General features: G+C 37.7%; 12 protein-coding genes and 1 pseudogene across 14 annotated transcripts; 6 read left to right on the top strand and 7 right to left on the bottom strand.

Annotated features, from left to right (window-relative positions):
* The first annotated feature begins 11,667 nt into the window (after window positions 1–11,667).
* On the top strand, window positions 11,668–12,690 carry LOC126787306 (histone H2B.2-like). Its single transcript, XM_050513213.1, has 2 exons — window positions 11,668–12,026; window positions 12,087–12,690. Exons 1-2 carry the CDS (start codon window positions 11,668–11,670, stop codon window positions 12,688–12,690), a joined length of 963 nt encoding a protein of 320 aa, XP_050369170.1.
* A 738-nt stretch (window positions 12,691–13,428) lies between these two features.
* LOC126786204 (uncharacterized) lies at window positions 13,429–19,939 on the bottom strand. 3 transcript variants are annotated; one of them, XM_050511964.1, is made up of 9 exons: window positions 19,806–19,915; window positions 19,459–19,632; window positions 18,287–19,337; window positions 17,852–17,970; window positions 14,995–15,915; window positions 14,623–14,914; window positions 14,245–14,410; window positions 13,841–13,946; window positions 13,429–13,749 (listed from the first exon to the last, which is right to left on the bottom strand). In XM_050511964.1, the coding sequence occupies exons 3-9, from the start codon at window positions 19,073–19,075 to the stop codon at window positions 13,632–13,634; spliced, it is 2,511 nt and encodes an 836-aa protein (XP_050367921.1). In that variant the 5' UTR covers window positions 19,076–19,337; window positions 19,459–19,632; window positions 19,806–19,915; the 3' UTR covers window positions 13,429–13,631. The 3 variants fall into 3 exon arrangements, with proteins under 3 accessions (XP_050367921.1, XP_050367920.1, XP_050367922.1); XM_050511963.1 differs by having other exon boundaries at window positions 19,459–19,690; window positions 19,806–19,906; XM_050511965.1 differs by lacking the exon at window positions 19,459–19,632 and having other exon boundaries at window positions 19,806–19,939.
* Window positions 19,940–33,027: 13,088 nt separating this feature from the next.
* Window positions 33,028–33,814, bottom strand: LOC126786218 (uncharacterized protein At1g08160). The gene has a single exon (XM_050511978.1). It carries the CDS (start codon window positions 33,802–33,804, stop codon window positions 33,205–33,207), a length of 600 nt encoding a protein of 199 aa, XP_050367935.1. The 5' UTR covers window positions 33,805–33,814; the 3' UTR covers window positions 33,028–33,204.
* A 630-nt stretch (window positions 33,815–34,444) lies between these two features.
* Window positions 34,445–38,419, bottom strand: LOC126786224 (ribosomal protein S14, mitochondrial). The gene is made up of 2 exons (XM_050511985.1): window positions 38,059–38,419; window positions 34,445–34,725 (listed from the first exon to the last, which is right to left on the bottom strand). Exon 1 carries the CDS (start codon window positions 38,381–38,383, stop codon window positions 38,072–38,074), a length of 312 nt encoding a protein of 103 aa, XP_050367942.1. The 5' UTR covers window positions 38,384–38,419; the 3' UTR covers window positions 34,445–34,725; window positions 38,059–38,071.
* An 11,443-nt stretch (window positions 38,420–49,862) lies between these two features.
* LOC126787307 (uncharacterized) lies at window positions 49,863–56,889 on the top strand. Its single transcript, XM_050513214.1, has 19 exons — window positions 49,863–51,297; window positions 51,385–51,474; window positions 51,569–51,770; window positions 51,865–51,991; window positions 52,525–52,743; window positions 52,894–52,975; window positions 53,056–53,115; window positions 53,201–53,246; window positions 53,331–53,478; window positions 53,563–53,729; window positions 54,388–54,592; window positions 54,772–54,829; window positions 54,929–54,985; window positions 55,096–55,341; window positions 55,698–55,762; window positions 55,864–55,920; window positions 56,009–56,102; window positions 56,183–56,323; window positions 56,411–56,889. Exons 1-19 carry the CDS (start codon window positions 50,101–50,103, stop codon window positions 56,543–56,545), a joined length of 3,396 nt encoding a protein of 1,131 aa, XP_050369171.1. The 5' UTR covers window positions 49,863–50,100; the 3' UTR covers window positions 56,546–56,889.
* A 466-nt stretch (window positions 56,890–57,355) lies between these two features.
* On the top strand, window positions 57,356–58,477 carry LOC126786225 (cyclin-dependent kinases regulatory subunit 1). The gene is made up of 4 exons (XM_050511986.1): window positions 57,356–57,406; window positions 57,513–57,616; window positions 57,712–57,772; window positions 58,127–58,477. Exons 2-4 carry the CDS (start codon window positions 57,564–57,566, stop codon window positions 58,268–58,270), a joined length of 258 nt encoding a protein of 85 aa, XP_050367943.1. The 5' UTR covers window positions 57,356–57,406; window positions 57,513–57,563; the 3' UTR covers window positions 58,271–58,477.
* A 9,439-nt stretch (window positions 58,478–67,916) lies between these two features.
* Window positions 67,917–69,568, bottom strand: LOC126787308 (uncharacterized). The gene is made up of 4 exons (XM_050513215.1): window positions 69,444–69,568; window positions 68,416–68,655; window positions 68,120–68,197; window positions 67,917–67,997 (listed from the first exon to the last, which is right to left on the bottom strand). Exons 2-4 carry the CDS (start codon window positions 68,581–68,583, stop codon window positions 67,917–67,919), a joined length of 327 nt encoding a protein of 108 aa, XP_050369172.1. The 5' UTR covers window positions 68,584–68,655; window positions 69,444–69,568.
* Window positions 69,569–80,797: 11,229 nt separating this feature from the next.
* LOC126786223 (uncharacterized) lies at window positions 80,798–81,959 on the bottom strand. The gene is made up of 2 exons (XM_050511984.1): window positions 81,732–81,959; window positions 80,798–81,520 (listed from the first exon to the last, which is right to left on the bottom strand). Exons 1-2 carry the CDS (start codon window positions 81,844–81,846, stop codon window positions 81,294–81,296), a joined length of 342 nt encoding a protein of 113 aa, XP_050367941.1. The 5' UTR covers window positions 81,847–81,959; the 3' UTR covers window positions 80,798–81,293.
* Window positions 81,960–91,885: 9,926 nt separating this feature from the next.
* Window positions 91,886–95,463, top strand: LOC126786226 (uncharacterized). The gene is made up of 3 exons (XM_050511987.1): window positions 91,886–92,021; window positions 94,850–94,955; window positions 95,037–95,463. Exons 2-3 carry the CDS (start codon window positions 94,873–94,875, stop codon window positions 95,161–95,163), a joined length of 210 nt encoding a protein of 69 aa, XP_050367944.1. The 5' UTR covers window positions 91,886–92,021; window positions 94,850–94,872; the 3' UTR covers window positions 95,164–95,463.
* Window positions 95,464–95,976: 513 nt separating this feature from the next.
* Window positions 95,977–102,761, top strand: LOC126786205 (pheophorbide a oxygenase, chloroplastic). Its single transcript, XM_050511966.1, has 7 exons — window positions 95,977–96,574; window positions 96,729–96,964; window positions 97,137–97,263; window positions 98,381–98,517; window positions 100,674–100,833; window positions 101,908–102,186; window positions 102,315–102,761. Exons 1-7 carry the CDS (start codon window positions 96,134–96,136, stop codon window positions 102,567–102,569), a joined length of 1,635 nt encoding a protein of 544 aa, XP_050367923.1. The 5' UTR covers window positions 95,977–96,133; the 3' UTR covers window positions 102,570–102,761.
* A 1,155-nt stretch (window positions 102,762–103,916) lies between these two features.
* On the top strand, window positions 103,917–105,338 carry LOC126786207 (probable aspartic proteinase GIP2). Its single transcript, XM_050511967.1, has one exon. The coding sequence runs from the start codon at window positions 103,984–103,986 to the stop codon at window positions 105,295–105,297; it is 1,314 nt and encodes a 437-aa protein (XP_050367924.1). The 5' UTR covers window positions 103,917–103,983; the 3' UTR covers window positions 105,298–105,338.
* Window positions 105,339–111,955: 6,617 nt separating this feature from the next.
* Window positions 111,956–113,373, bottom strand: LOC126786206 (probable aspartic proteinase GIP2; annotated as a pseudogene).
* An 11,322-nt stretch (window positions 113,374–124,695) lies between these two features.
* On the bottom strand, window positions 124,696–126,149 carry LOC126786209 (protein SENSITIVE TO PROTON RHIZOTOXICITY 2). The gene has a single exon (XM_050511968.1). The coding sequence runs from the start codon at window positions 126,085–126,087 to the stop codon at window positions 124,882–124,884; it is 1,206 nt and encodes a 401-aa protein (XP_050367925.1). The 5' UTR covers window positions 126,088–126,149; the 3' UTR covers window positions 124,696–124,881.
* Window positions 126,150–132,272: the final 6,123 nt, after the last annotated feature.

A 132,272-nucleotide genomic window follows, 5' to 3' on the forward strand; every position in this document is an offset into this window, starting at 1 on the left:
GAAACTCATTTGGCAAAGTCCCGGTCAATGGGGGTTTTATTATGTGAAAACGCATGTTTTTTGGTTGACCGTTGGTACGGACGGTCAAACCATGTTCAAAACGGACGAAATTTTTACAGGTTCCCTAAATATATATACCGATCACATCTACTGGTGTCGATCGACCATATTTCAAAATGGAGTTGTCGATCGCCGAAGTGTCCACTAATGTACCAAAACCTTTTATATTAGGGTTATAATAAAACTATCACATTATGAAGCGACTATATGAAGGAAACTTATCGGAATTGATCGACACCATCCGATGTGATCAGTATATATATTTAGTGACCATTTTAAAATTTCATCCAATTCGGACCTCGTTTGACCGTCGGAATTTCCGGTAAACCGAAAACACTAATATACCCTAAGGGAGAACCCATTACCAAGATGCGAATGAGAAAAGTTGTTTACATATTTGAAGTCACATAATTTTTTTCATCGATCGTGCGTGGTCGAAACAAGGAAACTCATTTGGCAAAATCTCGGTCAATGAGGGTTTTATTATGTGAAAACGCATGTTTTTTGGTTGACCGTTGGTACGGACGGTCAAACCATGTTCAAAACGGACGAAATTTTTACGGGTTCCCTAAATATATATACCGATCACATCTACTGGTGTCGATCGACCATATTTCAAACTGGAGTTGTCGATCGCCGAAATGTCCACTAATGTATCATAACCTTTTATATTATGGTTATAATAAAACTATCATATTATGAAGCGACTATATGAAGGAAACTTATCGGAATTGATCGACACCATCCGATGTGATCAGTATATATATTTAGTGACCATTTTAAAATTTCATCCAATTCGGACCTCGTTTGACCGTCGGAATATTCGGTAAACCAAAAACAACACTAATATACCCTAAGGGAGGACCCATTACCAAGATGCAAATGAGAAATTTTATTTACATATTTGAAATCACATAATTTTTGTCATCGATCGTGCGTGGTCGAAACAAGGAAACTCATTTGGGAAAGCCCCGGTCAATGGGGTTTTATTATGTGAAAACGCCTCTTTTTTGGTTAATCGTTAGTATGGACGATCAAACTATGTTCAAAATGGATGAAATTTTTACATGGTCCTTAAATATATATGTTGATCACATCTATTGGTGTCGATGGACAATATTTTGAAACTAGAATTTTTTTTAAAAAAAACCGAAAAAAACTGAACCGAACCGAACCGTTCGGTTCGGTTTTCAGTTTGCCATATTGAAAAACCGAACAGTAAACCGAACCGAACCGAACCGAAGTTCAATTTCAGTTTGGTTTACGGTTTGACCCCAAAACTGAACCGTTTAAACTGAATACCACTCCTACCTGCAACAAATAATTACTGTTTCGACTGGATATATATCTATATATATATATATATATATCGGAGGTTCTTCTCTCCACTGGGTGGAGGTTCACATATATGTGGTTTAACAACGCGTGTATAATAACCCCTAACAGACTTAAGTTAGTTAAACAAAAAGTGATCAATATCAAATTACTTTAACAGTTTAACCAGCTATTTAAACTTCTGGGACCATGAGTCGTAGTAATAGAAGAAGTCAAAATTATCAGAGCCCACATCAAAATGGTAAAATGGCTCTTCCCTTCATCTCCATGAAGCTAAAGACCTGCAAATCTGCGAATGGAAAGCCCATGTTTCCAGACTTTCCTCCAATAAAAAGTAATTAAACATTTTAAACACACCCATTAATTAGTTATCTTTCTCAATAGTAGCCTGATCTGAGAAAGTAGAATAAATAACATAATAACCTAAATTAATAATTTAATATACTCCGGCAAAACGGTCCTGGGTTCTGGAATCATGACTAGATTCTTTTAATGGAGGTGGAAGATATAAGCTCTTAGGTAGGAGGCGGCCGATATGATTGTGTTTTGTTTCACTTCCACTCTAAGTTGAATGATTTACATAAATTTGGACGATCTCGGTCTCTAGTACTTGTGCTCTTTGACTTCGATCGTCACTGATTTTCAACTCTCGTCGTTTCCTTGATGTTCCCCGCTAAAGTTCAGCTTCCATCAACAGTTCAACACCAATATCGATGGGAAGGAGACCCCAAAAGGCCATGTGCTCCAGAATGACATTCTAGATGGAAAGAAAGAAGAGGTGGTGATTCGATTGAACCCAAGAAAGGTCAGGCTCCTCCCCTTAGTTCCCAAGCTCAAATGAAGATTATCTTCGAATTGTGCCTTCAGCTCCTTCATTAACTGACCAATTGCAACAATTTAGCTTTAGTTTCTACGAATTTGTCTCCATATGGGTATTGAGTTACTTGAATAGAAGAATTAAGGGAATCATCGTTAATAAAGATTAGGGTGAAAGCCACTAATGCCTGCAACCAACACAAATCCCTCATTTAAACAGAGACGCCTGAAACCTCTGTTAGTCAAATAAGGTGGCTTGACTACAATTGGTGGTTGTAGGGCTGCCACATCATCCTGTGAGCCGAAAGGTGGAGGTTCACAGTGTGGAGGGAAAACTTTTCGTGTATATATATATATATATATATATATAATTACTGTTTCGACTAATTGGTTGTATGCTAGTTAAAAACCTACAAAAGTCATTAAATTAATGTGCAATGGGAGGAAGAGGATGGAAGTAGCTACCTATTTCATCCAATTTGCGCTCTTCTGTTTATGATAATCGATGCCAATTGGCAAGGGAGCAAGCCCGTAAGGAGAAAAAGAAAAGAGATAATTATGATTAGGAAAAATTATATTAAACTAATCTCGTGATCTAGTCGAATGTCTAAAGGAAATTAATACAAGATATGTAATACCCCCATTTTCTCCCCCTTTATCTCCACACGTACGCCCTTTAGAGTAAAAATATTTCTTCCGACCCGACCCGATTTTTCCAGCCGACTCCGGGGGTTTCAGGCGACCAGGCCAACCCAGATAGCTTCGTCTCCTCCTTGTGCGCCTCCCTGTGGTGGTGGATCGTGGAGTAGCACGCCGGTTTCCACGCATCGAAGCCCGAAAGTCGACCACGAAACCCGTCGGTGACCCGGTTGTGTTCTTCAATTTTTCGTCACCGGTCTTAAACTCCTTGCCTCAACGTCGTCAACAACCCTTACAAAGGTTTTGAGCTAAATCGAAAGGTAAGAACTCGAACCAAGAAATTTCAATTCAAGAGTTCTTGATTTGGGATTTTTCGGAAATTCCGAAATTGGAGGTTTTAAGCTTTGATTTAGACTTTGTTATGAACTAGAAAGTTGTTAGGAATGTCATTTAAATTGTGGTGGCGAAATTTAGTGGTCATTGGTGGTGGTCGGAAAATGGTGGCGGCGCGTGAACAGTTACTGCGAACAGTGTTCATGAACAGTAATTGTGAACTTTTTCAGTAAACAGTAATTGTGAATAGTGTTCAGTGAACAGTGAAACCCAAAATAATGTTCAATCAAACAATAAAGCACAAACAATGTTCTGTGAACAGTAAATCACGAACAGTTTTGTGACCACTGTTTTTATGAACAATGTTTAGCTGTAATTAAATCGTAACCTTATATTTTACGTTTCGTTTTCTAAGCATTTTATCATGCTATTAGGTGACCGACAAAACGAGTGAGAGAATCGCTTTCGTTGTCGTGGAAGTTGCGCGCGGGAAATAAGGTGAGTAAACCTCACAATTTATCATCATGATCAAAGTAGTATTATAATTATTAAATTTAGTTTGAGTTGCTACCATAGTCATTGCATCACTAGTTTATAAAAAATTATTAAAAAAATATGTTTTGGCTTAAAATTACGTGAACTTGATCGTCTACGGTTCATGGGTAAGTGAAACGCTATTTTAATAAATGATTTTAAAAATATTTTAGTGATTATGGACTATGGTGAATGTAAATAAATCTCACTATGACGAGTCTACCCTTGGTGGTGACTCATATTTACGTTTTCTTAAAAATATCGAACTATGACATGTATATAATATAGTCGGTTGTGTATGTGTATAAATGGTAAATACGATACATATATATGGGTTTCTATATTATATATTGTTACGTTCTTATTTTCAAATGAATTATACAGTGGCAACTATATTTATTTTATTTGAGCAAGAGTCGCTTGTTGTAGTACAATAACATGAGTGAATTGTTATTGTACATGGTTTTAATATTGAGTTTTGGTAAAACGTTTTATGTATTCAAACGTGTTTTTTTGTCTTCGGACGTGTTCTCTCTCTTCGGACGTGTTGGCAGTATCAGAACCAAGCCTTAACCGGGTGACAATTACGATTCAGTTAGAGCTCTAGTCTGTCTGCCGGTGTCCTGCATAAGCAGTAACATATGGGTTATCTGCTTATGAGTACCCATATTTTTGTGATATTGGGCAACATATGGGTTGCCCAGTGTCTGATGACGTACTGCATGAGAGGTAACAGATGAGTACCTGGATCTCATGAGTACCCATATTATAAATGTAATTTGGCTAAACATATAGGTTGCCCAATGTCTCATGAGCACTTATATTTTCAAATATTATTGGACATCCAGATGGGTTGTCCTGTGACTTATGAGTGCATTTATATTTAAATGTTTTCAGTATTTTTCTCTTGTATACTATGTGTATTATACTATTGGTTTACTCATACAAGCTGCAATGCTTACCGGGTTTGTGTTTACAATCTCGGTGCACCTATTCGATTGTGTAGGAGATAGTTCTGCAAGTGTGGATTAGCAGAATTAGAGGGCTTTCTCTGAAGATTATCGAAGATTTCTTTCTGCTATTTGTGGTGAGGATTAAGTGAATTTTACATTTCCATTGGTTGTGTATTATTCAAGTCGACTGAGTCATGATGTGGAGTCAGTTTCGATACACTGTTATGATAAGATGATTTTAATATATTTGAGATTGTTTTAGAGTTTTCATGGCTTTGAATTCAAATTTTTATCATTCGAATTTTGGGGTTGTGACAGTTGGTATCAGAGCGTATGTTGCGTATTTGGTGATCTATCAATATCATCCAGCAGCGATGGCCCGACTGCAGCGGATCCCCATCACATGCCCTTCGATATTATTATGTCACTGGGTACGCAAGAGTGTTAGGAGCCATACCTGAAAGTTTCGTCCTATAAATAGAAGTGTTGTGATAATACTTTGGTAATTCATCTTCCCTCTGAATATCTTGGTTAATAGCGGGACACATGAGTGGAAAATACCTTATTTATTTTTGACTACCTTGCTAGAGTACTATCTGATACGGGAGCATCACACTCTTTTATTGCTAGTTCGGTAGTGGAGGTGTTAGGGTTGATCCCTACATCTCTTGGAAGCTCTTTATGTGTCACTTCACCTCTTAGAGTATCTCTCAAGCTTGAGACAATATGTAAGACTTGTCATATTGTGATTGGGGGCAGAGAATTTTATGCTTCCTTGATAGTGATTCCGGACCACACCTACGATGTGATCTTAGGAATTGATTGGTTGAGGCCACTACATGCTTGATCGATTGCTTTGACATGGTAGTGTTTTTCCATAGTCTCGGAAAGCCAGTTTTTGTTTTTGTTCCCCCAAGTCGGTTAATGTCATGAGAGCAAGAGTCTTGGCACAAGTAGAGTTTGTGGATCAGAAAGTAGCTATCACAGACATTCTTGTGGTATCCGAGTATAGTGAGGTGTTTCAGGAGATACCGAGTTTACCTCCTTGGAGAGTTGTCGATTTCTGCATTGATGTTGTACCTGGTATAGCACCTATGTCGAAGGCGCCTTATAGGATGGGGTAGAACGAGCTTAAAGAATTGAAAGTGCAGAAAGATAGGTTATTGGACCAATGGTTCATTAGACCTAGTGTCTCACCTTGGGGTGCGTCATTGTTGTTCGTGAAAAACAAAGATGGTTCCATGCGGTTGTGTGTGGACTATAGGGAATTGAATAAGGTGACCTTCAAGAATAGGTATCATTTGCCTATGATTGATGACTTGTTTGATCAGCTTAGAGGGGCTACGGTATTCTCTAAGATTGATATGAGAACTGGTTACCATCAACTCAGGGTAAAGAAGTTACGGGAATGCTAACTGGTTTAAGTAGATAGATTTCCATCAGGGTAAAGACCTATCAAGAAGTCTTGATGGAGAGCGATGATCCTGCATTGAGGGATATTGAGTGTTTCAATGCTGAGCACTGGATTTTAGTTATTCAACTAATCCAAGGTGAGGCCCAATGAGGTTGAAGTATTGTTTTCAAGGTAAGGGATATGAAGACTATAAGTTAGAGGCGGTTTAATGAAAATTTTCGTGACAAGCATTTCTAACATTATTTGTAAGGGAGTGGTAGGGTGTGTGATACATCCTTAATGTGGTGATGCAATTATTGAGTTGAGATTCACATTATGTTGCCGTTGTGTTTTAACTTGTTTTGGTTGGCCATAGACAATTGATGTTACTCATTGTTCTTGGCTGACCAAGAAATCTAAGATGTTGGGGAGATTTCATGTATGGCGTTATGATTTTTAATTATTTGCTAGATGAGCATTTAATTGAGAACGCTAATCTTTCGTGAAATTAATCATTTGTCTGGTGTTGAGAATTGGATCGTAGCTATACCACTGATCCAAATGAAACGCAGTGGCCGTGAAGTAATTCTATTGAAGGTAAGGAATGAGATGACCTTAGCTTAGTGGTGTTTTAACGAATTTTTCGTGACGAGCACCTTCTAAATTTGGTAAGGGAGCGGTTGAGGACCAGATTCTTCTTCCAAGTACAAATGGTGTTTAACGTTGGAGACTTGAAGGCTCAGTTTTCTCCATGCATCAGGTTGTTTATTATTCGATTAGGAGATGTTAACTCAAGAGTTCAACAAGTGATAAATTTTACGATAAGAGAGTGATCCACTAATTGTTGCTTGTAGAGAAGTTATCCTGGCCAAATGCTTTGACAATTGAGCAGGAGCATTTTGGCTTCTCAAAATAATCAGGTGGCCATAGGGGTTCTTGATGAAAGTAAAGAAACAATTGTAGAGTGTGGTGCAGCGATAACTTTAGGTTAGTCTGGAAGAGATGGTGGACCTAATATCATGTTTCTGTTGAAATGGTTACTGAACTTATTAGTACTACAATTGTGGGGAAACCAATACTTTAGATGATGCAACTGAGGCATTTGTGTGGGGCCATGAAGCTCGCTTTCGAATGCATGTTTGCCGACCCTCCTGCTGATTTCCCACCCATGGCCAAGACTCAAATTCTTATCTTCATGAGACGTCACATCCATGCAACTCTCAAGAGGCAATACTTGAACATAAAAGATCCTAAAAGAATTATGGGACAAACTACGATTGTGGTACAACAACGTTCATGATAAGCTTCTCCCTGAATTGACCGTTACATGGTATAACATCCGTCTATTGGACTATAAGAGAGTGGATGACTTCAATCAGGATATGCTATGCCTGCAATCCGATCTTGGCACCATTGGTATCACCAAGACCGACCTAGATCTTCTCAATAAGACATTGAACACATTTCCAATCAACTATGAGGTTCAAGCTCATATGTAACGCACTCATGTAGAGGAAGGGAAGATTCAATCTTTCACCGACTTAATGGTGCTCTTGGCTAAGAATGAGAGGCATTCTGAGATCCTCCTCAACAAAAACAATAGACTTGTTGGCACTAAAAAGATTTCTACGCCACAGTCTAACTATGGGAAAGCTCCTAAGCAAAAGAATCAATCAAGGAATGCTCTATACCAGCACCAAAACAACAACTCTCGTGGTGGGAGGCAACAAGGCCGGTCTTGGCCCAAGTCTAATACCTGGACTCGTGATGGTGGTGGCTCCACACCCTCCGGAGGAGGCCATTCCCGTCCCAAACCTCAAGGAGGCCGTGTGCCTCCTTACGCCTCCACTTCCGGTAATGGCAAGTCTCTATGCTTCAAATGTGGCTCATTTAAGCCCTTTAATCGCGATTGTTGCGCTACCAAAGAGATGATCAAGACATATTCTGCCTACAAGAAGTTTCTACAACCCGAATTGAATCATGTGAATGAGGACCCTGAGATCGCGACTCACCACATCTCCATAAAGTCCGAGCCCCTTGCTTCTAAGGCTAAGCCTTCGGCCATTACCATGGATACTCCCGACTTTGATTAGTCGTTTTTAGCTGCATCTAGTTTTATGATTTCAAGTATTGTTATGGTCGACCACCATTGTTATTTTCATTGACTTTGTAATAGTCTTTTGATTTTGGAATTATAAGTTCATGAGTGATATATTAAAGATTGCATTCAACAAAATTTCTCAATTTCTTATTTACAAGACTATCTCTTTGAGATTGTGCGTTATAAAGCAAGACTCATGGCGCATGGATTCTCACAACGACCTGGCATTGACTATGAAGAAACTTATTCTCTTGTTATGGACATCATTACCTTCCGCTACCTCATTAGTGTGGTAGGGTCCAAAAGACTAATCATGCAGCTTATGGATGTGGTCACAACTTATCTCTATGGGTATCTTGACGCAAAGTTATACATGAAACTCCATATGGACTACCTTTACCTTCATCAAGTGCCTCCAGACCACGGAGTGCTCATGCAGTCAAATTAAGTCGTTCGTTGTACGGGTTGAAGCAATCCAGAAGAATGTGGTACAATTGATTGCACAAGTACTTGAAAGAGAGAGGATATAAGAATGATGAACTATGCCCATGCGTGTTCATACGAAAGACAAATTCTGGATTCGTCATCGTTGCGGTCTACGTTGATGACATGAATATAATTGGTACTCTTGATGAGATTGAAGAGACTGTGTCTTATTTGAAGTCAGAATTTGAGATGAAGAACCTAGGGAGGACGAAATTTTGTCTTATCCATGAGCTTGTGCATAGGGCCGACGGTATCTTAGTCCACCAGTCGAACTACACGTAGAAGATGATTCGACGTTTCAATATGGATCTATGCATTCCATTGTCTTTTCCCAAGGTCATCCGAAGTCTAGATATCAAGAAGGATCTATTCCATCCTAAAGAGGATGATGAAGAAGTTCTTAGTCTTGAAGTTTCATACCTTAGTCCAATTGGGGCACTATTGTATCTTGCTCAATGCACTAGACCAAACATATCTTTCACAGTGAACTTATTAGCTAGATTTAACCCCGCGCATACGCTACGTCATTGGAATGGAATCAAACATTTGTTTCGGTACTTGAAAGGTTCTCTTGACATGGGATTGTTCTATCCTTACAACAGAAAAAACACCGGCGCGGTAGGAATCCCCGGCAGCCATAGCGTGGTGGCAGACCACGGTGCTGAGAGCAGCAACCGGTCCCGCGCAGCTCCTTCCCCCAATGCAAAGACTCCAAACAACTTGTTAGTTGGTTATGCCGACGCAAGGTACCTCTCTAACCCTCACAAGGCTCGTTCTCAACCCGGTTATGTGTTTACCATTGGGAATACAGCGATATCTTAGAGATACACAAAGCAAACTCTTGTTGCTACTTTTTCGAATCACGCAGAGATTATCGCTCTCCATGAAGCAATTAAAGAATGTGTTTGGCTACGATCACTCGTTCGTCATATTCGTGATTCTTGTGGATTAGTCTCTACGACTGATCAACCTATATGCATTTATGAAGATAATGTTGTTTGCATAGAGCAGACAAAGTTAGGTTTCATCAAGGATGACAACACCAAGCATATTTCGCCCAAGTTCTTCTACAACGTTCAACAACAAAATTTCTTGAATGTTCAGATCAATCAAGTGAGTTCAGAATCCAATGTTGCGGATTTGTTCACCAAGTCTTTGCCTAAATCTACTTTTGTGAAACATGTGAAGAGCATTGACATGCGTTGTATATCGGAACTTTAGAGTTTGGTACACTTCAGGGGGAATCTACATCACATGTTAAGATCTTTAAGTAGTTGGTGAGTTGTGCTCTTTTTCCCTTCAATCAAGCTTTTGTTTTACCCAAGAGGTTTTTGTTTTGCTTGACAAGGTTTTTTACCAAGACAACGTTGTGCACCATGAAACTTAGGCATGTGATACAAGGGGGAGTGTTCTGTGAGAATTACTATTTTACCATTGTGTGTGTCTTAATCTAATAGGTTTCTTGTTAGGAGATAAATTATCATCTCTTTAATAGATTATGACTCTGAATCCTACGGAATTGTAGTTTTGTAATGCCTATGTCCCCATATCATTCCATAATATATAGTTATTTCATCATGCATTACTATTCTAAAAATTTAATTGTCCCTAAACGAATAAAAAACAAAACAAGAGAAAATGAAAATAATAAAACTAGGCCGTAAATCGAACCTAGGTGGGTTAATTATACCTAGTTGTATTGCCACTACACCACCAACTGATATCGATTAATAATTCCTTCATATTTTATTTAACCAAAATTACAAAGTGGAACTCGCCTGGTTTTATAGTTGCAGAACTGATCCTATCTTGAAGCTCAATTCCAATTCTCTCGCCTTCCTCTTTCTCCTAAACAAATTCTTCTTCAACTCTCTCTGTATAAATAAAACACACTCCACAAATCTCTAAAAAGATTAATTCCTCAGTACCCACACCGATTATATCCATTCTTTTCGTTTCCTTCCTCTCATTCATCATCTATACCCAAAATTATTCACAGCACACAATCTGATGCCCCGAAATTTCGAAACCCCAAATTGATCAAAGAGACTGTACACACGATGATAGCAACAGTCCATTTCATCTTATTCGTCAAATCAATGGAAGAGAGATTTAAAGGAACCCAGAAGTGTGGTTTGGTCCGGGTACGAGAGATGGAGAGAGCGGACAAGAGTGAAAGAGTGTGGAGAGAAACTCATTGCTGGGTTTTTGCTCAGTTTCAAAGTCTATTGCGTTTTTTTTCACCTGCAAATCCTGCAATTCAGTATGAGTTAATTTGATATGTCAAAATTTACCTTGGTGTGTTTTTTACATCATTTGACTAGATTGTTTTTTATTTCAGTTATCGTAACGGTGTTAGTGTTGGAGTTAGTGCTAAAAAGAGAGATTAAATGGACGGCTGAGATTGCATGTTACAAGTGAACTTGGTGCCATGGATAAGCTTCCTTCTAGAAATCATATAATGACCTGCGAACATGGATTCGTTTACGGTGCAGCGCTGCATACCATACATATTGAATCAGACGGTAGATAAAGAATATCTTAAAATGCACATGGGTCCGTAAAGTGTATGAATGGTGAATTAAAAATATATACGGTATGAAGCGTTGCACCATAAAATTACCTTACGAACATAACTAATCTAGGATGAAACAATACCCGGAAGTAACACAGAAAACTGGAGAATAAAAATAGGCTCTTATTGTACAAAAGATTTTTTGCATGGATATGTCATCATATGAGAAGTTTATCCACAAGCCAGTCGTGCACTCTTTACCATTTCACTTTTACCACCACGTAGCCATGGTGTTCAGAAACCACTCAACACCTGTCCACCACATGTCGACCTGTAGTAAACCCCCCAACAAAGTTTATTATCCCATCAAACCTCAATCCTGCTGTAACTTCGGTCTTTATCATCGCACCGTTTTCAAATCCATATTCTGAGAGGGAAAGAGGCAAACCACTCGGTTCTGTTTTGCGAGGAAACATTGATCATAGGTCCGGTACTGCCGAAAATGGGTCCGAAGCGCCGCTCGTCATCCAGGCTGATGGTGAAGACCACCAAGCAAGTCGTCAAGGAAACAGTTGAAGTGTCTGTCGTTCAAAGTAAGAAGAGGCAGAAGAAAGTTAATGATGATGAGCAACAAGAGCTATCTGAGACAACTATTGCCATCGAGACCAAAGAAGAAAACAAGACCGAGAAAGTTGAAGTCTCGGTTGACAAGGAGCCAACCAAGATTATTCCCATCGAGAGCCAAGAAGAGATTGCTGCACAAGACAAAGAGCCAGAGGAAACAAGGACTATTCCGGTTGAGTATGCTGCCGTGGGAACCCCAGAGAGACAAGAAGGAACAACTCCATGTGTTGACAAAGAGCCATTGAAGGATATTGCCGGGGAAACCCTAGATAAAGGACGCGAAACTGTTGAAGTGAGACAGCAAGAGGAAAAAAGAGGTGATCCGGCAGTAGACAAAGAGGATGTTGCCGTGGAAACCCAACAAGAAGAAAGTGAAACTCAAAACTATGAAGAAGCCAGAGACACTATTTCCATGGATACCCAAGAAGAAAGTGGAACACAAAATTTTGAAGAGACCCCTATGACTCCTGAAAAGAAAGAAGAAAACCAATCATCCAAGGGTGAGGAGGAGAAGAGCGTGGATGTGAAGCAGACCGGAGGAGGAGAGGAGAAGAAAGAAAAGAAGAGAAAGAGAAGATCACCAGGGAAGAATAGAGAGGGAGGAGATGGGTATAAGAGGTATGTGTATAAAGTGTTGAAGCAGGTGCATCCTGAACTTGGGATGTCAGCAAAGGCCATGGTGGTTCTTAACAATTATATGCATGACATGTTCGAAAGGCTAGCTGATGAGGCAGCAAAGCTCACTATGTACACAACTCGAAAGACCTTGTCTGCGAGGGAGATTCAAGGGGCAGTGAAGCTGGTTTTGCCTGGAGAGCTCGGGAAACATGCCATGGCCGAAGGGACCAAGGCTGTGAGCACTTACTTGTCCAAGAGTGCATCGAGATCCAAGAAGTCTTGATTAGTCTAATTTCATTTTATTTTGTTTGTATTAAGATAAATGTTGTGTGTATTTAAAACTTCTCTTTCTTAAATAGGATACTCTCATATAGTATAGTTTCATTTGTTAGTTTCTTCTGCTCTCCGACTTGTGAAATATATGACCGGCGTGGTAAATTTTGGACATCTCTGATGGTTTTCTTGAAGACACAGTCCTCCTTTTCTCTTCTAATTTCCTTGTGCTAGTGTAAAGAGAGTGGACTCTTGAGGAACCACGCAAGATCGACGAGATCTAAAGATCAAAGATTTGAAGATTATTTTCTGAAATGATGCTCTACGAAAACTGGTCTTTTAGCTCGAATGTCAGTTGATTGATTAATCTTTGCCCCTAAAGATCTATTACTGGCACACTGGGTCTTTTGACTCGAAAGTCGGTTATCGAGTAATCTCTGCCCCTGGAGATGCACTTCTACTGGCACAAACCTACCGATATTGTGTATGAGTGTATCGTACATTCATACGCGTCATACCACTCATTCAATTTCAAATTGATTATAATGAAGATAAATGGATCGTGGATGCAGATACAGAAAATGCAATCAAAACAACTTGCTTGAATGAAATAAAAATGAATATAATGAAAGATAATTGGATCGTGGATGCGACTACAGATACGCAATCAAACTTGCTTGAATCAAGGGAAGAGGTTGGTCAAGTTGGCGAAACAGTGAGCATCTACAACATTGGAGCCTACTAAATCTACAGAACTAAAAAGAATTAATTTCCATTCAGTATTTTATTAGATAAAAGTAATGAATGAAACTAGTGATTTTCTTACATAATGTCAAATCATACACTGAATATATAAGACATCATGGCTTCAAGAGAGAAAAAGAGCAATATGAGGCTCGATGCAAAACCTTATGATGCCGATCTTTGTTAATTTAACTTTGTATCTTCCAGTTATAGTACAGAATAAGCCCGGATCACCTCAACTGCGGGTGCTCTACACATCGGACATTTTCCTCTACTTTCGACCAATTCGGTGGCGCATTTTGTACATGTGCACATGTGACCACATCTGTCAAAAGAAAATCAACAGAAATGGGGTAAGACTCTCAGCACACCCTAAATATTTGGAACACCAAAAGGACCATATTTTGAGGGTTTACCTGTATAGTAAAGAGTCAATACTGCTAACACAACACATACAGCAAATTCCTTTCCTCACATTATCCCATTTGGACCCATCATCTAGGAGACCATCTTCACACACCCCTATTAAGAGAAGGATAATCACGGTCAATTTGAGGAAGAGACTAGCAAACTCACAGCAGGAATAATAATCTCACAGAAATATTTGATCCTCATATCTCAATTTTCTACCATTTGGAAGCTCAGTAATTGATGATATCAAGTATTGCACTAGATAGTCAATTAGCTTTTTGAGAACGCAAGTCCTAATGATTTGTGAATCACCTGACCTAATCACCCACTTAAGCAATTACAATTGAAGAGCAAACACAAAATGCCTGCAACTCAAAACCGACTTAAAAGTGCGTAAATTTAATCAAACCTTGTGACCCGGCTGAGCGATTCAGGGCATCAGAAACTTCTTGTCTTATTGATTGTTGCAACTCAAGTTGCATATCCATGCAGGCCTCCAACATCCTTTGCAAGTTGTTCATCCTCTGTTGGAGCCTAGCCATGTCAATCCTCATATCATTCACCATCTCCCAGTCCTGTATCCACCATACAACAAGTGTATTTAAAAAAAGAAACACAGAAAGTGTAAGCATAGAACAAATGCAGATCATCATCAAGATACATAGCCCAAGCTCAAGTAGACAAATACAAGCGGAACACATGAACATACACAGATGCAGCAGTAATCAGAGATCCAATATATATGTCACAAATTGGATATAACACAAGAACCAGTCAGTGAACTCACCATTCCAAAGCGCTGATGCATGTCATGTCGTAGCCAATTATCAGGCTGTGACTCCTCGTCCCAGAGGGGAGAGGAAGGTATTGGCTGTGGTGGTAGAGCCAGGTGAGGACTCTCAACAGCGTTCACTTCAACTTCATTCTGATATGTCTGCTCCATATCTTCAGTCAATTCAGGAGAAGCTGATGCCTCATCCCAGTCAATAGCAGCATGACCTTGCCTTTCCACATATGACTGTATGAGTTGATCGAGGTTCTGACGGAAACCACTGCTCAAAAGATTAGAGACCCTTCTCCTGAACCATGATTACAATTTTAATCAGAAAATTGCAACTTGATAGCCCTAACGAATAATCACATATTAATAAATTTGCACCTGCTTAGAAGTTCCCTTAGCTCTGTATTGTGAGCATTATCATCATCCGGAAAATAAAAAGTATCAGCCCGCCTGACTGGATAGGAATCCTGGCTGGATGGCTCTTCTAACCAACTTTGAACAGCTTCTTGAAAACCACTTTCATCGTGCCACACTTCAGAGACTTCTTGGAGTTGATTGTCTCCTCTATCTTCGTTCTCTACCAAATCCTGGGACCATTCATATCCAGAAGTGTCTTGCTGATCTTCACTTGTATTTTCCACAACGTCTTCAATCAAACTATTATAGTCAATAGCTTGAACTTGGTCCCTTTCCTCATCTTCTGAAGCTCGATCCTGACCTTGGTATTGCTGTGAATTAGACTCTTGAAAATTTGCATCCCCAAGTATATCGTCATCTGCATAATTAAGTTCATGGACGATAGTTTCACCACCACAAAGCTCAGATTGCTCATTGGATAAATCACTGGCTCCTTGAATGTTACTGTGGTTATTAGCATCATTCTGGAAAATTTCTTGGGACTGCTGAAGAATAGTGGCTGTCGGTAAGTTCTCAATCATGTGTTGACAAGCAGTTTCGCTACTTTCAACAACATCCGTAGAGGATGAGCATTGCCGGCATCTTACAACATGACCCGGAACCTCTTCCTTCCCATGTTCAACAGGAGCATTAGACAGATATGGATCTAAATTCTGGATTGTGTTTCCACCCAAATCATCCCTAGCAGTTGATGTCCCACAACTACCATTTCCTTGGTCATTACTTGTAGCATCATTAGCCTCAGACTGCTGTAATGAACCACTTACGACTTCATGTAAGCTGTTTGCCTGAGTGTTACCTTTAGAATTGCTTGAGGGTGAATCCGAATGGCAGCTGCTAAGTTGGCCAACAGGACTATCCAGTCTGGAGTCAAAACCATCCCTAATTAAAGGAATAGATTCAAAAAATCAATGCAAAAACAAATGAATTTTTTTTTAATCCAAAGACATGTATAAGTTGGGTGAAGTAACAGATTCACAGACAACTTCAAGTACAAAATCATAGTCTGCATTAAGATATCGAACACGACAACAATCTATGAGCAGAACCTGGATATATTGTGTATAGCATTAGAAATAGAAGCTTTCATGCTGACACATAAATGATAAATTACGCAGAGTTTAATCGCTTCCTATGAATTTGCAAATCACAATAATAGTCCATTGTAAATACAGTGGATGATGAAGAGCTCTTTATAACAGTTGTGCTCAGCTCTAAACTTCTCACACTGTAATGTTAAGCTTTACACAGTTTAAACCTATCAGTTCCATAAGGCAAAATGATTTGTACCCCAAATTTGTCCCCATTATATCAGATATGCAAATATGTGCATGCATTGAAAACTAGATTGTAGAACCCAGGGTGATGACTTGTTGGATGGCGGACCATAGTTAATCAAGAAAGAAAATTCATGCTAACGGGTAAAAGCATGACAGTCCCACTATTTTACAAATGTACAGTTGCACACAGACAACTTTTGTAATTTCAAAGGTTCAACAGTAAGATGCAACCCAAAAAGTGTCATTCAATGGAGAACAGAGCCTGTATTCCCGGAGTGGGGAATGAATGGTTCAGTGGAATTGAGTGCAAAAGAATTGCCATTTGACAAGAACTTAGATCCCCTATTTGGTTTATCTCTACTTACAACATTGTCAACGCATACATCCAATGGCTTTAAAAAGAATAGAAGACTTCATTTGACAAGGAAAAACAGAGGGACAATCCAGATCTAAATGCGGTAAAAATCCATGACAAAGATTACAGCAATGGACCTAATATCTTGGTACCATGCTAATGACTGAAGAAATTGGAATGCTACCACACTTGCCAGAGTTTGAACCGTAGGTAGATCTAATCAAACAACAAACGAAACCTTTGCATTTATTCAAGGAAACTGGTTGAACTCTTGAAACATAACGAGGATAACGTAGGAAAAAAAACAATATATAAGTCCAAAATTATACCAGGAAAGAGAATACCTAGACATATATGTACTAGGTAAGGACAGCTTTCAAATTTCACAGATAATAAAGTTAAATCAAATCGATATAATTCCACACCAAGAGATGCCCTTTCCATGAGACTAGTCAATACTAGTCAATACGCCAAACAAGAAACAACATCATTATACCAGAAAGAGAGAAAAAAATGCCTGGAAGTCAATCTACCAACTAAATCATACAACTGCACAGTAAGAGAGACCCGTGCACTATACACAAAGAATAGAAGAGACGACATGCTAAGAGAACACAGAGTTAAACATAGAGAAGGAGAAATTAATATAACTTAGACTTGAAGTCGTTTTTCATAAGAGTAAAATAGAAATTTCTAAAACTCACCCACTGAATTTCGAGATAATGAAATCTACAGTGCGGGACCCTCTTCACCCGCTTAGACTTGCATTTATCCACTTTAGACTTGCACTTATCATACCACAAGCACATTTTCAGTACTAATGAAAAAGTTCGCAGAAAGATTCAAATCATCTATTTGTCATTAAATCTTAAGGATTAGTACGTTCCAACTTTTTTTTGAAATAAAATCAGAAAACTCAGACTTGAGCAGGTGTGTGACCCAAACTATTTTGACAAAGTTATAAAGATGAATGTGTATCGTAAAAAAAACAACTCTAGGCTTCTGGCTAATTTAAGTCCTCAACTGTCATTTGAATATTGTTTATTGGGGAAAGAGCCCTCATTATTTAAGTGTTTATCCAAACCAGAAAATAATGAAATGGAATACTGAAAAGTGACTTGAGAGAAAATTAATTCTAGCATAAAAACTGAACTATGAAAAAATTTAGTTCAGGAACAAGTACCTCAGACCAGAGACTGTATGTCTTTGCCTCAATAAGCCCAATTCAGATTCAGCTAGCGAAATAGGTCTCTCATTCTCAAGAGCTCTACCATTCCGTAAAAACCTACCTCGAAGCAATGACTGCAAGAAAAAACAAATAAATTATCGAGTAGCCATGAAATGAAATATTGGTACGGAAATAATTTGTCAAGCCTCAAAACCATTTCAATCACGTGAGTAATAAAACATCATCACACTTCTATGACCAGATACTATCATGGTAGAAGGTCAAGCAACAACAAGTTCAAACATTTCCACTACAGACATCTCTGTGAGTTTGTAACTATCCAATTCCTTTCCACAATTACACATAACACATAAGACAAACTGAAATCATGTACCCATCTTAGAGGATGACAGGATGATATGCAAGCACAAAAGAGGAAACATAATAAACCTGAATGCGGTTGCGGTGAGCAAAACGTGTTACTGGCTGGTGCTCCAACAAGAGTTGAAGTTCACTTTGCCTTTCGTTCTCAGCCTTCTTTAACATATCCAGTAGAGCTTGTCTCCCACATAATTTACGTATTCCCCTCCGGTTATGCTCAGACCAGCCTCCACTTTGGTTAGCAACTAATCCATCACGAACTCGTGCAATTTGACTACCAAAATCAGCAGGATGTTCTCCATTTTCATCAGAAACAACTCTTTGCTGGCTGTTCGTTCGTACCCACTCCCTTATAATTCTCACTCTTTCCTGTTCGGTTTCACCAAGTAACTCTGCCCGTGAACTGTTATTCATATGAGAAACATTAGATGCACATTCACTCACACCACAATTCATCCATTCCTGAAAAATTTGCCTCACCCTCCCCCTTTCACCCTCCCCATAATCTGAAGAGTGCTCACTGCTAAAATTGCTATACACGTCATGTTCAGGGGAAGAGCCAATTTGACCTTGCGACCATGTCCGGCACTCACTCTCACCCACACTTGCACCATCCAAGTCACCTGTATTCTCGCCACCAACTGCACCACTCCTTTGTTGGAACAACCTTTCACCAACTCTCTCAAAGGGACGACTCACCACATGCTCATCCTCAAGTTCTCGCCACATTTGTAGCAGAGAGGACGCCCGGGAGTTGACCCTCCCTTCATTTTCCGACATTCTGGATGCACCAGACTGAGAGCTTCTAAGGAAAGAAGACTCAAGCACAGAAACATTTTGTATACCAGCAATAGCCATCGTCGAAAACCCCAAACAGTCAATCCTTCATCCCATCTGTAAAAAATGCATATAAAGGCGCATTCATTTACAGAGATGACAATCCGAATATTCTTTCTAAACTCAGATCAATTCCGGTCAACTTTAGCCAAGCTCATAGTTATTATCATCTCCACCATCTTCAACATAGGTGTGATACATAACCCAATCTAACCAGCATCAACTCATCTAACTGCTCGAGTCTTTACAGATTCAATAACTGATATGATTGCTTCCTTATTTGCTGCAATTCACAAAAACAAAACGAAAAATCAATCAATTTGTTTCCTCTAAATACCTGCATCTAATTGCTAAGCCGTATCGCTACGCTATATATATAATCTAAAATCTTCCAATTCTATTACCTCGAAATTTAAACCAACACCGAGATTGAGCTAACAAATACGCTAGATTCCTCAAACACCAAACTCACTCGACGAGAAACAAAGACGTGGAGTCCTCCATTTGTGACCATTTGTAAAGCTAACACCATACCGCCACATTCAGACTCAGTCAACTTTTGACTAATCATCCCTGACCTGAACACCAAAGCATCCAAGCCTTCAATTCCCCTCATTTCCCACCGATTCCAAATCACTAAACAAAATAAAAAAACCCTAAAATGACCAAATCGAAAACCAATACAAGCCGCACAACCAAAACGCCGCCAGAGATTTTAAATCAAAGAGAGTCGAGGATTGAAGAAGCTTACCGGCGACGCGCTCTGCTGGCTTAGGAGTAAAGGAAACGAAACCCTAGCTGTGCAGATACAGAGAGAGAGAGGAGAGAGAGAGAGAGAGAGATGTGTTTCAGAGAGACAGGTGGGAGGGAAGAGGAGAGAATAAATGGGGGAGAGGACGACACCGTTTTCTGGAGTCGACGTCATTAAATTTATTGCCGTAACGCTAACGTCTGAAATTTTCGGGGGAGACACGTGTCGCGTGTCGGTGTGTACCGGTCATTTTACGAAACCTGCCAAATCTTGAACTTAACGGAAGAGTAGGAAGGGAGGAAAGGGAGGCGGAAACGACGCCGTTTGTCTGTTTCGAAGTTGGGTGAAGTGATACGGCGCCGTATGGTTCCCTTCCCTTTTGTAAGGAAGTGAGTGTTTTTTTGGAGTGGGGGCAGCAATATGATATAGAAGCAAAGCAGAATTATGATTTGATTATTGGAGAATGGAGAGACAGAGACAGTTTGCATCTACTTTGGCATGAGAATAGCTGAATAGGCCAATAGGGGGAGACACTTTTGCACTTGCATCTGTAAGGAATGATATTCTTTGGGCAATAATGGGCATTGTGTATTCAACAAGAGAACTCGGATGTCTACTCATTTTTACTTATACTTCGTGAGTTTGAGAATTACATTCTTTGTTTTAGAGTTTAATTTTTAAAAAAAAAATAATATATTAGCGTTCAATATCGACTCTTTGACATAATATTTTTGAAAAACGGCATATGAACCAAGCTCGATAAGAGTCCGATCTATCTAGAAACCGAAGTGGTAAAATGCAATGAAACTACAAGTTTGCAACTAGGGGAACTCTCGGATACAAAACCCCATCCTCATCTGATACGAACTCAAGGTTGCTCGCGATATTCAACCTAATCCGCTAATCCTTGTCTAATCTAAACTCAAGCCGCTGACTACTTTCCCAACTCAAACTAATGTTTGAGTCAAATTAAATAATAAATGTAACTAAGCATAAATAGTCTTCAAATTTTCTTCTTATTTATAAAAATCCATGTACTCGTCCATTAACATATATATATATATATATATATATATATAAAGCTAGCCAAATAACCAAACCACGGTCTACTGACATCAAATTAACATAAGAAAGCATGTTGTTGGCTATTAAGAAATCTTGATCTCCTATGGGAAACCAATGGTCAAAATAAGTAAGTGATAACTAAACTTCTATAATCAAGAGAGTTATTTATCAGATAACTTTGTATGCAAGAAATGGTATATGATCATTTAAATAGGATATTAAACATTTAAACTACGATTCAGACCAAGAATTCTTTGTTTTCATGGAGAAATGGAAAAGTTCAATCTACTATGTGGCCGCTTGAAAGATAAAATGTATTAAAATTTAGAAATCCTTCGATAGGCACATTTGGCTCATGAAATCTATGAAGTGGATCAATATTTATTTTAATTATATATTAGTCGTGTAAAAAGTTGTCCCATAAATATGATGACTTTGTCTAACATGAAGGTGTATACTCAATTAGTTTTGCAAGTTTGTGATAGTCAACATTCTAGATAGATTGAGTCTTCTTAATCCTAAAGAAATTGGAGGCTATTTCTTTAATCCAAAGCCCTTTTCAACTACCCCTATTGATGATCATGCTCATCATGCTTGTGAATTCAAACATGGGTTGGTTTTGCAAATATTTCACTTTCAATAGAATTTGCTTGGATTTTTTTTTATTTAAGAAGAACTTAGATTTTTTATTAGTATATGCTTAAAGGAACTTGTAGAGATTAATAAATTACTTACCTGTTGCATATTGGTGTCTTGACTAGATTTGTGGCCAACCATGTGGTGTCACTTATAATTCATGAGGTTATAATAAGTGAAACCAATCAAATCATACACGTTTATAATATATATTTTTCCTCATCATATTACAGCTTACCTCAAAGCCAAAACCAATTAATATTGACCAAATTGGTATTCACATCGTGTGACCAAAATGGGTCACACTTAACTTGGAACGGACATATGTCTATTGATCGAGATTGGTTTAATGTGGTTGATCGAGTTTTCTTGTACAGAATTCTGAATTCCTTCCTCCATGATCTTTGAGTGTTGCATATTGTTAACCTCTTTTATCCATTTCTTCGCCATGCTCTCTTTCTTGGTTGGCTCCATTTTTCGAATCTGTTCCTAGCTCAGCGGAGTTGATGACTTCATTCGGCTAAAGTACCATAATCTTTTATGGTATGAGCTGTAAAATGAAAAAAAAATCAACAAAGAAATGAGCGATAATATCACGTAACTCTGAAATTGTATGAAATGAGTCAAATTATAGGTTTCATTATTCATCCCAAAGTTCCAGACTATCTAGAGGATTATTATGTTTTTGATTAGATGGATGTGTCCTAACTAGCCAATCACACTAATCCATTATTTTTCTCTTTTTACTTTATATATATATATATATATATATAGATATCAAACTAAATAAGATGGATTAAAGTCTTCGAATGAGACTTATAACTTAGAACAATTCAAAGAACACACATGGTCACACATAATGTGACATTATGTCTTCCAAGCAGTCGACATTAAACTCGAATATAAATCGAAAGTAGAAGAATATAAAAGAGAAGTAGTTCGATGGACATAATGAAATCCACATGTGGTTTGTGTTCATGCAACCACAACATGGCCCCCGATCCAATGACTCGAGTCCCACACTCCCCCGGCTACCTAGCATCGATAGATCGATATCTATCGATCCATCAATATATATGCATCTCTTGTTTGTTTTCGAATGGTTTCTTATTGCTTTCTACTTAATTTATACAACTTAATTCTTGCATCTATCATCTATGCAAGCATGGGTCCTCGTCTCTGTAAACAATCACGTTCTACTGCCGCTCCTCCATAATTAAAATTCTTCTGCTGCCCCTTTAACCCAGAAAATGTGGGAAGATCATAAAGAATATACATACATACTCATATATGGAACTTTCTTTTGGAATTATTTTTAATCAGGTACAGAAAAGAGGTTTAGAGTACGTAGATTAGTTATCAAGAATGTGGGATGATCAAGTAATCTCGTTCATCAATGGTAGATGACTTCAGAGTACGGTTTAACTCAGTCGATCAAGTACGATAATGCAATGGACAATATATTTCCAGTATATAACGTGTTCATTAGCATAGAAACAAGGAGATATTGTGAAATTTAGTAGATATTCATGTTTCCTCTTTTCTTTGGCATTGTCCTAATTGATGCAAATATCTTGATGTTTTCTTCCCTTTAACTTTACTACTTTGTCCATGCGAAAACGCTGAAATAGATCTAGCTAGCTGACCAGTGGAAATGTGTGGGGGTCTAGGGTTCAGAAACGGGATGATTGCTTTGCTTTGAGGGCACAACTGCCCCATCAAATTATTACATACATTGATACATATACTTGAAGAGATCAAGTTAGGAATATGGCATGGGAACCGAACATTATTTTTTTTTGTTACAAAAAATTTTTGATGAGAGCTTGGTTACGCTACACCACCATCGTCAGGGTATACCCACAACCTCAACCATGAATGACTTACGACGGACACATACATGTCACACAGCCTTCAGGTATGGATTTCTGCATGAAAATTTACAGATCGCAAACCAACGAGGCCTGTTGGCAGCGAAGATCGAACCTTTGTGGGTGATACATCTCAAGTCCACCATTGCCAACTGAGCCAAACATGTGTGGGAACCAAACATTATTGGCACAAAGTAGAGGGTTTAAGTGTTTAACTAAGGACCCAATAGGTGTAAATATCTTTCATGTCTTTCTGGTTCTTAGGCCAACTAAACACATAATGGAGAAGAAGCAGATAGTAAGTAGCAAATATCTGTCTAGTGTCTCTTAACGTCTTACCATGCATAATTGATCAATATAATTGTCACGTACATTATCATGTGTATGCCCAATCGGCCCCTGTATATATTAGCTGTTCTGGATGAGTTTATCAATATAGTTTGCTCATCTGGCATGCATCAAATGAGGGATGGAATCCCAGAAAGATGCAGCACCGACATTTCTATATCACATTCTTGTCAAATACATATATCACGAGAAGAAATTGGAAAATCTACTTCCATATAATTTGCGTTTCGATTTATGAATTCGATCTCATTTATGTAGGCACTTTAGCATCAAATCATAACGGGTGATATCAGGGCCGGTCCTAAGCATAGAAGGGTCTACTGTGAAAGAGAACTTTTATTCATACATCCAAAAACGGTATTTAAACCTCTTTATTCAGTAGACCTCCATTTTGCTTTTATAGATACATAAAATATTATTTAGACCTCCAAAGTTTTCCTAAAATGCCCATTATCTAATTTGATATATCAAATCATACTACTATCTATTAATTTCTTCCTACTCTATTTCAAATTCATTTATTATATACAACTCGAAAAATACATAATAATCACACAAACTATCTTCTCGAATTAATTCGATCACTCTTCCACTTGTTTTCTAAATTCATAATAAATTGGTAAACTATATTTTTCATTAATTGATAGTTACATCAACGTATATGAAATATTATATCTTCTAATGAACGAGTTTTATTTTTTAGCTCAAATTGAAGTTTATGAGAAATTCTAGATAGTTATATAGTTCATACATTAAATTGTCCATATTCAATTTGATGTTTATCAATTATATTAAATTTTTGACTAATGATGTTTATCAAAAAATAATGTAATCAATTAAATCATTTAATGCAATTTTGATATATCATTTTGAATTGTCTAACAATAAATATAAGGGCTTCTTATAAAATAGTCACATCTAATTATATAAAAGTAAAAAAGTCAGATAGTTAAAGGACTTAAAACGTTGCCCATAATTTTGAAAATATTTACAATGTGCCATTATCCTTATAACTGATTGAATCAATTCCATTTGCCCAAAAACTAAAAAAAAAGAACGGATCAACCCTTCAAATTTTTCAAGCTCCTGAAGTGGACGATTCTGGCGAGGCCGTGAACGCCAATGCGGCGGGAGCAAAGGCCTTAGTAAGTCAACTCAAGCAACGACAATAGGGTCAGTAGAGAGGCGGAGATCACTGTAGGGGAGGAGAGTGGGGAGGATGGAGCTGGAGGAGGAGGCCATGGCGCTACAGATTAGTTCGTCGGCGCCGCTAGGCTAAGACAAGGATGGTGATGCAGTTTGGATCTCTTTAAGGGTGATGAGCGAGGCGTCGGCGGGAGAGAATAACAATTTGCACTGGGTATAGCTCATCCTCTTCGGCAGTTGCAGTAGCCCCCGTTGGTTTTAGTTTATGGGTGAGGAATTTTGGGACTTTTCAATCGTTTCTTCTTTCTGGGTGAGGCACCAATTTGTAAGACTCTACTTTTGGGTCAAAATTACTACGGTACCTATATGGTATTCAACTTCAAGAAATTGAATTTATGGTTTCAACATTGAAAATGACATGTGTATAAACATGTTTATATACAGGAACATGAGTAAATGGGCATTATACCTCAGACTTTCCACCAATTATTTTTACTTTGTGGCTGAGGGTTTGCGGGTAGTGTTAGCTACAATTGTCCAAGGTACAGAAGGTGTTATAGTACAAGAAAAAGATAGAAATAATGTTTTAGGGCTCTGATGTATTAGATGCTTCAGAAGATTATCCAATGCATATACATGGTTATTATACGTAGGAGACGAAGCTCAAGTGATAGTCACAATGGTGACTAGTTTACCCGTCACACTACCAGCTACACTATTCGTCACACTATTAGTCACACTAATTTGTGTTGTGATAGGTAGTGTGACATGTAGTGTGACATTGTGAGATGTAGTGTGATATATAGTGTGACTAGTGGTGTTCTGTACGACAACGTGAGTGTCGATATTTGGATCTTACATGTTAATTTGAAAAGTTCAAGATTACATAACAATAAACAAAGGTTCGTTATTTCTTCTTCTTCTTCTTCTCGTCACAAAGTCACAAAAAACAGTGTAATAGCGAGTGTGACAGGAGGTGTGACATGTAGTGTGACAGGAGGTGTGAAAGGGGGTGTAAAAGGTAGTGTGACATGAGGTGTGACAGGGGATGTGACAGCCGGTGTGACAGTGGGTGTGACAACATGTGTGACATTAGCTGTGATAGGTAATGTGACAACGGGTCTGACAGCGGCTGTGATAGGTAGTGTGACTAGCGGTTGTGACATGCCGAGAGAAAATGTCTAAGTATACAAAATTATATTAAAATTCAAAGAAGATTGGTATAAGTATGGTCAGAATGAATATAATAACTAGAACTAAGGAGTCTTGAGCTCCGATTTCGCCGAAATAGCTTGGATCACCACCATGGACGGTGGCAGCCCCTTGTGAGGGTTTTTACGCTTTGTACGGTGGTCGGTTCGGATTGACTATGATATCAAATGAAAGAGGGGAGAGATATCTTTCCAACGGTACTAACCATGCTCAAATCTATCGCTGAACGACAAACTTATGGCCGAAATTCGAAGAATAAGGAAAAAGAAGAAGAAAATATTGAGAAATGATAAAACAGTCAAGAAAATATTAAAAATATCTTATTCCTAAAAAAAATTAAAAGCTTGTTGGTTATTTTCTAATTTATAATCAATTGTGATGACCTTTTTATAATTGGAAAATAAGTGATGACTTCTTTCTAATTAAATATGAGAGATGGTACTATTTTATAATTTGAAGGATAATTTTCTACATTTGTATTTTATTATAGATAAGTAAATAATTATTTCTCTTCTTGTATTTTTATTGTTATATGTTTTTTGGTAATTTCATATGCATTGATTAAGTCAAAACTATCTAGGAAAAATATGGAGGTCCAAGTGCCATTTTAGGAGGTATGAATAGAAGCTCCCAATGTGAAACTTAAAATGAGTCTTATATACAAATAATTAAAAAAAGAACAAAATAGTATTAGTCACTCCTCTAATTTTTAGTAACTCGACAGCTTAGTCATTCACGTTTCAATTTCAACTAATTACTCCTTAAACTTTCAAATTTAAAACAATTTGCTTATTCCGTTAAGTCTTCGTCCAATTGCACCATTAAGTTGCTGACTTGGCAAACATCACATAAGAGAAAAAAAACCACTTAACGGTGTAATTGGACGGAGAGTTAACAGAATGACCAAATTGTTTAAAATTTGAAAGTATAAAGAGTGATTAGTTGAAATTGAAACATGAATGACTAAATTGTCGAGTTACTAAAAATTGGAAAAGTGGCTAGTATTTTGTCCTTAAAAAAACGGTATGTAATCGTCATCAAATCAACTCATATAATGTCAATGAACAACTCAAACATCACATATAAGGTGGATAATTCTTGATATTCAATCATTTATCATCAAAATCATAGAAAGAATAAAACAAAAACCTAGATGTATTTTCCATCAATTTAACTATGAACTGAGAATCTCCGCCAAATTTCAAGAACTTATTGAAAATCTATGCCACATTTCAAGAATTTAACTATTACTAATCAGGAAACACCTCTGCGGGATCGCTTATATTTGTGTTGGTTAAAGGCATATGTTAGGGCTTAGGGATCACAAATAACAAATATAAATGTTGGTTAAACAAAAAAAGAGGCAAGGTTGAGTTCTGAACCCAAGACGTGTGTGCCACTAAGAAAACCATCATGCCAAGTTGCCAATTGGATTGAAGTACATTATATGGACTTTTTCCAATGAGGACCATCTTGTTAAATAATAGTTGATGACCTATTTGATACACCAAGTTTTCGATCTAATATTTAAATATCTACATTTTAGCTCGTTGATATACATGAGTAGATCATCACTGCAAAATTTCATTATAATTTACAATTGTTAAGATATTCATAAATGTGATTACTCATTATGAACTTGAACGATTCATGTTTGACAATTTTTGTTTGTTCATTATTTGACATACTTTGATACATTACCGATCACTTAATTGGCTGAAAATTTGTATATATAATCTAGTCATGTATATCTAATATCTAAACGGTTTAGATGAAAAAATGTGATAGAAAAATAAATCTAATTAACAATTAATTAGAAAGTCATAAACTAGTCCTTAACAAGATAGTACTCATTACAAAATTTCCTCATGAATAATTAGGTTGATAATTTAATTAGTAGTAGTTTTTTTTATAAGAACAATCTGGTTTCTGGGGCCTTGTGTGATTACACCACCGACACTCCCCCTGACCGGCCCTGGGTGATATTCGGATCCGTTAGCTTGACCGAACTTGATCGTTTATAATATTTTCGATTGAGCTGGGAATTTATCATTTCCTCAAGGAAAAACTTCATTGTGATCCAATCTAAACATGTACAAACACATGTATATTAACTTATATAAGGTATGAACATTGATCAAAATATACGTATATGGACAGGGCATATACTTTATATGAATTAATCCAATCAAGAAAAATAGCCGCTTGGAGCTAAGAGAGAAAATGTAATTGAAATCTGTGATATAAAGAAGAAAGGTAAAGGCAAGCATACACCGATACTGGCAATGAATACGATCAAACCTATATTTCAAGCCTTTATCACTCTCAAGTCCCAACCATAGTGTTGGTATAGGCTTATGTCTAGCCATAATCAGCGCGACTATTAGTACACTTACGCTCAAAAGTAGCCTAACCCCGTAGTACAAGCATGGAGCCAGCTATGTCAGTTGTGCAACGAGCCGCCCCATGGCTCAAACCTATTACGGACGTGCCCGCACGCGCATTTCAAATGAAGCTCCAGAGAACACATCAACTAGACCAAATCCCACATCTGAGGATGAGTGAATGTTCTACCTCAACTCAATTATTAAATGTCAAACCCTTGACCTCATAAGGTAAGCTATCTTGACCACTTACTGTTACTATGCCAAAATTATTATTCACCTGACTTAGGCATCAGAGAGTTGAAGACCACGCCGTTGTGTCTCCACTTTAACAACTGTGCTACTTGTGACAAGAAAGAGAGCAAGGAGCACAGTTTGATGAAGAAAATAGTAATGGGGTGAACTGCGGCACAATAATTCACTACATTAACACATAGGGAAGGTTGGCCCTCTTCTGGTGTGCCAAGTGCAAATAGCACTTGTTTCCATCAATATCTATTTCTTTGAGTCGTTCTCCAGAACAATGTAAGATGACTAAGATAGTAAACGTTTCGTGGAGATTGTATAGTATGGACCGCAATTCACCAATTTAATCCGGGTTCAAGGCTTCGGTCAGTCATGGCTTAACTGTCCTGGCATCACAAATACATTCTTGACGTTTCACAGTCATTGATCTGAATTGAAAGTTCAGACTTCAGAAAATAATTACCGATTGTGACTGAATCAAATAAATGTGCCAGTTTTCCACGAAAATGTTTGGAAAAATCCTTCTAGTAGTACATGACTTCATACAAAAGCAACCCTCCATGGTGATGCCCAAACTTGATAAAGAGAACTGATTTCACACACCACGTTTTGGCATCACAAATACAAGCCTGCAGTGTGATCAGCTTGCATATAAATGGCAAGGGATACAATTAAACACTCGAAGGCTGAAACTTCCTTTCATGATCAAGTTGAAAGAAATTTTCATATCATATATAGCACAATTCCAGCTTCATCGATCACAACAATACGTACGTAACCTAACTTCCTACGTACCAAACACGTACATACATGAATGTGATCATCTCACCATATTAGCTATATATTAATTGATTGATCAATGAAGGCTCATTATGTTCTTGCGGATCGATATCAGTAAGGTACGTACTAATAAAATTTCCACGAGTAAAGGGAAAGATTACCAACCAGGGTAACTTTTTCCTTGGTAATCTTTCCCACGAATAATATAAATTGAGACTAGATAACCTGAAATTCTGAATAACCAACTCGATCTGATGTCACTGTTGTCACATTGAATATATATGTAAGGATATTAAATTTGGAGCCGATTTCCCAGTCTACCAGATGAGTACTTAATCGGCCTGTTACATATTTCGTGATCAGGACTTTACATTCTCTAGCTCTCATTGTGAAACACAATATTACCATGTAGTGCAGTACGTACCATATACAATAATAACATATAAGGGGAGTGAAATTAAACCATTTGATCAATTTTCACATCGACGACAATCACAATGGAGATTTCCAGTGGGTAGAAACGCTTTTCACTTAAAAGTAATACGTCTATATGCCCCGGCCATGATCATAGCCATAGATTTAGGAGGTGCGCATAGTATATATATATATATATATATATATATATATATATATATATATATATATATATATATATATGACTGTATGAGACTTCTGTCGGTTGTTTCTTTCATAATTCGTAAACATGGAGGAGAGAAGTTTGGTTACTACAGAGCGTACGTGTTGGGAAGGAAATCAATAAATGACAATGTTGTACCACTGAAGCATGCATTTTGAAAAAAAGTATATCTACCAATTATGTATGTCTCACTCACATGTTGGCTTGTTTGGTAGTTACTCTATAGAATTAGAACATGTCCGTATACAAATACAATGAAGATAATCTCTTAACTTTTGTTTATTGTCTAATATGATGCGACTTCTCGTGAACTTTGCGTTTTCTATATATGTTAGCTTTTGTCTTCCATTGGCATGGCTCGATGTAAATCTATTTCTTGGCTATCGAGGCGTTTTGGCTGTCGATCTGTCCTAATTTGTTTTTTTTGGGTTAAATACTTGTGACACCATATATTTTGGGTGTAAAAACAGTTTTATCCTTCTACTTTCAAATTTAATCTGTATATCCTTTAATTTTTATTTTTTAACAATTTTGTTTATTCTGTTAGTTGACCGTTAAAAAATTCCGTTAAGCCGTTAAAATGTCTAAAATACCTCAAATTCAAATCATATTTTTTTTTCTTTTTTTCTTATGCCTTTTTTATTTTCTCTTTTGGTCTTTCTTTTTGTTTTTCTTGTTTTTAAATTTCATTCATCATATGTGCTATCAAATATATATAATTATAATCAACACAAATTATCAAATTAATTGTAAACATCTTATAATCAATTGGATAATTCCTAAAATGACATGTGAGTGCCAGTACTCAAATCTAATTATAAACTTCCTTTATATTATGATGCTCTACAAACATATTTTGATTAATTTCTATAATGCTAAGAGAAAAAAGACTTCTACTATCATATCCATACTTTGATGCAAAAATAGTTTCAAATTATTTATTTCCAACTTGATGTTAAGCAATTGTCATTAATTCTCCTCTTGTTTACAATTAATTTGATAATTTGTGTTGATTACAATTATATATATTTGATAGCACATATGATGAATTAAATTTAAAACCAAGAAAACAAAAAGAGAAAATAAAAAAGGCATGAGAAAAGAAAGAAAAAAATCTTATCTGAATTGGGGGTATTCTAGGCATTTTAACTAGGGATGGGCACGGGACGGGATGGGACGGGATGGGGTTCATCCCATGTCCCGTCCCACTCTTTTGAATCGGGACGGGATCGGGACGGGACGAGGGTTTTTAAGAATGCATCACACTCGGGATTAATCCCGGTTGGGACGGGATAGGATCGGGACTGGACGGGACAAATCCCACCTTCCTATGAAGTTAAATAAAAACCTATATTTTTACTTTTTCATAACAAAGTAACATTTAATAATGACATTTTAACAAAAAAAATACATATTATGTTCAAAATATTATAATTTACCATTATTATTTGAGTTAATATAATTTTAGAGTTATTAAGAACAAAAATTAGTTTCATTATGATACAAATAGATAAGAATTTTTAAGTTTTCATTAAAGGTGGCACGGGAAGGAACGAAGCGGGATATACATTATTCGTTCCACGTCCCATCCCACCATTATGAAACGGGACGGGATCGGGACGGGACGAACGTTTTTAGACCTCCGTCCCGTCCCGTTCCTATGAATTTCGGGACGGGATCGGGATTTCCGTTTTTTATGCTGAACCCTAATTTTAACGGTTTAACGGAATTTTTTGACGGTCAACTAACAGAATTGACTAAACTGTTAAAAAAGAAGGACAAAACTGTTAAAAAATAAGAGTTAAAGGATATACAAGTTTAATTTGAAAGTAAAATGACAAAACTGTTAAAAAATAAGAATTAAAGGATATACAGATTAAATTTAAAAGTAGAAGGACAAAACTGTTTTTACACCTAAAATATAGAGTGTCACAAGTATTTAATCTTTTTTTTATATTACGTTCTCTGTTCTTATCAATTGTTTTTATAACAACTGAACGCATGACATGCAACGATCGATGATTTTTCTCTCTCCAAATGTTGTACAGATCTTGTCGACTCAAACACTTGAGAAATTTACTGTTTTAGATAACCATCATTGATCGAGTTCTTAGAAGTGATGATCGATCTGAAGTTCTAAACCATCTTCGAGTACGTGAATCACGTCTTGAACAAAATAGAAAATTTATAAGTGGTGTCGTCAGAGCCTAATAATTTGTTAATAAATGTCATTACGATATATATATATATATATGATCATATCGAAGAATACATAACTGTCAACACCACTGAAATACTAGGCCATAATCAATATGATCAACTTATAAACTGTACATGGATGCATGCAATTACGAACGCTTACGTCTTCTCTCACAGTCTCACCGACTCTCACGTACTTTACGTTCAGAGTCGCTTCCTTGGAATGCAAGTTTACAGATATCAACTGCCATCTGGCCCATCTCCTCCGGCATGCCCATGCACAACCCTACACGTTACGGTGACTGCTCCGGCCAGGTCATATACATATCTCTGGCAAGTGAGCAACGACGACGCAAATACCCTCAAGTTGGGTGAACAAAATAGCTTATCATCGTCACCTCCTCAAGCTAGTTAATTATATTAGCTACTGGGGATCAATGATAGTTGCAGGCACTTAATCCTAATTGATAATACTGATTTACTGTACGTGCATGTCACTGATTTATGTGATGAGCGGCTTCCTTATTTGATAGTTAAGATACGAGACTAGCTACGAACTGATCGAATGAGTGCTGAATATAAATGACGTACTGTATAATGAAGGAAACAATTTTTTTTTTGAGAAGGTGAAGGAAACAAAGTTTGCGAATTGTAAAAAAAATCAATATTGGCTGTTTATACTTGACAGAACAAATAAATGAATACATCCAAAGCAATACACAACAATGACCACACACATATATATAGTTCAGGTAACATCAAGAAAATGAATGTATGAAACAATGTAACCGAAAAATTAGAAGAAAAAATCAAACCCCAAACAATAGATAGAAAAATAGTCATTGAACACGCATGCATGAGGCAGATGCTTGGCCTCAAAGTTCTGTAGAACAGTAAGTCCTCTTCAAATTCTTGAACCTGTTGAACTCCAGCACTGGAGCACACGAAATCCTCAGTGTCCTATGCCTCGACTTCCATGCTCCCACCTTGTACCTTATCCTTGCCTTGAGCCAAACATCCAGTTGAACCTTACCAGTGGCTTTCTCGAGCAAGAAATCCTTGGAAACAATGCTGGGAAGTGCCATGGATTTAGCAACGAACTCCACGTTGAATCGGGTCACATTTCGTTTGCGCTGGTAAAATGGCTCAACAGCTGAGAATGCCAATATCTGGTCATTGTAATTGACTGTAGCCTCAATGGAATCATAGTAAAACGAGACTCTCTTGTTGGGATTGTAAGACCTTAAGGTGAAATCAAAAGTGGCAGAGAGGTGATCATTGGTTAAGTTGTAGTCCTTGATGGAACTATTTTCGATGGTGTAAACAAGGCGTTTAGGCCTGACAACTAGCCAAGTAATGAGCACAGCAAGACCCAGAAGAACAACTATAGCTAGCAAGATGATACCAATTAATCGAAGTGGGTTTGGGGTTGGTCTTCTAGCTGCTTGTGAGGGTTGGGGTGTAGAAGTAGGCATTGTATACTAAAGGGTTGAAGTTCTGCTTAATCTGATGAGAGCTAATCTGTGGGTTAAGCCTGCAGGTTACACATGTTGAAGTGAACTAATATAAGGGAACGTTTGGGGCCTAACCATATTCTTTAACCAGCTATCCTTCTTTGGGATCAAGACACTTTTTCTCTTTTGATTTCTTGGACGAAACTCAAGAAATCTAGTTAATAAGTTAAGGTACTGAGGTTCTCAATTGTTCGTTTCTTCGATTCTGGATTATGTTTTTGTATGATTGTGACAGTTGGAAGTAGCGCTCCCAATAGGACGTTGGCTTAGTTATGTCTGGCTTCAGATGGATTAATGTTAAGCAGTACCTGGATTATAGCTACATTCGTTTCTTTTTGGATAAAAGTATAACAACATGCCCCTAAACCAAAGTAACTAATATACTCTAATTAATATCATTTGCTTCAAGTCACTAGTTTGATATCTTAATATTAACTTTATGCCCCTTTCTTTGCCTCCAAGGTATACTAGTTCTAACACCACTCCTTGAGGTTTCTCCTCTTTTTCAGTCAAGATATATTTCAAGCTAGTACAATCGTTGTAACGGAAGATAAGCAAAGCCAGATAAATGAAGCACTAGATTAAACAGCCTGCAAAATGTGCAACGATAATTCAATACATAACAATGCTTATTCAAATCTATCAAGTCTAAATTGAACAATTGGTACTCCCATCTCTCAGCAACCTACAGGGCCAGGAACAGAGGAATCACAAAACTAAAAGGGTAATTCACTAATTCTTTTATGAAGTAAATGGAAATCACTTTTGAAAGAGATGTAAAATGTCTCCGAAGACATAGCCTGAACAGCACCTAAATTAAATTAACTTCTCAGAAGATAGCACAAAAATGTCTTTTCCAGAAATCTGCAGCCTCATCAGTACCTGCAAGGGAACATCTGAGAAGTTAGGAGAATACTTTACCACATCAGTCAAAACTTAAGGCTATTGGAAGACCTTAAAGCCTAAAAACGTAGGAATACATGAATTTCAATCATCAAGTCTCTGTCCATATAAGAGTGTGTCTAAAAGAGAAAGTCACTTCCTCTTTACAAACCTTAACTACTGAATAAGTCACTTTCACTTTCATCAGTGGAAACACGCCAACACTTGAACAACAATTCGCAAATTACTTCTTACTTTCTATTTCACCTGAGAATTCTTTTGAGAAAAAAGAACAGTCGCTGCTCAAAGTAATTTCCAAATCCCACTAAGCAATGACGAGTAAACTGGGAATGATCCCTTATTTTAATAAGGGACCTCGACTAGCAACACTTTCACGAAAAAAAAATATGATTGGTAAAACCTCCAAAACTGTAGTTATGTTGCGGTTCTTCTACTCATGCTTCAACTCCCAATGGAACAACTAAATTAAGTAGATATCCATAGTTGTTTCAAGGGCATGTTTCTAGTATAATGGCTGTTTCAACACTATATTCTTCGAGAATAGTACAAGTTCAAGCATGTTATAGAATAATCATAAGACACAATGCAAAACACAGACAATATTCTAGACTCATATCAGCATATTCTCTACAGGTATCTATTTGAAAGCAAGTCAAACCATTTCAAGTTAATGCCTACACTTTTGTCTCTCCTAACTAGACAATGAAGAACATGGCTATCTAAAACCCCTCTACAAAACAGAATAGAGAAGAGGATACCAACTAGTACGAAACCAAGTAAAATAGAAGATCTAATAACCTGTTGCAAAAATGCAAAGCAAGGAACTTAAACCTGAGCACTGGGACTCTTATCAGATTCGCATTTTAATTACTGGCTTTGGAGGTTTACTATAGAACTTTTTAAAATTGGGTTCCGATTCTGAGGGTCCCATCAGGCTTTTCCTAATCATCTTACCCTCATCTTTCTCCCTAGCAAGACATAACTGTATATGTAGTTTTTTCAGCAGCTCATTCTTGGTTACCTTTATTGGTAGTCAAGAGAGGAGAAACAATGAGTACAAAAGACAGGTCCACATGAAAAACTGATTGCAAGAAACTACAAAAAAGCCCAGCACCACTAATTGATACAGCTACATCTCAATTAAAAAAGGACAGAAATCACAGAACCGACCAGCATCTTGTAAATCCCATGAAAGTAAACATATGAACTTCAAACAACCAATAATCGACAAAGCTAAACCACATTAACCCTATTTCAATTTCTAAATTTCCTTCTAACAATAAAACTTCTAAAAAATTGGTAAACCTAAAGCAAGCTTCAAATATTAGGTTCATTTTAGCCATGTCTGCATTAGTCTTCATTGCTTCTCTGCCAATATACAATCCAACCTACACCCAGCGGGCCTGCACGTATTCCATCCACATTGACACAATCTGTGCATATTCTGCTGGATCCAAAACAACCTCAGTGCCAGATCCACTGATTCAGCTACTAACGTTGATTTGATCATATCAAGCATCTGAACAACCCTGACTCTTGACGCTGCAAAAGGTTTCTAAAAATGTGCCAGACATGTTTGAGGCCAGTGTACCATGATTGGGGTTGTGCCACCTTTCCCTGAAGTTCTGAAGAGTAATCAATCGGCAATGATTGAAATCCTTATAAACTCTAAATGCAATGTTTGAAACTTCTGTCTCTCCTAGCTGAACTTAACTGTCATCGAACATGGCTAGCTAAAACCCCTCTACAAGACAGAATAGAGAAGAGAATAACAACCGGTACAAGACCAAGTCGGAGGATATAATAACGTGTTCCACAGAAAGGAACTTAAAGCTAAGCACTGGAACTCTCATCAAATTACACATTTCATTACTGGCTTTGGGGGTTGTTATAGACATCTTTTGTCGTCTGATTTCGGGGATCAAATCAGGCATTGTCCAATCATATTCCACTTGTCTTTCTCTCTAGCAAGACAAGACTGTACGTAGTTGTTCCTGCTTCTCTTGGTCACCTTTAATGGCAACAAGAGAGGAGAAAAGATACACAAAGAAGGCAGGCCCATAAAATATTTTCACCAGCCAAGACTCTTGTATAGCTAGATCAATCAAAAGCCACAAAATAAGAAACCAGACAATATTAAATACTCATCTGCACTCTCTACAGATAAAATGGAATATAAGAGAGGATAAAAGATAAGTAGAAAGTCCATAAGAAAAGAACCAGGGCCAACTGCAAGAAACTGCAGAAGCACACCACCACTACCAAGTACAACAACATCTCAACAACAAAGGAGGACAAAATCACATAACCCAATAGCATTTTGTAAATCCCATGAAAGTAAAGATGTGAACTTCTAACCACCAATAATTGACAACACTGAATTAAATAGGAGAATCTCAACTTCCGGATCTTCCGTATAACAATATACTTCCAAAAAATTGTAAATCCCAATTTTGGAACTGAGCTCAGATTAACTTAAGGTTTTTTCAGTGCGGAATAGAAAGAAACAATTAGAACACACATGTCACAAACCAAGGTAATATGGTAATGTCAGTATCTATTAGCAACGATTGATGATCCTTGCATTTAGAAAACTAAAATATTACCCAAATAGATATATTAAAAAGCCAGTCACTGCATATTATAACTGCACTGAAAATGAAGGAAAGTCTTGGTTTTCTACCTTTTTCTTTTGGGAAAAACGTGTACTTTTCTCAAAACCAATCAACTACAAGTACTAACAAACAAGACCTGCTAATTCTAAGAAGAAAAACGCACACAAAACCAAACGAAAGAAATTGTCCCCTCCAACTTTTCTAAACTAGCACGATTACCATAGTCTCCTCCCCCCACCCCTAACCTAACTAACCGTATCTCTTCTATCCACCCCTCGCATGAATTAAAGATACAACTCTCCTCACACGAAGTTAAATCTTTGCATCGTTATACTATGAGAAGAATATTAGTTAGAAAGAGTTGCCAATAAAAAGGACTGGCCTAGTATCTTATGTTGTTATCATGTCTTGCAGTATCAGATGTCTAATTTCTCAGTTAATCACTTTGAGTCTTAAACTAGAGCATACTTTGAGTTCTAAAATCTCTCAATTTTAGAACACTCGTTAAACCACTCAATTCCAAATCGTCCCAATAGACTAAAAATCCAGAGCAAGCTATAACACAATAGTTTATTTTCGTTGAACTTTACTCACACAAATACTGAAAATAAACTAGTAATCTTAAATTAACAGAGACCTCAATTTCCAATCGAATAGCTCAAATTCAAAAGCAAATGAGAGAAAGGGCGAAACGCACCGTTTGGGTTAGGCTACCAGGAGGCCTTCTTGACGCCATTGATCATGCCCTTGTTGGCGAGAGTGCGGAAGACGATACGGGACATGCGGAAGGCCTCGTAGACGGCGCGGCCTCGGCCGGAGAAGATGCAGCGGTTCCGGATTCGAGTGAAGGAGCTGTTGCGGGGGAGCTTGGAGAGCTTGTAGCGATTCTCCTCGCGCAAAGAGTCCGGGAGGCTCGTGTCCTTGCACAGCGCCTTGTACAGGTTCCGCCGCAGCTCGAACTTCTCCGCCAGCTCACGGCGGTGGTTGTCTCTGATGTTCGCGTTTTCTTTGCACACTGACATTTTCTCCTCTCCTCTCTCACCAAATTAGAATTTTAAGGTATTTCTCTCTCTCTCTCTCTCTCTCTCTCTCTCTCTCTCTATATATATATATATATATATATAGGTTGTATTTGAAGTATGAGGTCTTGGGTTCGAACTCTCCCTCCTTGCTTTTTTTTTGGCCGAGTTTATTTATCACAACTGTGAAAAGGTTGAAGGCAAGTGCAAAGTTAAAAATTTAAGAATGATACCTGAAATATCCTCCGCTCAGAATTAAAGGTTTTTTTAATTTAATTTCATTAACATCAAAACGGTGTACTAAGTCTGAAACCCGCCCCAACAAGTACACCCAATGTTAAGTCCTTCGTCCATTTGTTTCAAAATTTATGTCTATTTTGTAGAGCACAACTCCACTTTCCCTGCCATTTACCTTGTACGTTGCGCCATCTCTCCTACTTATTCCGCCAATTTACCATGTACTTTGCCACCTCATCAAAATTTCTCTCCAAAACCAGGGAACATGAAAGTAGCCAATTGCTCAAAACTGCTGGAACCAGTTTTAATTGTAGGATGTAAAATAACAAATTCACTTCATAATAAGATCAAATAATGAGTAAGTAACCAATTCAAATCAATATAGAAGTCACTCACGGTAAGGAAAAATCTTGGAAGACAGTAAGCAACCCAAAATCAATTCAATCAATCTAGCAAAAATAAAACCCTCTTGCCTCACAACGAATTTGGGTAGAAAACATACTACCCAAGGACAGCCTTGGACAAAAAAAGAAAGAAAAAAAGAACTCCAAAACCCTGTTCTCTCTTCTCCTTCCTCTTTCTTTCTTCTAGGTTTTTTCCATTCTCCTTCGTCTCCTCTCTTACTCTCATCCCTTTCACCCCTCATGCCTCTCCCTCTTGTCTACTTTCTTCTTTCTTCTCCTTTTCTCTTTCATCTCATCCGCCCATTCCACTGTCTCCTCTCCTAAATTCTTATCCTTACCAAAACAAGGCTCTAACTCTCATTCTTTGTTCTACTTTTTTTCCCGACCCACTGCGCAGTGTTTGAAGGTACATGTATTGGCCTCCATTTAGTTGATGAAGAACCAAAAGAGTGGAGAACAATTCATTGGAGAATAAAGTGGAGATCGGATCTGCAAGGTTAATTAAGTATGTTTCCTAGTTGGACTAGGAAACGATTAACGCATGTTTTCAAGGGTATATTGTAAATACATATTTTTGGGAATATATATTTAGTTAGGGTGATTAGAAATTGTTATAGAAAAGGGTTTTTGTTTAAAGATATATTCCTTATTATCATGAGTTTTTCTTTTTCTATGTGAGATGTATTAGGAAGGGAAGTTAGGTTTAATTCCTAGGGTTAAGAAGTTTTTGCCGTGAGGCATAATAGATGATATAAGCAGTAGGTTGCTGCTTGATAGACAAGGACATAGAGAAGAAAATATGTGAATCAAAAGTGAAGAAATTCACACCAAAAGGAAAGCTTAGTGCTAGGAGATCTTAGTGACTCTATTGAAGACCTTAGTGGCAACATCGACAAGCTTAGTGAAGTCGACGTACGTGTGATTACAACGATCTTAGTGAGGTTGTATCGACACTTGAAACAACGATCCTAGTGAGTTTGTTTCATACTTGATTGTGACTACCAAGTCAGAAGTATTTTACTTTTGAGAATAATATTATTATTGATTAAGGTGTAATCATTATAATATCGTTTATTCAATAAAAAAGTAAAATTCTTCTACATATTCCGCTACTATTACTCGTTATGGTTCTATATTGTATTTTCAGTATCTAAGATAAAATGGTGGGAGAAGTGGAGAGACAAAAATAACATTGCAAAATAGACGGAAAGTTTGAAACAAACGGAGGAATTAACAGCGGGTGCACTTGTTGGGTCAGGTTTCAGACATAGTGTACTATTTTGATGTTAATAATACTAAGTAACCCTTAAATCGGAGTGAGGAATATGTCAGGTACCATATTTAAAATTTTCACGAAAAAAAATACCTGAAGCAAAGCCCCGCAGACAGGAGCTGTTTACTGTTACCATGCCACAATTATAATTAAAGACTTCAAAAAATGGAGGAAAATGGTGTACCAACTACTTGATTCATGATAGGAGCACTTTGTGCGACGTTTTTAACATGTTTTTACCTCAATTTGTACTTTTCTTAGCCCTTATTGTTGTACTATTGAGTCATTGAGTCGTAGTAAGAGTCTTGAGCGGTATTGGATGCATTTTTGTGCTTACATGAGTTAAAACGCATAATTGGTTTAGAGTCCTAGTTTGACTAGGAATCCTTGTTAGGTTTTGAAACTAATTATCTCTTACTTATGATTTTATTTTCTTATTTTCAGTGATTGAAGAGATAATTAAAGAAAAAAAGATGGAGCCAAGTCATGCAACAATTAAATAGAAGATGATCATTAAAGGCATAAAACATGGCATGTTTTAGGGAATAAAACATGACATGTTTTAGGGATTAAAGCATGACATGTTTTAAGGAATAAAACTTTCCATGTTTTATGGATTAAAGCATGGCATGTTTTAGGGAATAAAACTTTCCATATTTTAGGGATTAAAGCATGGCATGTTTATAGGAAGAAAGAAGCAATTTCAAACCCTCCATCTTTCCTCTATATATACATGGCTTCACCTCTCAAATAAGATCACTTCTCATTAGCATTCAAGAGCCAAAACTCTACCAAAACACCACCATAAACTTCCCTCACAAATTAGCCAAGCCGTCCACCCCAAAACCATCATCATCTCCACCGAGTTTCACCATTGAAGACACACCTCCAAGGTTCCTACAACGTGTGATTCTCGCAACTCATCTCCATGGCTTCGTCTATTTGTGTTAATCTACAATTCTTTGTCTATGAAGATTGTAAGTTGTTGTTTATGTGGAAATATTGGTTTTGTATTTGTTTTAAATTTCAGTTGTATTTGATATTTTTTTGTATTTGTATCTGTCCAGTTTCGTAGGTCAACTTCAACGAGAACTATAAGACAGCTCGCTCGATGAAATATGGTGAAATTGGTACCGTTGGAAAGGTCTATGTGTCTTCTTTCCAGAGACACCAACCATTTGTTCATAGCTATCATATTGAGTGAGTTGTGGCCGTTTTAGCAAAGTAGGACAGTCCTGTCCGGAAATTTGCAAGTCAGTCAACTTCGACAGAGCATTGTGAACTGCTCCGGTCGGATGAGATTGTGAACCTTATGTCACTGGAAAGCCACGGGTGTCTACTTTTCAGAACATTTTACGGTTCACTGATACCTATTTTGACGAAGAAGTTATGGCCGTTTAAGTAAGTGAAGGTCATTCTATCCAATAATCTGATTTTCATTGCAAACTCTTGTTTTGAGTTGTTATGCAATCTTGTTTCCTAAGATCTAAGTTTGGCTAAGTATAGCATGTATGATCTAAGGATGTGTGGCTAGATTAATGATTAATCATTGGCCCAAGACTACGTTTGAGAAGCATGTAATGAACGTTGTATACGTTGTTCTTTGTACTCCATGATTATGACACTAATCAAGGGGAGTTGTTTCGTAGACGTCAGAGGGAGTCTAGCTCACATGATGCTATCAAATGTAGACGGTGCGTTATGTTCTTTTTCCCTTCGATCAAGCTTTTGTTTTTACCCAAGAGGTTTTTATTTTGCTTGACAAGGTTTTTACCGAGGCAACGATGTGTGCACCATGCAACCTAGGCATGCGACACAAGGGGGAGTGTTCCGGGAGAATTACTATTATACCCTTGTGTGTGTCTTAGCCTAATAGGTTTCCTGTTAGGAGATAGATTAGCATCTCCGTAATAGATTAGGACACCGAATCCTACGGGATTGTGGTTTTGTAAATGTCTATATATATGCCACCATATCATTCAATAATACACAATTATTTCATCCTGAAACAATAGAGATAGAAAAAGGATAAGGTCAGAGTGGCTTGGGATTTTAGTGTGAGAAAAGGCAGAGAGTGGCTAGTTTCGGCCTGTGAAAAGATGAGAAAATTTTGGAGTTCTCATGGCGAACGATCTTCGTTTGGCTTCGGTTAGAGAAGTGTGTGACAACAACAAAAATGTGTACATTGTCTTCTCGTCCTTCTTCTTCGGCACATATGGGATTTTTAAATTCACTTCCTCAGGAGATGAGTTTCGGCAACTTATTGATTTGATCCGGATGCAAGGAGTGACCACTCTGCTCCTCCAGTGTTCATGGTCTAGGATTCCCCCTCCTCGTCAGGTTCTTAGCCTCTTCCCTTGCATTGGCTAGGAATCTAGGGGTGAGTATGAATTTAAATCGAAATCTCTAAATATTATAGGTTTATCCATAATTTTATATGTAGTTTTCAGTTTGTGCAAAATTGTAGAGGTATTGAGTTCGTATGACACATTGTCTTACTTCAGTCTGACCACCTATTTATGTTGTCCATCTATAGACTTAAACAATTTGATGCATTATCTAGCCATGGTAAGTTTTACTTGAACAATCAGTTGAAAGAATAGCAGTCCAGCGTAAGCAAGAAAAAAAATTGTTTAAAATAAGATCCAAAGTGGTATACGAAACGAACCAAATTAAAACCTATAAAATCAATTATTGCGGATATGAAAAGAAATGGTTCCAACAAAGTATAGATTTTTTAGATTTACCAAGATCACGTGTTGTTCTTTAATTTGATTAAAATTTAAATTATAGGCGCTATATTAATTGACACTGTTCACAAATATTTAAGCTTATATTTTTAAGATCCGGATCAAGAGGCACTATATTTTATACAAATTTTGACACACAATTTCAGCCTTTAGATTTTAAAATCTTGAATGATTTTATGATATTAGCACATCTACCTAATGACGTGGAAATTACATGACCATCTTTTTTACTATTAACACACTATTACTCACATGATTTTCGTTCAACATGATGTCATCAATACCATTTTATGTGGAAAAAAGTGTGTTAATACCAAAAAGGGTGTGTTAATCTAAAATAATTTTTTTTCTTTATAATAAAAAACAAAACTAAAATTGATTTTGCACAATCAAGAAACCGTAATTAAAAGTTAAAACAAAAAAAAGGGAGAAGAACATAATTCGGTTTAATACCAATTTACATATAGATTAAGGATATTTACATATAGATTGATGTTTTTAGGGAGCTTGTGATCTTTTCAAAGTTCAATCATTCCTCCATTTGTTAGATACTTCTCTGTTTGGCTTAATCCAACGTTTGTTGGCCTAATCAAGATCCCCAAACCACACCCAAAGGCTCGGATGATGAATGGATTAATCAGCCTTGCTTGTACCCACAACAAGAGTTATGCAAAAGGTTGTTTACTTCTCATATAACACTAATATATTTCATTTTCCATTGGAGTGAGCATTATTCTTTTTTCTTTGTGGTTAGAACCCTTGGCTAAAGCATGAAGTCTGAAACACTGTCCTCAGAGCAATGTGCCTCTATATCCCTTCATATTGCCGTAGACCTTGAACATATTTTTTAATAATAAAAATACAAATATAATAAAACGATGTTGTTTTGAATCATTGACCGATGACTTCAAGTTATTCAAGTTAGTGCGGTTTGGTTCGTTGAGGGACTGAACTCAAAATCCAACTCGAACAATGAGATCGGTGTGGATTTTTAATTATGTATTCAGTTCTGTTCAATTTTTTTTCCGGATTCAATTTGAGTTCGATCATGAATTTTTTTTTCGGGACTCAAATGATTTCTTCTTTGGACTCACCATATTGTTTAGAGATGGTAATAAATTTGTATAATCATTTTTTTAAATACTTGTATAATCATTGTATAACATAAAAACCAAGTTAGCATTATTCTTGAATCTATGTTGCTCCACTCTCTAGTGTCGATATCAATGTTAGTGGTGATATATGATGTCATGACACTGAAAGCAGGGTTCATAAACTGGCACATGAGGAGAATAAAATCCTTCGGGTTTAGTTCTTATTTGTAAGATATGAGACTTAGCGACTTATCGAGCAGTAGGCATGTACAGTGTATAAAGGCAATAATTATCTATATATATTATTATCTAATCAAATTTAATTTTCTTGAATAATTTAACCCTAAAAGATTATAATTTTTTGAAAGTAACTTAAATCAAGAGGGTAAAATCGACAATTACAAAATACATGTTTAGTAAGAAAATTGAAAAGAAATTATCCCCACCTTAATTTCCTACTTTTCTCTCCCACATTTCTCTCCAACTATTCTTTGCAAAAATAATTGTTTATATTATTAATAATATGGATGAGAGTGATCCTCTCACCTAACGGGTCTTCCGGTTTTTTTTTTAATTTTGATTTATTCAATTTCTTAAGAAGAAACTGTTAATTAAGCATGTGTAAAACTGCTAGTGTTACATTAAGAAATTCTTGTTGCACATATGTTGTCAAGTTTACTTTATTGCGTTAACAACCTCCTATTAAGTTTCACTAACTTTATTTGATAAATAGCAAACTATTAATAAGTCATCAAAAAACATGCTTATCACAAATAAATTACCTTGAGTTGCTTTTATGCTAATAATGACATAATTTAACAAATAAAGACAACTTTTTCATAAAAAAAAAAGAGCAGATAAAGACAACTTAGTCCATGTGCCCTCAGTCTACTTTACTAAATTACCCCTCTCTAAATTTAATTCAAGTATATCTACATTCCCCAAACAATGCAGTATAATCCATTTTCTTTCCCCAACAATAAGGCTACCTCTGCATCTACTCGTCCACATTTGCTACTATCAAAAGTACTTACTACTACCGACTGAAACCTGCTAGTGAGATAAGAACTTCATTTTTGAATCATGCTTCAACCCTCATACTTGTTTTGTTATGCTATTATGTTGTAACTCGTTCAATTGTACTATTACACTCGTACTAGTTTTGATATGCTACTACACTTCATATTATTACACATCCCATCATTCTTGCTATTGCACACACACATTCTCATCCCAACATCATATTTAACTCATAGTCGTCTTCACCTTTAATAACTAATTAAGGTTCACATGGTTACATGTGATTGCTACCGTTAGTGGAGACTATATTTGATTACTATTTGCTAATTATCCACTCTTGTTATTGCACTCATAATTGTCTTGTTAGCAATTGTTACTATTAAATGCACCATGCTAGTGCTACTAAAGGTTTATCTCGTTACTAGTTTGCTAGCTACTGCTACTATTGCTTGTGGTAACTAAAAAAATTTAAATTTCAAAGTTTCTCAAAATATATTCTCATGAGGTAAGTAACAATTTTGTAGTTTGAATATTCTCTAAATTATCGAAGGTTTAGTGGAAAAACTTAAAATTGTTGAAAATAACTAAAAAAACATGAGAGAGATATTTGTTAGTTAGTGACATTGTAGCATGATAATTTTCACAAAATTAGTGACATTTATGAGATCTCAATATCCAAATTTGCACAAAATATTTAAACACAACCATTAAGTAAATCCGAATGGGAACGTGCGGGTCTGCGGGAAGAAATGCACCTTTCTTCTAAACACTTCTCTTCCATAGCTAATTCTTTCGTTTAATTTATTGCCTTGCCCATATAGACTCAGATTAAGACATATGCTAACACAACCTTGTCAATGATCGCACGCGCCATCCACACTTCATCATCACAACCTTGTCACCGCCGCAATCCGCCTCGTGTCTCTAGAACTGTGTGGCAGACTGGCAGCGCGTGGCATTTAGGGAGGGTGAGAAAGAAATGAGAAGGAAAAGACTGGAAAAGTAATGAGAACAAAAGAGGTGGTCGCCGCATATTCTTTGAAAGATCCGCAGCAGCTAAGCAAAAGAAACTCCACTCACTCTCACTTTTCTGCAGCAACCCTTATATATCTGACCTAACTCTCTCTTTGCTCTTTCACAACCTAAACCAGCAGCAGATATATTTTTGGGTAGTCCTAGTACTACAGAGAGCTAGCTTGCTTCGATAGTTCATTCTGGTGCAGAGCCAGAATGACCTAGAAATGGAGCCATGCCACCCCAAACCCACCATGAAAGCTGATCGGTGGGTGGGGAGGTGGCTGGCCGGGTTATGGTTAATTAGGTTAGTATGTAATATGGATATGAATTTCTGTAATGGGAGAGAAAATGGCATGGGATATATGCAGCAATGTTTTTGAAGTACTAGTCGTAGTACTTCTTGTTCTTCATCAGCTTTCTCTGGCTAGCTCTGATGAAATAGGGCGGTACCTAGAGCTAGATCTTCGATCCTTTGGCAATTTCACGCTCAGTACCCCAACTGGGGAAGAGATATATATTTTCTAGTCTAGTCAGTGCATCTGTGGTTTAGGTCCTCTGATAAAATAATCAATTGCTATGTTACTACGTATATGACTATCTATATGTACGAAAATAGCAACGATTCCTCGAGCTGGTAATGGATCAAAAGCTAAATTATTTTGGTAATATGTGGTTCTTCGATCTTTAATTAGTTGATGTAGAAACTGTAAAATTCGAATTTTACAGATCTTGTTGTTTGTTGCATCAATCTTTGATAAGGGATCAAAGCATGTCTTTCATATGTTGCTTTTGAATTGGTAGATTTTATTTTCATACAATATATATCCTTCGAGCTAGTAGATTATGTATAAATTCAAATAGATTAAACAAGATCGAACAATGAGAAAAACAAGCATGCACTACTTCAGATTGAATAGCCCTAATCTAACTTTGGTGACTAGTCTTCATGAAATAACCACAAAGTAAGCCATATATACACCTTGAAGTTAATATCTACGAGGGTGCTATGGGCGAAGTAGCAACTCTCGGTGATAATGAAGAGTTCCACTCGTACGTAACAGTGGCCGTAGCTAGGTTTAATATTTAGGAGCGAGGGCCAAAACTAGCTAGGACTGGAGATGAATGACAGGATTAGTGAACCTTGATCAACCGATCGCATAAACTAATGATCGATATAATACTTTGGAACATCCTATGTTTTTCTTTTGTTAAAAGTTGGTTGTTGAATATTTACAGTACTTATTAATGTAATTATATCGAATGTTGGTGTGTACTTATTACTTTAATGTTGAATGTTGTACGTAGTGGCATGAACTAGTTATGTTTATGACAAAGTATGAACGCATGAGCTAAGATTAGTTATCTAGTATGAATGTAACTTTGTATATATGCATATTAGTTGTGCTTAATTTGCTCCATAAATAGGCAAAATTGCCAAAATACACCTCAAATTTGGCTGAAATTGTCAATTTGCACCCCGAACTTGTATTTGAGTCAATTTACCTCCTAAATTTGGTAAAAATTGCCGATTTACACCCCGAACTTGTATTTGAGTCAATTTACCTCCTAAACTTGGTAAAAATTGCCGATTTGCACCTCATCTGTTAAATTTAATTGTTTCTATCCAATTTTGCGTCACATGTCATGCACATAAGGGGTAATGTTGTCATTTTCTATTTATATTTTTCTTAAAAACAAATAAAAATATTCTTTAAAATGAGGATTATTTTGTTAATCAAATTATTTATTTACATCTTTTTTCTACATACTTAACCCTACTTTGAATTATATATTCAATATATACCCACCCATTCAAATATAGTGTGTTGTGTATAAATATATTTTTATATGTACACATTGTTGGAGGAGGAACAAAACGAGAATAATAACGACGTAATAGAACACAACGTAACCGTTTATTGATTGATAATAAGGTCAATATATATGCATTACATAACCACAATCCCGTAGGATTCGGAGTCCTAATCTATTACTGAGATGCGAATACATCTCTAACAGAAAACCTAATAAGGCTAAGACACACACAATGGGAGAATAGTAATTCTCTCTGAACACACATTTATTTTTAATTTTCAATGTATTTATTTATATTTTTTAAATATCTTTTAACATACCATATCACATAAAATAATAAATATATAAATCAAGAACATGTTTCGAAAAAAAAACATTGTAGCAAGTGTTCATCTTAAGTAATTTTATTAATTTATTTTATTATTAAATATGAATAAATATATAATGACAATACTGCACTTTGAATGCATGACATGTGACTTAAAATTGGATTGAGAACATTAAATTTAACGGATATGGTGCAAATCAGCAATTTTTACCAAGTTTAGGAGGTAAATTGACTCAAATGCAAGTTCGAGGTGTAAATTAACAATTAAGATCAATTTTAGGGTACAAATCAGCATTTTTGCCTAAATAGAATTGAGAGAGGAAATGATTCAAACAATAGAAAAAGCGGCAAAAAATCGGCCAAAGATATAACTAAGATGATTAATTAGAAGCTGGTAAAGCTTTAATTTCATATCTTAGGAGGGACGTGATTCAGCAATTAAATAATTGATTTGTTCGGCACTTCACCTAGTTAATCAACAATTGCATGAATATTGTGAGAAGCGTCAGCTGACCCCTTTCGCGCCCCCCCCCCCCCCCCCCGTACGTACGTTCTTATTATCCCTGCGTTACTTGCGATAGTCTCCAAGCAAATTCGTCCTATATGATTGTTTAGCATTCGTATGGTGTGCCATTAATCACATGAAAAAACCTGTAAAATTGGGTTAGGGAGCGGAAGCACATTTGGCTTGAAGTGGAAACAACTATGGTGGTTAAACACTTAAACTCCTACATGCACCACATTGTCCAAGATGTGTCCGTGTTATTTGAGAAAATGGTATGCATTTTAAATTTTTCTCATATTTCTAGAGGGTAATCACATGGCCGATGCGCTTGTTAATGTTGGTTTGTCATCGTATGTTTGGTTTGGTGGAATGAGACTCCTCATTTTCTTTTAGATCTTTGTCGTTGTGACTCACTTAGTTTTTTGAATCTTCAGATTCATAATTGTCTTCTATTTTTTTCTTCTGCTCGTTAGATTCATCTGATTTGGCAAAAGGGAGTGGGTGTTGTTCTTCCTTCTTCTGCTTGGCAAAACCTGTAAAAGTGGTGAGAGAGAAAATGTAGAGAAATTATTATATATACCCACCATATATCTCACGTGTCGTATTTCTTAATGTTATTGGTTCATTTTTTACTGTAATTATTTATAATTAGTTTTTATATGTAAATAAAATGTTGTCATTTTCACCGCGTGCATGTTAATTATACCATGTCGTAATATGATTGACTGAGTACACCACATGACAGTGTCACGTGGTGGAGCGGGTACACAGAATAATTACTCAAAAATGTAATATTCATGAGAATCTACATGTATTACATCGCACTAAATCGAATGATATTACTGTGTAATTTGTAACGTAGGACAAAAATAAGACGGTTATTTTCAGCTTGATTTAGATGCAGATTCCAACGGAACAAAATCCCACATCCTCGTATGAGTCGTATCATGTTGGGGGTATAATTGTCATTTCAAAGAAATTACAGAGAGGTAACTCTCTCCTCTCTTTCATACCTGGTGTGACTCCTCGTCTTCTACAATTCTCCTCCAAAACAAACACCTCTGTCATTCTCCCCTATCCTCTAAATTAGGAATCCCAAAATTCTCCGACGCAGAAAACCCTAATTTCGCCGTATCCTCCAGATTTGAATCTTTCAACTCCCAGCCCTCATCCCTATCGATTCCATTTCTATTTGTTAATTATTTGGTAAATCCTACACGAAATCTGAACCGGGCGGATTGGATTGGGGGAGATTTCTAGGGTTTCAAACCTCGTGCATGGCGGACGGCACAGATTCCGACAAGTTCGTGGAGCGGACTCAGGTCCGGCGGGGTCTGAAGCGCGAATTTAACTTTGCATCATCTCAGGCTTGCTCGCTGGGCCGGACTCGGGTCCGGAAGGCCCAGAACGAGTCTCCGGTGAGTGTGAACCGCAAGAGATTGAAGAAGGCGACGAAAACCGAGGCGCAGGAGGCGGCGAGCGGCGGCGAGAAGGTGAAGGATGTTGAGGAATTGGTGGAGGCTGTGAGTGAAGACGATGCGAAAAGCGACGTGGTAGATCTTATGAGCGACGAGGAGCCTAGAAGCCACGTGGCGGAGTCGAAGGCCGCCGCCGGAGACGAATTGAACAAAGGTGTTGTAGAGATGCCTGCGGATAATGTTGGCTCTATTGGTGACGGAGATGAGGCTGAGATGGAGGAGTTGAAGAAGACTGAGCCAGAAAAGCTCGATTTGGTTGGAGGAGAGGTGATTGCGGTTGAGAAGCCGATTATGATGTACAGTAGGTCGGCGTCGCGGCGTAGGAGCCCAGTGGCTGAGGCTAAGCTGACAGAGAAGGTCGGCGAGGACGAAATGAAGAGTGTTGCCGTGGATGTGGTTGCTGAAAATGAAGGCAATGCCGGTTGTGGTGGTGATTCTGTGAATGAAGACGAGCCGAAGCAGGAGAAGTTGAAGAAGAGTGAGTCTGAGCAGACTCTGGTGGAGATGGACATCCTTAATCAAGGTGATATGGTGGAATGTGAGGTGAGTGAAGAGCGGGATACTCGATCGGAGTTAGAGGTTGATGAAGACCAAGTGGTTGAAGATGAAATGAAGAATGGTGTAGAGGATATGGTTATTGATGATGCACCGATTACGGGTGGTGTTGATGAGTCTGTGACTGGCGATGAGCCTAAGCAGGAGGAGTTGAAGGAGAGTGAGTCTGAGCAGCCTCTAAGGAAGCTGGACATCCTTAATTTGAGTAAGAAGGGTGATAAAGTGGAGAGTGAGGTGAGTGAAAAGCCGCAGAGGAGGTTCACTCGGGCCGCATTGAATGTTGAGGATGAAGCTCTAGACTTCAATACTGTTTCAGAGGAAAGCTCATCAGTTGAGGCGGAGATGAAAATGCCAAAGACTGTGAAGAAGTTCAAACTGTCGGAGCTTCTTAAAACTGGCATTCTCGAGGGGCAGCCAGTGACTTACTGTAAAGTGTCAAAGGTATGTTCTTTTTGACTGTTGATCCTGTATGTTTATTGTCAATGTGTTCGATTATGACTGATGTCACTTTAATTTTATTATTGTTAGGGAAGAAGAAAAGCTGCAGAAAAAGGGCTCACTGGAGTGATATCTGGTTCTCTTATATTGTGTCATTGTGAGCGATGCAATGGAACTGAGGTGTGTATTTATGTTCCCATGTTTTATTGTACATGCATTCTAAAATTGTCCCTTGTCTAGTGATTTGATAATCCTGTGGATTGAATTTCTGTAGGCTGTTTCACCAAATGATTTTGAGTTGCATGCCAAAAGCACAAATAAGCGTCCTCCTGACTACATATATCTTGAGAACGGGAAGACCCTTCGGGATGTCTTAACAGCATGCAATTCTTCATTGGAAACCTTGGAAGAATCTGTCTGCCTTGCTGTTGGGTGCTCATCTATTAACACATGTATCATCTGCCTCAATTGCAAAGGTTGCTTTTATTTTCACTTAACAAAAATAAATGCCTTTTGATGTTCATTTATTTTTTACTCTGCATGTGAATCTTGTCATTTACAATAATGCAGGATCTATTTGCAAGGGTGATAGTAAATCAGCATTGCTCCTTTGCGGCCACTGCTTGGAGTTGAAAGAGACCAACGCTAATATTTCTGTAGCTGGGAAGCCTTCTGATGCTCGGAATGATTGTTCTGAGTAAGCTTTGCAACTCTGCTTGTTTGATTATGTGTCATCTGATTGTTTGACAAGTCCGGCCTGGAATTGTCTGATATGGCCTGTATCAGTTGTATGCAACTTACTGTCTTAAAAGTTAGTTCAACTTTTAAGTAGTGTTAAAATAAAAATGCACTTTTGTGTTATTTGGATTGTTATGCATACGATTTTGTTTTCCTTAAGCTTTTTAATACCACATGGAGTCTCACAGAAACTTGCTTCTCATATAACAGTAACATTTGGTTACTACCTGTTATTTTCTTCACATTTGATTGCATAGTTTTGTTTATGAAATATCTCTTGTAAACTGCATTTCTTGGTACGCAATCTAGCAAAGTAGCAATAATTTTAGTTGTTTTTTTAATCTTTTGGTGTCTATCAGGTTCTTTGATGTATGGTTAGGGTTCTTATTTTTTTAAGAGCTATAAATACAACTGGTGTTTTCTAATAATAATATTATTTATTTTAGATGTTATTGTTACTGATTGGTGATGGGAATTTGGATAATATTTCAGATTACCAAAGTTAGTTTCAGTTGCAACCTCTCCTGATACTGTCACAAAGTGTCCTGACGCCGTTCCAGAGTGTCCTGACACCATGCCAGTGTCTCCTGGTAATGTTTCAAAGTTTCGTGGTACTATCTCAAACTGCCCTGATTCCTCTTCAAAGTGTCCTGATACTGTGCTGAAGATTAGGTCCTCAGCAAGTAAAAGTCGAGGAAGAGTAACTAAAAAGTATAGATCCTCACTTGCTCGCTTATTTTTTAAGCATATCATGTTTACCTTTGTTTTTGTTAAGGCAAATATTAGCATGTACTGTTCATCTAATTTTGTTTTATTTTTATAATCTAACTAGATGTCTGTTGCCTGTCATTTCTTCATTAGGGACATCGGGATGCATAAGTTGGTTTTTGAGGATGATAATTTGCCAGACGGGTCTGAAGTGACTTATATTCATAATAAAGAGGTGCAATTAAAACATGTGAATTAGTACTTTTGGCTGGTAGAGGCAAAATTTTGTGCTGATTGATCTTGTTTTGCTGTCAGAAACGGGTTGGCGGCTATAAAAAGGGGTCTGGCATTGTGTGTAATTGCTGCAATAAAGAGGTACTTTTACTTTCTAGGGAGACTATTATTGTTGATGGAGTGTGGTATTATCAGCAGATATATGATTGTCTTGCGTAATCTGCAGGTTAGCCCCTCGCAGTTTGAATCCCATGCTGGCTGTGCATCACGTCGGAAACCATGAGTCCTTGAACTTTTACTTTATTTTATTTTATGTCTTACAAGTTAAGTTTATGGACTTGCATTTTCAAAATGAGAACCGAAAAAAGTTTGTGTTCCGACATCTCTTAACAATCACCTGAAAAGACTGTCATATTATGTACTCACTGGTCTTGCACTGACTAATTCTAGCTGTCACATGACCTATCAAATCATGAAAACCACCGTGGGTTGGGCTCTTTTTGGGTGGGAAGATTTTGCACAATTTCTTTCATAATATGTTTTTATTTTACCAGATTATGATTTAACTTTTATTTATTTGTTCGACAGCTACCACAACATTTTCTTATCTAATGGGGTATCTCTTCATGAGTTCTCATTGGAGCTTGCAAGACAACGGAACTTATCTACTGAGGATTGTGATGACCTTTGCCAAACTTGCAAAAAAGGAGGAAAGGTCATACGCTGCAATAGTTGCCCAAGGGTTTATCATGCAGGTTATTTTTATACTTATTTGGATCTTTGAATACATATTTTCCATGTAGATTTGTGTAGTATATAGTTATATAGTAAAGTAGGTTTTAATTGGCGTTGATAAAAGAGCTGGTCATGACAAGGCTTTGCAGCTTTTTCCAGTTTTCTTTGAATGCTTTATTTACATGGTGAATATGGTATATGCCAATGAAATTTGAGGGTGTGTCTGAGAAGTGAGTGCTTCTCCTTTGTCCTATCCTACTGTTCATACCTTTATACTTACCATACTTCTTCCCACACTGTATACAAGGAAACGTTCTGTCTGTATAAAATTTGGATGTAATTGGTAATCGATTTCTTAGGTTGTAGTGTTGTTAGTTCATGGATGTGTGGAAGTTGAGTATTGGTCTATCTGACAGCCTTACCTGGCAGGTCTTTACTCTAATTATTACTGCATGTCTATTGTGTGTTTCAAATTTTGAAATATTCACACACACACATATATATATATATATATATATATCTTGTTTTTCTAACTTATTTGTCGTAGTTTTTATAATAGTATTGTAATTTTGTTACATATTGTAAAAATGTAAAGTCATGGACATTATTGTACTTCTCTTGTGCTGGAATTTGCAAGGTTATGCCTTTTTTTTTTTTTTTTTCTGTGGTGAATTGCAGGGTGCCTACCAACTGTCCCTAATGGTACTTGGTACTGTAAACTTTGCCAGTCTATGTTTGATGGCAAGAAAGATCTGGAGAATAATGCCAATGCTATTGCAGCGGGAAGGGTTGCAGGAGTTGATCCTATAAAACAAATAACCAACCGTTGCATTCGTATTGTCCCAGCTTGCGATGAAAAGTTTGGTGGATGTTCACTGTGCAGGTTGCTTCTCGTTCTAGTCTTAACCTTCAATGATCTTTGATCTGTTTATATTTATCCACAATAATATTTTCCTCTGGGGGATTAGTGTTTTTCATACATGTTGATGATATGTCTCATTTGATCATGATTTGCTTAGATTTCTTGCATTTACACAAACTATTTGATTTTGATGTCTTCAGTGGCCATGAATTCAAAAATGAGGGTTTTGGTCCTGGCACAGTTATTCTATGTGATCAGGTACAATGATTGCTAACTGATTTGTGACCTTGCTAAATATTGAGTTTGATGTGCTTAAAGTTTTGCCTTCTCCAAATGATGTTTTTCCTTACTCTGCAGTGTGAAATGGAATTTCATGTTGGATGTTTGAAGGAAAACGGAATTGTTGATTTGAAGGTGCAACTTTCATCCTCTGTTTGTATTTTGCCCAGCATGTTTGTGTATTATTCCTGTATGCTCTTGTTTTGGCTGGTAAATTTATATAATTGTAAACATTTCCTCTCCAGGAAGTTCCGAAAGAAAAATGGTTCTGTCATCCAAACTGTCTCAAGATTTATTCAGGTTTGCAGAAGCTGGTAGCTCATGGTCAACAGAAGCTTCCAGAGTCCCTCCTGAATGTTGTAAGGAAGAAACACAATGAAAAAGGTCCTGCGGATGGGAGTCTTGATATAAAATGGAGAGTGCTCAGTGGGAAAACGTCTACTGGCGATGAAAGCTCACAGTTACTCTCCAAGGCTCTTGCCATCTTTCATGTGAGTGAATTAGAATCTGTCACTCAGTTAAGATTTTCAATGTCTTTTGTAATACCATCCATTCACCAAGCTGTAGTCTTGAGCTATAGTGAACCATGCGAAAAGTTGGCTTCAAGATTGTTGTAACTTGTTAAATCTTGTGCTGTTAATGAGGGTCTTTAATCATATTTATAGAAAAGGGGACAAGGTGTCCATTGATTATTTAACAATCATGTATACTTAATGTATTATTCCCCTAGGCTCTTTGTCTATATCTAGCACCATTGACCTTATGATACTACAATTATATGTTCTGCTTATTGGCAATTACATATTGGGTGAAGTAAATTTGTCCTTTTTTTTGTGTGGTTTTGTAGGATCAATTTGCTCCTATTGTTGATAAGGAATCGGGCCTCGACTTCATTAAGGAAATGCTTTATGGGTGAGCCACTGTTTTCTCTTTTAGGGTAGCCATACTAAGCAGTTACTTATTGTCTTCCTGTTTGAGTTGATCTTGACAAATTATATTAACTGAATATGCAGAGGGGCCATAAAGACTCAAGAATTTGCTGGGATGTACTGTGCAATACTTACAGTCAAGTGAGGATCATTTTTGACTCTTCTGTAGCAACCTTATATATATGAAGAGGTAATTTGATTGATTTGACAAGTGCCGCTTATTTTGCAGTGAGTCGCTTGTTTCAGCTGCTATGTTTCGTATCTATGGGACAGATGTGGCAGAGCTTCCTCTAGTGGCAACAAGCGCTGATTACCAAGGACAGGTTAGTATTGTTTCTGCTGTTAGCCTTTGTGGATGCATGAAATGTTGGATTGCGACCTCTTTTTCATACGACTTGTGCAGGGTTACTTCCAGACCTTATTTTCATGTATTGAGAGGTTTCTTGCATATTTATCTGTGAAAATTCTTCTGCTGCCTGCTGCTGATGAGGCAGCATCCATATGGACAAAGAAATTTGGTTTTCAGAGTCTAGACCAGAGTGAGGTGTGTAAATAAGACTTCTTTAACCTTTTTTTTTTCAATATAATTGATTCAAGAATATGTTTTCACATTTGGTACCCAATCTCACAGATACACGAGTACAGGAAACGTTACCCTATACTGATTTTCCATGGAACATCAGTGCTGAAGAAGTCAGTCCCCAAGTGCAGATATGTTGGTTCGCAGGAGAGTAAGAAGGAGAAGGCAAAGGCTGAATCATCGTAGATTAGTTGGTTTGAGATGGAGAAGCTAATATTTTGTAGAGCGTACCCAAAGCATGTACAGGACTCCCAGGTTTCATGGTGTACAGTAAAGCAGATGGTATAGCTTAACTATACAGTAGGTTAGGTTTCTTTTTGGGCAGATATAGATATGGGAGACATTGATTTCCTCAGAAGAACCTTGGGGGGAGCATGTAGCTACAAGGACACTTTGAGGGAGTTTTGAAATAGATTGAAAACTTGAAAGATAGAAAATTGGAGCAGGTCTCTCTCCAAAGACACCTAAAATGTCTCTCCATTGGCTTCCATTTTTGTAGCTTTTGTGTTTGTCTGATGTCTTAGGGCGATGATTATCGAGTTGTTATCACTTTTGGTGCATTTCGAGTTGTTTATCATTTGTTACAACTATAGAGAATACAAAACTAAAGCGAGTAAATTGACGCCCATTCATCGCAGGCGCTAGAATTTCCATAAAAGCTAATAGAAACTTAATCCCTGTCATACTCGGAGAATTACGATTGGCCCTGTTTTGAATTCTTTGATTGATTATCATAGCAAAAAACTTTGAATCAATCTTACCGTTATGGTGATGACGTGGCCTTCTAGGAATAAAAACCAACAGCGTCGACCAATCAAAAGAGATAAAAAAGGAGGAGCGGGATAAACTCAAAATTCAAAACCAACCATGTGATGATGCTTCGTTAATTCATTAATCTTCATTAATTAGCGAAGGGAGCATTTTCGGAGAGCGAATTTACAGTACTACCCCCACAGTTCAAGTTCCCCGTTTATATACCCTCCAGTCCATTCATTTCCCAACCCTATTTTTGTATCACGCTCGCTACTCTCTCTGGCTCTGTGTGAGGTAGGTAACACTCTCTTTGATTCTCTCCCTCTGCTTTGATTCGAGTTTTGATTAGTGCCAATTTCGTTTTGGGTGTATAAAAAGTGGGATTTGTTTGTTTGGGCAGATCGAGCTAGTGTGAAAAAGTGGTTGTGATTTTGGTGTGAGTGAGACTAAGATGGGCCAGATCCAGTACTCTGAGAAATACTTTGATGATACTTATGAGTACAGGTATGCCCTCAACACTCGACTTCAATTTCATTTTCATTTTTTGTTTATGTGTTTTGTTGTTTATGGGATTACCCTAGAATGATTTCGCATTACAGGCATGTTGTTCTTCCTCCGGAAGTGTCCAAACTACTTCCAAAGAATCGGCTTCTTTCTGAGGTAGGGGTTTTTCTTTTCTTTTTTGAATTTCTGTTCTGATTGGGTCTCACTTTGTTGTAATTTTGAACAATATTTGTGTTTGATTTCTGTGGAAAATGGATGTACTCACTGAAATGTGATGTTCAATTTCGTGGTTTCGGAATTCAGTTGGTTTATGTTCGGTTCCGGAGACAAGTGCTTTCCCTTGTGTTTGGTTTATGTTGAAACTGAGAAAGGAATATGAATGTGAAATCATGATCATATATTATGTCCTTGAAGCAGAAGTAGTTATTAACTTTTGGTTGCAGTGTGTTGGAATCCTAGCCCTGATATGTTGTTAATGACATGTTTTGGTTTCGTGTTGTGTTCATATAGAATGAATGGCGTGCTATTGGGGTTCAGCAGAGCCGTGGTTGGGTCCACTATGCAATTCACCGCCCTGAGCCACACATCATGCTCTTCAGGAGGCCATTGAACTTTCAGCAACAGCAGGAGAACCAGTCCGTCCTTGCTAAGTGATTCCTGTGATGGATCAGACCTTGTAATCTCTATAACTGAAATGCTAGATCGTGAGGGTTTATTATATGTTTAAAAGAAATTAATGTCCTGGCACACATATCGTAAATTCTCTCTTTTGGAGAATTGCAAGTCTTTAGTGACCTCCAACTATCGTAAATTCTGGTGTACTGATATTATCTAGATTTTATGGTCAATAGCTTTTCCTCTGCTTTCAGTTTTGATGATGTCCAGTTTTTTTTTTGTGTTTTTGTTTTTTTAATAACTTTTAATTCTGTGTGTTAGACTGGTAATGTTTAGTTTTTTTGCTTAAAACCTTTAAGAACTTGTGTGGTTGTTAACACTTCTAACAACTTGTGGTTGTGATTAGAATATTGTTTGTGGTTGATATCCACAAAACACAGAATCCTGTAGGCTTTAAGAGTGAATTTGCTGGTGATGTGAAAACAAGGTTAAGGTTAGAGAGTTTGCTTTACTAGTTGTCTGAGTTTGACACTTTGACACAGGTTTTATCTTCCATCCTTTAATTGGCTTTTCTTATGTTAAAGGTATAATTACAAGTGTTAGATAATAGTCTTATTTTCTGGTTAGAAGTTTGCACATGGTGTAGAAGTCTCCTTTGCTGCAAGGCGTTGATTTCTACATATTGTAAATTATGGGGTGTTTTATTATGTAATTAGTGTTTACGAATCTGGCTGGGTAGTGTCTAGTCAGGGTTATTGGTTTTCTTGCTTGTGTTACTCTATAGTTATGTGTCTTGGTTCGCAATTGGTGTTCTTCTCTCCCATTATGCTTTAGTTTGCCGCTGTCAGAACATTTGCTTCTGGTTTACTTGAGTGGATTCAACTATCAATGTTTTTATCATTGCCTTTCAGTTGCTGTTTATCTTTTCTGGCTAATCTCGGAGCAACAATTATTTAAATTACTATATTATCATTGAAGTACTGCTTTGGTGGTTAATTTTGAGTTTCTGATCAAGTGGTGCCGTGGTGGTGTTGGATGATAATTTTGTCTTTTCTGGGTGGTACATATTAGGCTGTGGATGTCAATAGGTTGACAGGGTGCGGAAACTATAGACGTGAGTGAGAGTTTGCTTTTGGGACTTCTGCTAGTTGTTTAATGATATGCAGATATTCCTTATAAGTTTTCAGTAGGAATAGATGATTCTCTAATTGTTTAAAAGTTGCATCCTTCACGAAATTTGGGTCAATTTTTTTTTTGTGAAGGCGCAATCTGCTACTGATTAATTTACGTAATTCTGGTTCGTGTTAAAGGATGCAGTTGTATGCTTCTTTTCCACCGCTTTAGTTCTATATCTTTTACCGTTGAATCAAAATCAGCCTTTCACAATGTTACGTCGCAATTATCGGTACTAAGCTCCTTGTTAACTAACCAATTGGATGGTCCGACAAGTATATCCAATTCGATTTGCTCTCAATTTCAGTACTATACTCTAGCTTCAACATTTTGACTGAACTTTCACACTAGCTCCAGAAAATGTATGCACATTCTTCCAGCGCAAGTGCTCCAGCGTCAGTCTTTTCCGGTACCGTGCTTCATCAGCACAAACAACAGTAAAGTACGTGATTACAAGTTTAATTTTGAGTCTCCATGCTACACTTATCTGGGTGGACTAAAAGATTTAGATAATTAGCCAACCATCAGTTTAACACCACCAACATCAGACCATGATTCCATAGAGTTTGAACTTCAGTTTGAATCATGGTGAACCCCGTTACTGAGATTTATTCGTACATAATGAAACAGGAGGCCTAATAGGATTCTATCATAGAATCTTGTTGAAATATGTATTAGGTCTATTTTTACCTTGATTTTTCATTCAGGGATGATTCCTATTCTCACCATTATATCGCAACGACATGTTTGGCACTAGCAGCAAGATAGAACCCGATCCCAACTAATTCCTCATATCATGTTTTCATGATCCTGTTGCCAGTTTAAGAAATCTGCCGTTGTCACTAGTTTAATATGCATTATATATATATATATATATATATATATATATATATATATCTCATATAGTTCATTGACTTCATTCTGATATGTGAGGGTCAGTGTGAATCTGGCATAAGCTTTTACACAGTATATTTGTTGATGGCTTGAGAAGCCGCACCGCCTACTTGTAGATCAGGCGACTACACATGAGAAATGTTCAGGTTTTCCTCGCTTTCACTCTAGAATTACCAAACAAGCTTATATAGGCTGGTGTAATTTTATAGTCCAAAACTCCAAATAGGACTTGCTAGCTGGAATAGTAAGTTCTCAGTCAAGTAAGTCAGCTTCTTTTATTCCCACTTATGGCATGCAAGGGATTGAGCTCCCAAGTCAGCTTTGCAATAATCTTGAATTCTTGATAGGCTAAATAGACTTTTCTGTTTCATAAGCTGATTCTGGTATGTCGATGATCCGCAAGTGCCTTTGAGACAGCTAACTCACTGATCAGAATCGTAAACCTCCTATCAGAACTCCGAAGAAGCTCTAGCACTTGGAACTTTAGTTTTCATGCGGTACTGGGACATTTAACCTGAATTTATTTATATCATGCATACAGTTTCTTTGCCATTAGCATCAAAATTGTTGTTGAGAACTGAAAATCCGGTTCCAACTATTGCATCACATCTTGTTTTCATGTTCCTATAATGCTTCTCTATATATGCTTTAAGAGTATGGTAATCGTTCTCATATCCTCCAAGAGAAGATTTGAACTTTTGAAGCTGTCATCAATCCGTTGTCTTGGACCTCCTCCTCTGGTAACGAAATGTTACTTTGCTTCTGTTGATATTATCTTGGGTATAATAACCTTTTAATTTGATTGCTTGAGTAATCTCATTTAGCAATTCTTAAGCTAGAACTCCATTTCAGTTTCACTACAGCTAAAAATGTTTCTGTGGAATGACGCATTATGCAGGCATGTTTTGGCGTCATATAAGAGGCTTCAGAGTCTTAATTTAGCCAATTTCGGTGTCTCTAAATTATCACTGTAAGCTCTACTCCCTAAATTGGTAAATGAATGATAAGAATCCATCAGTGACGAACCAAATTCTATATCCTAATAGACCTCAAAACGGAAAAGCCTCTGCCTTCAATTAGAAATACAATGAAAATACATCCCACACCGAAACATAGACTTTATAATAGCTCTTTATAAAATTACACTGTACATTAGGTGTCGCCGAGCTTGGTAACGTGAGCTTGTGACCCGAGTGGGGGCATGTGGGAGTTGGGACATTGGCTTTGCGCTAGCGGGTCGGGTTCGGTTCAGGCTTTATTCTGACCCGTCCGTTCCAAGCGGAGGGCTGGGCTTTGTGACTTGGGCGAAGGCTCTGGGTCAGATTGTCCCTAGAGCGGAGGGCAATGCGTGAGGCTGGTTTCACAGAGCAGCGATTACCTCCCGCCCCTTGCAGTGGAAGGATAACGGGTCGGTGCCTCCCGGATCCACCATGGCCCGCTGGACTCTGCCAATCGGACCTTCTCTTTTTCTGGCCCTCCATGTTTGCTCAATAGTGCTGATCATTCTTTTTTACCTCTGGTAGTGTGAATTCAGATCCTGTAAGCCATGCTTTGTTTTTATGCTCAAGCAATGTTTGCAGAATGGTGATGTGAGTATGGTAACATTTGCTTTCTGAAAAAAGAAGCAAGTATGGTAACATTTGTATCTATTCTATAGTTATTCTGGAAGGCAATAAACGCAGGAGATAGAGTAGACAGTGCCCTAAAGGACATGGCTGTACGTGTTCATGAAGAAGCTAGACAGAACTGAAGAAGCCATCAAGTCCCATGGAGATGACACATCAGGAGTTAAATTACGTTATTATTAATCTAACATGGTTGTTTCAGTTGCAACAATAGGATTCCTTTGGAGCAGAAGCACCATATTTGCTGCATTTATATGCTTATATGTTAACGTAGTGAATTATATTGATGTAATACGCTACACTCTTTGCTGATGCAGTACGCCGTGCTCCTTGTTCCTTTCCTGTCACAAGTAGCACAAGTCGTCAAAGTGGAGACCACGATGGCGTGGTCTTTAACTCTCCAATGCTCAAATTTGGTTGATGGTAATTTATGCAGAGTAACAGTGGATAGTTCAGTATACTTTCCTTATGAGGTTTAACCTTTTATTGTTGAGTTGAGGTAGATCATTTACTCATCTTCCGGTGTGGGACAAGGCCCGATTAAGGTGTTCTCTGAAGTCTTCTTTGAGATGCGTGTGAGGGCGCGTCCGTAGTTGGTTGGGCCGCTGGGTGACCCATTGCGCATGGCTCACTGCTGGTATTGCGAGACTGGGCTACTTATTAGCCTTAGCGTGCTGATTATAGCGGGCATAAGCCTATGCCAACAGTATAATTCCTAATGGATTAAATCATACCATCATTAGTCATTTTATCACCTCCACCAACTTTCAAATTTGTCAATTTGATTAGAGAGATCGAGGACAATTTCAAAGCCTAAGGTACAAGGCTCTGGGTGGTCATCTATCACCGTATGATTTTTTTTTCTCCACATCCTGTCACAAGTTCTATTCCCTCTTACACTATGCAATAAATTGAGTTAGCGTTATATATGGTTTAATTGAAGCAGGGAGTGGTGTTCCTCTTGTGTACTTATGAGATGCTTCAATGAGATCAGCAAAATCCTCTAAATTTGCTCTATCTTGCACCCGTTTCAATTTCCCGGGACCATTGATCGATAATGGTTCTGCAAGTGAAATAAAAACATGCCTTGATAGAACTGTGCTTCCTAAGATTCAAAAGTTACTCAGCGATTCAGTGTTAACATCACTCTTGCCGCGTGCACTGAGAGTACTAAAGTTGATACCTGGAGATGTATATAGACATAGAGTTATAGACTCGCAGCTACCTTGCATTATTCATCACATTTCTAATTTTTTTGAAAAATAGATTGGAAGCATCAGTGCTGAAGCTAGGAAGTGCGTTTGTTAGCTCACGAGACATGCATTGTGCCCCAAGGAAGCCCGGGAAAGTGTTCGGAGATGCTAGCTATATATAGGACCTGTAAACCAGAAGTTAGCTGCTGTTGCGATTTGCGAATTGCACTACTCACAGAGGGAGGAGCTAGAATATTAAATGCCTAACCAGCAAATTTGTTATGAACTTATGACGCTTGTATTTGATTAAGTTGAATATTTGATTAGCTGCCAATCAGATTAAATGGGTTTCGTAAAGCAACACATAGCAGCAGAGACTAAAAGCATTTACATATAGAGTACAGGGGATGGTGACTAACTTCTCATCCTCATGCACGTCATTAATTTCTGTTGAGTATAGACGCAATGCATATAAGCAGAATATAAACCATTTATAGAATATAGAGTTACATGGTGGCTCACTTCTCACTCCTTTTTGGTACGGTGTTACATAGCTTGAATCAATATATCATGCATAGTTAATAAACAAAAACGTCACACATAAGAAGATATTAAATTTACTTATAGAATTATTAGATAACCAATTATGTGTTAGAAGATTGGCTTACTTCTCATTCCTTTCTGCGCACTTGAGCAATGCAGGCTGGCTCTGGCCATTATATTTAGCCTACCATGCATACTCTCAGTACAAAGTACCACAAACACAAGATATACACTACAATATGGCGACCGAGAGTTCAAGCGACGATGACCTTCATCTCAAACAGTTGAAGGCCTTTGACGAATCCAAAGCTGGTGTGAAGGGATCGTCGAAGCAGGAATAACCACAATCCCAGAAATTTTCATCCATCCGACTATAGATCACGGCGAAGTAACCGAAACCGAGTTCAGTATTCCAGTGGTGGACCTCGCTGACTCAGTGGTTGCCATGAGCAGGCATGCATAGGTGATTGATGGAATCCGGCAGGCCGCGGAGACCGTGGGGTTGTTCCAGATGGTGAACCATGAAATACCTAAGAAGGTTCTTGATGAGATGCTGCAGGCGATGCGAGCGTTTCATGAGCTGCTAAAGTGAAAGCTGAGTACTACAGTAAGGACACCAAGAGGAAGGTCGGGTTTGTTGGTAGCCATAAGTCAGCTAGATCGAGTTCGATCTGTACATTATTGGAGGGATTCTTTCATATGTGACATGACTTCTGAGCCTCCGGAGCCTCAGGAACTGCCTGAGGTTTGCACTTTGCAGGTATATATACTAAACATAATTTGCTCTTATTAAGATTATTGTGTTAAGACCTCAGGATTTTAGTCCCCTCTCTCAATATCTTCTTTGAGTTAGAATACGTATTAAACATGACAATGATCTTTTCATCCTATATGATTATCAGTAGTTTAATTATATCCAATACATGTGCGAGTTATTGGGGGCGGATGGAATTTCGAGTTGATCTTCTCAGAGTACGACCAGGTACGGAAGCCTGAGAAGAACTATTTTCAACTATTCCTCCATCACCAGTTCGGCTAGTTCTTGGCTTCTTTCTCCTGGGTTCTACAGGTGGCTGACTCTGAGTAGCGCAATCTGGCTCATCATGTAATAACCCTAGATTTTAAAACAATATGTGAATTGATTTGAATTCTATTAAGTTTTGGAATTTCAAATAAAATGAAACTTATTGTTTGCGATGCTTTGAAACGAAAAACGGAAACGTTTTCGGAACGTTTATTAAGAAAAACGTTACGTTTCCGAACGAAAGTATCGACTTTTATTTCGTCGCTCGGTTACGAAAACTTTCTTCACGAAAGTTGTAGAGCTCGTCGATACGAGTTCGGGGATATGTGACACGTTCGAATCGGACGTCGGATGTAAAAGTTATTAACGATAGAAGTTAGTTTCCGATTTGGAAACGGGTATAAATAGGATATTTTTGTGAATTAGGGTTTCCAATTCAGGAAACCCTTCACTATCGTTTCGCACCGCCTCCATTTCTCTCTCCCTCCCTCGCGACTCTCTCTCCCCTACCTCTCCTTCCAAACCGGCGATTTCCCTCCGATCGCCTCCGTGCTTGACACCGCCGGTGTCACTGAGACCGCGCGACCACGACGTAGCGACGACGCACCCCGAGCGGGGATCGAGCGACACCGCCAGAGCTTGACCTCGGGCTCGTCGAGTTCGACGTGGCCGGCATCGCAGGAGCTCGGCGCCACCATCACGACCTCGCCCCTTCCTCCGCGACACGAATCTACCCGCTGGAGACTCACCTCGAGCACCGACTCCATCGACCCTCATCCCTCCGAAACCGAGTCTCACGGCGACTTTTGGGAGCTTCTCCGAGGGAATCCGACGATCCAAAACATCGATTGAGGTAATGGATCGATTAATTGAGTGTTGTGATTGAAGATTGTTGGTTGTTTGTGATTTTTTGTGGAGATCGGAGAGGGTTGAAGGGGGGTGGGTTACCGCCGTGTTAAGCGGCGCGTGAGAGCGTGTGAGATAGCATAAGGGCGGCGTGAGGCCGAGGAGGGGGAAGGAAGAAGAAAAGGGAGGAATTTGGGGCGGCGGTGGCATCACACGCGCCTTGGTTGGCGTCAGCGCGTGGGCCCCACGCGCGGCCGGCCGGAGGTGGCGCGTGTGCCACACGCGCCGCCGTGTGAGGCGGTGTGAGCAGTTTTGACAGAAGGGTATTTTGGTAATTTACTTAAATGTAAATGTAAATTTTATTTACTACGGTAAATGTAATTAAATTTTACCTTCGGTAAATGTAATTATAAATTACTTTTAGTAAATGTAAAAAGTAATTTGTAAAAGGGTAATTTAGTAAATTTTATTTACTGAGTTTGTATTTACATTTAAATCGTACGTATACGTACCGAAATACGTATTAATATTTATACGTGCAGAAATACGTATTAATATTTATACGTACATAAATACGTATTAATATTTATACGTACATAAATACGTATTATTATTTATACGTACAGAAATACGTATTAATATTTATACGTACAGAAATACGTATTAATATTTATACGTACAGAAATACGTATTATTATTTATACGTACAGAAATACGTATTTAATATTTATACGTACAGAAATACGTATATAGTACTTATACGTACAGAAATACGTATATAGTACTTATACGTACAGAAATACGTATATAGTACTTATACGTACAGAAATACGTATTAATTGAGTATTGTACAGTAACCGTGAATAGTAACAGTGAACAGTAATTTCGTAAAACCGAAAATTGCTGAACAGTAACCGATTATTACTGTTTCGGCATTTAAAGGTTTACGAATCGATTCTAAATGCTTGTCTTATCTTTTTAAGGTGATCGCTAAATCGAGGAAAGGAATTATCATCGGAAATTGTGGATTTACGCTCGAGTTTATATGGTGAGTAAAATCTCACTGAATTACGAATCTACCCTCGTGGTGATTCAACATTTTTGCAAGTGTGTTTATTTAATGAATTACAACATGTATATAACTTAGTGGACTACGTATATATAGTATAATGGTAATAAATACATATATATATATATATAGTTCATTAAATTACATACTGTTATTAATTCATTAAAAATAGTCATTTCGGTGACAGAAAAATTGTGCATGTGTGATTTTAATGGTACGATATGATGTGAGATTATCGTACGTAATTTTTCAGGTGTTTATGAAATATGACATGTATATGATATAGTGGACTATGTATGTATTGTATAAATGGTAAATAAATACGAATATATATAGTTTGCTATATAATATACTGTTATGATTTTTATTATGGATATATTGTGAAAGTTTTAAAACGTACAATTTGATGAGTGATTATTGTACATGATTTTATCACGAAAAATGTGAAATATTGTGATTTGTCTTCGGACGTGATGTGTGGTACAATATGATGTGAGATTATTGTACATGTGATTTTATCACGGAAAATGTGAAATATTGTGATTTGTCTTCGGACGTGATGTGTGGTACAATATGATGTGAGATTATTGTACATGTGAGGCAAGTCGGAACCTAGCCTTTGGCCGGGCGAAAGTTACGATACAGTTAGAGCTCTAGTCTGTCTGCCATAGTACTGCATGAAGGTAACGGGTGGTTATCTGCTCATGGGTACTCAGCTTGTTGTGGATGTTGGGTGGCGGGTGGTTACCCAACATCAGCGGTATACTAAGTGAGGGGTAACAGATGTGTACCAGCGCTCATTAGTTACCATTTTGTGAAAGTATTAGAGTAACCAGATGGGTTGCTCATTTCTCATGATTTTCATTATACTGTGTTGATGTGGAGTTGTGTCTTTTATGAGACAAGAGTTATATTAATATTTTACTCATACGAGCTGTAAAGCTTACCGGGTTTGTGTTGCAATCCCGGTGCACCAATATCAATGGTGTAGGGGATACTTCCGCAGGTGCTGAGTAGTGGTGATTGAGTGACGACTCCGAAGACTCGACGTCGTTCGCATCCAGTAGTGGTGAGGCTCTAGCATGGATTGTGTGTGAGATTTGGTGTAATTTTATTTGTGAGGTTGTTGTGAGGATTATACAATTCCATTTGTTATATGTTGAATTATAATTTGGTTTGTAATAATCGGCTTGACTGAGTTATATTTTAAACTCAGATGTGATCCGCTGCGACATTAAAATGATTTCGATTTCATTGAGATTATTTTGTGTTTAACGATTTTAAGATTTTGAGTTTTAAGCTCGAAATTTTAGGGTCGTTACACATCATCTTCCACAGCTTCTTCTTTTGGTCCAGTATATTGCCAGTGAGAACTGCAACTTGGACACACTGTTTCACCCTGAAATTCATCAAGCAGTACCAAATAAGTAGAACAATATCACCATTGGAGAAGAGTTTGGCAATGCTATAATCTAGTAAATTGTGGAGTGCAAAAATTATGGCTGTATCAATAGAATATACCTTTTTCTTAGCAAATAGATTTCCAAGGCAGTACTGATGAATTCGAACCTTACAGCCCTCTTTCTGGCATAACACTGCCTGTGACATATAATACACCGCCAAATTGTCATAAATGACAGCATTAGTACACTATGGGAGATTTGTACTATTAATAATTATTTAGAAGGAAGAAAGAAGCATAAGAGCAAGGCTATAACTGGTATAATTTGAAAATACTAAACAAGCTATCCAATTTTTAAGCAGTTAAAAACCACAAATTATGAATTGAACAATGGTGAGACAAAGCAAGAGACAACCTTCACCCCAGCTTCATTACACACTTCACATGAAGGAACATCATTATTGCGAAACCAACTTCGCAGATCAAGGAAGGATCTGACACCAAGTCCAACATGACCCTCAGCAGTAAAGGAAAGCCATTTATCCCCTACAAATTCATCAAGAGTTTTTTCCTTCTGGGACATTGAAAAGTTCTTCAATGCAGTAGGGATAGCAACTTGACCTCCTTGTGATTGTGACGCTGTACCAACGTTAACCTAAAGAAAGATCACCAGAGTTATCAAGCAAAAAGGTGCATGTACGAGACCTTTTCTTATTATTAGTGCATCCCTTTCATTAGTCTCGAAATCAGGTTCTTGTTGGCCATCCATTAGTTCTGCAGCCTCATCAATCTTTGCGAGTGGTGGTAAGTTACATGAATCTTAGAGAGTGTGCGTAGATCTTTTAGTTTGGACAAACAAGAGCATTTTACATGACATATGTTGATCATGAGGCTACTAGTTCTTAATCACAGAGACAGTTGTTGGTTTGTGCTTTTGTGCTGCCTTCTAGTCTCATACATTATACACATCTCAGACACCATATTATATTTTATATCTAATCGCTCAGGTTAACTTGATCAAAGTAATCAGTAAAGGAGGCCAAATCAACACTTTTTCTTTGGATCAAGGGAGACTCCATGACACCCTTACAAACTAAGTTAGAGTAAGGTGGATATATACCTAGAGATCTGGGATTTCTACTAAGAGCTTTCTATAAATATCTAAACCACCAGTAATCCATTTTAAAAACTTCTTTATTGGGTAAGTCCTTGCTCAACTAAATACAATTTTAAAAATGTACTGTTCCTCGTTTGTGTTTGTAAAACTGGAAAACAGGCAGTCAAGCAGGCAAATAATACTTGCCACTTGCTAGTCTATTTCAGAAAAAATAAAAAAATAAACAAGATCTACTTGATCAAATTACACTGTTTTATAAAAATTAATGCAATTAAAAGACGATGCTTTGCTGCAAAAATGGAGTTAGTAAGCAAAAATTGTCAAACCTGATTCTCTAATCGTAGATTAAGAGCTTCACTGCTAGATATGGTTCCTTGAGCAGCTTCTTGCACTATCGCTTCTATCTGATGATATTAAAAGAATAGACCAGATAATATAAATGAATTTGATAATACCATAAAAGACTCAAAAGCAAGATTGAGCCACATACAATTTAAAAAAAAAAACTAAAAAATCAGCCCAATTTTTAACATGTACTGTACGTTGTTCTTAACATACTCATCCAAAAACATGGATTACCGCTCCAGCATGCACATAATGCACAATTGCATCTGTTTACACACCCTCCACAGATACAAACATAAAACTAAAGACCCTCAACGAAGGAGTGCTGTAGCAAAAGCCCTATTCCAACCAACTGCATCAGTTCTATGAGAGAAGTGCACTGAGATTCTAATCACTGGTATCCTGTTTGTTTAACTATTGGCTTCAAGGCTTCTTTTGAAATCATGAGCTGATTCCTTGCTTCAGAAACACTAGTGAAGATTTAAATTTTACTAATTTACCATTTGTCCTAAGTATCATAGTATCATACATGGTATTTTAGAAAATAAATATTCTTCTCTAGGAGCCACACAGCTGACAAGTAAAATTGACTGGCTGGGGAAAATACTTATTAGCAAACAAAGAAATAGAAGGTATAAGAAGATTGAAAAGAAAGAACCAAAGAGGAGTCAACAGTTGGCATATCAAACATCAACACACTTAATAATAATACAAACAAGTAAAAGCACAAGAGTAGGGACACAAAAGAAAGTAAAACCCAAAAGAGCCGGAGTCCCACCAGTGTTGGCTCCAGTAAGGAAATACCATATACGTAATAGCTCAGATCAGAGATGAGTTTAGCACAATATAGTGGGTCAACGACGCTCCTAAGGTGAGAAGCCAAAAGAGCTTTTGTGCTAGCATCAGCTAATAAGATACACATTAGTTCTAGTAGATTTCATATAATAACATAGTCAACCCAAACAGGTTATAAAACTCAAGAGTACAATTTCACGACTAATTTCTTATACCCATATGAAACTTGCAGACTGTGATAAGTTGTAATAACCCTAAATTTCAAACAATATTTGAGTGGATTTGAATTCTATAAAATTGTGAAATTTAAATTAGAATGGATGTGTTTGGTTACGACGTTACGAAACGAGTAACGGAGACGTTATCGGAACGTTTAATTCGAAAAACGTTATGTTTCCGAACGATTATATCGACTTTTATTCCGTTGCTCGGTTGCGAAAACTTTCTTCACGAAAGTTGTAGAGCTCGTCGATACGAGTTCGTGAGTATGTGACACGTTCGAATCGGACGTCGGAGGTAAAAGTTATTAACGTCGGAAGTTAGTTTCCGATTTTTGAAACGAGTATAAATAGACATTTTTCAGATTAGGGTTTCCATTATTGGAAACCCTTCTCTCTCTCCTTCTCCCCGCCGCTCTCTCTTTCTCTCTTCACAGTCTCGGTCCTCTCTTCTCCTTCTCTCGGCTTCCTCCCTCTTCCCCTCGACCCCAAGCACTCTCCCTCTCCCTCTCCCCGAGACTCTCCCTCTCACCCGAAACTCACTCATCTCCATCGGCTTCACCACCGATCTCCCCCCTTAGGGAGACGTGGCCCTCACCGCCCGTCTAGGAGGCGTCGCACCTCCCCGCACAAGCGACCCCGAGGTCGACTCCCTCTCTCTCGCCGCACCGGAGCTCCACCAAGACGTTGACTTTTCCTCCGCCTTATCCAAGCCATCTCCGGTGGTTTTAAAGCACGAATGAGGTGAGGTTTAGCATGAATAGGTTGTTGTGATGCTTGTTGTACGATTTGTGGTTGTTTGGTTGCGATTTGGAAGAGTTTGGAGGAGTTACCGCCGCCTAGAGGCGGCGCGTGTGGAGGCGTGGGGTGGCGTAGGGGCTGCCTAGGAGCGGAGGAAGGAATAGGGGAGAAAGGAGGAGAGTTTGGAGGCGGCGGTGGCGTGATACGCGCCGTGGTTAGCCTCGGCGCGTGGGCCCCACGCGCGGCCCGCCGGAGGTGGCGCGTGTGCCACACGCGCCGTCGTGTGAGGCGGTGGGAACAGTTTTGACAGAAGGGTATTTTGGTAATTTACTGTGTACGGTAAATGTAATTTTATTTACTACGGTAAATGTAATTAAATTTTACCTTCGGTAAATGTAAATATAAATTACTTTAAGTAAATGTAAAAAGTAATTGTAAAAGGTAAATAGTAAATTTTATTTACTGAGATTGTATTTACATTTAAATCGTACGTATACGTACAGAAATACGTATATAATATTTATACGTACAGAAATACGTATATAATATTTATACGTACAGAAATACGTATATAATATTTATACGTACAGAAATACGTATTAATATTTATACGTACAGAAATACGTATATAATATTTATACGTACAGAAATACGTATATAATTTTTATACGTACAGAAATACGTATATAATATTTATACGTACAGAAATACGTATATAATATTTATACGTACAGAAATACGTATATAATATTTATACGTACAGAAATACGTATTAATATTTATACGTACAGAAATACGTGAATAGTAACAGTGAACAGTAACACTGAACAGTAACTTCGTAAAAACCGAAAATTGCTGAACAGTAACCGATTATTACTGTTTCGGCATTTAAAAGTTTACGAAACGATCCTAAATTCATTTCTTATCTTTTCAAGGTGATCTATAAAGCGAGGAAAGGAAATTATCTTCGGAAATTGTGGGATTCACGCTCAAGTCAATAAGGTGAGTAAAATCTCACTTATTTACGAATCTACCCTTGCGGTGATTCAAGATTTTGCAAGAGTTTTTAATATTGAATTACGACACGTATACAATATAGTGGATTACATATATATCGTATAAATGGTAATAAGTACATATATATATAATTTGCTATATTATATACTGTTATGAATTCATTAGAATTGGTCATTTCGAATGACGAGAATTAAATGTTGAGCATGTGATGTGATTTTTGTACAATATGAGGTGTGATTATTGTACGTGGTTTTAACATGAGTTTGTTAAAATGTTTTGTCTTCGGACGAGTTTTTGTCTTCGGACGTGTTTATGAAATATGACATGTATACGATATAATGGATTATATATATATTGTATAAATGGTAAATATGTACATATATATATAGTTTGCTATATAATATACTGTTATGATTTTATCGTGATTTATGTCATTTCGATGACGAGATTTAAATATCAAGCATGTGATTTTGATTTGTACAATATGATGTGAGATTATTGTACGTGATTTTAACATTGAGATTGTTAAAATGTTGATTTGTCTTCGGACATGATTTTTGGTACAATATGATGTGAGATTATTGTACGTGATTTTAACATTGAGATTGTTAAAATGTTGATTTGTCTTCGGACATGATTTTTGGTACAATATGATGTGAGATTATTGTACGTGATTTTAACATTGAGATTGTTAAAATGTTGATTTGTCTTCGGACATGATTTTTGGTACAATATGATGTGAGATTATTGTACGTGATTTTTAACATTGAGATTGTTAAAATGTTGATTTGTCTTCGGACGTGATTGGTACAATATGATGTGAGATTATTGTACGTGTGTGGCAAGTCGGAACCTAGCCTTTGGCCGGGCGAAAGTTACGATACAGTTAGAGCTCTAGTCTGTCTGCCTTAGTACTGCATGTGAGGTAACGGGTGGTTATCTGCTCATGGGTACTCAGTTTATTTTGGATGTTGGGTAGCGGGTGGCTATCCAATATCAGCGGTGTATTACGAGAGGGGTAACAGATGTGTACCAGCGTTCTTGGTACCCGTATTATAAATGCATTTGGGTAACCAGAAGGGTTACTTAATTTCTCATGAGCGCTTCTTTTTCTTTGGGACAACTAGATGGGCCGTCCACTGACTCATGAGTGCATTTATATTTGTTTGATTTGTGGATTTTCGTATATATTGATATGCGAGTTATATATTTTCATTTTACTCATACGAGCTGTTTACAATCCCGGTGCACCAATTCGATGGTGTAGTGGATAACTCCGCAGGTGTGGATTAGCGGGAATTGACGGACCGCTCAGAGGACTTGAAGTTATTTATCTCCAGCTTGCGTGAGGATTTGGTGTGACTATCTTGTGAGGATTATACATTTCCAATTGATATAATGTTGAATTATATGTTTGGTTTGTAATAATTGGTTTCTGAGTTGTATTGAGAACTCAGTGATGATCCGCTGTGCACGTTAAATGATTTCGATTTAAATTGAGATTGTTTTAGTGTTCTAACGACTTTGAAATTTTTGAGTTTTTAGGCTCGAAATTTTGGGGTCGTTACTGTTGGTATCAGAGCCTAAGTGCGTATTTGGCGATTATCAATACCATCCGGGAGCGATGATCCGACTGCAGGCGGGCTCCCATCACATGCTCCTCGGTATTGATATGTCGTCGGGTACGCGAGAGTGTTAGGAGCCATACCTTATGGTTTGGTCCTGTAGAGAGTATTGTGACGATACTCCGATGATTCACCTTCTTCTGAGATTTCATGATTGATATTAGTTGGATCTATTTTGTCTAATCCGAGACTTCACATGCATGACTGAGTGTTAAATTGTTGAATGGTGATGAATTTGGAAAAAGGGCCGTGAACAGGGCCGAGGACGGACGATAGGTCGCGGCCGAGGTAGGGTTGCAGGCCGAGTCCGCAATGTGGAGAACCTTTACGAGGAGGCTGCTCCACGGGCAGAACAGGTTGACCGTGCTACTGTCGTTAGAGACGACGATAGTCGTGTGTTAAGTTGATCAAGGACTTTAATCGTCTGTCAACGTCTTATTTCATAGAGGCCTGGATCATATGGTAGTGGACCACTGGATCGAGGGCATCATAATCTACTTTGAGATGATTGAGTACCCTGAGAAAGAGAAAAAGATGATATCGACACTTATTAGTGATAGTTCGGTAGAGGAGATGGTAGGATTGACTCCTACATCTATGAGAAACTCTTTATGTGTCACTTCGCATTTGGAGTGTTCCTCGAATTGGAGACAATGAAAGGCTTGTCCTATTGTGAGTGGAAGTGGAGAGTTCTCTGCTTATTTGATCGTGATTCCGGATCACACCTATGATGTGATCATAGGAATTGATTGGTTGAGTACGCAGTACACGGTGATTGATTGTTTTGACATGGTGGGTTCATTCGTAGACCCAGGAAATCAGAGTTTCGTATCTTTGACTCGAGGCGGATAATGTCATGAGAGTTTTTGAGTCATGGCATATGTTGAGTATGTGGATCTGAAGTAGCTATCACATACATCGTTGTGATATCAGAGTAAAGTGAGACGTTTCAGGAGATACTGTGTTATAGCCCCTATAACGAAGACGACGTATGAATGAGACAAATGAATTCAAAGACTTAATGACTGGTGCGATCAGCTTAGAGAGGCTACAATACTCCCTGAGTTTGACATGCGATCCAAATACTGGAATGCTAACAGGTTTGAGTATATAGTTTCCTATCAGGGCAGAGAACTATCAAGGAGTCTTGATAGAGAGCGTTGACCCTATATTGAGGGATGTTCAGTGTTTAAATGTTAAGGACTAGATTTTAGTTATGCAACTAATCTAAGTTGAAGCCTAACAAGGTTGAGATATTACGTTCAGGTAAGAGATGTGTAGACCATAGGTTGGAGGTGGTTAACGAAAATTTTCGTGACTAGCATCTCTAACGCTATTGGTAACAGAGTGGTAGGGCGTATGATACGTCCATAAAGTGGTAATACAATTATTAAATTGAGATTCACATTTTGTCGATGTGACATTCCAAACTTGTTTTGGTTCGGCTATAGACAATTGATGTTACACATTGTTCTTGGCTGAGCAAGAAATATAAGGTGATGGAGAAATCTCAATGTGGCGATATGAATTAATTATTTGCTAGATGAGCATTTAAATGAGAACGCTGGTCTTTCAAGATTTATTTATTTTGGTGTTGGGGATTGGAACTTCACAATGCCACTGGTCCAAATGAGACGCAATGGCGGTGAAGTAACTCTATTGAAGGTAAGGTATGTGATGACCTTAGCTTAGTGGTATTTTAACGAATTGGTCGTGACAAGTACATTCTAACTGGTAAGAAAATGGTTGAGGACTAAATCTTCTTTTCAAGTGCAAGTGGTGTTAGTGTTGGAGACTTAGAGTTTTTTTCCCCTCTATGCATCAGATTCTTTATTGTTGGATAAGGCGAAGTTGACTGAAGTGTTCAACAAGGGATAAATTTTACGATAAAGAGTAATCAATTATATTACTGCTTGCAGAGAAGTTATTTTGGCCGAATGCGTTGGCCATGAGGGTTCTTAATGAAAGTAAAGAAACAACTGTTTAGAGTGGTGGTATAGCGATCATTTTGGGTTAGTTTTGAGGAGATGGTGGACCTAATATTGGGTTCTGTTGAAGTAATTACTAAACTTATTAGTACTACAACGGTGGGAGGAACCAATATCTTAGATGATGCACTGGGGCATTTGTGTGGGACCGTATGTCATGCTTTTGAGGCATGTATGAACCAGGGGTAAAGTATATCTCGGTTGTGGTCGTGTTGGATTTTGCGCGGTAAAGTTCACCTAATTTTTCATGTTCCACCGTTGGGAGATAAATACATTCTTTGTTTGAACCCCAAATTGTGGCATACCACTCATGGAAGCAGGAAGCTGTAATTAATTTTCGACGGTAAGTTTTGGTGAGTGTGATGGGATGCGTGATGCGTCACTCTTGTGGTGGCGGTAGAGGTTCTCTACTGCCTTGTGCGTATATTAGTCGATTCTCTGGTGAATTTTTTTTAGAGTAATTCTTAATCCAATGTGGTGTTCTGTGGTGGTTGTGAACTCAATGAGTTAAGATTTCTTTATCGTGTTGCCGATACAAATATGGTACTTGAGTGGGTATCATGCACGACAACCTTTTATGGTTATAATAAGATGATCATGAAAGGAGATTATTTTGTTGATTGGAAGGAATGGTAGGTTCGTTATTCTAGCGATGCATTGTGGTGAAGTCATGAAGGTAGTGTCGTGATAAAGCACGTTTATTTGAAAACCACTATGTGTGATGAAAGTAGTAGGCATGTGTTAATCATTGAATTGACTCATGTTAGATGTTGAGAGTTTTGACCATGTGTTCTTGAAGGTTTCGCCTATGAGGGGTGTAGTGAGATTTGGCAAGAAGGGAAAGTTGGCTCCGAGGTACGTTGGACCCTTTGAGATACTTGAGAAAGTGGGTGAACTAGCTTATCGGCTAGCCTTGCCTACTAGCATGTCGGGCGTTCACAACGTCTTCCACGTTTCCATGCTGAGGAAGTATGTACCAGATGAGTCACATGTGATCGATTATAGCACCATTGAAGTGAAGGAAAATGCCACTTTTGTTGTCGAACCGGTTCGTATTCTGGATAGGTCCACAAAGAAGCTTCGGAGGAAAGACGTGGAGCTAGTCAAGGTATTGTGGAGTCACCATGATGAGGGTGATGCATCTTGGGAGCTAGAGTCAGACATGATGACTAGATATCCACAGTTGTTTGTTGAGTGAGCTTGAATTTCGGGACGAAATTCCTTTAAGGGGGGTAGATTGTAATAACCCTAAATTTCAAACAATATTTGAGTGGATTTGAATTCTATAAAATTGTGAAATTTAAATTAGAATGGATGTGTTTGGTTACGACGTTACGAAACGAGTAACGGATACGTTATCGGAACGTTTAATTCGAAAAACGTTACGTTTTCGAACGATTATATCGACTTTTATTCCGTTGCTCGGTTGCGAAAACTTTCTTCACGAAAGTTGTAGAGCTCGTCGATACGAGTTCGTGAGTATGTGACACGTTCGAATCGGACGTCGGAGGTAAAAGTTATTAACGTCGGAAGTTAGTTTCCGATTTTTGAAACGAGTATAAATAGACATTTTTCAGATTAGGGTTTCCATTATTGGAAACCCTTCTCTCTCTCCTTCTCCCCGCCGCTCTCTCTTTCTCTCTTCACAGTCTCGGTCCTCTCTTCTCCTTCTCTCGGCTTCCTCCCTCTTCCCCTCGACCCCAAGCACTCTCCCTCTCCCTCTCCCTGAGACTCTCCCTCTCACCCGAAACTCACTCATCTCCATCGGCTTCACCACCGATCTCCCCCCTTAGGGAGACGTGGCCCTCACCGCCGGTCTAGGAGGCGTCGCACCTCCCCGCACAAGCGACCCCGAGGTCGACTCCCTCTCTCTCGCTGCACCGGAGCTCCACCAAGACGTTGACTTTTCCTCCGCCTTATCCAAGCCATCTCCGGTGGTTTTAAAACACGAATGAGGTGAGGTTTAGCATGAATAGGTTGTTGTGATGCTTGTTGTACGATTTGTGGTTGTTTGGTTGCGATTTGGAAGAGTTTGGAGGAGGAGGAGTTACCGCCGCCTAGAGGCGGCGCGTGTGGAGGCGTGGGGTGGCGTAGGGGCTGCCTAGGAGCGGAGGAAGGAATAGGGGAGAAAGGAGGAGGGTTTGGAGGCGGCGGTGGCGTGATACGCGCCGTGGTTAGCCTCGGCGCGTGGGCCCCACGCGCGGCCCGCCGGAGGTGGCGCGTGTGCCACACGCGCCGCCGTGTGAGGCGGTGGGAACAGTTTTGACAGAAGGGTATTTTGGTAATTTACTGTGTACGGTAAATGTAATTTTATTTACTACGGTAAATGTAATTAAATTTTACCTTCGGTAAATGTAAATATAAATTACTTTCAGTAAATGTAAAAAGTAATTGTAAAAGGTAAATAGTAAATTTTATTTACTGAGATTGTATTTACATTTAAATCGTACGTATACGTACAGAAATACGTATATAATTTTTATACGTACAGAAATACGTATATAATATTTATACGTACAGAAATACGTATATAATATTTATACGTACAGAAATACGTATATAATATTTATACGTACAGAAATACGTATTAATATTTATACGTACAGAAATACGTGAATAGTAACAGTGAACAGTAACACTGAACAGTAACTTCGTAAAAACCGAAAATTGCTGAACAGTAACCGATTATTACTGTTTCGGCATTTAAAAGTTTACGAAACGATCCTAAATTCATTTCTTATCTTTTCAAGGTGATCTATAAAGCGAGGAAAGGAAATTATCTTCGGAAATTGTGGGATTCACGCTCAAGTCAATAAGGTGAGTAAAATCTCACTTATTTACGAATCTACCCTTGCGGTGATTCAAGATTTTGCAAGAGTTTTTAATATTGAATTACGACACGTATACAATATAGTGGATTACATATATATCGTATAAATGGTAATAAGTACATATATATATAATTTGCTATATTATATACTGTTATGAATTCATTAGAATTGGTCATTTCGAATGACGAGAATTAAATGTTGAGCATGTGATGTGATTTTTGTACAATATGAGGTGTGATTATTGTACGTGGTTTTAACATGAGTTTGTTAAAATGTTTTGTCTTCGGACGAGTTTTTGTCTTCGGACGTGTTTATGAAATATGACATGTATACGATATAATGGATTATATATATATTGTATAAATGGTAAATATGTACATATATATATAGTTTGCTATATAATATACTGTTATGATTTTATCGTGATTTATGTCATTTCGATGACGAGATTTAAATATCAAGCATGTGATTTTGATTTGTACAATATGATGTGAGATTATTGTACGTGATTTTAACATTGAGATTGTTAAAATGTTGATTTGTCTTCGGACATGATTTTTGGTACAATATGATGTGAGATTATTGTACGTGATTTTAACATTGAGATTGTTAAAATGTTGATTTGTCTTCGGACATGATTTTTGGTACAATATGATGTGAGATTATTGTACGTGATTTTAACATTGAGATTGTTAAAATGTTGATTTGTCTTCGGACATGATTTTTGGTACAATATGATGTGAGATTATTGTACGTGATTTTTAACATTGAGATTGTTAAAATGTTGATTTGTCTTCGGACGTGATTGGTACAATATGATGTGAGATTATTGTACGTGTGTGGCAAGTCGGAACCTAGCCTTTGGCCGGGCGAAAGTTACGATACAGTTAGAGCTCTAGTCTGTCTGCCTTAGTACTGCATGTGAGGTAACGGGTGGTTATCTGCTCATGGGTACTCAGTTTATTTTGGATGTTGGGTAGCGGGTGGCTATCCAATATCAGCGGTGTATTACGAGAGGGGTAACAGATGTGTACCAGCGTTCTTGGTACCCGTATTATAAATGCATTTGGGTAACCAGAAGGGTTACTTAATTTCTCATGAGCGCTTCTTTTTCTTTGGGACAACCAGATGGGCCGTCCACTGACTCATGAGTGCATTTATATTTGTTTGATTTGTGGATTTTCGTATATATTGATATGCGAGTTATATATTTTCATTTTACTCATACGAGCTGTAAAGCTTACCGGGTTTGTGTTTACAATCCTGGTGCACCAATTCGATGGTGTAGTGGATAACTCCGCAGGTGTGGATTAGCGGGAATTGACGGACCGCTCAGAGGACTTGAAGTTATTTATCTCCAGCTTGCGTGAGGATTTGGTGTGACTATCTTGTGAGGATTATACATTTCCAATTGATATAATGTTGAATTATATGTTTGGTTTGTAATAATTGGTTTCTGAGTTGTATTGAGAACTCAGTGATGATCCGCTGTGCACGTTAAATGATTTCGATTTAAATTGAGATTGTTTTAGTGTTCTAACGACTTTGAAATTTTTGAGTTTTTAGGCTCGAAATTTTGGGGTCGTTACATAAGTCGAATTCCAATAGAACCAAGTTACCATAGTTCAGGGGTCTCATTTCAATTGAGTAGTCGCATGGACTAGCGGATTCAAAATCTGTAAAAATGATTAAAAAATTGATTGTTTTACGTTTAGATATTGTAGTAGTCTATCCTTCAAATTTCAATTATGAAATCCCAATCACTTTAACATTTCAAATAGTGCATACGTTATCTTAGTACTCATCAAATTTAGTCTGTGTCACACAGCACTAGCAAATAGATTGAAATAATATAAGTACCAAATCTAGCCACAGATTCTTGTAATTGGACTTGTCAATCCAATTTATAGAAAGGGAAAGAGAGAGTAAGAGAAGCAGGGGACTACAACATGTTGATAACTGCAATCCTGAAAATGCTTAATCTAACAATCACCCAAAAAACAGAAAAAGTAAGGAAAATTATGACAATCTGATTCCAATATCCAACTATCATTCAGATTATCAATTTCAGATTTTGGTCAACCTTAATATCTGAACCCAGGTTGAAAGAAAGATTATACACACGCTTCTTCAAACTCTATTAGAAACTGAGGTTGTCTAAGACGTCCAACAGATTTCTAAACCCGCAACCACCCCCCGGGCGGCCTTTTTTTGCTAGCTTGTCAATCTATTCCGTCTGATCGATCACAAAGCTGCACTAAGCCAGTAGTGGCAAATGCAAGGAGGCATTTCAAAACCTTAAGGAGGTTGATACTTCAGATTTCCAATGAAGAGACCACATCTCAGCATTTTCCTCCTTGACTCAACACATGCACCTGGTCACCACCATTAACACAGCATATATTCTCATCACATACCCTCCCCTTCACGCACATTGTTCCACTTTAGACAACTAAATTGTTGAGTTGTTTGTAACAGTTAACTCACGATACAAGGAACCCAACATTTTTTCTGGAACGCACAGTCACAGCATAGCTGATACACTAAAGATAATCAGAAAGCAGCAAAGTCATCTTACAGTAAAAGCTAAATAAACAGATGCAATAAGATGAGTTTCTAAACCAGTAAAAAGACTTTGGAACTTGCAATAGCCTTATAGAAAGCAATCTGCGCAACAGAATAAGTAGTTCCCAGCTTCGATTCGTCGTCGGAAACATTATTGACAACTCCATAATGAACCTGACCATCATACTGATTCCTGCATGCCCGCAGCTCAAACTGAACATACGAAAGCGCCTTGTTTATCCTCAGAAGATAGTCATCAAACGCCTTCCGACGAACACCTGTTTCCACCATCACAGATAACAACAATTACTCCCTCTAGTTTCAACTCCACATCATGACAGTCAATAACTGCGAATCCCCCAAGCTCAATGCCCCGAAGAATTCCATAAAAATGTCAACTTTCGAGTAAAGTTGGTTACTTTGTTATCAATTTCGGTCCAATTTTGATATGAACAGAGGAATAGGGGAAGGGTTTGAAGCAGTGGGGACCTGGGGTTTCTCCGGTGAGCTCCGAGAACATGCGGTGGAACCGGGCCTCTTTGAGTGGGCCACGAGAGAGCAGAGCTTGGATCAGAGTGTGGTGCTTGGCGTTCAGTTCCGGCATTGTTTGAAAACCTAGGGCTTTTTCGCTAAATTGAGAGAGACAAAGTAAATAGGGGGTTTTTTAAATCAGGAATTAGGGTTTTTTGAGAAGAAGGAGAGAGAAGGATTGAAGGAAGTGGGGGGTTGGATGGCGGGAGGAGAATGAGTGAAATAAGAAATTACACAGGCCATGATCCTTCTGAGAACCGACTAATTGCCTTATAATTTTTCTCAATATTAGAGTTGGTGGCATTACGTCCTTTTTGTGAGTCTACGTTATTTTTAGGGTCAGGTGAATAATGAGTAAATTATCCCTACTGAAATAAGGTTCAAAAGTTAGGGGGGAGTTTAGTGCTTGACTTTAGGGGGTGTATTCAATCTAGATTTTAATTGATTTTGTTTGACTCTTTATAATTCGTAGAGTCTTATTGATTTACAGAATCCATAGATTGTTTAAACTCCATATTGAGTTTACCAGATTCTGTTACATTGAATTAGAAAGATTTGATTGGATTTTATAAACTTTTCATTTTTCTTTATGTTCTATTATCAGTACCAACTGAATTGATCATATAAAAATTGATGTTGAGGACCATTATAAGACATTAGTTGGAGGACCGGCAACATTGCTGCATTGTGCATGTCTCTGATATGCAGTAAACCATATAGATCTGGATTGCACATAATCATCAACATTCCAATCAGAATCAGAGACATTTGCATCATCACGAGGGAACAACATTAACTCAACAAGACACATGTCCGGTTAACATTGTGAACTGGTTAAAACCAGCACATATGATTTATGGTATTGTCAACTAGCAATGCCTGGTTACCAATAATATGAGACTATAGCTCCATGTCAAACCAGCATATATGGCGACCATGAGATCAACAAAAAAAATAAAACAACACTTTCTCAAAGCAAATTGGATTTGAAACAAATGTATATTAATTCAGCTTGAGTTCATTTCAAGAATAAAAGGACTTTCATTAGACCAATAGGAAGACAACATTGTCTGAATAAATTTTGACTTTTGAGAATCAATCGATTCCATTTGGCCCCAGTCCCCTGAGAATTTTTCTTGGCCATGAGCTGATCCGATTGTGGCTCTGCTAAGTCTGCTGATACAGCTCTCATTAATGGAAAGCGTCTTCTATCATAACCAAAGCTACAATCAATATAAACGGCAGTAAAGGGAATCTGGAATTTTTGACAGGGGAAGAAACATGAGATGGTATATATTGTGAGTTGTATATCTAAAGAAGCCATAATGATTAAGCATAAGAGCTCAAGAGCATGCATTAACGAATGGTCTAATACGTACCATTGAAAAGAAGCTTGATTTCTCTCAAGATCCTTGTAGCATTTGAGACATGCTAAAAGACATCAATAATCATTAACTGATTGCAACATTTTCTACAGTGTGGTGTCAATATAAATCCTGCAATACGATAACTTCCTTTCTCAATGAGTTCTTGAACATGCATGGTAAAGGCTTGCCTCTACTAATTCTGTGAAAGATTCTTACTCTAGATTGCTGGTATGATAATCAACTATCATTATTTGTAAACACATACCCCTATCAAATATGGTTTCAAAAGCACATACTACTATCAAAATTATGAGTAAAGTTTGTGATCCTACAACTTCAGACAGAGTGAAAGCATAGCCGATAGATATAGGCTTAATTGCGAGAAAAAAAGGAAATGCCTCCCCATCAAAATTTGAAGCTTTATAGCATGGAACAAATTACCCTAAAAAAATTAACAGCTAAACAAGCTAATAAGTAATAACCTATTTCTTAAACCATTGAACTGAATTGAACTTACTTCAGTTCTTCTGTCTTAAAGCCACAATGGCAGTTCTAGAACCAAAGTAATCAAAATCAATTACAAGAGTAGCATACCCTTCCAAAGAAACTCAAATCATAACCCTCCTGTAATCATTCGCATATAAACCCTTACATCAACCAAAATGACCCATAGCAGCTATCTACCTAATTGATATCAAAATCACTTCGTACCAACATAAATCAAGAGACCAGCTTTCAATTTTCAATCAGACACAAAATTGTATAAACAATAAGCCACTAGTTCCTAAGAAATTCATCAAGAACACAGCAAATTAGATATAGGTACTAATTCAGAAACGCAATTTGCTCAAAAATTTCTCTCTCGATTGGGTTCGCGATTTCAATTACATTTTCTTTGTACGAGTCAATCAGTTGAGCAATACACAAACAAGGCTGACGACCTTGGTGAAATACAGACGCTCCTGAGTTGGGAATATAGGTCGTCGTCAGCTCATCTTGTACGGGAGGATTTTTTTAGAGCCAAATACATCAAAATCTCACATGTGGAGACCTGATTTCTAATGGGGTCTGGTACTTATACCTAGCCATTTGAAATCCTTCAGAGTCTGGCATCTGATAGAATCCTTCCAAATCAATATGTGTTTGAATACCTCGTGATTTTATTGGCATTTTTTAAATCTCAATTGAATACCATGAGATTTCTAAAGACTTTTTAAAATCTTAATTGAATACCTATAGATTTATAAAATCCAAAACAATGTAACTGAATCTTAATTGAATACACCCTCCTTAGTGTCGAGATCAAATTTAAATCTGACTGCGATTTTCAACTTGGAACGACAGACTACATCAATGTCAGCGTCGTAATGACTCGTACGTGCCGAGAATATATCAACAATGGTGTTAAGAGTTCATTTGAGTCCTTGTCAAGAATATGTGCATGTAAAAAGAGAGGGAGAGAGATAGAAGGGATTATTTGTGCGAGAGAAAAAGGAATAAAGGATGATGGGACTCATACATGAAACCTTGAATGGGGGCATTTTTTATGTTTGTGGTAATTTCTAGGGGTAGATTAGTTGGTATGTCAATCTTAATTTCTCAATACCATATACCAACTAATATATAATTAGTATGAAAAATTCATCGTTTATGTCAACCAATAACGTTGGTATACCAACTAAGTGGTACGGTTGGTAATGAGTTTCTACCAATATATTTATGGCCCAAAAATTTAAAGGCTCAATCAAAATAAGTGATAACAACACAAATCCAAATAAGTATTATATAACTTCAAGTCTTCAACCAAATTACCAAATACAAAGTCATAAATTAAACATATCAAAGTCTAAATAGTCAAACTATCAAAGTACTAACAAATTCTTAAAACAATGAAAGTACTAACAAAGTTCATGAATGTTGACATCTTGTAGGCGGTGGTGGTGGTGCTACTGTTAGGTCATAAACCGTAACGTAATTGGTTAGTGGGGAAAAACGTCAGATCGTTCCTGCGTTTCGGATATGAAGTCTCATTCGAGCTCCCATTCTTCCCTTGTCACAAGCTCGCCACGTTAGAAAGGTCAATCCCTTCCCCTCTAACCCTTGATGTCTAAGCATTTGTCTGACCAGAGCTGTTGCTACTTAGGCCGCCCTTTCCTGCCTCAAAGCTTTTGTCAAAGCATTCTTTACAACAATAGTATAAATATGTAATTAAATCCAATAAAAAGTCAAAACACAATATAGAACAAACTAATAACCATTATGTAAACACCAACAAGTTTCTCCTCATTATGCAATAGCATTCATTGATCTTACATAATTAGGCAAACTAATTTCACAAACGGATTTCAACAACAAACTGATTTTCACAAAACATGTACCTTATGCAATTTCAATAACAAACCATTCAGTAGCAAATTCAATAGCATAGATTCAACTAAACTATATAATAATAATAATAATCATAATCATAATAACTACTTAATTTAACAAAACATGTACCTCTCCCAAGATCCTCCAGCTCGTGGTAAATTATCAGATCATCTTTTGTTTGAGGTTTGTAGAGGTTGAACTTTGTAGGTGCACATCTTAACCAATCCAAAGTGCAAACAAGGGCCTCACCTGTCCTTGGTGTCAAAGAAGCTCTGAAGGGATCTACAACTCTTGACCCTAAGCTAAAAGCATTCTTTGAAGCCACAGTTGAGCATGGAACAACAAGTATGTCTTTTGCTAACTTGGATAAAATCAGATAAGTTGTTTCTACTCCCTTCCACCACTTGGCAATATCAAAATTCGTGCCCGTAAGGCTTACATGCCTATCTGCTAAGTATTGATCAACCTCATTCTGAATGCATTTTGATTGCTCCGACATCCTCTCTCTAGCTATCTCCTTACAGACTTCATCAAGGTCCTCATAAGCAACTCCATCCAATGCTAAATCATCTTCGAGAGGCTGCTCAGCTTACTCCATGCCCTCACAGCTTTTATACTCTTCATATATCTTCAACAATATTTTCCTTAAATCCTCTTCTATCGACTGGATTGTAATTGGGCTTGCATTAATCTTTCTCATAGCCATCTTTGCATATTGAAGCTTGTACCTTGGGTCCAACACATTCCCTACCAGAATGATCTTGTTAGTAGACTCAAAGCTGCCCCAATACTTGTCAAATTTTATCTTCATTGAGGCTGCGACTTTCTTCATAATATGATCTTATGAAATGCAAGCCTTGTTGATCTCACATTGCAAGGTGATCATCTCCATAAACAATACATTTTGAAGTGATTGATTTCCAAGCACTAAGATTTAGGGTTGCAACTAGGGCTGTTAATCGGTTCTGGTTCTTTAAGGAACCGTTGGAACCGAACCGGTTAAGAGGAGTTCGGTCCGGTTCCTGAAAACATTTATACACTTTTCACTAGAACCGAACCGTATGAATAATAAATGGTTTAGTTCGGTTCTTTATCTGAAATTCATCAGGAACCGTTGGATATGAAGTTTTATTCTTGGCCTTTAGATTTCTATGTTTAGATGATGAATTACACTAGTACACTACGTGGCAGCACAAAACTTCAACTTTTGTTCTCCTTCCAGACCTCGACTTCTTGTTCCATTCCCAATTTTCTGGTCTTGTGCCTCAGCACCTCGGCGGCGAAAGCGGCTTATCATCATCATCCCTTCTCCGACTTCTCGTTCCAGACCCAAGCACTTAACAAAGTAAAGGATCAGCAGCTTGGTCAGTGCTTCGTCTTCTCCATGTCTTCTCAGGACTTCTTCTTCTTCTTCTTCTTCCTATCCTTTCAAATTCTTTAAATACCAACCATGTCCTCCTCCACCGCTTCGCCTCCTCTGCCTCGCCCAATCCAACCACGTTTGCAGTGACTTCAACTCCGTCCTCCACGATGCTCTCGATTCTTCCGAAATCCTCACCTCCCAAGCCAGAGTAAGCATCTCTCCCAGATTTCACATCCGAATTTCACTTCTTTACAACTCCGAAACACCGTAAAAGCTTGTGATTCTGTTTATATTTGATGTAGCTGATTCTCGATTGTGTTTTCAATAGCAATTGTGATGAATTTGTTTGATTTTGAATGGATTAGGATGCTAGGGAGGGATTATGCTCGTAGATTTGGAAAATGTCAGACATAGAGAGGTAAACCAGCATTAGTATCAACATGTGCGTTAATTTGGGGAGAACTTCTCTTTACATTGCAGCGAGACATATGATATACATTATTAGGTCCAGTTATGCATGTCCTTTGTTTGACAATTGAGACTTCAGAATCCTAGAAGCTTGCTATTCCCTTTGATATCATCTCTACTACTGTATGTTTGTTATATGGTTTCAAAGTAGATTCACAACAAGGTAATCTTTCTTGGGAAGAGACTGGAGATAATCTATAATTTTCCTAGTTATTGATAGACAACTATTTCAATTTACTATTATTTACCCACCTTAGCCAGTAATTGACTCATCATGCTACTAAATTTCATGTCACTTCCTATTTCCATCTCATCAACATTTTACCCTGATGCCTGCATCATTAATATATATAGGTCTTATATAATAAGAGATATGAATCTACTTGATAAAGGCTTTCCATGAATGTCACCTTCTTGCTTTGGCAACTTGATTGTTGTTTAGGTTTTCTTGAAAGAGACAACTATCTAGGTTACCATAGTATCGAGTGCCCCAACAATTGGTGCATTTTGATAGACCATATAGGTTCAAGATTTTCGCAACCCCTAATGTTCTTGAAGGGTTCATTGGCTCTTGTTGTTTCTCAACGGCTTTGGCAAACCATGCCAATATATAATATTAGTTACTTCTTTGAGGTATCTGGTTTCCTTTCATATAAATTTGTTGATATTTTAGTTTAAATAAGGCTTGAAAGCTATGTTATGAGTTATGACTGCTTATGATACATATAGTTTGGATATGATCCTAGTTATTATATTTGATCAAATACATCCCTGTCTTTAGTTTATGAATGATTTGAATTTAGTGAAAATGATTGATTGGGAAGTCTTGTTCATAGGGTTGGGAAAAGCTGTGATGTTTCAGATTCTTTTTTCATCTTAATCATTTTAGATATTTAGGAGTTCCTAATCAAGATGGTTCTGGACCATTTAGTTTATTTTGGTCTTGAGTGAATAGCCAATATCTATATGGAGATCATGCAAAATTGTGAGGGCTACTGGTGTACTTGAATGTTGATTGAATTATTGTAATCATGAAGCATGTTACTCTAGATAGTAGCACTACTAGTTTATTTACTTTGTTACAAATTTTCCACAATTGCATATTGCCAATATCATCAAGAAGCATTGATGTTTAATTGTTTATATAGAGTTTCAGCTACAGGTTTTGCAGGAACCGTAATGGAACCGTTTGGTTCGGGTCCTAACGGTTCCTACTCTAAAAAACACAAAACCGAACCGTTTAAATAACACGGTTCGATTTACGGTTCTAGCTATTTTGGCGATTTTGGAACCGTTAACAGCCCTAGTTGCAACATAAAACTTCTTCAAAAACACACAAAATGCTGCTGCATACCTCCAATTTTCAGAAGTTGGAGGTCCAACTTTGTTCACAAAATAACTCTTGAATGCCTCATACTCTTCGCCCATTTAGTTAAATGTCAACTCATACTTCAATGCAGTTTTAAGCATAAGATATGTGTTGTTCCATCTTGTAATAACATCTAACGGGACATTGGCATTTGCTTTGCACTGTTCCAGAATTGCAAACTCCCTAAACTTATCAAGTCTTTGTGATGAACTCCTCACATATTTGGCACAATTCCAAATGGCAGCAACCTCTAACTCCTTCAAACCATCCTTCACAATCAAGTTGATAATATGACAAGCACATCTTAAATGTAGATACTATCTATTAAACATTAAGATTTGATAACTAATAAGCCCCCTCTTTATATATTGGACAACCACATCATTTGCACTAGCATTGTCTACTGTAATGTAAACACTTTGTTAATCTCACATTGTCTCAAACATTGCTAAAGTGTTCTCCCAATGTCCTCACCTTTGTGACTTGTAATATTGCAAAAGTTGATGATCCTTTTGTGTAGCACCCAATCGTGGTCCAAAAAATGCATAGTCACCACCATGTAATTAATATTTTGAATCGATGTGTAAGTGTCGGTGGTGATAGAGATGGTTGTGTCACTCCCTTTAAGCTGACTTAACAACATAGTCTTCTCCATGTTGTACCTTTCTTGCACACCCTTAGAAACTTGCTTCTTGTCCAAGACTGTCCATTGTGGTTCCGACTCATTGCATAAAGCCCTGAATCCCTCCTTGGAAGCTCATCCTTGATAATCATCTCAATACACCTATCATCACACATTTTCTTGTTCCACCTTCGGTATCCATTGCCTCCACTCACATTATCCCGACTTAGCCTCGCCTGAGTGGGTCACTTTCCTTTGCCTTTTTGATAACAGGGGTGCTTCTCACACTTCTTGCTATTATACAACATGGAGCTAGTCTTGTTCTTCTCTGCGAGGCACAACACTCTTTCTTGACAATAGTTGCAGGTGTAATATTTAGGATCAATTTCACCATTTGGAAGTCTGCACCTGGTAAAGTACTGCCACATAGGGCTTTTGTTTGAGGGCTCTTTTCTCTTCCGAGATAGGCTGCCTTCATGAGTCCCTTCATTTGCACTCGATGAAAGTGATGGTGTAGTTGGTGGCATATGTGGCAAAGGTGGCAGAGGTGCAGCATATAAACTAGCAGTGGTATCAGCACTTGTACTGGATGAAACTGATGGTGTTGAACTTGAATAGCCCATAGTACCATCTTGTGACATGAAAGAATCCATAGCCTACAATGTAACAAGAAAACATCAATTATAAAGTTCACAAAACAGACTCTGATTTTACAAAGTAACAATGTAAAGTCGAAAACTAAAAAGAGTATTATAACATCCTAGCTAGCTAGAGTACACAACACATATATTGATATATACATGTACATACATTAATAAACCAATAGCTTGATATCAAGAAACTAGTCTAGTTGCATGAACGACTGTGGCCTTGGTTAAGTTGGTTTCATATCAGATAGCTAGACTTTTTTTCTCTACATATATATATGTCCAACAAATCTTTGTCTTGCTCCAGATTACCCTTTAATAAAATTAAATAGTCATATCTAATTAAGTAACTGTAACTACAATTCTAATCACAGTTCTTACCTCAATGTGCAATGATTTACCCTCCTAGTCTTGTATCATCCAATATGCAATTACTACACTTGCTAGTTGTTGTACAATTACTGAGGCAAAAATAAAAGCAATTAGTAAGAGAAAGACAATGAAACATGAAACAAGAATTACTAATTGACTTAAGAAAGCTGAAAAAAAAGGGAGAGCAAAAAACTTGCCTATAGCTCACTAATAGTCATATGACCAACAAATATATGACTATTAGTTGATCAATATAGGCATATCTCAGTTAGTCACTACCAACAAATATTTTTCTTGCTCCAAATTACCCTTTTAAAATAACTCAAATAGTCCTATCTAATTAAGTAATTGTAACTACAATTATAATCATAGTTTTGTTACATCTGTAAGAGTCCAAAGATGTTGCTTTCAGCCAAATTTAAGTGCAGCAGTTCCATTATGATATAGATACAATCTATCTATTTTTAAAACGATGCAAAAACCTTGAATTTCAACAGAACATGAGAATCTTGGGCAATTCCATCTAAAAACGCATGAGATTATAATCAAGTGACTTGAAACTAAATAAACCTAATTGAATCTAACTCCCTACTGAACTCAAACAAGCATGTTCATCCAAAACAGTAACTTATAGCCATTTCAAAGGTAATAGAAACATGATTAAAAATGAAGATACTGATCAAACTCTTAGTTTCTTACTGTATCAATTGCAACATACGCTCCTAGTCTATTTCTCTTCAATATACAGCTATTGAACTTCCTTTGCAATCCTTAAGAGGCAAAAAACAAAACAAAAATTGTATTGAGAAACATATATCAAATTCAACTAAGTCTAGGGCTCTAGGCAGAGATGTTTACCAAGCTTGGAATTGGATCTTGACCGGGTTTCTCTTCAAACTTCAATCACTTGCCCCATAGTTGATGTCTACAAAAGACGAAGATTTTCTTCATATTGACGTCTTCGATTCATTCAGAAAAAAGTAAAGAAATTGAAGATGAGAACATGAGAACATGACTGTACCTGACGAAGAAGACGAGAGAATGAGTTAGTGGATGACGAATCAAAGAATGATAGAAGTGAGAGACGAGAGAAGCAGATCGACAAGTACAGAGATAGACTGAGAGAGAACTCAGAGAAGCCGAGAAGGAAAGTAGGGAACTGAGAGTCTGAGAGTGGGAGGCTGTCTGGCTAAGTGAGATTAGACTAGTTTAGTAGATTTTCTACCGTTAGGATCTATTTTTCAAATAATCAACAGTTGAAATTAAAGATATATATAAGTCGGTAGGTATAATATACCGTGGTATACGGAAAATCAATATCACCAAATGTACAAACTTTAACGTATGGTACACCCGTACCACATACCACATACCACATACCAAGTATTTAATACGGATGATATACGAATTGAGTTGGAATAGAAATCTGCCGCTCTTACTTATTTCTCTTCATATATCATCAAAGTTTAAGAATTACACTTTAAAAAGCATTTCTTATTTAATCATCCATTCATTTATTTCCGTTGATACCCTCGGTGTCAAAAGCGAGAAGTAAATCCACACCCTCGGTCTAAAACGCAAAATCGAAGTGTGTCCGGCGAGCTTTCTTACTTCTCTTGGGAGTCTTTTGGGCACCAATCGCCCCCATTTGCAAAGTCACTCAAGCTCAGGTATCTACTTCTCTTCTCTCGCAATCTATAATTTTCCTACTTCACCCCAACTCATTGTACAATCATAGTAGCTGGCTTAGTTTTAATCCATAACGGATTGGTATATCTGTGTCTGAATGCCTTTTTATCTATTCCAATCAATTTCTGCTTCAATAGTGATCATATGGTGTGGATCAGAATTTTTTCTTGAGCTTGGTAATTTTACTTGCAATTCATTTGACAACTACCTTGAAGCTTGCTTCTCCAGAACTAGGCTAGAAATTATGCACCTCGTTTTTAAGTCTCTTATGAAATCTGGTTGGGTTTTGTCTGGGGTCCTGAATTTGGGGAAGAATCCTAGTCGGAAGCTCGACATTACAGCAGAACTGATTCTGAGGGTTGTGGACCAAACAAGTGTTATTAGATTCTTTTCAGGACTTGGAATTTTTCTAGTGTTTTGTGAATGTGTTAATAAACTGAACTGGCGGCATTGATGTTAGGGAAATGTTGTTGAGGGGGAAAACTAATAACTAATAAATGTCCCAAGTCCTCTCGAAATCTCCTAAACACTGTGGTGATAATTAGGCACTGAGAATCAACACGCTCCACAGGAAGCTCTTTGCAGCATTCTCTACACTTTTCGCTGCAATCCTATGCTTAATGTTACTTGTTTGGCTTATTCAACAACCCACCAAGCCTCGTTTCTCTCTTACAGAAGCCTATATCGACCTCCTTAACCTCTCTGGATGCAATAGCCTCCTCAACTTTGTTCTTTAAAGGTCTACAGTATCAGTTACAAAAAGATATGCAATATTCCTAGTTCCTACTAGTCACTGAAGCCATCTTTTTTCTCTTTTTTGTTCACTCTGAATCTAAGATTTGAAGTCTGAAATAAAAGTAGAGTTTTAAGCTGCTTATTATTATTATTATTATTATTATTTTGTTATTATTATGCAATTATCAAACTTCATAATAGAGTGGGGGAGAAATTGGTGCCCAGGGCTGGGAGGGGTACCAATTTATGAGAAAGCTAAAGTATCTATTGGAAGCCCAGAGAAAGATGAATTCTGGGGATATTGGGGAGAATAAACTGGATGTTGGAGCCAACATCAAGGAGTTGAATGAGATTGATAAGGAGGAGGTCCAAGTGAGGAGAAGAGAAGGGAGCAGGAACTGTTGAGACATCAATGTGAGGGATTGACTTTCAGAGAAGATTTGGGAGGGAAAGATTGACAAATCATTGAAGGCCTGAAAGATGGGAAGGAGGAGGTTGAGATAACACTTAGAGTTTGCTGTGTCCTCAGCTTCCTTTGAATTATGACTAGTTGAAGTGGGTAATCTAAATTTTAGAGTGGTGTTGTTGTTATCAGGACTGAAAACCAACAAAGCTAAATGGTTCTTGGTGGGAAAATTTCAGCAAATACAAAATTTGAGGATTTGGTTCATGAAGTGGGATGTGGCATAGGACCTCATTTTTTGTTTTTTTTTCCTTCTTTCTAAATATTTGTGTTTGCCTTTGGGAGGCAATCCTAGCAAAACCTTTTTCGGGAACCCTGTCATAGGGGGGGGGGGGGGGGGGGGAAGAAGTGACTTAAATGGCAGAAATTTCAGTTTTATTCAAGGGGTAGTTTATTAACTTTGATCAGGCAGTTGAGACTGTGTACAATGATTTTTGAGTTAGCATGGGATTTTAGTGGCAGATTGTGGTATAAATTAAGTACAGTTAGCATGGGAATAGGTGGGATGCCAAGCTGGTTCTTAAAACCAGAGTCCCTGGAAGAGGTTGGACCAATTCTCTGCTTATGTAGTCTATAGTTAGTTATGGACTGATGGGGTCTTGGGGTTGGCAATTCATGATGTGCTGGTTTCCTGGCTCTATATTTCAAGTTTTTTATAACCCTCCGGTTGACTATTTGGCACTGATTGAAGCTGTCGAGTGAATTGAATTTGTTTTAGAAGTAACCTAAAAGACAAGGTGATTCAAGATGTATCATTCATGATTAATCTTCAAGATGGATGATTAGATTAGCGGAGACCAAACTGGATGTTAGGAAATAGAGCATGGCCTCTTTTGGAAGTCTGTCTAAGTCGATTCACAGTTTCTGAATTCATTGGTCCTCTGATTCCATCTATCCTACTGCAAGTTCCAAGGAAAGCTAAGGTCCTCTCAAGTCACAATACTTGGTTGACTTGCTGTGCATGAGAGAAGTGAATACTGTGTTATGCTTTGATGAAGGAGGCTGAGGTGTTTTTATCTCCCCTTGGTCTGCTTAATGTTAAAGTCTAGGAGAAAGAGAGCAGGTGATGTTTTGTGCACTGTCACTATTGCATCATTTCATGGCAGAGTTTGCTTACGGAAACACGGTTGAGCTGGGCAGCTTCAGTAATGATTGCTGGTCACCTTTTGTGGTTATCGTTATGCTTTCAGTAAAGGGAAGAAGGCCAAAGTTCTTTCGGGTTGCGTTGCTTTGGGAATGGTATGAGTTATGAGGGAAAGGAATAGAAGAATACTTGAAGAGCCTATAAAGGAGTGGGGATTGAGGGAGGCCTAGGTTCTTATCATCTTGATGGGCTCCAACTGTACTGAAGAACTCTTCTCCTGTATTAATCTAGACTGGAAGGCTTCTATAATTTCATTTTCTGGTTTAGTGTTTCCTAGGCTTTCTTTTCTTGTCTTGCCTCTGTTATTTGATCTTGTGCTTCTTCTGCTGTGAACTTCTGTTTTTTTAAACTCTGCATATGCTTGTTCTCACCATTGAAGACATGATGTAATTCCACATTGTTACATAATACTGTGTAAAAGATTATCATTCAAGAATCTGACAGTGATGTTTCTTTTCTACTTGTAGATATATAGTTCTACAACAGTTCTATGGCCGTATCACGGAATGCTCTTGTTGCTACCGGCTTGGTAGTTTTTGCATCTGCAGGCTTGGCATTTCCCTTTTACATGGCGTAAGTAGATATTAAACTCAATGACAATGAGCACCATCCAAAAATCTCCTTTCACTATGTAACGATACATCTGCTATCCAGGTCATCAAAAACGCCTGTTATCGATCCAACAAAGCCACTGTCACCCCAGGCAACTTTCCGAGGGCCGTATATAAACACTGGCTCGCGTGACGTTGGACCAGATCATCAGACCTACCCAAAGAAGTGAACTATCTGGTATGACATCTGCTCTTGTGAGTCCGTTCACATTAACTTGCATTTTGCCTCGGTCAAATCTGGCTCAAATATCTCCCCCAGATGAATGGACATGCCTGCATTAAGCACCATCTTGTTCTACAACATGACAAGAAGTGCGAGGTTTGAAATTCTACTTGTGTTACATCAGATGTGTAAAATTAACTGGTGGTGAGATCTCATTCCAAGTATTACTAGGGTATGTAAAGAACAAAGATATTGGTATGAAATCCAGACCCTGGGGATGCACATTTATGATTCTGGTGTGACCTTTCACAAATATTGTCCTCATTTTTCTTTTCGACACAAGCTTTGATTATCTCTCTTTTGTTAGCTGGGTGTGGCTCTATACTGATCTTTTTGTATAGTACTGTCACTTCACCCACTCACGCATCTATGAAGTGCTTCAGATTGAACGTTGAAGCTTAATGAGATTTGCGCCCGTCAATAGTAAATGTAATAAGAATTCTTGATGAAACTAGAAGATGCAATCGTCTCAAATTTATGCCAACACTTGTATACTGGTGGTGGTCACGTTAAGCATCTACTTAATGTATCGATATGTTCATACAGACCAAAAACGAAGATCTTACCTTCCTTCCTCGTTCACCTTTGGTTGTTTTCTAGTAACGTCTAGACTTCCGAAACTTGTGGCTGTGACTTCACCGATGGCCGGTACCGTCCACACCATCAGAAATCTTTGACCAATAAGCTCCCGCCACGTCTCCAGAACCAAAACAGTGGGTGGTAGTTATACACAACTTTCCCTCCTGAAATTGCCGTTGAAAGCTCCCACAGTTCCCACCAGAGAAATCAGACAACGCCGAACAAGAACAAAGCCAAACCCCAGTTCAAACTTGCACGCAAACTCCTCTTAACTTCTCCATTTTCTTAAAGCCTCAGACTTCTCTTCATCCCAGAATTGAACACCGAAGAAACCCATCATGGCAATCCTACTCCCCTTCTCTGCTTCTGCTTCAATCTTCACTTCCCCACAATCCCGAACCCTCAAAACACTCCACCCATCTCTCCCTTCCTTGATCTCCACCGCTAACCCACTTCGAAAACCTTCAGGAAGATCAAAGAGCTTCTCTCCTTTACGAGTAGCAACCCAGCCTCAGACCACAGACCCAGATCGACCCACCAAAACAGAACAAGATGGGGAAAGTTACAATATTGAAGACCAGGCCGAGGATGAAAACTCAGGAACCAAGTTCAGCTGGAGAGATCATTGGTACCCGGTTTCTCTGATTGAAGATTTGGACCCTAAATTGCCTACCCCATTTCAACTTCTGGGTCGAGACATTGTTTTGTGGTTTGATAGGAACAAGCAGGACTGGGTGGCCTTAGATGACAAATGCCCTCACCGCCTCGCGCCCTTATCTGTAAGCTTGTTTCTTCTATCTTTATGGTTTAGGGTTTAAGGTTGTAAGAATAAGATTAAAGAATATAACCCAAGTTTGGTTTTTTGATTATAGAACCAGTTTATGAATGTGGTTTTGTGAAAGATATGAATTGGGGTGTTATTTGGTTTTGCAGGAAGGGCGAATTGATGAAGGTGGAAACTTGCAATGTTCTTACCATGGATGGTCGTTTGACGGGTGTGGATCCTGTGTTCAAATTCCTCAGGCTTCACCTCAAGGTCCTGAAGCTCGTGCCGTTCGGTCTCCAAGAGCATGTGCTATAAGGTTTCCTACAGTGGTGTCTCAAGGCTTGCTCTTTGTTTGGCCTGATGAGAATGGTTGGGAAAGAGCCAATGCCTCCAAACCTCCAATGTAATTGATTCTTTATATAGTATTTGTTTTGTACTTTCAATTGTGATGTTATTTTAATGAGGAATATTGATTATGATGTTTAAGTATCTTTGGAATTTAATATTGGAAGTTGGATGTGTTATGTCCTGAATATTATAATGAGATTATGATGTGCTGGTGTGTGTATGTTTAGGCTACCTGATGAGTTTGGCAAACCTGAGTTTTCGACTGTGACAATCCAGCGTGATCTCTTCTATGGCTATGATACCTTGATGGAAAATGTGTCTGATCCTTCCCACATTGACTTCGCTCATCATAAGGTACATGGTTCAAATTAATATCTGTGTGTTTTATCTTTTTCTTTCTCTCTGTTAACAGATGGAGATAACTTGAAGGAGGTTGGCCAAATGACCAGTAGGATATTGAATAGACTAATAGGATAAATCTACCAAATTTTTTATTAAACATTATTGTGCCTGTTCTGATTATATTTGCTTATACAGCTTATCTGGCCGAATCCATCATTGAGTCTGTTGTTATAATATATCTTGTGAGGTTGCAGGTTTTTCTTCCTCAACATTTTTACTTTAAGTCTTTAGTTATGCTCTCGTTTATCTTTCTTATAAAATTCTGGCGGGAGACAAGAAACCATTTGTAGAAATCCTACTCATCATGGGTGAGTGTTCCGCTATCTATTTTTGCTTCTGTTCTAAGAATGAGCTATTTTTGTATCATAATAATATTAGAAAAACTTTCGGTTTACATATTTTTTGATCTTTTTTTGCTGTTCTTAGTCCTGGAATTCCTTTTAGTAGAATACACAGGCTTTTTTTCCTTTAATTTGCTCTTTTTTGCAATACTTTATGCATATTTCTTAATCTATAGAGTTCCCTTTCGTTAAGCTCTTTGAGCCAGGAGTGGACATCATCATCATCTGCAGACAAATCCAGATCAGATCCTGTTTCATCATTAGCTTAGCAAAAGTGGAATAGTATAGCAGGCTTTTCCGGAAAATAAGACGAAACCTGCTTTATCGATATGAGATAAATGCGTTCAAAAAGACCTCCTAAACCCCCTTGTCAAGTGATCGAGTTTAGTCTGAATTAAAGTTCGCAATTACTACCACAAGAAAGCCGTCCCCTCATCACTTCCCACTATTGTTTCTTGGGAGAGTTCACAACTTTTTTTTTCTGGCGTTCCTTTCTCTTGATGAAGAGGTGACCTCGTGCTCTTCAAGAAATGAAATAATCACCTATGCTGCGGATTGTGGTGTTTTGCACGTCAATGCTTAGACCTGAAGTTTTATAATCAGGCTGTATTTGTAGAAAATGTATAATCTGAGGAACATAGTTGATAGACTAAGGAGCATCATTACTTGACAACTTGAGCTCATTTTTTATGGTAGAGACAGTACTCATTGGTGAAATCATTCTGCAGGTTACGGGAAGGAGAGATAGAGCAAAGCCATTGCCATTTAAACTGGAATGTAGTGGCTCTTGGGGCTTTTCTGGAGCTAATGAAGGCAACCCACGGATTACTGCCCAGTTTATAGCACCTTGTTATTACTTAAACAAGTAAGTTCATCAGCCTTGCATTATAGTTTATATACAACATCTCAAGCTCAAATTATGTGTAGACTGTACATAGATTCCATTTAACTCTTGTTTCCTTTCACCTAATGCTGTCAAAGTTCAATATGTGTTGGTTATGGAGTCTTTCACGGTTTCTTAGTTTTCGAGTCGCTATCCAATCCATTGGAAAGTTACTAACTAAATAATGGCGGCTAATTAAGTGAATTACTTCTTAGAGAAAACCATGCTGAGGCTTGGGAGCACAGATGAACTGGATAGACTATGACAGAATTGTTCACAGGACGGTTAGTGAGAAATTAACTTCGATTGGGAAGTGAGTTAATGAAGATTCAATGACCGAAGATGAAGGCAGAACTGCGGAAGGAGTAATTAGCTTTTATACAAGGCTGTACATAAAAGAAGTGATTGGAAAACAAATGGTTGAAGGATTGGCAAGCCAACTTGGTTAGATATTCCTTATAGAGAGGATGAGGTGAGGATGGGTGATTCACTTTGTTGTAAAAATGAGCCTGGCTCTGATGGCCCTTCTATTGGAGTTCATCAACTATGTTCGGACATGGTGAGGGAAGATTCGATGATAGTTATGGAGGACTTTCTTGGAAATGGGAGTATTAATGTAGCCACCAATGTAGTTTAGTCTTGTTTAAGAAAACATGGATGCTATGCAGGACTGGGGATCATAGGCCGGTTAGTTTTTCGTTAATGAAAGTTTGGGGAAGCACTATTTCTCATGCTTGATGACCTTTGATGAAGGTAGATAGATTTTGACGGAGAGGTAAGCCAAATCTGCCCAAAAGGGGTAGTCTTCAACATTGATTTTGAAAACGCCTACGACCATGGTGAATGGTATGAAGGATTTTGGGTAGCAAAGGAAGGGTATTAGTGAGGTTTGAAGAGGAGGGATGAGGGGCTGTCATTATCAATGGTAGGCCAAGGAGGTAAAGCTGGAGCCACAAGGGGGTTAGAAAAGGTCAGTTATCTCCTTCGACGTTGACCTTGATTGCCTAATTCAAGTGTTATGGTGGATAGAACCAGGGAGGTGCAGTCAGTAGGACTGAAAGTTGGCGAAGAAGTATCCAAAATTTTGCTGTTTCCATGGGGCGGCAGTATTTGTGGATGTTCTGGCATATTCACTAGACTAGAAAGAAAATTGAGCAAAGTATTGATTGCTCTTTACTTCTTTAGTATTCATGAAGAAAGGTTGGCTTTAGCTTAGCATTTCATTTGAGATGTGGGGTCAGAAGTTGGCCATTGAGACTAGGGCTTCCACTTGGGGGTAATCCGGCACTGAGCTTTTGGGATCATATAGCGTTGAATTAATTGGAGAAGAAAGTTGAAGGTTAGAGTAGAGCCTTCCTATTGAGGGGGGAATGATTAAGCTTGATGCAGTCAAATCAAGGCAGTGTGTACACATATCGAGAGATCGATGAAGTCTTCTAATGGGAATAGAGAATGGAAATATATATCGTTTAATCAATAGTAATGTGGCATCTAAGTGAAGAAGATGGGTGGTTGCAGGATGGGGACTTTGGTGATAATTGAGGCTTAACTTGGAAAAAGGATATTGAGTTTTCAAGAAGAGAGATTTGTATGGTTTGCTTTCATTGGAGTAAATATGGGCTGAAAGCAGATGGTAAGGATTTCAATATTGTGTTTCAAGTATCTCGGAAGGGAGGTGGTTTGGAAAAAATAATTTTGTCCTTCCTTATTTAGGTAGGGTATATAGATTCTCCAGTATCAAAATCTTTCAATTTCCAGGGTGCGCAGACATGGCTGGAATTCAAATGATTGTCAGATCAAGAAACGTGTGCGAGGCCTCTTCATTGGTGTCTGATGTGCAAAGCCACTTAGAATGTGAATCATTCTTGATTCTTCAGCCAGAGCTAACAAAATTCTTAGAATAGATTTCGTAACAGCATGCCATCATACTTTTCAATGAAATACAAGATGTTCTTGATTGAACAATGCTGAGTCCTAAGTCCTAACCAAATCAAGAGTTGAGAGTGCTACACAAACAAAAACACATATATAAGATTTACCTTTTACTGAGCTCATTCAACTTACTTTATATATATATATAATTGTAATCATTTTCATCCTTGTAAATCTTAATCATCTGTTTATCGTGATTCACTCAGAATAGAGATTGATACAAAGCTTCCACTTGTTGGTGATCAAAAATGGGTTATATGGATTTGTTCCTTCAATGTTCCAATGGCACCAGGGAAGACCCGGTCTATTGTTTGTAGTGCTCGAAACTTCTTCCAATTCAGCATGCCAGGGCCTGCTTGGTGGCAGGTGAGAACTTCATGCGTATTTTATATTCCAGTTCTGCTCATCACAACTTGGATAGCATTTGCTATGCCGTGAGGATAGTATACATTTGATGGTATTCCTATAGTAGTCCTGTAATTTCGCCCGCTATAGTATGTAGCAGTTACCTTTTGAAAAGGCAAGCAGCTGCCCAACACTTTTTTTTTCCATCAACTGGTAGACCCTGGTGTCCGAGGGTGTACATTTTCACTAGGTCCTTGGAACCATAAGTTCAGAAATAGATTGCAGTAAGCTATAGGTTAGAATTTTTTTTGGTGGACCATACAATAAAAACTTTTTTTTTTTTGAAAGGATATGATAGGAACTTAGCTGAGGTGTGAAATCTCATATTAGTTCGTTCAATGTCAGATATTATGATGCAAACAAAAAGAAATTATTGTTCTATTCATGTTGAAAATGTTATATCCTAACTAACTTAAATAGGTATTGGAGGTCATACTGAGTCTTAACCTTTTGCATAGAACACATCACATTTAGTTTCTCTAGGTAGTTAATACTTCTAGTAGCATGAAGGTCTATACAGTCACAGGGGAAGGAATCCATCAGGTAGCATTCCGGATTCAGAGCACTGGAGGGCGTACAATCCCCCAACCTTGCTTTTGGTGATCTTCAACTAGCTTATATTTTTTTTGAAAGGTCAACTAGCTTATATTTGATTTGTCAAGTGTACTGTATTGAGTTCTCTGATCTAATTACTGTAAATACCTATTTCTCATTCCCGTATAGTGAAGTAAGAAGTTTCAAATTTGTAAATAATTTCTGTTTTGCTGCATAATCAAATAACTGAAGATTTTATGCTCAAAATATAGTTTAATTTCACTTTCATTAACAGAATGCTTTGTATCATAATCTAAAGTTCCCTTCATGTTTCAACTTACGTTTTAAATCTGTAAATGAAGTTTCTGTTTTGCTGATAATCGAATAATCTGAAGTTCTGTGCTCAAATTATTGTGCAATTTCAAGTTTCTTTTTCTTAAACAGAATATTTTGTGTTCTCATGATCTAGGATTTCCCTCATATTACAACTTTTTCTATCAGGTGATTCCTAGATGGCATGAACACTGGACTTCAAATAAGGTGTACGATGGGGACATGATTGTCCTTCAGGGTCAAGAGAAGGTCTTTCTATCCAAGTCAAAGGAAGAATTTGGTGATGTTAATAAGCAGTACACAACAATTACATTTACACCCACGCAAGCAGATCGTTTTGTCTTGGCATTTCGAAATTGGCTGAGGCGACATGGCAACAGCCAACCTGAGTGGTTTGGTACAAGTGACCAACAACCGTTGCCCTCAACTGTCTTATCAAAACGTCAGGTCCGGGAAAACAGCATTTCTTTCCTTTCTCTGGAAAACTGTTGTAAACAAAAGTATTTCAATAACTCAACTTCTACTTACAAATCGTTTTGGTTCATTAGTTTCTATCTTTTCATTTTGTTATGCAGATGTTGGACAGGTTTGAGCAGCACACACTTAAATGTTCATCATGTAAAGGAGCTTATACAGCATTTCAGACCTGGCAGAAGTTGCTAATCGGCACAGCTGTTGTTTTTGCCTCAACAGCCGGGATTCCTTCAGATCTAAAGTTACGAATCATTTTGGCTGGGTTTGCCCTCGTGAGTGCTAGCTTAGCTTATGCTTTACATGAACTGGAAAAGAATTTTGTTTTTGTTGATTATGTACATGCTGACATTGAATAAAGATGTATAAACTGGGAGTAGTACTGCATCAGAAATTAAAGAATGCTTCTACTTGGTGTAAAGTCTTAGAAAATAGAAACTAGTTTGAAGAGTATCCTGGTAATTATTATAAGAGACCCTACCCATATCCATTTACAATCGAAAGATATTGTTTATAGATATTAAAAGAAAGAGCTCTGCTCACATTGTATCTTATGTGAGCAATGAATTATTAGACTGGAGGGAATGATTTGCCAGTCTGATGCTTTGCTGTGGGTATCATTGGAGCTTGTTTTAATTGCCATGTCCAAGTCTCTGCATCATCTATTCCGGATATGTATCAGTCTATGTTCCAGTATTGTACGATTTTGTAGCAATGAGTCAACATTTGTACACTATATTTTTCATCCAAAATTAACCGTCTAGCGGCTAGTATTCTTCTGAATATTTTTGTATTGTTCAAGACCAGAAAAGAACTGTTGTAAAAAAAAAAATTCCAGAAAAGAACCCATACGGTTAATCCTGCTTACCAGCTCATGTGTAAAGATCATACGCTTGCTCATTAAGAACACAGGAATTTAGGACACAGAACTACAGGGGATTACAAATATTGAAGATGAACTTAACGTCCTTTGACCAAAAAAAAAAGAAGAAGACCAAAGTCCTGTATGCCAAAATGCTAATTCCACTTTGGATTATAAAGTGTTGACAATTCTTGACTCATACACGAGCATGCCACTACCAGCATTTGAAGTATTGGGTGATCAAGTCTTCTACAGTTTCTCTTGGTACTATTTACCCGATTATATTGTTATCTTCACTCTTCTCTTTTAGTCAATTTAAGAATGTTATCAGAGTTATCAGACAATGCTTCAGAATTGATAATAAGAAGACAAACCATAGAAAGCCGTGACCTTTAAATTATTAAATTCTGAGTCTCTTCATATACCATTAACTAGTTTCGGCCGTCCAATATACACCACCGAATAGCAAAACTAAGAACCAAAACAAACAACAAGAAATTCAAAGTGTGAAGAATCGGAAGAAATTCAAAGTGTGATGTATTAACGTGGGTTTCGCTGGCAGCACCATCGAGTCGCCACCCTTGACTTCTTCATAATTAATCTATGTGCTCACTATAAGGTCCAATACATAATCCAGGTCAGTGATCCCATCCACAATTGCAATCTCTCTCTCTCTCTCTCTCTCTCTCTCTCTCTCTCTCTCTCTCTCTCTCTCTCTCTCTATATATATATATATATATATATATATATATTAAAAGAACGACTTGCTCAAACATTACTAAAAGACTATCTCTTTTGGTAAAATGGTAATACATGACTTGTGATGCACTGATATACCTATAAATGAGCATTTCCTCCTTCCAGTTTAAGCATCCACTTATACTTGTTTTAATTACTTACAGAGTATAACAATGGCTTCCTCTTCATTTCAGTGCCTTATTCTCCTTTCCTCATTAGCTTTCTTCTTCTTTGCCACCCCCTCACTAGCCAGAACATCGTTCAAACCAAAAGCTCTAGTTCTTCCAGTGACGAAAGACCCTTCAACCCTCCAATACCTCACCGCCATCAACCAAAGAACCCCTCTAGTCCCCGTTAAACTGACCGTCGACCTCGGCGGTCAATCACTTTGGGTAGATTGTGAGGGAGGCTATGTCTCCTCAACCTACAAGCCTGCACATTGCGGATCCTCCCAGTGCAAACTTGCCGAGTCCAAGTCGTGTACCACAGAGTGCTTCTCATCCCCAAAACCAGGGTGCAACAACAACACATGTAACATCTTCCCAGACAACCCTCTGGCCACCACACTCACCGGGAGCGGCGAACTAGGTCAAGACGTAGTCGCTCTCCGATCCACAGATGGATCTAAACCAGGTCCGGTTGTGTCTACCCCAAACGTCCTCTTCAGTTGTGGTGACACTTCTCTGTTGGCAAACCTTTCCGCCGGTGTTAAGGGCATGGCTGGCCTCGGCAGACCTAAAGTCGGACTTCCTTCTCAGTTGGCATACGCCTTTAGCTTGGACAGGAAGTTCGCCATTTGCCTGCCCTCTACATCAAAATCTAAAGGTGTCATATTTTTCGGAAGAAGTCCATATGTTTTCCTTCCCGGCATTGATGTCTCCAAGTCTCTTACATACACCAAATTGATCCTAAATCCGGTTAGCACGGCCGGTGTGTCTTTCGAAGGTGATGCTTCTTCAGAATACTTCATTGGAGTAAACTCCATCAAGGTGAACGAAAAAATGGTTCCATTTAACACCTCATTGCTGGCCATTGACGGAGAAGGGTTTGGCGGCACAAGAATTAGCACTCTGAAGCCTTACACGGTTTTGGAGACTTCAATCTACAAGGCTGTTGTCAATGCGTTTGTGAAATCACTCGCTCACATACCAAGAGTAAAATCCGTAGCGCCTTTCGGAGCGTGTTACGACTCAAAGAAGATCGGCAGCACCCGTGTTGGCCCCGGTGTGCCTGCAATTGACCTTGTTTTGAGCAATGGAGTGTACTGGAGAGTGTTCGGGGCAAACTCCATGGTGCAGGTCAGCAAGGACGTGTTGTGCTTAGGGTTTGTGGATGGCGGTGTGAGGCCAAGGACTTCTATCGTGATTGGAGGGCATCAGATTGAGGACAATCTTCTTCAATTTGATTTGGCTAACAAGAGGCTCGGATTCAGCTCCTCCTTGTTGTTCCGACAGACCACCTGCGCCAACTTCAACTTCACTTCTTAAATTTGGAGTTTCGGTCATCAATGCTTTTTATTACAAAAAAGAAAAAAATAATAATAGCCGCCATGTGTTCTAGTTGTTCTTATGAATAAAATTAGTGTGCGGCTATTACCACTCCACAGTCTACTTTTTCACTTCGTATTCTTTTTACACCCTAATTTTAAATTTTTTTCCTTCGGATTTAGTTTGTTCACCTCATTTGAATACTTAAAATACATTTTTTGAATAATATTTTATTTGTAAAAGTGAAATGGAATTGGTATATTCATATTATTACGAACCTCCATTATATAGGGGAAATATTACATGAAAATATATCAATCAGTTTAATGACAATAAATGAAAATTGATTCGTTACATAATTTAGATCCATAATTAACTAAATATCAATACTGATTGCCCAATTGTCTCCGTCAGTTACTTTGATGAAGGCACACTAATAAGGTAATAATGTTGTTCCTTTAACACTCCCCATTGTGCCAAGTCAGACATAGTAGTGCGTGAACTGTTGCCTCATCAAAAATCTTGCCAGATAATAAAACCAAATGGGACAAAATGGATCTTGGTCGAAGTGAAAAAAAGTACAACACACTAATGACATGTGTGGGTCTAGACTCCCCCTAAAGTCTACCTCTCCCCATGACTCTTACTTTAATCAAGGGAGTTCGGAAAACTTTCGCATTCCTATATCACTTATATGTTTCTCAAACGTAACTTTAGGCAATGACTTGGTGAATAGATCTGCCACATTCTCCTCAGATTTAACTTGGTTCACTTAATCCTGAGGAGAGCTTGTTGTTGCTGATTGTAGAAAAACTTTGGAGATATATGTTTCGTATTGTCACCCTTGATATAACTTAGCTTTATCTTCATAAATACACGTAGGCTCTTCAGTGGTAGAACTTAAACCACTAGTTCCTCGAATATGAGTAATGATAGACCTTAGTCATACACACTCACGAACCGCCTCATCTAGAGCAATAATCTCTGAGTGGTTCGAAGAGGTAGCCACAAGGGTTTGCTTGGTTGATCTCCAAGATATCGTCGTTTTTCCAATAGTGAATACATAACCAGTTTGGGAACGACCTTTATGTGGGTCAGAAAGATACCCAGCATCAGCGAAACCAACCAAAACATTATTTGGGGTTTCAGAGTAAGGGATAGTAATTTTGTCATCGACATTTTCTTTAGGAACTGTAATTCTATTTGCGGATCCTCCTGTCTTACTGTAAGGAAAGAATAAACCCAAGTCAATAGTTCCCTTGAAGTATCGAAATATGTTCTTAACACCACTCCAATGATGCTGCGTAGGCGCTGAGCTAAATCTAGCTAACAAGTTCACTGAGAATACAATATATGGTCGAGTACATTGGGCCAAGTACAATAATGCGCATATTGCACTTAGGTAGGGAGTTCCAGCTCCTAATACCTCTTCGTCATTTTCCTGTGGGCGAAACGGATCTTTCTTTACATCCAAACTTCGACCGATCATGGGAGTGCTAACAGGGTGCACTGTGTTCATGTTAAATCGCCTAAGCATCTTTTGGACATATGCAGACTGGTGGATTAAAATTCCACAAGCTTGGTGCTCTAGTTCAAGACCTAGACAAAACAGAGTTTTCCCAAGATCTTTCATCTCAAATTCGGATTTCAAATAGCTCGTGGTTTCTCTTATTTCGTCAAGAGTACCTATTATGTTCATGTCATCAACATATACAACTACATTAGCAAATCCGGAACTTGTTTTCTTTATAAATACGCAGGGGCACAATTCATTATTCTTATATCTTTTCCCAATCAAGTAGTCACTTAGACGGGTATACCACATCCGCCCTGATTGCTTTAGTCCGTAAAGTGAGCGTTTCAACCTGAATGAAAACGCACTCCGTGGTTTAGAGTCACTTGACTTGGGCAATTGAAGGCCATCAGGCACTTTCATATATATCTTTGAATCTATCCCCATAGAGATATGTTGTAACTACATCTATAAGTTGCATGTCCAGTTATTCGGAAGCTACCAAACTAACAAGGTAGCGAAATGTTATGATGTCCATTACGGGAGAGTATGTCTCCTCATAGTCAATTCTAGGGCGTTGTGAGAAACCTTGCGCCACAAGGCGAGCCTTGTACTTTAGGACTTCGTTCTTCTCATTACGCTTTCTGACAAATACCCATTTATGTCCTACAGGCTTTACACTTGGTGGGGTTAGCACTACCGGACCAAATACATGTCTTTTTGCCAGTGAATCTAATTCTACCTGGATTGCGTCTTTCCATTTAGGCCAATCTGCTCTTTGTTTATATTCTGCAACAGAGCGTGGTTCGATATCATTATGCTCTACTATTTCATGAGCAACGTTATATGCAAATGCATCATCAATGTGTAAGGAAGATCTTTCCATCAACTCATGTGCACTCTCATAATTCATTGAGATTTCTTTGTTCTCTGGAATCATACCAAACATCGGAGCATCCTCCAGTAATGATTCATGGATATAACTATAATCAGAGATAATCTCATGAGAGGGATTCTCCACATCGATGATTAATGGATCTGGTTGTGCCTTAGTCGCTCTTTTCTTCCTTGGGCAAGTATCAGTCGAACCAAGTGGTCTCCCCTTCTTCCTTTGAGGAGCCACGGCCTCAACCACACCTCCACTAAGTGTGGTTGCAGTACCTCCTACTACGGCACCATGCCCCTTTTTAGGGACTTCTAATCTTGCAGGCACATTTGCAGCTGATATATATGATCTTGTCACTTAAGCGATATCAGAAAATGCATCAGTCATCGAATATGCTACGTTCTGAAGATCCATTATTCTTTTCACTTCACTTTCACATTGTGGAGTGCGGGGATCAAAATGCGATTGAGTGGGGACAAACCATGACAATTCCTGTCGTTCCCTTTGAAAATCATTTTTCTTATCTCCCCCTAATGACAGGAAGATTGTCTCATTAAAATGACAATCCGCAAATCTAGCGGTAAAACGATCGCCTGTCAAAGGTTCCAAACAGAAAATAATTGTTGGGGATTCATATCCAACATAAATACCTAGTCGTCTTTGAGGACTATTTTTTGTGCGTTGTGGGGGCGCAATAGGAACATATACAGCACAACCAAATATGCGTAAGTATGAAATGTCAAGCTCATATCCAGTAACCAGCTGGTACGTAGAAAATGGTTGGCTAGCAGTAGGTCTGAAACGAATAAGCAAGGATGCGTGCAATATTACATAACCCCATGCACTGATAGGTAAGTTGGTGCACATAGCAAGTGCCCTAGCCACCATCTGTAACTTTTTGATGGTGGCTTCAGCGAGACCATTTTGTGTATGCACATGGGGAATATGATGCTCTACATTGATCCCAATAGACATGCAATAATCATCAAATACTTTTGATGTAAACTCTCCAGCGTTATCAAGCCTTATAGACTTAATAGAGTGATTATGGTGGTGAGCCCTTAAACGAATAATCTGTGCTAAAAGTTTTGCAAATGCAGCGTTTCGTGTGGACAATAATGCAACATGTGACCAGCGAGTCGAAGCATCTACCAGAACCATAAAGTACTTAAATGGCCCGCATTCTAGATGGATATGTCCACAAATATCACCTTGTATCATTTGTAAGAATGGAATGTTTTATTTCGTATCTTTAACATATGAAGGTCTCGATCCTGTTTTTGCCAAAGAGCAAGCTTTGCAAAATGACTAATGTACCTTGGAAAAAGTCATTGAGGCAGAGGGAAGGAACACTTCTAGTACTTTAGAATGTAATGAATGCATTGGAGCAGTGTAACGAGCATTGTGCATCGTATTGGATTGTTGTCCCATTTTATTTTTTCCTCAAAAGAAGGGATGCCCATGTGAATTCTTTAGAATACGGACCATCATGTCTTGACCAGGATGTCATAATCGGTCATGCCAAAGCCTGTATAAGTCAGTGTCCCAAATTTCATCATTGGTGACAGCATATGATTCAATAATTCGAATGTTAGTAAGATATAGTCCATTGTCTTGACTCTTCATCTTCTCTAAAACGCGTGTCCTTCCATTCTCACAATAAGTGTTCAGATGATAACCGTTGATGCGAATATCTTTGAAGCTTAACAAGATTCGATGGGCTTTAGGTGCATATAGAGCATTTGTGATTTTTAACAATGTGCCATTTGGCAGGAAAAATTGGGCAGTTCCTCGCCCTTTTACTATTTGGTCGAATCCAGTCATAGTAGACAAACATGAATTATATGGAATTAATTCAACAAATAATTGTCGATTTCTTAATATAGTGTGAGTAGTCGCACAATCTGCTAAACACTCTATTTCTCCTCGATTCATTCCTACAATTAAATTTTGATGTGATCATTAAAAATATATATCTCATAGCATTAGAGTACTCTAGCGTAGGTCGAATGATATACTTTTCATTCCAAAATTTTTTTTTATTGCATGGATGTATTGCTTTACATCATTAATAGTGTTATTTCCGAACCATGTATAATAATTTAAAAACTTGAAAAATCTCAATACTTCAGAAAAAAAGATGAAAATTTATTAATAATCCAACGATAATCAAAATAAGTCTCATACATAGAAATCTAATTTCAACAAACCATTATTGAAAAATAAACTTTAAGACCAAACCAATAGTCTAATTAAAATAAGGCATTGCGCCTTCACACTCAACTTTGAAATAAATGAAAAAGATTAATCAAAATCTGGAGTATCGCTTGACTTGGCAGGGTCCATCTTGCCATTAAAGTCCGAGATTGTGAGGTTGATATTAGGTTCAGGACCTTCTTCATCCATATAGTAAGCCTCTTGTTCTCTAGACTCTCTATACCTCTTGTAATTGGCTGCTACTCTGTTGCTTGCCTGGCAATTCTTATACCAATGAGCAGTGTCTCCACACCTATAGCAAGGTTCATTGTCAACTCTTTTCCTTTTTACTTAGGGGTTTTTCGGTGCATTTTGCACTTTGTGACCACTAGGTCTAGTGCCACCATGGTCACTAGGACCTGCACCACCATCTATGCGCCATAAATTGGGGGGACGTCCACGGCCCATACCACAGCCTCCATATCCTTTTCCACGTGGTGTATTGCCCCCACGTGTGTAAGGGTCAGCACGTCCAGTCCCCTTTGCTTTAGGGTTCTTTCTATCCTTCACCTTGCCATAGTTAGCCTTGGGAATTTTCTTTGTCCCAATAGGTCTGACATTATTGTTCAGAAGAACTTGATCATAACGCTCAGATACTTGCAACATGGTGATCAATTTATGGAAGGTAGTGATTCTTTTGTTGTCATACTCCAACCTATACTGGTTCGCTAGTATAAGGGCCGCAGTAGGGAAAGTGGATAGAGTTTTCTAGATCATATCATCTTCTGTAAGTTCCTTGCCACAGAAATTGAGACGTGCTTTCAGACGCAACATATCACTGTTGAAGTCATTAACCCTTTTGTAGTCAAGTAAACGGATTTCATTCCACTGGACAGTTAACTATGGGAGCAAAGTGTCATGAATATTCCCAAAACGTCACTTTAGGGCATCCCACAGTTCTTTGGGTATTTTCAACTGAAGATACTCCCATACCAAGCTTTGATCAATATGCCGCCTCAAGAACATTAGGGCATTGGCTTTGGTTTTTGCCGACGGTTTATCTTTTTTATCGGTGGGAGGATAAATGGTGTTATGTAGTCCTTTCCCACAAACGTGGTTTCAAGATCAGAAACTCAACGATGGTACTCAATTCTTTATGAGTCCAAAATGGTGAATTCGGGTCGAGTTTGGTCAGCCATCTACAAAAAACAAGAGTAAATGTGTATTAATTTCTAAGAGTGTGAATTGGATTTCGAGACCAAATTTCATGGTGGTCACATATTTTCTTTCGATGCTTTTTGTGAAAATACTTTATCACATAGTTACTTTATAAAACTTTGTAAAGTGCATGATTTTTCATTACATAGAAAATAATATATAAGTCGTGCTAAAATAATAATATTGATGTCAAGAACCTATGAAACATGCATATATTTACTTCTTAGGCACGTTATGAAGTCTAACACATTGATCAAATATGCCACAATCGTAAAATTAATGTCTTAAATTTACCATGCATAATTGAAAACATTATAACATAGCATATCCGCGTGCAGTAAATCCGACAAACAAATCATCTTGTAGACATGCATATTTATTTATTTTAAAATAAATAACACATAGTAAAAAAAACAGTAACCAAACGTTCACATTTACTAATTAAATTTCCAAAATAGTAAAAATAAATGATTACTATAAATTACCAAAAATAAAAAAAGAAATTGTAAAAAAAACTAACCTTGATTTACCAGAATAGTAAATATTTCAATTTTTTTTTAATAAACGGATCGCATGTCAGGGGTCGCAGGTTAAAGATCGCGGATCGGGAATCGGGGGTCGCGTCGCCGATCTTGCGTGCCTAATTTCTAGTAGTAGCGCGTGCTAACAATGTTGGTGGAACCGAATCATATATGTGTACCGAGGGTGAGCAGATGCCGTTCTTGTTTTGTATTTTTAATTAATCACGTACAGTAAATTTCAGACGTACCAAGTACAATAAGAACCATCATAGACATATTCTCTGCACGGCATATGGTATATAATTGTAGAGTGATGTACTTTAAAATCAGAATGATCAGTCCATATTGGAACTTAAAAATAATGATAATACAGTGTCCCACTGGGCCAATAGAAGCACACTAATTAATCAAGCAGTAGATGTGAAGTTGAAGTTGGCGCAACTGGTTTGTCGGGACAAGAGTGAAGAGCTGAACCCAAGCCTGTTTGCCGCCAAATCAAACTGGAGAAGATTGTCCTCGATTTGATGCCCCCCGATCACAATCGAAGTTTCCAGCTCCAGCCCGCCGTCGACCAACCCTAAACACAGGACCTCATTGCTCACGCGCACCATTGAGTTTGCTCCAACAATCCTCCAGTACACGTTCTCACTCTGCAACACAAGATCAATTGGAGGCACAACCGGACCGGCCCTTGTGGTGGCAATGTCCTTGGTGTTAAAGCATGCTCCAAAAGGAGCTACGGGTTCCGCTTTAGGGATGTTCTTGCTCTCGAGTTCCTTCACAAATGCATTAAGGACTGCATTGTAGAGCGACGTCTCCAAAACTGAGTACGGATTCACGGTGCTGATCTTGGTGCCACCGTAATTATTTTTGTCAATGGCTAGTAATGAAGTGTTTAATGGAACCTGCTTTCCACTAATCTTGATCGACTTTACCCCGATAAAGTATTCGGCAGACTGCTCTTCTCTCCCACTAGCAGTGTCTAAGGTTTTGGTGAGCAGTGGGGTGAAAATAAGATTCTTGGAAGCATCAATACCATTAGGAAGAAAATTGTAAGGAGAATTTCCAAAGAAAGCGACACCATTTGATGAGCTCAAGCAAATAGCAAAGTTTCTACGGAAACTAAAAGCGGCAGCAAATTGGGAGGGGAGGGCAATTTTGCTTCTGCCAAGGGCAGCCATGCCCTGGACACCAGTGGCAAGCCCTTGTAGGAGAAATGTGTAAGCACAAGTGAAGATCAAGTTGGGCACCGAAACCACTCAACCAAGGTTGGACCCGTCTGTGGAGGGGATCCCCGAGACAGTGTCTTGACCGACTTGGCCCCAGGCGCCGTTGCTCGAGCTGGTCACGGAGTTTTGCGGGAAGAAGCCGCATGTGTTGTTGTTGCAACCGGGAGTAAGGGCGCCGTTGCATCTTGTACAAACCGGGGCCTTTGCAAGTGAACATTGAGCTGATTTGCAATGGGAAGGTTTGTAGGTCGAGGAGACATAGCCATCGTCGCAATCTACCCAAAGATATTGACCGCCAAGATCCACGGTGAGTTTTATTGACACCAGAGGAGTTCTTTGCTTGATGATGGTGAGATATTGGAGGGAGGAAGCGTCTTTCATCACAGGAATAACTAGGGCCTTTGGTCGGAAAGATGTTTCGGCCAGCGAGGGGGTGGTGATAATTTGGATGATCACCAATGAGCAGAAGAGAAAGCAATGGGAAGCGGAAGACATTGTTATGTTCTAGCTGTTACTGATAACTGATTAGTGATACGTACGTAATTGGGTTCCTTGAAATGGAAGGAGGGCACCGGAAATATATATAGTGGAAGATTGAACACATTTTTTCTGTGTATGATTGAATAGTTAATTACTTAATTAATTGTAGCCTTTGTTTATATTATCAAGTACCCTTGAAAAATAATAGTACTCCATGTTTGAACGCGCTGGTGCTAAAAACTGGAAACGCATTCACAATTCAAAAGGAATACAATGATATTTAATATATACATGCCATGCGGAACCCACGTTTACTTATGCTCATATAATCATATCCAGCTGAACCCCATGTTGCTCTTATGCCATTTGTCATATGAGTTCAGACTTGCCACTTACCCATCTTTCTTTTTAAGTGAAATTTATGAGGATAAGATTATTTAAATATAATTAATTAATTAAAAATAAATACAGTAAAAAATAGACTAATAACATTAAATGGATATGTCACGTAAGTTATGTATTGAGTACATATAATTATTTTTCTTACATAGTTTAACTTAATTTACTGTTTAATCAAAATAAACACTTAAATACTTTTACCGTAACAAATAAAGTTGTTTTTAGATTCTTCTTTTTTTCTTTCATCTTTTTACAAATATAGTGATTGTTTTGACTCCATGCATAAGTTGAAGGTACAAAGCTTATATGAATAAGATGTTTGGGAGACGCAAAATTTAAATAGTTGGAGATGCTCTCTAAATAATGAAAATTTCATCTAATAAGCAAGTCAATGAACATAGAAAATTTCAAGATTTTAATAATTTTGATAATAAATAATTCAAATTTTGGTCATATTATCGTGGATATTAGATCGTGTCCTTCGTTTTTCTCCAATGTATTTCGATCGCGAGAGTCTAATCAATTCTTTAGCTCAACAAGTTGGCAGGTTTCTTCTTGCAAACGATATGTTTTATGGTCGGTTAATATATATAGAGTGATGTTATTAATACACTTTTTTTTTGTAATTAATACACTCTTCCACATAAAATGGTATTGATGACATCATTTTTTATAAGAGTCATGTGAGAGGAAAGGGTGTGTTAATAGTAAAAAATGTGTGTTAATAATACCACCTTATATATATATATATATATATATATATATATATATATATATATATATGGAATTGAGATGTTATCAATAAAGCTACTCGTTTTAGTAAAAAAAGAACCATAAGTCTAATCCCAGAAGCCCTGATATTGAGTCGTCATCGGTTAGCTAGCTAGCCACTCGATCGGATCTTGTATGACGCATGAGTGACAAACTCAATCTAGTGCCACAATTACTGCAATTTTAAATTATGAAATCAGTGAAATGGGACGTCAATTTCTTAAGTTAGTAGAATTCACACAGAAATTCATAGATATATACGTGTAAACAAACAAAAAATAGCTATACATGACCAACCACACCCTCAGATCAGCACAAAATTTCCACTGGTGTATGATTAATGAAGAGAATCGACGCCCTTTGCAACCCCCATGCATGCCACATTCGATATCAAGGTAACCATGACAATCTGATTGAAATTAGGATAGAACCTAAAGTTTAACATGTATATGAACGACAATTAAGGGAGTTTATTCACCGCACCGTCAAAGTACCAACACTGGCCGCATGGGTCACGTGCACCGTTAGACTAAAACAAACGTTAGTTGTTCTGGGTAATCAATGGTCCATTCGACGGCGACATGTCTGCGGCTCCAATATCATCGTGATCAATGCCAGAGCCCACGTCGAATCCACAAGTCTGCGGCTGGGACAACGGAGGAGATTGAACCATTGATTGTTGGAGGAGATCGACGGGACCCGAAAGAAACCTTGCCCCAACTCAATCTAGCCTTGGGTCGCCTAAGTACCTGAGCTCTTAATCCAATCCAAGCAGGTCGGTTTTATTGTGGATTCCATGGTTAGATTTGAGAGCTACATACGAGGGTCGTGGAGGACATGTAGAGGAGTAGTAAAGTTCTGGGTTTGATTGGGTGTGCCTTTTGCTTCTGGAAATTAAGGTTAGGTCATCAGAGGTTTAAGAACTTCTCCATCTTTGACTATTAATCCCTTAAACCCACACCAGACCTTGGGGCGGATCCACATGTGGGCAAGCCTAGGTTGGGTTCAAAATTATGGGCGTAAAGTGGAAATATTTTTGGAGAAAAGGTCTCTAAAAATGCAAAATTCGGCGAATAATGGAGGTAGAAGAAGATGGCTCAACGGCGCATCTTTTTTTTTCTTTGATTTCTGCCCAAAACATTGTAGTTTTGTGCTTTTCCTTAATATATTCAGTGCCAAACCAGTGTCAATTTACAACGCAAAAATAATAATACGCAAGTTAATAAAAAGAACTCATGTGTATTTTGGCTCTTCCACAATCACCAATCAATATTGATATTTAGTTAATTATGGATCTAAATTATGTACAGATCAATTTTCATTTATTGTCATTAAACTGATTGACATCTTTACCAATTCTGTTTCATTTTTATACGTTATCACCACGTTAGCTTTACTCTGAGTTTCTAGCCAAACAAAAAAAATTGAAAATCCTAGTTTTTTTTTTCGGCCGCCGCTCCCTAGCAGCACCACTACCCAATTCTGGCAGATCCCAAACCGGCGTGCCACGTGCCATGCCTCGCCTCCAGATCGGCGCGACATCGTCTCCTGCTCTCGCCATGACATCGCCTCCTACTCCCGGCCCCGACATCGCCTCCGATGCGACCCAGATAGCTGACCCACCGATCTTCGATGCGACCCCCGACCCACACCGCACGTAAGATCGGCGACGCGACCCTTGATTATTGCTAGCTATAGGACATATATATGTCTCTATTGACTAAAGTGGACAATTCGTGCAAATGTGTCTTTTGAAGGTGTTCATCTTGCTAACTTGGACACGTAATTCATGTGTCCCCAAATATTTCTTGTCGACCAAACATATTTAAAGACTTCTAATACATGAGGAAATTGTACACACAACAAATACTAGTGGTCCCTGTTATACATATACAAATACATATCTAGATTAAATGGGGACATTTACAATAATTGTGCCTTTATTATAATCTAACACGAGCAAGCATATAGTGCATTCACAACACACAGTAGTTTCCATACATCCTACCCAACAAACAACAAATCCAAACCATCTAATTATAATCAATCCAAATCATCAAATTTATAATCAATTTCGAATATAAGAGTGCTACACATTTTATCATTCATTGAGCAATATACAAAAAGAGTCATTTCCAAGCCACAATAATTATATGATTTAAGTATGGCCATCATTCAACAACTCATTAGTAAGTTCTCTACCATTTAACCGCTCCTTTTGCTCAAGATTATCCAACTCCAACTACAACGCAATCAAAAAATAAGTGTATAGTAAGGACTGAACTAGTTGGCATTATACAATAGCTCATTTACATAAAAGATATAGCAAGTAAGTAAATTAATACTTACAAAGATTTTTTTTCTGCTTCCTCACTAACAAGGTTAGTACCAACACCATCTAGTTTTGATTTATTGTGAATCAACCGCCAAAATGTTACTCGATCCAATGATTTCACTGGGATTGCAAGCTCCTACCAATTCCAAAAAGTAGTCGATCATACACATTATATAATTCAGAACTACTTAAATAAATTTCATAACATTTATGTTGAAAAAAATGGTATATAATCAAGTATATAATTAGTTACCAAAGTTAATTATGATAATTATTCATCAAAGTTAATGGCGAGTAATCTCCACACTGATACACAAGTTAATGATCAAACAAAACAACACAGGTATTACATGTGGAGTTTATGCACAAATCTTTTGGTCATCTACACACACTAAATCCAAATATCAAAATTTTGGACAAGATAGACTTACAGTCAAAGACCCTCTTCAATAGGTTCCCATACATCAGTGATGCTTACATAGCTGATTGCAGTTTGTTGATGCAACATTGGAACCCTTTTCTATTTAAGCCACATGTGATGGTTAGTTGTGAACTGAAAAGTAAGAAACATGGCAGATGAGCTAATTCATGGTAAAACCTTAATGATTTCAGCAATTGCCAATGTCTTGTTGATTGCCTATCCATTGTTTTTACAACGATTTCATTGACTTGTTTATCCTGGAAAAAAAACGTAACAAGCAGTACCACATCAGCTTATACCTTTAGATTGATGAAAATGATTCAAGATTATTGCACATCTAACCCATAAAGACACTTAATAGGCTAGCTAGGAAGTATATGTAACACATACAAATTAATCACTATCCTTACCACGAAAGAAAATTACCAAATAATGTCAAAGAACGAAAAAATAAATTAAAGTACAGTCCAAGAATCTGGTTTGAAAACAGAACCCATGAACTCCAATGTAATGTTACCTTATTACGAAACTTAATAAGAATAAACCCTTACTTAAAAAAAATATTGCTGGCTTCTTTATTCGATAAAGCAAATCCTTTATTCGTTTAAGTGAACACTAAGAATGAAAAAGTAAACAGGAAAGAAATTTCCCGAAAGTAATGTAAAATAAATACCCTCACCAAAAGAGCCTGGTGGTATATAATGTTGGTACCAGCAATGCTTGCGCTACTAACCGTAAGCCTAAGAATTATAAAAAGATCAAGGGTTCACTCCACCCATTTGCAGTCATATGTGCAATAGCTCGTAAATACCTTGACACAATTGCCACTTGGGTACATTGATTTATTCCCACAAACATGTCGATCAAGAATAAACGAAACCCCTATTGAACTCAACAAACCTATTTCAATCAAAGTAAATGATTTATGACCTCGTAAAATAAAGCTAACAGTCCTAACACTCAGCAATGACCTTTCTCATAAATCATAATCACAAGAACATAAACAGTAACAAAATTTCCATATGACTCATCCCCAATATCAAACCGCAGCATATTTCACTATTCACAACAAACAAATGCAAAATCTCAATCGAAAACAAATTCACATGAAAAAACAGACGAAAACGAATCAAAAGCATCAAAGCAGAGAGAGAGAGAGAGAGAGAGAGTTACCTGGAGCTGATGTAGTTGCGGATGGCGCCATGGGTGGTGATGCAAATCTTGTTCTCGCTGATGGGGAGCTTCGGCTTCGGCTTCTCGACTAATGGAGAGTTTTCATGAAATCGATTACCGACGGGATTTGGACTTTTTCTCGATCTAGAACATTGGGGGTGAAGGGAGAGAATAATGAGATTAGGGATTAAGCCTTGTTATGCTGTCACCGAGATGAGATTAGTGCCGTCGAGATGAGGCCCATCCATGAGACCTATAACTGAAGTGGCGGAGTTGGCTGAAGGAGAGAGAGAGAGTGAGTGAGTTTTTTTAGCAGTATAGGGTTTCAATAGAAACATGTGCAACTGAGAAAAAAGTACTCGCTTATATGTGTAGTTGTGAGAGAGTATTCCGTATTCTACTATTTATCTTTGAGAAACAATGATATTCTACCACCCAAATATACATTTTGTGTAGTTAAGGGACATATATATGTCTCTAAACATGAGTGTTGATATACCTAAAGTGTTTAGGGACACATAAGTGTGCCTTTTGCATATTTAAGGACACATGATTTGTGCCAAATTTATATTTAGAGACACAAGCTTATATATGTCCCCAAATGTAAGAATATAGGAACACTTGTTTATTTGTCCCTAAACTAAATGTCCTCTTAGCCCTAATTTTTAGTAGTGCGCGTTGATCCATCTGTCTACGTTAGACCTTGTGTCCAGGGTGATCGTGATAACATAGCATTCATGGGCTCATGGCTAACCTGGAATTGAAGAAAGCTTGGAGAGTGGAGACGATGGATCGAAGAAGGCTCGAGAGAAAATGAACACTATCTCTGTGAATATTGCCATAAAAATACTAAATGTTGCAAAAGATAGAAAGTTGTTAGGCCAAGAGTAAATTTATAGTAGAATGAAAATAACACTAACCCCTATTTACTATTACAGTGCCATCTAAGCACACATACAGATCAACGGAGTAAAAAGGAAATCTCCAGCCCCTTATCAACCTTGATGGATGACTTGACTGAAAATCATTGACTTATTTAAAGACGCTATCGGATCAATGAGAGTGTTTACTGGCGATTCTTCGGGTCAAACAAGCTCGATGGTGAGCAGGTGAGGACTGAGGTCTGAGGACTAAATACTCAGAGCCCGAGTAAATGCAAGGACTAATATTGTGATTGGTGCGCGTCGATCATGATCGATAAATTGGGCAAACTTCAACTTCACATCACATACGTCTGCTTCTTAGATCCAATTAACGTGTTTTTTTTTTACATTAGGCGGAAATAAATCCATGGCCGTGTTCTTGAGGAATTTTTCTATCACTGTGTTAAAGTAACTTCACAAAAAATTAATGGTATTGAGCATCTTCTCCTAATTTTTTTTTGATTTCCGGTTTTAAAACATTTTCTATGTAGGACCCGAAGACAAATCCAACGGATGACAGCCCCCCAATGTTTTACGGTGGTACACCGTTGCACACCGAAGCGGAGGGACCAGTGTAGAAACCGAGCATCATGGTATCTCTACGGCCGAATGTAATAATTCCGGCGTGAGACTAATCCCTGACTGGGTATAAAAAAAAAACATAGACTTCCAAATCCAATAGACAAAAAGGGAACGTGCATGCATTGGCTCAGCATGCATATGAGGCATTATTCTTTAGCAAGATTGTAAACATGCAGAAGAAAAAAATTCAGTAAAACCTTCGGGCGCGCAATCACCAATTATAATTACTTGATAGTCATACGGCTAGATCTTCAGAGTAATTGTTACCATTAATAATGATAATTTTATGGGTGCGGTTATTGTCATCCCACAATCTACTCTGTTTACTCCATAAGTTATTGAATTATTAAAATACCAAAATACCATGATATGAAATTACCCTAAAAGACAATAAGTTGTTAAAAATTATAATATCTATATTTACACTATCTTTTATTTTGCATAAGATGAACTTAAATCTAAAGATTAAATTACATTAGATTTCCTTTTAGCCATTATAACTCATGTATTCACGATTCATTCATCTTCTACTATTCAAGATTAAATAATAATAATAATAATCATAATAATAATAATAATCTTCTACCAATATCACAAATATGTCTAATCAGCAGGTCTAACGTTAGTTCAACTTATACATTTGTGAAGTGTCACATGTCTCTTTTTTGTTTTGAGGTCTGGTTTGGAGCTTTAAATTGTTTCGTTGTTCTATGGTTTAGTTGAATGATTAACCGATAATGAATGAGTACTTCAATTAACACAGTCGGGTTAGCTTCATTCGTCTGGTATAAGACACCTAGACCGGAGTCGATCTTTTCTTAGTAGTGATTATTAAAATAAATATGAAATTAAAAAATTGGCAAATGGGCGAACAAAGTTTAAAGTTAAAAACATTTTATGTAGGGTGAATAATGTTAAAAGAACAACATTATTACATTATTAGTGTGTTTTCGTCAAAGTAACTGACAGAGACAATTGGGCATTCCCTAGATCTCAATTCCCAAAAGACAAAACACCCTTCTCAACTTTGATCTCTCCCCCTAAAGCCTCAATCGTGAGTTGGCATGCCCGTAAATAAGAATGCTGATTGTTTCTGAGTCCCTCGGCCCGTTCTCGGTCGAAACGATTTTTTGCCAAACAGTTGGGTACTTTTCTGGAGTTCAAATTTAGGTTTTCTTTTAATTAGATTTTGGAATAGTGTTTTGGAATGTGCTAAGTGGTGATATATTCTGCAACAAAAACAAAACAAAAAAAGCGTTAAGAGGTGATGAAATATTGCTTACTTCGGAGTTTCCAACTCGGATCCTCTCAAATTATAGAAAATTACTTAGTGGTACTAGACCACATTTGAATTAATTAAAAAATCACTTTTCATATTTCTTATACAAACTATAACATAAGGCTAAGCCTAAAAAATAAGTAAAACAAAACTGATTAATTAATTAATGTAAAAATATTTTAAATATCATTTATTTTCGTGAAAATTACAAAATGTCACTCCTAGATTTAACAAATTTCTCTCTCCTCATTTTTTAGTTTTTTTTCGGCAAATTTAAGCTTTCCAGCTAAACCACCGTCAATTGGAAGGTGAGCCAATACATAAAGTTGTTCCTTATGTCATGGGCTTTCATTTAAGTATCATATTGCATATGTTTGGAGAAATTTTGAAATTTTGGATTTTGCTCACCAAAAACCACAGTAGCAGTTAGTTTCTCAATCGACAGTAGCAGCTAGATTTATAATCGACAATAGCAGGTACCTTCGAAGTCGACAGTAGTAGTTAGATTCATAATCGATTGTAGCATGTACCTTCCAAGTCAACAGTAGCAGGTGTCTTCCAAGTCGACAGTAGCAGCTAGTTTTTAACTCGACATTAGCAGTTAGTTTTTATAGTCGACAGTAGCAGTTAGCTTATATAATCGACAGTAGCAGATAAGCTCTCTATTGATAGTAGTAAACACTATGGGTCAAAGAGGGGTAAAAAAAGTAAATTATTTATGACATGTGTCAACTTGCCATCATTTGGTCCTTATTTGTAAAATTTGGTCTTTATTTGCTTTATCAAATTAAGTAATGAATTATTTGTAAACTAAATTATTATCTGATACTTTTGAGTAGTTTGGTACTCAAATTATCGATCTCACTCTTCAATATTTCAATCTAGTCAGGATTCGCTTCTCTGATTATTTGTTGGATTAAATACTTGTGAGTTGTGACACCTTATACTTTAGGTATAAAAACAGTTTTGTCCTTCTATTTTCAAAATTAATCTGTATATTTTTTAACTCTTATTTTTTAACAGTTTTGTCCATTCCGTTAGTTGACCGTCAAAAAATTTCGTTAAGCCGTTAAAATGTCTAGAATACCCCTAATTCAAATCAGATTTTTTTCTTTTCTTATGCCTTTTTTATTTTCTCTTTTGGTTTTTCTTGTTTTTAAATTTAATTCATCATATGTGCTATCAAATATATATAATTGTAATCAACACAAATTATCAAATTAATTGTAAATATCTTATAATAACATGTGAGTGCCAGTACTCAAATCCAGTTAGAAACGTCTTTTATATTATGATGCTCTACAAACATATTTTGAATATTTTCTACAATGCTAAGACAAGAAAGACTTCTACTATCATAACCATACTTTGATGCCAAAATAGTTTCAAATTATTTATTTCCAACTTGATATTAAGCAATTGTCATTAATTCTCCTCTTACTGCACAAGCAAATTAACAAAATTTCCAATAATTGACTTGGGTGCTCTGATCAAAGGAAGAAAAAAAGGTTAAAAAGTAATGCTTGGAACTAAACATCTTGTCGTACGACAATGATTAGATTATAATTGGAAACATAGTGCAATTACTAGTAATAAAGTTTCCAAACAATGCATTCACTATCATTCGCTCTAAGTTTGAGTCTTGAAGCACACCTACGTGAGGAGAGCCATTCCATTTTACTTGTTTTACATCTGCTCCAAGTTCTCGCAAGCGTTTAACAAAATTACAGATAACTTAATAGGGAGCATGATCGTCATTCTCTTGTTTACAATTAATTTGATAATTTGTGTTGATTACAATTATATATATTTGATAGCACATATGATGAATTAAATTTAAAAACAAGAAAACCCAAAAGAGAAAATAAAAAAGGCATAAGAAAAGAAATTAAAAAAATCTAATTTGAATTAGAGGTATTCTAGACATTTTAACGGTTTAACAGAATTTTTTGACGGTTAACTAATGGAATATTGGACAAAACTGTTAAAATAAGAGTTTAAGGATATACATATTAAATTTGAAAGTAAAATGACAAAATTGTTAAAAAATAAGAGTTAAATGATATACATATTAAATTTAAAAGTAGAAATACAAAACTATTTTTACACCTAAAATATATGGTGTCACAAGTATTTAATCCTTATTTATTTGTCAACTTGGAAAAACAGGCGTATGTAAACCCTAACAAGCAAATAAAGACTATTCCATCGCCCGACAATTGTGCCACCAGTAAACGACCACCACTGTTCCCCTGACTTTGCTTGCTTCTGCATTCCATCGATCTCTGAACTTCATTGTTAAAAGTAATGGCTAGTCCCCAGGACAAAATGGCAGCCAACAAATAAGCGACTCAAGCCTGAATACAGAATGCCTGATTAACTTATTTGTGGATTATGTGCCATATTGGATTACCACAGATTCATCTTTAATTCTTTACCAGCTGTTGAGAGTTTGTGATTTATGCATATATAGTTACGTCCGTACCTAGCTATAAGCTAGCTTGCTAACCTGGTCATCTCCATCCAGTTAACTAATTAAAGGATAAGCACGTAACAGGAAATAGGATCTTGATCTTGATTACATTGAATATGGAAATCGCGCAATTGTACAGATAATTTCGCCAGAAACACGGGCCCGCAGCCCTTAATAAGTAGAGAGGCTCCGGATCAGATATCTTTAGTAGTACGTTCTACTGCACTATCGGCTAATTAATCTCTTGATCGAACAGACAAACAACGTTCAACTACTATACGTGCCTCTCTCTTTCTTTCTCTCTCTAAAACCCTAGCTACTTTGACCTCTATATATCTTCATGGAGTCAATAGACATCGAACATCACTAAATAAGTAGCCCATTTGTGTCTGTTCTTATGGGCTCGATCAGATTACACGGAGACAATTGAACCTCTAGTCTAGACCAGTACACTAGCTAGCTCGTAGCGAACTAGTCGATATATATAAACCCTAGCCTATATGATCGAAAAAATTGCTCATTCCAGAACATTTTTTACATTTTAATTAGTAAACCCATGAAGTTTATCTCCGACTGAGGTTACGTTCATACGTACGTACGTACGTTCATTAGTTGGTTTCCTACTTTTAGAATTGCTGAGCGCAAGTACTTATGATATCATGCAGTTGCAGAATGATCATTTCCTTTAGTTATTTGCTTGATACCTGAAAGTCTGAAACATGAATAGGAACCTAGCTAGCTAAAATTGCAGTATGAGGAAAAAATAAACGTGAACAAATGACATGAATCGAAGTAGCATGCTTCATCATATATATGGATGCTCAACTGTTACATATCAAAGTTGGACTAGCTACACATTATCTGTCGATCCATCATATATTTATTGCTATACATTGGCTAATTAATCAGTACATGAACTGGCAGAACTGCATGCCTTGATATATATATATATATATATATATATATATATATATATATATATATATATGGTACGGTAGAGAACATTTAAAACAAAAATTTCATTGCAGACAATAGATCGAGTTCAAGCCAAATGAAATCTACACAATATGTTTGATGATAATGCATCTAACGCTAAACTTAGCACACACCACCTACTACGTAATCCTCGTATGAAAATCAACTCATTGAAGAATTAATGTAAAACTATTGTACCACCTATATATATCACTGCATCAGGCCGGCTGCTTGGCTTTCAGCTTTTCCATGCCTTATGGGAAAATTAGATTGGATCATAAGTGGTTTGTGTCCGTCGAACAAAGCAACATGACCCATAAGCTTATCTTTCCTTGAAAATGTGGTTCCGCAAGAGCATTGCCACCTGAGATCCCCACAGTGCTTCTCATGCGTCCTTAGATCAGACAACACCGAGAACTGCTTCCGGTTGCACCTCTTGCATACGTACATCTTTGGGCAATGGCTTCTCTTGTAGTGATTCTTCACGCAGATCATGGACTTCAGAGGCTGGAATTTTGCGTGCTTCTGATTCCACCTGCACCCTTCCTGAGGACATGAATATTTCCTTGGTAATTTCATCAAACATTCAGCATTGCTCGATCCAGGTATGTTCATTGCATTGCTCTTATTGTTCTTCAAGGGGTTTCTCAAGGCAATGCTAGTCTTATATTCATCACCATGAGCCCTCATGTGCATTCTCAAGTTTGCGTCACGCTTAAACCCTTTTCCACAAACTTGGCAATAATGAGTGTACTTAGCCAACAAATCAGCAGCATTTAACTCAATAATATCGTAGCTCGAGTTCTTTGGAGAAAGAATTTGTACCTGTAACGCATTGTTTGTTTCAACTTTTTGAGGCAACTCTTTCATTTCAACATGTCCATGAGTCCTACTGATCAATTCCCTAGGGGGACAGACGTTGTAGATCTCAGTACTAAACCAATCAAGTGCTTGATCATGTGTTGGATTGAAAGCAGCGTCTCTATTGTTACTACTAGGACCAGCAGTACTAATGGTAAAGTTTGGTTCAGATCTTGTGTCGTTACCTGGAGCAACAAGAGCCATCTGCTGGCAAGTGAACATCATTGAGGACGCGGTGACAATAATTTCTTCAATGACATTGCTCATTCTTGCCATGGCGCCTATGGTCGTTGACTCCTGAAGCTGTTGCGATTGTTGACATTGGTGATGATCTAGAGGAGCAATAAGGACACCGACCAGCGATTTGGCTTGATGAACTTTCTCTTTGAGGACGGAGAGGCTGTAAAGAAGAGAAGTTGAGTGATTCTGATCTGGAGGTAGTGCTGCTCCAGATGATGATGAGTTTGGTTCGAGTGAAAACGCCGAAACTGCATCTTGATCCGCCATGTACATATTTTCGAAACAATTTGATGTGGCCCCAGGATTAATATTCATTTTCTCTGCTCCTCCTTCAAACTGCCTCTATCTCTTTTTCTGGTCTCAGGAAACCAAATGATTTTTCCCTAGATTTGTCGTAGATATTTTTCTTGGAAAATCGATTAAACAGCTAGTACTGCACATATATATAATTAAGTAGATAATAATATTTAACTACTGATACGCTTAAGATAATCTAGATTGATGCTAGCAGCGCTAGCTCGATCTCCTAGCAAGTTTTCTGAGGCAGAGATAAACAAAGTCAACTTAATGAAGATTAGCAAGTAAACTCACCCCCATATATCACCTCCCTCAAATATCTCACTTTCTTCACGTTGGGACAAGGTAGCTATGAATTTATTAATTAGATGCGTTTACTTACATGAATTGCCTACTAAGGCTACTGTCTGTAGTATAATCGATTGATAGTTACGTGCCTCATAAAGAAATACTTAAATTTTAAGGTAGTAAGTTCTCATAGTTATCTATGCGTATGTAACGTTGAAATTATCAAAATTCGAAAGGATGAGCAATGAACAATAATCTCGTAGCTAGTCTCACTCGCCATGCATGATGCTTGAATTTATATGTAACTAGCTAATTGGATGAGCCCTGCTCCAGAGTCCAGGCTAATGGGTTCTACTGAAACTTCTTCGAAGCTCGTTTTCTAATTTACTAATTTACCAGTCATGGGATAGGTACTGTTTGGTTTGAAGAGTGTTAATTACCGAGAGATTTTAAATATACAACCCAAAATCTCTTAATACACCACCTATTTCAATTCTTATTCCAATATTTTTACTAAATACACACATAAAAAACCTAAAATACTCTTGAATTACAAAATCACAAAATACGTCATTATTTAGATATATAAGACTACATTTTACAGTGATTAGTATATTAATATATATATATATATATATTAACATCGTATAGATGTTCATATTGATTATTGTTTGTTCTTACGAATCATTATAGATTGTAATTATTATTTTTTCAAATTCTTTAACCATAAAAATAATAAACAATATGAAGAATATATATATATATATATATATAAGAGAAATAGATGAATTGATTGTTTGAAAAAGATGAACATTTTTTTTGTTAAGAATGTATGAAGATGAAATTGAATGAATGATGAAAAATCATAATTCTTGTTCATGAATTACCTTATTTGGGACTCTAAAAATAGAAATGATCTTTTTCGGTGAAAATTAAAGAATGAATTGATTGTTTAAATTTCCCACTTAATTTTCCATCAAAATATATACTAATTTAAATTTTCCTGTAAATTTATTATTTTAATTGTTTCTAAAAATAAATTCTTAGTTTAATAATTTAATTTATTTTTAATTTTCTGAATTATTACATGTACATATTTTGGTCATTCAACATACATACAAAATGTTATTTAAATTATTGAATAATAAGAGTGTGTATCAAGAGTTTATGGGTGTTGTAACGACCCCAAAATTTCGAGCTTAAAAACTCAAAATTCTAAAGTCGTTAAAACACAAAATAATCTCAAATAAATCGAAATCATTAAAGTGTAACAGCGGATCAATTCTGAGTTCTCAATACAACTCAGACAACCAATTATTACAACCCAAATTTATAATTCATACATAAAATGGAAATGTAATAATCCTCACAAATCACTCACAAATCTCACAAATGAAATTACACAACTTCTCACACACAAATCCACGCTAAAACCTCACCACAAGTAGGATACGAACGACTTCGAGTCTCTGTAGTCGTCACTCAACCTCCACTAATCAGCACCTGCAGAATTATCCCCTACACCATCGAATTGGTGCACCGGGATTGTAAACACAAACCCGGTAAGCTTATAGCTCGTATGAGTAAAATCAAAATATAATTCGCATATCAAAATACACGAAAGATCACAAAACAACAAATATAAATGCCCTCATGAGTCAATGGTCAGCCCATCTGGTTGACCCAAAGAAATATGAAATAAAACGCTCATGAGGAAATTAAGTAACCCTTCTAGTTACCCAATGCATTTATAATACGGGTACCAAGAACGCTGGTACACATCTGTTACTCCTCTCGTAATACACCGTTGATATTGGATAGCCACCCGCTACCCAACATCCAAAATAACTGAGTACCCATGAGCAGATAACCACCCGTTACCTCACATGCAGTACTAAGGCAGACAGACTAGAGCTCTAACTGTATCGTAACTTTCGCCCGGCCAAAGGCTAGGTTTCGACTTGCCAAACATGTACAATAATCTCACATCATATTGTACCAAAAATCAGGTCCGAAGACAATTCACATTTTAACAATCTCAATGTTAAAAATCACGTACAATAATCTCACATCATATTGTACAATTCAAATCGCATGCTCAATATAATCACAATAAAATCATAACAGTATATTATATAGCAAACTATATATATTCGTACTTATTTACCATTTATACAATATATATATAGTCCACTATATCTTATACATATCATATTTCACCACACATGCTCAATTCACAAACTTCCGTCATCGAAATGACTATTTTTAATGAATTAATAACAGTACGTAATTTAATGAACTATATATATATATGTACTTATTACCATTATACTGTATATATGTAGTCCACTAAATTATATACATGTTGTAATTCATTTGATAAGCACACTTGCAAAAATGTTGAATCACCACGAGGGTTGATTCGTAATTCAGTGAGATTTTACTCACCTTATCAACTCGAGCGTAATTCCACAATTCCCAATGATAAATCATTTCCTCGATTTAACAGTCACCTTGAAAAGATAAGAAAAGAATTTAGAATCGTTTCGTAAACCTTTAAATGCCGAAACAGTAATAATCGGTTACTGTTCAGCAATTTTCGGTTTTATGAAATTACTGTTCAGTGTTACTGTTCACTGTTCAATTTTCGATTAATACGTATTTCTGTACGTATAAATATTATATACGTATTTCTGTACGTATAAATATTAATACGTATTTCTGTAGGTATAAATATTATATACATGTTTTTGTACGTATAAATACTATATACGTATTTCTGTACGTATAAATATTAATACGTATTTCTGTACGTATAAATATTAATACGTATTTCTGTACGGATAAATATTAATACGTATTTTTGTACGTATACGTACTATTTAAATGTAAATACAAATTCAGTAAATAAAATTTACTAATTTACCCTTTTACAAAATTACTTTTTACATTTACTGAAAGTAATTTATAATTACATTTACCGAAGGTAAAATTTAATTACATTTACCGTAGTAAAATTTAATTACATTTACCGTAGTAAATAAAATTTACATTTACATTTAAGTAAATTACCAAAATACCCCTATCGGAAAACACTTTCACACCGCCGCACGTGGCGGCGCGTGGGGTACACGCGCCACCCGCCGGCAGGCCGCGCGTGGCACTCACGCGCCACTCACTGTGGCAGCGCGTGTGGTGTCACCGCCGCCCCGATTCTCTCCTCCTCCTCCTCCTCTTCCTTCCCACAACCACAGACCCCTCCTAAACTAACCCACGCCCTCCCACGCGCCGCCTCTAGGCGGCGGTAACCATCTCTTCTAACCACCTCCGATCTACTTCAAAACCTTCCCAATACATTCACAATTACACAACCAACAATTCCAACAATCGAATTTAACCAACCCATACCTAAAACACGATTTGATCGTTGATTGGATCGGATCGACTGTGTTTGGATCCCGAGAGCCACGCCGAGCTTCACGGTGTCGCCGGGACTGCGCCTTGCTTGTGGGGTGGTCGCGTCGTGGTGGTGAAGTCACAGCTGTCGTCGGTGAGGAGCACCGTACTCGGAGGGCGGCGAATCGTAGGTGAGCCGAGAGGATGAGCGAGTGAGTAAATCGGTGTGTGGGAGAGGGAGAAAGTGAATCGGTGAGTGGGAGAGACTCGGGTAGAGGGCACGATAGGGGTGAGAGTGAACCGAGAGAGGGAGAGAGCTCGGGTCGAGAGGGAGAGGGAGAAGCTCGAGAAGAGAGAGAGAGAGCCGAGAGAGAAGAAAGGAAAGAGGGGAGGCGGCGAAAGGGAAGGGAGAAGGGTTTCCAATAATGGAAACCCTAATCTGAAAATGTCTATTTATACTCGTTTCAAAAAATCGGAAACTAACTTCCGACGTTAATAACTTTTACCTCCGACGTCCGATTCGAACGCGTCACATATCCACGAACTCGTATCGACGAGCTCTACAACTTCCGTGAAGAAAGTTTTCACAACCGAGCGACGAAATAAAAGTCGATAAATTCGTTCGGAAACGTAACGTTTTCTTATTAAACGTTCTCGGAACGTTTCCGTTCCCGTTTCGTAACGTTTGCAAACAATCATATTCGGTTTAAAACGAACTTCACAACTTAATAGAATTTAATTCAATTCAAATATTGTTTGAAAACGAGGGTTATTACAGGTGTGTATTTAAAACTTCTCTTAATTACCAGATAAATATTAACGTAATAAAAACAAATGCAGTATTCTTCATTTCTCTAAACTGTTGATGAAGGTGGAAGTCCGGTGGCCGCGCGCAGTGAAACGCCAATACGATCGTACACGCCATGAAGGATTGTTACAGCCCGATACTGCCGAAGCTTTGGAACTGAATACTGCAAATTCATCCAAGTCACATTTGTCTCGATCTCCATATACAACCCTAACATTTCTCCAATTTGTAGCTAGTGGTAGAGTGATTAAGAGATAATACAACATGTTTTTTCTCCCATTAGTTCTGATAATTAGAGGTGGAGGTTTTACTTCATCAACTCAAATTGAGGTTTTTTTAAAGTAGAGACGGAGGTGGTAATTAAGCACGTAGTTCTTGAAAATGCTTGAAAAAAAAGCGGCATATAAAAGCTTCTTAGAGATCGGGATTAGAGTAAAAAGAAGAGTAGATCATAAAAAAGTCACGGACTAACTAAATTATAAAACAGTCAAGCAAAGATTCAAAATTATAAAAAAGTCATTTCTTAAAAATATTTAAACCGGTACTCATAAAATTTGTGATAATTATATGGACTGCCACTGCTTAATCTTGTCGCCTTTCTCTCTCTCCTCCAACCCCAATCTGCTCTATCTCTCTCTCTGATTCCTTTTGTCATCATCAAAATCAACATAGGAGGCTCTCAGTCGACTGCCGACGGTGGATTCAAGGAACAAAGCCATCGACGACGTGCATGGAAGTCTCCATCGACGATCCAACACGGCTTCCACCTAGAGCGCCAAGGCCTCAATTCAATTTTCCAGTGGGTAGCAAGGTTGGCACCACCGTCACAGCTGATGCCGAAGTACGCAACAAGCATGAGAACAACGACGTCATCTTTGCCTTGAAGGAGATTTAGAGGAGGAGGGAGGCGGCGCCGACGGAGGCTAGGATCTTGATGGCGACAGGGACATCGCGACAGTTGAGGAAGGCGGAGATGTCAACTTTGTCTCCACCGGTGTGGCTGCTTCAGCCTAGATCAGAAAAGAGATGTTAGCTTTGTCTCCACCGGCGTTGTCATGCCCAACCTAAAAACGATCTAAAGCAACAACTCACAGATATCAAGGTCGCAGTGATGACGGTGATTATCTGGAGCAGTGACAATGACGACGAGGAGAAGATGGGATGACAGGCTCGGGTCATTGAACAGAGCAATTAACGGTGGAGGTGTGGGTGCCAAGAGTAGTTTTTGGGTGCCCACATCATTTGTTTTATTTCTATTTCTATTTTTGTCACACTACCCATTACAAAACAATGTTAGTTTGAATAGTTGTGTGACTAGAAGTGTACATGACTAGTTTTTTAGTTATAAAAGTACTGTGACTACCAATGTGATTGTCAAGGTAACTCTCAATGTGACGTCTAATCATGTGATTACTAGTGCGACCATCTGTGTGACTATCGATGTGACTCCTAATGTAGCTATTGGTGTGACTATTAGTGTGACAACGTCAATGTTGATATTTGAGTTGTCTGAGAAGTTTAAGATCACATGACAGGAGATAAAGGTTCGTTAATTATACTCATTCTTCTTCTCTTTCTTTTTTTTTCACATTTTCTTCTTGTCACAACATAGTCACACTACCAGATACACGGGTAGTCACACTACCAGTTACAGTAGCAGTCATATTGTAGCTACCAATGTGACACCTAATGTGACTGGTGGTGTGACTAC

The sequence above is a fragment of the Argentina anserina genome, chromosome 3 (assembly GCF_933775445.1).
Source record: "Argentina anserina chromosome 3, drPotAnse1.1, whole genome shotgun sequence".
In the NCBI taxonomy this organism is placed as follows: domain Eukaryota; kingdom Viridiplantae; phylum Streptophyta; class Magnoliopsida; order Rosales; family Rosaceae; genus Argentina; species Argentina anserina.

What these genes read in the sequence shown, in the direction of transcription:
- LOC126786204 (XM_050511965.1), bottom strand. Translation starts at nt 19,075, where the DNA reads ATGGCTATTGCTGGTATACAAAATGTTTCTGTGCTTGAGTCTTCTTTC. An exon ending in CTCACCGCAACCGCATTCAG is followed by an intron (nt 17,971 to 18,286) that starts GTTTATTATGTT and finishes TTTTTCTTGCAG; the next exon opens with TCATTGCTTCGAGGTAGGTT. An exon ending in CTAAGGGAACTTCTAAGCAG is followed by an intron (nt 14,915 to 14,994) that starts GTGCAAATTTAT and finishes ATCATGGTTCAG; the next exon opens with GAGAAGGGTCTCTAATCTTT.
- LOC126786226 (XM_050511987.1), top strand. Translation starts at nt 94,873, where the DNA reads ATGGCCGTATCACGGAATGCTCTTGTTGCTACCGGCTTGGTAGTTTTT. An exon ending in GCATTTCCCTTTTACATGGC is followed by an intron (nt 94,956 to 95,036) that starts GTAAGTAGATAT and finishes TCTGCTATCCAG; the next exon opens with GTCATCAAAAACGCCTGTTA.
- LOC126786224 (XM_050511985.1), bottom strand. Translation starts at nt 38,383, where the DNA reads ATGTCAGTGTGCAAAGAAAACGCGAACATCAGAGACAACCACCGCCGT.
- LOC126786209 (XM_050511968.1), bottom strand. Translation starts at nt 126,087, where the DNA reads ATGAATATTAATCCTGGGGCCACATCAAATTGTTTCGAAAATATGTAC.
- LOC126786207 (XM_050511967.1), top strand. Translation starts at nt 103,984, where the DNA reads ATGGCTTCCTCTTCATTTCAGTGCCTTATTCTCCTTTCCTCATTAGCT.
- LOC126786225 (XM_050511986.1), top strand. Translation starts at nt 57,564, where the DNA reads ATGGGCCAGATCCAGTACTCTGAGAAATACTTTGATGATACTTATGAG. An exon ending in GATGATACTTATGAGTACAG is followed by an intron (nt 57,617 to 57,711) that starts GTATGCCCTCAA and finishes TTCGCATTACAG; the next exon opens with GCATGTTGTTCTTCCTCCGG. An exon ending in AGAATCGGCTTCTTTCTGAG is followed by an intron (nt 57,773 to 58,126) that starts GTAGGGGTTTTT and finishes GTGTTCATATAG; the next exon opens with AATGAATGGCGTGCTATTGG.
- LOC126786205 (XM_050511966.1), top strand. Translation starts at nt 96,134, where the DNA reads ATGGCAATCCTACTCCCCTTCTCTGCTTCTGCTTCAATCTTCACTTCC. An exon ending in AATGCCTCCAAACCTCCAAT is followed by an intron (nt 96,965 to 97,136) that starts GTAATTGATTCT and finishes GTGTATGTTTAG; the next exon opens with GCTACCTGATGAGTTTGGCA. An exon ending in CAGGGCCTGCTTGGTGGCAG is followed by an intron (nt 100,834 to 101,907) that starts GTGAGAACTTCA and finishes TTTTTCTATCAG; the next exon opens with GTGATTCCTAGATGGCATGA.
- LOC126786218 (XM_050511978.1), bottom strand. Translation starts at nt 33,804, where the DNA reads ATGCCTACTTCTACACCCCAACCCTCACAAGCAGCTAGAAGACCAACC.
- LOC126787308 (XM_050513215.1), bottom strand. Translation starts at nt 68,583, where the DNA reads ATGTCCCAGAAGGAAAAAACTCTTGATGAATTTGTAGGGGATAAATGG. An exon ending in GTAATGAAGCTGGGGTGAAG is followed by an intron (nt 68,198 to 68,415) that starts GTTGTCTCTTGC and finishes TATATGTCACAG; the next exon opens with GCAGTGTTATGCCAGAAAGA. An exon ending in ATCTATTTGCTAAGAAAAAG is followed by an intron (nt 67,998 to 68,119) that starts GTATATTCTATT and finishes GATGAATTTCAG; the next exon opens with GGTGAAACAGTGTGTCCAAG.
- LOC126787306 (XM_050513213.1), top strand. Translation starts at nt 11,668, where the DNA reads ATGGGTCCGAAGCGCCGCTCGTCATCCAGGCTGATGGTGAAGACCACC. An exon ending in ACTCCATGTGTTGACAAAGA is followed by an intron (nt 12,027 to 12,086) that starts GCCATTGAAGGA and finishes TGTTGAAGTGAG; the next exon opens with ACAGCAAGAGGAAAAAAGAG.
- LOC126787307 (XM_050513214.1), top strand. Translation starts at nt 50,101, where the DNA reads ATGGCGGACGGCACAGATTCCGACAAGTTCGTGGAGCGGACTCAGGTC. An exon ending in CTTACTGTAAAGTGTCAAAG is followed by an intron (nt 51,298 to 51,384) that starts GTATGTTCTTTT and finishes TATTATTGTTAG; the next exon opens with GGAAGAAGAAAAGCTGCAGA. An exon ending in CATCTGCCTCAATTGCAAAG is followed by an intron (nt 51,771 to 51,864) that starts GTTGCTTTTATT and finishes ACAATAATGCAG; the next exon opens with GATCTATTTGCAAGGGTGAT.
- LOC126786223 (XM_050511984.1), bottom strand. Translation starts at nt 81,846, where the DNA reads ATGCCGGAACTGAACGCCAAGCACCACACTCTGATCCAAGCTCTGCTC. An exon ending in GCTCACCGGAGAAACCCCAG is followed by an intron (nt 81,521 to 81,731) that starts GTCCCCACTGCT and finishes TGGTGGAAACAG; the next exon opens with GTGTTCGTCGGAAGGCGTTT.